The following is a 144,179-nucleotide window of genomic DNA, read 5'->3' as shown; positions in this document are numbered from 1 at the left end:
TCTTGGCAGCAGCTCTCTTGGAAGGGCCTCCTGGCCTGGGGTGTGCTTCTTCGGAGCAGGGCAGCTTAGTTTAAGGAGGTCTGAGTCCATGTCAGTGTCATTCTTCATCCCAGTAGGACACAGTTCTGATGGTTGGACCCCAACATAGGGCTTACTTTGTCTCTAAAAATGAGTCCCATTTTGGATAAAAACAGTGGTCAATTTTGTTTGGCTTGGGGGAGGGTAATGTGGGCTAACTGGATGTCTCGTGGTGAGTTATCTGCTCATCTTTCAGGGAACACCATCACCAGGGACAACACTTGCTTTCATAAAATTGTCTCTGACACCGTCTTAATTCCACAAATCACTCTCAACCGGAGCTGCAAGGAGTTATTTTTAAACGAAATCTACTTGGCAGGCCATGGGGCCAGGCTTTCAGACTACAGCTCATCAATGGCCCTAGGTTGGAGAAGCCCAGGCCTCCCCTCCTGCATGGATCTTGCGTGGCTTCTGGAGCCAGTGAGGGACCACCCACCCTTGCCAGGACCCACGCTGAAAAGCCAGGCTTCTACAATGACCCTCATGATCTTCCTCTTCCCAGGCATTGCCTAGACTTCACCAGTCCCTGTCCCCTGCTAGTCTCCTTCCCCTTCCACTAGCCACCACAAGGCAGCCACTGGGGAAGGAGAGGCTCCAGCACTCTGGAGCCAAATAGATGCACTCAAACCATCCAAGAACACAAATGCTCCAACCTCCAGCCAGTCTCTGCTTTTCCTTTCTTCCCAACTCTTCCCCTTTTCCCTCTCTTTTCATTCATCTGATTTCCTTTCTCATTTAAAGAAAAACACATTGTCTTACACCAAATTTAATTATGCATTGCTCACAGAAAACTGGGGTGGGGGCTCCTGGAGGGCTGCCTCTACCTAATACTAAACCCCTTAGGGGTGAGCGGTGGTGTGGGAACTGATTTGCAGGGCAGTCCTGTGAAGGCAAAAGGATACCCCCCTCCCCTGCCACTCTATAGACAGGAAGCTGAGGCTCAGAGAAGGTGGGATGTTGGCCCGGGCCACCCAACTCATGACAGAGCTGGCCTCTTTGACTCTGAAGTCAGTGTTCCCAGCATTCTCTCTCCCATGTCAGCCTGCATTTCCCTAGGAATCATGTGTCAAGAGCAAACAGATCTTTAGGGGCATGGGGCAGAGTGGGTGGGATGAAAGTTGTTGCTGGGAGGTTCACTTAGGTGTCTCTGTGCACCTGACAACTACGAAGGAACTTTGCTGGGGAGGAGTGAGACTACTTCCTCTAGTCTTCCATTCACCTGCCTTTTCTTAACAAACAACAAACAAATAAATAAGAAGCCTTACTGCCTATATCTCTGACCCCAGGCCATGGCTGGAGAAGAACACAAGTGAAATAGAGTCTATGCAGCTCTGAAAGCCTCTGGCTGCCTTCCTAGAGTTGAGTCATGTCTCTGCTTCAGGAAGGTGCCATTAATTTGGTGTAAGAAATGAACAAATATGAGTACAGTGTGGCTCAGAGCTCCCAAAACGAACTGAGAACTTTCTGGGTTGTATCCACAAGTGTGGGCTGAAAGCAAAGATTACAGAAGGTGTTGATGGGCCTGGAGCTGGAAAACATTCCATTGGAGCAATTAAGAGGCAGCTTAGCGCCTCACTGGGCTATACTTCTTTGAAAATGCCTTTAGGCGGATTAGGAAGATTTTTCCTTCAAATAATGCTCTTTTCAAATTATAGTAAGTTTCTATGGCTGAGACTACAGTTGGACTCGGTCCTGGGGCTGTTACCCCAGGGTTGTGGATAGAGGTAAATGACAGGAAAGAAATAAAATAAATAGTCCTGTCCTGCAGGATGTGACATGGTGTCATGAAGATGGCAAGATCTGAGGGTCTGGAGTGAAAACAGCACCTCCCAGAGAGGACTCGAATCCTAGTCTGCACTAGAGTGGTGGTGGGAGGAGTCCAGGAAGTGCCTGCTTCCCCTACAGCCTGCTTCTCAGGGGTGGTCTAGGAGAGTCTTTCTACCTGATGTTTCTGGGTCTTGTGCGTAAGAGGCAAAGAGAAACCCTGAGGAAGCCACGGCTGATCAAACCACGGACTTTATTCTGAGCCAGAGACAATCAGCATCCGGGTGACGGGATTTTTGGATGGTGAGTCACCATCCAAATCAACCAGTGAGAGCCCTTCTCTTGCCCAATGTGCCCCAGGACCACACAGAGAGAGGGCATTCACCCCATCTCAGGCCGTCTTTGGGGAGACCCCAACCTACAGTTCTAATTTCCATGGTTGCTGCATGTCACCTGCGCTGACTTGAGGGACTGTGGGGCTGAAGTGGTATCTTGGTTCCCCCGTTAGGTTTGCTTTCAATAAAGCCCCATGCTGGAATGGAGCGGCATGACTCCTCCTGGCAGCCTTAGAAGGAGGACACGCCCACCCTCCATCAGGGCTTCCAGGAAGAGCCCACCTGAGGTGCTGTTGGGCTGAGCAGATTAATCACTGTACAAACTGCCTCCAGCCTGATGCTCACCGACCAGCCCCCAGCCGCCGCCTCAAGATCCAGCCTCCTGAACAGTTGCTGCAGAACAGGGGGCGGGGCTGGACGCTGGAGCTGGAGAGAGCATCCAGGGCCAGCGCTGGGCTCCAGCAGCGGTCTCTCATCCCCATCCTAGGGCTCTGAGGTCGGGTGTGCGTGCTGCCTTCCTCCTCACTCGGCAAGCAGAGCTGGCCACCTTCCAAGAGTCTCAGCCCTGGAATCCAGGCGATTCTCCTCTCCTTCCTCTCCTGCACTCCAGAGTGCTTTGATCAAAGCCATTCGAGAAGTTAACAGGTTTCATGGAAGCACAGTCGTGCGGAAAGGCTGGGAGACGTGGTTAGCTTATCTGTCAGCAATTTAAACCTAGATGGTTTCCAGAAATGACTGAGCTGAAGAATTGACCCCGAATTTTCGGCCTTCTGCCAGTAGGAGGAGGGGTGGAGCGTTATCCCCCAGGAGAATTAGCCCCATTGTTCCAGGGCAATCCTCCCAGCTCCAAAGATCCCACAAGGGGCTGTGCCCATCAGTGAAGCATAAGACACACTCGGAGGTTTGCCCAGACCCTGTGTCTGCCCCAGGAGCTTATCACCCTCCCCCTACACACAGGTAAGGGGTAGCATGTGCTGTCTGGTTGAACTTGAGGTCTAGTAAAGGATGCTGGTGAAAAGGCCTGGGAATCCTTATGTGGTGAAGAGCACTGGAAGCCAGACAGAGCTGTGTTCAAGTCTTGGCACCTGCTGACCTTGGGCAAGTTACTTAACCATGCTGAGCTCGACTTCCTTGTTTGTCCAGCTGGGGAAATATCATCTATCTTTAGGATTTTTGTTGTGGGGAATAAGTAACTGAGCTAGTCTATGTGAAATACTTAGCATCATGCCTGCCACAAATTAGAGCTCAAAAAATATAGCTGGCCAGGTACGGTGGCTCGCGCCCATAATCTCAGCACTTTGGGAGGCCGAGGCTGGTGGATCACTTGAGCCAGGAATTTGAGACCAGCCTTGGCAATATAGTGAGACCCTGTCTCTACAAAACAAAAAACCTTAAAAGAAATTCGCTAGGCATGGTAGCAAGCACCTGTAGTCCCAGCTACTCAGGAGGCTGAGACAAGAGGATTGCTAGAGTCCAGAAGGTCGAGGCTGCAGTAAGACACGATCCTGCCACTGCACTCCAGCCTTGGTGACAGAAGGATACCCTTTTTCTAAGAAAACAATGTAGCTAGTCTTATTAGGTTGGTGCAAAAGTAATGGCGAAAACCGTGATTACTTTTGCACCAACCTTATAATTAGTTTTTAAAAGAACTCTGAATTTTAGAAAAAGGCTTAAAATGCCCAGAAATTTTATTAAGTCTATTAGGTGTCTCTGTGCACCTGACAACTCACCGTAACACAGTGAGATCTTTTAGGAAGGTAGGACCTTCTTGCACCTGGAGGGCACCAAATCCATCTTCTTGCCATGTCTAACAAGAATATCTGCTGGAATCCTACTCTGCTCCATATATTAAGGATCCTCAGAGTTAGAAGAAATCTTAAATTTTCTCTTCCTTATCCTCCCAAATGGTAACTATTTCTACAACATCTTCTCTAATGCCTTATCTAGTATATATTTAAACCTCTCTATGATGTGACATCCATCTATCCACTAAATAGTTGTTGGTTACTGTGTATGCCCACAATATGATTTGGTGCTAAAGACATACAAGTGAGACCAGGACACAGTTTTCATCTTTGCAAGCTTCTCAGGGACAGGCAAATCCTGAATAAGTGACAGTACAGATATTTCATTACCATTGTCATTAATGTGATTGCAAGCCCCATGTCAGCTGGGTATCCTCACAAGCTAGGTAAACTTAGCTCCCACCAACAAACCCCTTTCTGCTCTTCCTGGGATGCCGGGAGGTGGGAGGAAGTGGGGTGTGTGTTGTCTTAGGTTCCCATCATCAGCTTGGAAGCCAAATTCCTGCTTTCTCAGTTCCTGGACCATCTAACTTTTTTTTTTTTTTTTTTTTTTTGAGACGGAGTCTCGCTCTGTCACCAGGCTGGAGTGCAGTGTGCAGTGGCATGATCTCAGCTCACTGCAACATGTGCCTCCCAGGTTCAAGCGATTCTCCTGCCTCAGCCTCCCAAGTAGCTGGGACTGCAGGCATGCACCACCTTGCCCAGCTAATTTTTGTATTTTTAGTAGAGACAGAGTTTCACCATGTTGGCCAAGATGGTCTCAATATCTTGACCTCGTGATCTGCCTACCTTGGCCTCCCAAAGTGCTGGGATTACCAGCTTGAGTCACAACACCTGACCCTTCTAACTCATTTATGTGTGTTGTTACAGTTCCACACTATATGGCACAGGTGTGAAACTCAGCCCATCCTCAATTTCCAGGAAAATTCAGCTTATATACGGCAATTTGTGTGTTGTTAGACCTACCCGCAGATTTCTGTGGGAAGGAGCTATCAGAATAGGAGTTCATATCAGAGCAACCCTAACAGCTTTAAATTGTACATTACACATCACTTTTCTTAAAATGTCCTCTGGCTATGCCAGCACTAAGGAATTGTTATTCACCACCCTACCACAAATCTACTCAAAATTGTCCTCAGCTTCACAGCGTCTGGCTGACTCCTCCCCACATTATTCTTCTCTTGGAGAAATATAATTTTCTCTTTTCTTCTCATACAAAAGAGTTTTGCTATTTTTTTTTGTCTGTTTCATAGGCTCCTGCCAATTCCCAAGGTCCTCACCTTCTACCTGAAGCTGATCATTAAGGTATTTTCCTAAGCAAAGGACTTCTCATCTATGAGCAGAGAGCTGTCAGCTGTTAATACATTTTGACTCTGGTCATGCAATGAAAAGGGGCAGGTTTCAGCACATATACAATGGTATGGGGCATCTGCCTTAATTTAGGGGTTAAAGAAGCTGAAGAACAACTGTGAGTTAGCCAGAAAAGGATGAGAAGGAAGATGGAAGGCTCGCAAGGTCAATGTGGCTAAATCATAGAGAATGAGGGTGATGGAGATAAGATTGAAGCTGGAGAGAGACGCAGGGGCATGAATACCTCTCCTGAAAACCCATCTCATCTCCAAAAGCCCTTTGGAGAATCTTCCCCAACACTGAGCTGACATATGTCTACCTGTCGCTTTCACCCCTCAGTCCCAGTTCTGCTCCCTGGGGCTGTTTAGGAGGATGATTACACTTGGATGGCAGTCCTCCGACCCTCTTCCTAACAGGTGAGATTTTCAGCAACAGCATCATTAAATGAAAGATATTATTGAAATGCAGTGCTCCAAATAATGTGCTAGCCAGCCTCTTCTTTCTTTCCTTGCACCCCGTTCCTTTGCCCCGCATTCAGTGTGAAAACTCACAGACATGAGCAGCCCCTGATGACTTCTTTCTGTACCCTTGGATCCATTTGGATCGGAGCACCTGGATAGGAGCAGGAGCCAGAGGGAACCTCTTAGCTGCTGGCAGGAGGCTTGGAAGCCCAGCAGCTTTGATTACAGTAAGATGTCCCACCCCGCCCCCAGTTCACCCCCAGCTTTCCAAGCATTTAAATGCTCTTTGTTTCTTAAAACCCAGGCTGCCTCAGCCTATACTGAGCCTTTGTGTGCATTAGAAAGAGACACCCTCTTGGGGCCAATGCAGAGTTTGGCCAGAGGAGCCTGGGCTGGAGTTCAGCCCACCTTGGAGTTCACTGGGCCCCTTTGTGAAGGCTGCACGCTGCACAACTTAATAAGAAGTCAGCCCTCCTTATAAGAAGCCTGTGAGGTCAGTCAGGAACAGAAGACCCCAACCTCACCCATGAGGAACCTGAGGCTCCAGTTGGCATAGGGCTGGAATTAGCACCGTATCTCCAGGCTCATGGTCAGGCAGATTCTATTCCAACGCCCTGTAGTGATGATAAACCCTGGTCCAGCCAGACAGGTTGGGCTGCCTCCCAGCCCCGCTAGTCGGCACACTGTGAGTCACCGGAGCTGCGCGGAGCCTCCACAGCTTCTCAGCTCTAATCATGCTGGAACACATGCCTTGCTGCCCTCCTCAGCTAGGAGCCCAGACAGATGTATGTTCAAATGCTGTCTCTTACTAGCTATGCAAACTTGGGCCTTCCAAGTGTTTTGTTAAAAGGGGAGCAAAAATTCGAATCACACAGGGCTGTGAGGTTAAATGAGAGCTGGGATCAAGCCACCTTGCCTCAAGTGGCCATGGCAAAGGGGCCACGCTGAGGAGGGCCGTGCAGCGTGTGTTCCAGTGATGGCAGAGCTGAGACGCCATGGAGGCTCCGTCCTGCGCTGGTGACTCACAACATGCTGACTAGTGGGCTGGGAGGCAGCCCATCTTGGTGGAGAGGAAGCCACCCCCCACCTCCCTGCAGCTGACATACATACGGTGGGGTGTGGGGGCAGCCTAGCAAGCACAACATGGCTCCTAAAAAAATCTGTCACAGAGTTTGAGAAATAAAGAAAAACAGGAAATGCTTTGCGCAAATATCAAAATACGATTTCTTGTAGTATGGGGAATGCAGGATGGGTCTTGGCAGAGGGGGTGAAGAATCAGGGATGACCGTGGTAGGGAGAGGGCTTCCAGAACAGACACTTCTAAACCCACCAGGGTGCAGCGGGACACCTGGGTGCTACCTAGATAAGAACTGCACCAAGGACAGGGAGAGGCCAGTTGAGAAACGTTTCTGCCACACCATGTGGAGTTTCATCCCCTCTAGAAGGCAGAAGCCTGATTTTCCCCACCCCAGGAACTCTGGCTCAGGTGTTGGAGAACTGGGTAAGTTTCCTTTGTCACCAAAGTGGCTTTTACAGGAGGTCAGATTTGTGAATCATTTATTCATTTATTAAAAACAGATGAGTGGAACAGCTATTTTACTCCAGGCATTGTTCTAGACATGGAAGTTACAGATATGAATCATATTTGAGAAAAATCTTAATTTGGTTTTAATTACAATGTGTATGCATGTATAAAAGTGTGTGTATACTTTTGGTGATGACTTTTGTGTGTAGGTGGCTGTGTGTGCATATGTGTATTCATATATATAAGCCCATGTGTGCATGCATCAATATGTGTGTATTTGTCTAAGTAGAAATGATCTTGTGGGTAAGTCTAAGAGTTTGAGCATCTCCATGTGCATTCTCTTCCCCAATAATTAAGGAAAAACTCTGGGATGAATTCTCTGTAATAGGTCTGAAGTTTAAGTATACAGAAGGAGGGAGTTATTGTTGGAGAGCATTTTCTCTAGGGATTCCGAGAGCCGGATGCCCTTGCTATCTTGCGTCACACTGACCTCATGCGTGGTGGGATGGGCACAAGTTGGAGATGAGAACCCAAAGAGCCAGGTAGGCCTAAGGGACCAGTGGAGGTCAGGGCAAGCAGGAAGCAGGAAGCAGGAAGTCAAGACTGGAGTGAAAGAATATGCTGAACCCACAGGATAGAACTGACAAGAGGTTGGAGCTCCAGGCAAGAGCTGAAGGCTTGGCACCCAGGGAAGATAGAAGATCAGGAGCAGAAAAGAGAATGTCTGATACCCAGGCACCCCGGCAAGCCATCAGAGCAGAAGGTGATTCCAAGATAAAGGCTGTCTTGGGCAGAGCCTCATTAAAATTTCCTGCAAAGTGGCAGCCAGGGCTGACTTGAGAATCAGGAAGAGCTCAGGGTCTGAAGGCAACTTGGCTCTTCCTGAAACACGAGCCACTGATGCCTCCAATGAAGACTGAGTCTGTTGAGTGGGACTAGGACAAGGTGGCTGAGAAAGCCCAAAAGGGGTCCCGAACCAAAAGAGGGAGTAGGTCAGGTCAAACATCAAGGTGTCCTAAAAATATACAGCCTTGTTTATGTTGTCCTTATAGTGGTTTGTCACTTAGATGGGCTTCTTTGAAATTTATTCTCACCTAATATCATTTTTATTATGCAGTTAATCACTGGAGAGAAGGGGGAAAGGGAGTGTATCTGAATGCTTCTATTTCATTTGCTTAACGGAGCGCTCAGAGTAGGAGAGACAAAGCTCCCTAATCATTTATTTTAGTAACAGGAGTTATATTGGAGAGTTTCTGACAGTGCCATCCAGCCACTCTGGGCAGGGAGACTGACCGTCTTTATCTTGGTGCCCGTGAACAGATCCAGACATGTCTTCAAAGCCGTGCTGTCTTCTGGGCATGCAGATAACAGTGCCGATAGGAGAGGAGGCTGGGGAGAATGGCAGAAGCACACTCACAAAGCCTGTCAGGGCTTGGAAGAGAATTAAGTCTTATTTCCCACAGTAATCCAGATTGCTGGTTTCTGGGCTGTGGCAAGGATTTCAGATGTTAATTCCAATCTTGTCTGCTGGTAGCTGGATTTCCTTTCAACCCTGGGCTTGTGAACTGGGCTGACTTGCAGGGGTGCTCAGTTCTGTTCTCAGCATGGGGCCTGGGCAAAGGAGGGCAGAGCGTGCTGGGGCAGAACCCACCCGCTCCCTGCCCCGCCAAAAAAAAAGTGTTTCTTCTCGGGCCTATTTGGCTTGATTTCTAGGCCATGAGAGCACATTTCTCATCCAAATGAGAGACAGTAGTGGTAGGAGCCCGGGCTGTCCAGTCAGGCTAGCCCGAGTTCCAGTACTGACTGCTTAGTCAGTAGGACCCTGGACAGGCCACTGGGAATTGTGGCTGCTGTGACTCTGAGAAGCAGTACAGCACAGTGACTTAGAAAGTGGGCTCTGGGGCCAGATGTCCAGATACGCCCTTGCTATGTGACCTTGGGAACATTATTTATCTCTGTGTTCCAGTGTCCTATCCATAACCGGGAAATTATGTTAGTGCTACCTCATAGGATTGTTATGAGGATTGAGTGAACTAATATATATAAAAGCATATACATTTAAAATATATATGTATATACAAATAGCTTAAGACAGCATGCTGGGTATCTGATGTTAATTTGGCCATATGTGTAAAATGGAGATTTGGTAGCACTCACCTTAGAGGAAGATGAAGTGAGGCAGTGCTTGTACAATGCTTTGTGTACAAATACAGGTAGAATACCTGGCCAACAGTAAGAGCTTAGTAAAGGTAAGCAGCTGTTGCTGCTGTTGCTAATGAAAGCAGCATTTATGCCGAGGTCAGGGCCCAGACAGCAGAGCCAGACGGTCTCCTTGCCTATCATCTCTCCTAATGGGGAGGCGGTCTGGGAGGGCTGAGCCTAGTGACATCATGACAGCCTCTCAGAGAGATGCAGCCCATCTCCTAAGCCGACTCCAGGCCTGGCTGAGCGTCCCCTATCTTATCGACCTAGGGAGGCGTCAGACTGAGGGAGCCGTTTCCTTCATGAAAGAAAAATGCCTGTGCCTCTGAATCCCCGCTGGGTGTGAGACAGAGGAGGAGTGGGCTACAGTGGGCATGGGGCCAGGGGAAGCAGGAGTGAGTGTGTGGGAGGAGCAGAGAGACGGCTGGGCTCCCACCGCTGGAGACAAACGCACCCTGTCTGGAGGTTTGCTGCTTGCTGGATGCCTGCCTGGCACTCATAAGGGCAGCATGAGTGTGAGCTCAGCAGGGACCCTCCCTCATCCACAGAAGACCCACTTCAAGAAAGGGCCCTGGCAGCGCCACATGTGACGCAGGCAAAGTGCCCCTGTAGGGCCTGGGGTTGAAAGTCTGGATCACCACTTATGTAGGCTAGGAGCTTCTTCGCTTAGTCCTCTGAGGATGCCAAGCCTGCATGGGTGATGACCATGACGGCCTGAGTGCAGGACACAGAGGATGGACCCCTAAACCTGGGGGTCCCAGCCTGGGTGAGGAACCGAGGGAGCTCTGTCCTTCTGGCAGCTCCTATCAGCAAGTCTCCCAGGCTAGCACTCTCCTCCGATGACCTAAGATCTATTTTTATTCTGCAGTGCCTTGTCTAAGAGCAAATCAGTTCTCCTTGCTCAAATAGCCAGTCACATTTCAGTATTGTGTAGTCTAATTATTTCCCAAATGATAAACAATGAGCTACCATTTAGCCAGTGCTTACAAGAGCCAGACTGTCCCGCATGCTTTATGTAGCGGGCTTAGCACTTGAATCGCCTGACTTGACCGCTTACTAGCTATGTAACCTCAGGGAAATTTACTTAGTTTCTACAACCTCAGTTTCCTCACCTGTTTGCTGGGGACCATCCCATTGTGACGGATTATTGTCCTGAGGATGAATGTGATACACAGTTCTAAAGCAGGAGCCCACACCAGTTGAGGCTGATTAGCTACTGCCACAGCTGAATATCCAAACTGCCAGCAACAGAGACCAACACTGAGTCCCCAGTATGGCACCATACCTTGAGGAGACCAACCAGCCATTTGATGACAAGCTGTCTTTGCCAGACTTCTGTCCTGCAAGGTCAGTGGTTTATTTTCATAGAAATCGATGTGTGCCTTGAGTATGGCTTTGTCTTTTCTGAACACACCCAGCATCATTATCTGATAGACTTTTAAAGTGTTTGCTCCATTGGCACAGGGTACCATATTAAATCATGACAGACCTGGGGATATACTTCATAGCAATGACATTACAGGAGTGGGGCCATGAGCATGGGATCCATTAGTCATATCCCAGGGTGCATCATTCAAAAACTGCCAGCCTGATGGAGGATTGGAATGGCTTGCTGATGGCACAGTTGTAGCACCAGCTTGGAGGCAATATTCTGGAAAGATGGGATGCTGTCCTCTATATGCATTAAACAAAAGATCTTTCTGTGGTGCTGTGTCCTGATTAGGAAGAATGCACTGATCTAGAGACCAAGACATGGAGGTAGGAATGTCCCCACTTACCAATGCTCTTGCTGATCTTTTGGGAGACTTTGTACAACTCTTAACCTCTGCAAGGTAAGAAGTCCTGGTCCCCAATGAGGGGTACACTTTCATCAGGTGACACAGCAAAAATCCCATTGAATTACATGCTGCAATCTCCACCCGGGCATATTGACAAGAAAAGGCATCACCATCTTAATAGTAATTGACCCCGGTATTTAAAAGAAAGGGAGGCAGACAGATCATGAGGTCAGGAGTTCAAGACCAGCCTGACCAACATGGTAAATCCCTGTCTCTACTGAAAATACAAAAATTAGCCGGATGTGGTGACACATGCCTGTAATCCCAGCTCCTCAGGAGGCTGAGACAGGAGAATTGCTTGAACCCAGGAGGCAGAGGTTGCAGTGAGCCAAGATCATGCCACTGCACTCCAACCTGGGTGACAGAGTGAGACTGTCTCAAAAAAAAAAAAGAAAAAGAAAAAAGAAAGGGAGGCTGTTATTGCACAATGGGGACAGGGAGGAATATGTATGGAACCCAGGTGACCCACTTGGGTACCTCTTGGTATTTCCCTGCTCAATTATTACTGTTAATGAACAGGTAGAGCCACCCAGGCATGAGAAGATCATGGTGATGAAGGGCTCATAACCTTGTTGATAAGGATCTGGGTTACACTACCAGGTAAGCCAACAAAGGTAGCAGAGTTGGTGACTGTATTAGTTTGTTTTCACACTGCTGTAAAAACAAAAATGCCTGAGACTGGCTAATTTATAAAGGAAAGAGGTTTAATTGACTCACAGCTCCACATGGCTGGGAAGGCCTCAATGATTGTACGGACATTTACAATCATGGTGGAAGGGGAAGCAAGGCATGTCTTGCATGGCAGCAGTTGAGAGAGAGCAAAAGGGGAAGAGCCTCTTATAAAACTATCAGATCTTGTGAAAATTCACTCACTATCATGAGAACAGAAGAAGGAAACCGCTGCCATGATCCAATCATCTCCCACCAGGTTCCTCCCTTGACATGTGGGGATTACAATTTGAGATGAGATTTGGGTGAGGACACAGAACCAAACCATATCAGTAACTGAAGGTGAGAGGAATCTAGAATGGACAGTAGAAGAGGAAGAAGGCAAATGCAGAGTGGGTGCCACTAACCTCTATTGTCTTGATCTTCCCTCAGGAAGAGAGGCCTGTGGGAATCCTGGAGGAGCTGCTCCTTGAAAGTGTATGGGGAAGTGGATCTAAGTGGCCCCAGGGAAGAACACAGGCATGTTTTCCCAGACTCCTTCCAGGAAGAACTAGCTCTGAGGCAGAGTAGAGTCAGCAGAGAGCTTCCAGCTTTCAGCTCTGCCTCAGCGGCAGAGTCAGCTCGGATTCCCACCATTCCTGGGGATGCCTGCATTTACCTGGTTGCTGAGTGACACTGATGGGTATACTCACTCCAGAGCTCTCTGCCAGGTCGGCTGAGGCTTTATGGAGCCTATATTGCAGTTCAAATTCTTCCTCCACCCATCCTACATCCCCCACACTCCTCTCCCTAATAAATATCTGCACTGCATATTCCATCTCAACACTGCTTCTGAGACTGCTCCCCACCCAATGTGAAAACATGTAAAGGGCTTAGCATGGTTCCTGATACCTTCTCACAAAAACCTGAAATGTCATTGTCTTGAAGTGTGAAAATTCAGCACCAGATGATGCTGGGACCTCCACCATCAGGTTGGGGCAGAGAGTAGGCTGGCCTCAGCAGGATGGGACTCCTTGAGAGGGCAGCAGTGTGTTGGCTCAGCGATTTGCCAGCTTGGAGGGTGGTGGTGGGACTGGCAGGAATGCCTGGGGACTGCTGGGGTCTGCAGTGTCATTCTAGGCGAGGGATCAGTCTTCTCTGCCCTGGATGTAGAGTACAGTGGAGGCACCTGAGAGGAAAAAGAGGCTGAGAGTTCAGAAGGGGGAACAGGATTCAGCCAAGTCTAAGAGGTTTTGGGCAGATTTTCACTCCCGGTGGAGAAGGGGACATTTTGGCAGAGAAACTGAGGCAGAAGTGCAATCCTATATCTGGGCCAAGCAGAGGGGCTATGCAGGAAGTGGAGGTAGGGAACGCTGGCCACCAAGCAGGGGATTCCTTTCAGAGGACAGTGGCTTATCCCTGAGGCTGCACCCACACTTCCTGTCCTGCTGAGGTGGGTGCTCGGAGGCCCCTGCTGGGAGAAGAGGAGAGCAAGGGTGGGCCAGAGGGGCAGTTCCTGCATAGGAAAGAAAGATCTCACTGCCCCTTCCCTTCTGGACCCCTTTTCTCCTTCCCATCATCACTCCTTTTCTCCAACCATTGTCTTTCCCTGGAATTCTGCAGTAGTTTCTGATGCCTGCGCCCTTGACTCCTCCCACCTCTTCTCTGCACACAGCAGCCTTAAACATAAATCACAGCAAGGCAGCTCCTGCTTGACAGCATTTCAGATGTTTTCATGACTTCCCACCACTGTCTCTTGAACCTGGCATGTAAGGCCCTGTGCAGTCTGGCTCCTCCCAGCTCCCAGCCTCATCTCTCCTCTCCTCCCACTCCACCCCCTAGGTTTCAGTCACAGCCAATCGCTTTTACTGCTTCCAATGCATCAGGAACCTTGCCACCTCCATGTGACACTCCCTGGGAGTGTTACTCCCTCTGTCCAGAACACTCCCCACACCTCACTCTGAACACCAGCCTATTCGGATCAAAGCTTAGATACTACCTCCTCCAGAAAGTCTTCCCCAACCACAAGCGTGGGCTAGGTGCCCTTCTAGGTGTCCCTGGCATGGTGCTCTCTCTACGCTCCATGTTCCAGCAATTGTGTTCATCTCCTCATCCTCCCACCAGACTAAAGCTCTGTGCAGGCAGAAGCTGTATCTGACGCATGACTGACTGTTGTATTTCCAGAGCAAACAGAGCATACAGTAGATGTTCAACGTTTGTGAATAGCAAACCGTGTATTAGAGCATGGATCCATGGATTTGTGAGGCTGGCTATGTGCCCCACATGCTGCATGGCTCTCCTGCCTCAGTGGCCTGATGCAGACAATGTGGAGGTCTTCTCTTCACAACTATGAAGATGCTCAGTAAGAAGCCAGGCACGTCTCTGGGTCCTTCTCTGCTACTGTTTTAGCGGTGGATCCCATCCCCTCGTTTAAGGATACATCTATTTCACTAGGTTGTATGGTACAAGGTGAATACAGATTATGTGATTACGAGGACCAGATTGCACCATTTTCAGTTAACCTGGCTCTCACTAAAAGTATCCATCTATCACTATGTCATTCATCGTCTTTCTAGTCCGCTGCACCCCTATACAAGACCTTCAGGGTTCCTGCCCAATCTTGCCCATGCACCCTTCATTCACTCCCTATTACACTTTTTTTTTTCCTCTGCCCAAGCAGAGGTGTATTTCTGTCTTTCAGTTTCCCAGGACCCTACACATATAGATGTGTGATGCGGAGAGGTATTTTCTGAATCCTGCAGCAGTGTCTTCGGCTTTGGGTTGAAACTGCTGTCTGTACAGTCACTTGAAATTTACTCCACAGTATCCATTTGCTTTTTCCCAGAACACTCATCCCACTAGGCTCTTGTCTGTTCTGGGCCCCAAGAACTCTTTTAAGTTCCTCTGACCTGACCTCCGATCTTGGTTTACCAAGGGGGCATGCTCGTTTAGACAACAGGTGCTAAACCAGCTTTGAATTCCACCTGGTCCACTGGTAGGCAATGTAACTTTAGTCAAGTGGCTTAGCATTTCTGTATCCACTTAACTTGTTTGTAAAGTAGGCTTAGTCCTGGCACCCATGTCATGGGGCCTAAATGTATAATATAGGTAAACGTCCTGGCATATAGTAAATGCTCAATAAATGTTAGCTTTTACTATGCTCAGGTCTTCCAAGCTCTTCCCTTTTTCTTTGTGACTTAGTCATGAAACTGCAACAGAAAAGCACACATGATTTCATCTGTATAAAGTTTTAAAGATAAGTAACACAAGTATAATATTGAGACAGTAAAATTCTAAAACAAAACAAGGAAGTGGTTACCACAAAAGTCACAGTAGTGGTTGTCTCTGGAGGGTGGGAGGGGAAGTTATTGGAAGGAGGAAAGGAGGCTGGTTGTGTTCTATTTCTTGACCGAGAATGATTACCACAAAATTTGTTTTGTGATAAGTCATCTGCACGCATACATCCATTTCATAGACATCTCTGAATGTGTGTTACATTCCACAAAAGGTTAAAATCTACTACTAGATTTTACTATCTAGAAACTACTTTTTTTATTTGTTTGTTTGTTTGTTTTGTTTTTGTTTTTGAGATGGAGTTTTGCACTGTTACCCAGACTGGAGTGCAGCGGCACTATCTCGGCTCACTGCAAGCTCTGCCTCCCGGGTTCACGCCATTCTCCTGCCTCAGCCTCCCGAGTAGCTGCGACTACAGGCGCCCGCCACCACGCCCAGCTAATTTTTTGTTGTTGTTGTATTTTTTAGTAGAGACGGAGTTTCACTGTGTTAGCCAGGATGGTCTTGAGCTACTGACCTCGTGATCTGCTCGCCTTGGCCTCCCAAAGTGCTGGGATTACAGGCGTAAGCCACCGTGCCTGGCCTAGAAACTACTTTTTTTAAAAAAAGTTTAAACTCCCTTTCCCCTTCTGCTTTTTTCCCCACGTATTTTTTGTAACAAAATATGCATAACATAAAATTTTACCATCTAACCATTTTTACATGCGCAATTCAGTAACATTAAGCATATTCATAAGGCTGTACAACCATTACTCCTATCCATTTCAACAACTTTTTCATCATCCCAAATAGAAACGCTGTGCCCATCACGCCATAACTCTGAGTTCCTTTTACCCCTGGTCCCTGGTAATCACCATTCTACTTCCTTTCTTTATGAATTTTCCTATTCGCCATACCTCCCATAAATGGAATTGTACAATATTTGCTCTTCTGTGTCTGTATTATTTCACTTAGCATAATATTTTCCAGGTTCATCCATGCTGTAGCATGTATTAGAATTTCATTCCTTTTCATGGCTGAATGATGTTCCACTGTTACATATATACCACATTGTGTTTATTCATGTTGATGGACACTTAGATTACTCCCACCTTTTGGCTCTTTTGAATAATGCTGCTATGGGCATGGGTTACAAATACATGTTTGAGTCCTTGCTTTCAACTTTTGTGGGTATATGCCTAGGAGTGGAATTGTTGGATCTTCTTCTGCTTTTAAACCAAAGGAATGGACCTCTCCTCTTCACAAAAATTTCTGCATGAATTCCAGCCAATGGGAGAGGTGAATGCTAGAGGGTTGAATGGGGCAAGGAAGTGAGAGAGGCTTCCAGCTTTGGTCACTTGCAGATGAAGCAAGAGCAGAGCGGAAGCCAGGGATTCCTGGGTTCTGTGCCAGCGCCATGGCCTCACATGCTGCTCCTGCTTTCTGTGCCCAGTGACCCCCCCATGGTGTGGTAACAATAACTCCCTTGTTAGTGAAGAAGAGAATAAACAAGAACAAGTGGGAGATGGCAGAGACCTGAGAGAGGCATCTTCTGTAGATAAGGAACTAGGTAGAATTTTAAATAGAAAAAAAATTTATTTTAGCTGGAGAGATGAGGATAAGGAGAGGCAGAAGGGGGCAGAGGTCAGTAAAGGAGGAAGGGCAGGAAGAAGGGCAATGGGGAAGGAGCAGAAGGATAGGAGATAGAGGAAGTAAAGAAGGTGGAAGCAGAAAAGGTAAAAGAGGATGAAAAGAAGAAAAAGAAGGCAGTGGAGAAATAAGAATATTTTCCAGTGGGAAAGGGAAGGGGGTGGAGCTTGCATCCCAGACCACAGCTTCTGGGGCTCCTGCTAGATTCCAGAGAAAAATAACAACCCGTCACTCTTGGTGACTGGCAGTCCACTTTAGAGGGCCTGCTTGCAGCAGCACTGACAGACACAGGCGTCCTTAAATCAGTGAAACAGAACCGTCCTCAGTCTGACCCTCATGAAGCACATCCCCACCTAATACATTATTGACAAGGCTGACTTTTACCAAGACGCGTTGGCCTGCTGTGTAATAAATGTGTATCGGCTGCTCTTTATCACCCATTACCTTGTTAAAATAATTGTCTTAATTTCATTGTTAAACTGATTAATAGGGCAAGTGTTAAAGGAAATTAATACTCAAAAGGAAGAATAATTGTAGCCAAAAAAGAACTCCTCTGAATTGGTCTGGTGGTAAAGTTAGGAATTCTGTAGTTAATGAGACTTAGAGAGTTAAATATAGAATATCCAGGAGAGTGGCCAACTGTGGGAGACGGAAGGCAGGAGAGGTGGGCTGGAGAGGCAGGGAGGGAGGGAGACAGAGTTGTTCACACATCCACACCCACTCACGGGAACTCACAGAGGCAGGTCAGTCTCACAGGCCTCTCTGACCCCACAGTGCCCAGCATAGTGTCTGACACCTGAATGGCCATAGAGCTCACATTGCTCAGCCTTGGCTAGTGCTCTACGTGAACTCCGGATAAGGAGAGACTGTAGGGGCTCTTGCTGAGTGGGACCCTAGACTGAGGCTGGGCTGTTTCAGTCAGGAACAGCCTGGGGACAGGCTGTGGCTGCACTGCCTCCTCTCTGAGGTGCGGGAGGGAAGTCAGCATCTTGTTCTTCCCCCACCCTGCTGCCCCCACTGGTGTCCAGCCGCACACCTTCCTTCCACCCTGGGTCCCCACGGCGTGCAGAACTCCTGCGTCACTGACCAGGCAGCTGCAGAGGCAGCTGCATGCCAGGGCAGAACTGGAGCAGGTGCCTGGAGGCTGTTCTGGACTAGCCTTTCTATCCGCAGAGATGATCTAGGGATGGAGAATTGTGATTCTCTTAGACAATTTCCTCACTTGTTTATTCAATCATTCATCTCATGTCTATTAAGCTCCTGTGACATAGCAGGTTCTGCTTTAAGAGCAGGGCCTAGGAAGATAGAAAGACTTGGCCCTTTAACTCAAAGATTTTCCAGTCTGGTGGAGGAGACAAAGACTCATGCAAACAGATAATTACTACACATACCTTGTTTGTTTAATGCTCACTCTCTTAGACATCAATTTTTTTTATATTCTGAAAGTTCTCATAGGCTCTCAGCCAATGGAAACTTCTCAAACGACCTTTCTTTGTGCCTTGGCCGATAGGTATACTGAAAACACCCTCAGCTAATGATCTGCAATGTGTGCTGTGTACTCTGTGCTGAAATTCTTCCAGCCCTTTACTTTGTGTCTCTGAAAATAATTGTGATACTTAATGGCTGATCAAACGGGTACCATGACGGTGGTGGTCCGGCTGCATAGAAACAACAGCATCATAGTGAGATGTGAAAATGTGAGCTCTACCCACTCGAGGTAACTTCGAAAAATAGGTGAAAACAGAGAGTAGAGATAAGCAGGTAATTAGGAAGTATAGAAGACCTTGACTTTATGAAGGTCATCATAAATGACAATGCAGCCTCAGAGGCGTGGCTGGAAAATGGGTGAAAGAACCTGGAAGGAACTCTGGCCCAAGGCGGGTAGGTCATGACTTCAGTCTGTAATCCCAGCTACTCAGAGGCTGAGGCAGGAGAATCGCTTGAGCCCAGGAGGTGGAGGTTGTGGTGAGTCGAGATCGCGCCACTGCACTCCAGTCTGGGTGACAGAGTGAGACCCTGTCTCAAAAAAATAAAAATAATAAATAAATAAATAAAGGATGTGAAGACAATTGGAAGAGCCCCGTGCCCTGGAAGCCATCTCCACAGAGACAATGCCACGAGGACTCTTGCATGCTCCTTTGGGTAGCACCCTGCGCTGAAGTCAAGCTCTGGCCAAAATCTGGTTTGTGGGTCTGCCTTAGACATAGGCCTTTGGAAGGATGGGAATTCAATGCTCACTTCAGCCTCACTTCTGACATCCTTAGATTTTTGCATAACTACAGTGATCACATAAGTTACTAACATACAAAGTCAGTATAGCAATATCAGTGATCCAAACAAGTTATTCCATTCAGGGTTGTTCTTATTTAAACATTCCCTTTGAAATATGGGTATGGAGGCTATCAAATATAGGAAAGTTGAAGGGGAAAAGTCTCCCATAAGCTTTATATGTTGACATTTTATCAATCAGTTGAGGAATAAATATATATTTATTGTCACGAGATTAAAATGGTGCAATACTTCATGCCTATTTCGAAAGCTGTTAATTTTATGTGCAAAACATTATTCAGAACTTTCAAAAAGTTAACAAGAAAAAAGAAATAGAAAGTGTGTTGACTTGATAACTTTAGGAAGAACCCGATATCCTTTTCTTAGCAAAGAAATGTTTGTAAAAATTTAAATAATAATACAAGCCGAATATAGATATTAGATTATATCACAATTCTTATCTTTTGTAAAATTGTCTGGGGTTTTAGCATTCATCACATTCAACAAAATGACCTTTAAAATTTGTATTTAGTGTTTCATTTTTAAATTTTATTTAGATTATGAGTCCTTCCTATTTGTGAGTTCTTCACATTTTGGAGTTTGAACTAAAAGTAATGTGTTAATCTCAGGATTTCATATGGAAAAAACCCTATTAAGTCATGTCCAACAATATCCACAAGAAACCTTCTTCTGTCAAGACATTAAAAAATATGAGTATGAAATAAATAAATGTATTGGAAATAAATGAGGTACAACTTGAATAGCTTGCTCTTCCTCAAACCTCTGTTGAAAATAAGTGTCCATCAGAAGTTCAGGGACAGGGGCAGGATTGTATGGTTGATTGCTCCTGAACTACAGTGCCAAACTGCTGAAATGTACAGCTAAAATTTTTAGCTATACAATTGTAATAATAATTATTGTTGGTAGCATTTCTGATTTATTTCTAAATTCCAGAAGTTCCTTTTATGATAGTGATATTTGGCTCTGGTCCAATATTGATTTTAACATTTGGTGTTTGGCCAAAAGATGGTTTCAGTAAGTATACACCTGTCCAGTGTGGTAGATGCTCTAACAGACATGGTGGAAACATGGATGAAGTCCTGCCTAAGTGTCTGGGAGAGGCTGGGAAGGCTGCATATTGAATCCAGAATGGAGACCAGGAGCATCAATTCAAAGTTTGCCCAGAGAGCAAGGTGGGGTGGGGTGCTCAAGGAAAACAGCTAAGAAATGTCTTGAATACCTTTTGAATGTTGGGCATCACTTTGGAGTTTCTCACATGTGTTATTTTCTTTAGTCCTAAACCAATGGAATGAAGTAGGTATTACTTTCTCCTTTGTGTGGAGGAGCAGAGGGAAGCTCAGAGAGGGGAAGTGATGGTCCTGCAGACTTGAGAGCCAGAAGAAGCTCCCAGCCTCAGGGGGATTGCCTAAAAAGCCCATGTCCCTATGTATTAGTCCATTTTCTTTTCTTTTTATTTTTATTTTCTTTCTTTTTTTTGTTTTTTGATGGAGTTTTGCCACTGCTACCCAGGCTGGAGTGCAATGGTGCAATCTCGGCTCACTGCAACCTCTGCCTCCCAGGTTCAAGCGATTCTCCTGCTTCAGCCTCCCAAGTAGCTGGGATTACAGGCATGTGCCACCATGCCTGGCTAATTTTTGTATTTTTAGTAGAGATGGGTTTTTGCCATGTTGGCTGGGCTGATCTAGAACTCCTGACCTCAGGTGATCCACCTGCCTCAACCTCCCAAAGTGCTGGAATTATAGGTGTGAGCCACTGCGCCCAGCCTATTAGTCCATTTTCATGCTGCTGATAAAGACTTACACGAGACTGGGCAATTTGCAAAAGAAAGAGGTTTATTGGACTTACAGTTCTGCGTGGCTGAGGAAGCCTCACAATCATGGTGGAAGGCAAGGAGGAGTAAGTCTCGTCTTACATGGATGGCAGCAGGCAAAGAGACAGCTTGTGCAGGCAAGCTCTGATTTTTAAAACCATCAGATCTCTTGAGCCCCATTCACTATCACAACAACAACATAGGCAAGACCCGCCCCCATAATTCAATCATCTCCCACTGGGTCCCTCCAGAAACACGTGAGAATTATGGGATCTACCAGAGGAGATTTGGGTGGGGATGGAGAGCCAAACCTTATCACCCTGTACCCCAGACTCACCTACTACCACAATTGCAGTAAGGGGAGGGACTGTCGTGAGGCTGGAGGAGTTGCTGAGGGAGCCCCAAATTTGCGTAAGGCTTGATTCCTTAAAGCCCCAGCCCATGTGACCTTATTTCTAACCCATAGTCTTACTGCTCACATCACAACAAAGCCATTCCCTTGAGGCTGCCATTTTCTTTTCCCAGCTAGGCCCGGGGCAGAGGTGTCCCGGGCACCACACAGAGCCTTTGGCTTCCTTTGTGGCCCATGCTTTCTAGACCTGCCTAGCGGTCACCCTGCAAGGCTCTCCTCTAATGGCCTGCTTCTCCTCAGATGCTTTTCTTTTTTTCTTGGTCTTTTTTCCCCCCTTTCGTCTCTTCTAGGGAAAACCCACTGCCTGGCACAGCTATTGTGTTTGGAAATGAGCCTCCTGGGCTGGTGAATAAATTGCATTTTATCCCTCCCTGTCACTTCTGGTTGGGGGAGCACTGAGAGATGAAAGCAGAGACTTCAAAAGCGCTTCTTTTGACACAGGGCTGCATTTCTCATTTCCAAGCCTGTCTGGCGTGCTAAACCCGGCTCTTTGGCAATCATGGCAGGAACTGCACCTTGGCCATCCTAGAGAATCTTCTTGGCCTCCTGGGTACAGCGCCACCTTGGAGATGTGTCTCCTGGGCCAGGCACCTGCTGGTCACCATCTTCAGTGAGTCAGCAGAGTGGGCGGGTTTGATTCTTAGCAAAACATTGCTGATGACAGGTGACTCTGTCCTCCCTCCAGGAAGAAGCCATTCCCCTGTCTGGAGTACCCTTGCCTGGAGAAGGAACTGAGCACTTTTATCTGCATTGTATTATTGAACCACATATAGAGATGCCCAATGCTTTTTATTTGGGGAATCACAGGATTCTGGCAAGGCGTTTCCCTGCCTGGTGGGTCTTCATTTTCTCCCCTCTTCCCTGCACTAGCCCAGCACTTGCCTCTATACTCCTAGCTGGGCAATTTATCATATTAAGACTCATGATCTGCTGTCTTCCTGCTGAGATGAGCATGGATTGGGGTTTGAAGACTGGGGAAATCAGCCACTCACTGATCCTGCACATCCAGGGGATGGGGTAACTTTCCTTGGGCCCGGACTCTGAAGGGCAAAGGCTTCTCCTTCCTCCCTGTCTGGAGAGGCTAAGTGAGCTGGGGAACTGGAGGAGGAGGCCAGCTTCTGAGATGCTGATGTTCCTGTAGAGCTGTGGGAATCTGACAAAGCTACCAGAGTCTCTATCCTCAGACCAGCTTCCACTCCACTCAAGAATAGCCCATGCATTATGAAAGCCTTGATGACTTCACTTCTGAGTATACCCAGAATTTAATAGAGTGTTGAGTGCGGAGGCAAAAAATATTGTGCTTGGAAGGCGATATGTACAAAAGTTAATAGTTTGACCTTAGAATTAAGAGAATTCATGGACCAGATTCTGGCTCTGCTACTTACTAGCTGAAGCTGGGTAGTATGGAGGCTTTACCTCAATCTCCACAACTGTAAATAGGGAGAATAATGGCACCTACCTCATAGTTGTTGAGAAGGCTGAATGGCATCATTTGTGTAAAAGTGCCCAAGCCAATACTTAGCATAATGTTGATGATCAGAAAATGATTATTTTATTGCACCACTCACTTGGGAGAGGGTGTAAATTAATGGAAAGGACACAGCTTTTGGAGATGGAGAGGGTGGGCTTAAATCCCACTTCAGCCTTATGGTGGTTGTTAAACCTTGGCAAGTCACTCACTGTAAGAATAACAACCACCACCACCAGCTACCACTTATTAAGTGTTTATCATGTGTCAGGTGCTTTACCGGAGACACCACCTCATTATTCTTCACACGGGGGTAAGTCACTTGCTCACGATTTTGCTGCTTGAAGAAGAAGAGATGGGATTTAAAGTCAGGTTCCCAACTTAATCTATGCTTATAACTACTATACCTCTTCACTACATAATTTCCCCTAACTTCCCTGAGCCTTAGTTTCTTCAGATGTAAAATGCGGCTGATAATGCCTACCTCTTAAGTTTAAGATGGGAGTTAAAGACGATAACACATATCAGACCCTAACAAATAGAAATTTCGATTGTTAGTCACTTCAGAAGGCAATGTTTCATATTAACAATTCCAAGTTGCAATGCCATTGACTCTGGGAGTGGGAGGAGACTTTACAGGTCATCAACTCCCAACCTCCTTCAACCCTGATAGTCAAAAAGAAGGCAGTTGGTGTGGACCTGGCATGGCTTAGCTGACTTCCTGGAGAGGGAAGCGCAGAATGTTCCAGAAAGTGAAGATGTTCAACCAGGACTTGAGGATTGTATTAGGAAAACTTACGGTCAGGTCCTAAGGCTTCTAGCTTTTATATTCCCCTGCAAAACTCATCCTGGTTAGAGGGGATCCATGCTGCATTTGCAGTGATGCTATGAGCTTTCTGCCACTTAAGTACATGCCCTTGACCTGTCCTCATCCTGCTCTGACTCCCTCACAACTGGATGATCATGGAGCTAATGTCTCCGGGGACACTCTCTCTCCTGCCCTTTCCTCAGGAACCTTCTCTGGGCTGGGACCATGGTTTCTGTTTTGCTGATAGGGAAAGAGGCCTCTTGGAGAGGAGTCACACGGGGCTGCTGTGACTCTGTATTGATGGGACAGGAAGTTAAAGACAAGAGAGCAAGTGGGTCCCTTCCTCAACTTTGGCCCTGACCTCCCCTCTGATCTGGCCCTCCTCCCCAGATCATGCCTGTCTTCTGGGCAGGACTGGACACTCACCCAGCCTCACTGGCCTGAGGTTTGGAAAGGAAGCAGGAGCTATGTGAAACCAGAGAGCTGCCACGCATCCCCACGAGTGACAAATTCACAGGAGTGGAAAGAAAAAAAGCCCTGAATACTGATGGCTGTGCAGCTGCTAGAAGTAAAGTTTCCAGAATTGCAATGAGCAGCCTTGTGCTGGAGTTTTATGTCATTTGCTTTCAATTCCATTTACAGTTATTTCTTGTTTTTATATCATGTTTTATTGAAATCCATTTTTTACTTTCATGCTTGAGGCTCAGCCATGGATGTTTCCCTCCTCCCCCCATCTTCTGGCTCCTGAGCACGTGACGGTTCACATTATGCAAACACCACAGAAAAAGGTTTTGAAGTATCATGAGGTTTTTGTCCCTGTCTGTATTTCTCAGAGATGAGTATTTATTTTTCTGAAAGCAGGCTGGGGATGCAGCCATGCAATCCAGGGTGCATTTCAGAATCCACCGGCAGCCTTGTTTGCCGGGGACAGAGGCCTCTCCTCTCTTGCTTTTGTAACTCTCTAGGGAACGCAGTCCAGTTCTGTGCTCACCATGAGCCCCATTACATGACCTACTGACGACTGACAGACAGACTAGATTTTCCCCTACTTTGAACTGCAGGTTCTTTAAGTAGAAAGAGAGAAGAAACAAAAATACAGTCTTTGAGCCTCTGAGGCAAACCGGAGCATGTCTGGAAATGGAACCGAAACAGGGGTCAGAGGCTTCTCCATTTCCTGCTGCCCCTACACCTGACCCTCCTGGTCTTACCTGGGAGGCTGCCAGATCTTCTCACTGGGCTCCCTTCCTCCATCCTCTCCCAGCATAGAAGGATGTTCCCAAATGCCACAGCCATCAAGTGTCTCTCCAGCTCAAAACTTCCAGGGCTGCATGGGACCTGACCCCCTCACAGCCTCTGTTCCAATCAGGCCAGGCTCTTCACCACTCTGGCCCATGCCAGGTCACTTCCACTCCTACGTGCTTGGCTGGGTGTCCTCTCCTCCTGGAAAGGCTTTGCATTCTGGTCTGCCCCACCTCCTGCAGAAAGCTTCCCTGGCCCACTCAGTCTGCTCATGCCCCCTTCTAAACTGTGGCTGTTTGGGCACACTGTCCCATGTCTTGTGTGAATACTAACTGTGCATTGAGTGCCCTGGCTCTTGACGGGGTCTGCATAACTAGGTTGTAAATAGAATCTGTGGTGTGGTTTGGCTGTTTCGCCCCCTCTAAATCTCGTGGTGAAATGTGACCCCCAGTGTTGAAGGTGAGGCCCTGTGGGAGGTGTTTGAGTCATGGGGGCAGACCCCTCATGAACGGCTTCATGCCCTCACCATGATAATGACTGAGTTCCTGTGAGAGCTGGTTGTTAAAAAGAGGGTAGCAGCTTTCCCTCTCTCTCTTGCTCCCTCTCTTGCCATGTGACACGCGTGCTCCCCCTTCACCTTCCGCCATGAGTGGAAGTTTCCCGAGCCTTCACCAGAAGCAGATGCTGACGCCATGTTCCTTGTACAACCTACAGAACCATGAGCCAAATAAACCTTTTTTTCTTTGTAAATTATCCATTCTCAGATATTCCTTTATGGCAATGCAAATAGACCAACACAACCTGAATATGAATCCATGGAGGCTGTATTATTTTATACTATGTAGTCTGTGCAATCTTAGGCAACTCACTTCATCTCCCTGTGCCTCAGTTTCCTTATCCATAAATTGGAGATTATAAGAGCACCTAATGCATATGGGTGTTGTGAAAATTAGTCAATATGGTGAGAATACTTAGAACAGTGTCTGGTACATAAGGAAACACTATACAAATATAAGTTTTTCTTATTACTAGTTCCAAATAACAGAAAAAAAACTCAAGACAGCTAAAATCTTTAAAGGATAATTTATTATTATACAGAAGATTATACAAATGTCTTGTATTAATAGAATCCAAGGGCAGGGAGGTGTCTGGGCCTCGGTGGGTACTGACGCCAGATGGGAAATTTGATGATTCGTGAGAATCAAGTTCCTCTGCTTCATCCCCCAGCAGGAAACACAGCCCCCGTAGCTCCCGAGTTACCTGTCGCATGGAGAGAATAAAGCTCTCCTCACTATTTCCTAGGGAAATCCTCTGATTGGCCCAGTTTGGTTCAGGGCTTCATCCTTCATCCAGTCAACTCTGCCCAAGAGGGCAAGGCAGGGCCACGTTGCACAAAATGCCCACAGGGGCTTCGTTGTTGAGTGCTGTGTGCGTGTGGGGGTGGTTACTGAGAGAAAAGAACCCATTGGCCCTTCAAATTGTGCCTTCTACAAGTGCAGAGGGCTCTCTATACTCGTCCTGTATTAGTTCACGTGTAGCACAGGATGCCTCACATAGCGGGTACCGGTTATAGATTAACCAGAGTTGAGATGTAGACTCCAAATACCAGGATTGCAGCTCACTGGGGTTGCTCATTAAAGTTTGGAATAAATTAGAGTCTGAGAGGTTTCCAGAACTCCTTTCTACTTGAAGCAAGGAAACAGTGCTTTTTCCTGCTTCTCCTTGTATTGCCCTCCCCACCTCTGCCATGTGCCAAGATATTGGTCCCGGGGAGCAGCATTAATGAGCTCAAATTGTAGCCAGAACTTTGGAAATCCACAGTTACCAACAGTCTCTTTGTCCCGATAGCCAGCAGAGGCTAGGGCTGCCCACTCAGCTGGGCTGATCTCCCTTTTCTCACAGTGAATGGTCTATCAGGCGACAGGCACTGAAAGGTTTCCTCTGGGCACTGACTGCATGGGTGTCAGCCTGGGGGGTCCAAGCAGTGTGGCAACAAAGAAGGTGCTGGAGGAATGCCTCAGCTCAGGTCCTTCGTAGGAGTGAACTTAGACTCCAGGGAAGAGTGAGGATGGGTCACTATGGGAATATCTCCTTCATCTTTGGCTCCAAACCTCCCAACTTCCCACACACAGCTCATTCACATTGACAGAGAAAAAGCACGAAGCTGCCTGCCCCTATCCCACTCATGTTCATTGGGGAGGGCAGTGGTTCTCAGGTTCTCAGGCATGGCTGCTCATTAGAATCACCTGGGGAGCTTTGATAAATGCTCATTCCCAGGCAGCACCCCAGATGAATGAAATCAGATTCTCTGTGGATATGACCAAGCATTCATGTATTTTTAAAGCCCTCCAGGTGGTGCCAATATGCAACCAAGGCTGAAACCTTCAGTGTTAGGGCACTCATTTGTTCACACGACTCCAACCACCCTTAGATAACTTGAGAACCTTTATCTCCAGCCCCACACACTCACTCTCTCTCTGTCCTGAGCTTCTCCTTGCCTAAGTATATCCTCTCTTGAATAACTGATTGGCATGTGAAGAATGTTACTTGTCTGAACTCTTGTTTCTACCCTCCCAATTCTTTCTCATCACTCTGAGCTCTTTTATCCATTCAAACCTGGGTACAGAACGTGGCTAATCTGCTTAAGTCCTCAGTACCTCTATAGTGGGCAGACACTTCATTTGTGCCACATTAACTGGTGCTTATGTTGCTTTATAAATATATCACTCATTATAAGCTTCTTGAGAGTAGGAGGGACCATGCATTCTATTTTTGGCTTGTTTTTATATCCTCCCAGAGTACCTAGTAAAATGTTGACTACCAGTAATGTGGCTGCCCAAAGATAGAGGAAGGAGAGTGCTGGCCAAGGATCGTTTCCATTGAGCCAAATCAGGGCTTCTGAAGGCTGTGGCTTCTCTATCAACACACTCACCACAGGGTTGCATTACACCAGTCGTAGGGAGAGAAAATTACCCTTACCCTTCTGCTTAAAAGTTCTCTTCCCTCTACATTTGGGAAGAGTATGAAAGGAACCCTGGAAATGGGTACTAGGAGTTTCCATATGTGTTGGTCACAAAGTGGGAGAAGCTTAGTAATCACAGCTACCACCCATATAGTACTCAACTGTGCATCTGGGGTTTTTCATACAACTGTTCACAATGATAGTATTATTAAACATTTCTGAAGCTCAGAAAGTTTATTTTCCCAAGGTAAATGATAGCGCTTCAAAGAGCCCTGCAATGTTTAGTAAGGCAGGTACGTTCCAAAGCAGACTTGAAGCAGGAAGATGAGAATCAGACAGTTGTCTTTGTCCTCACTCCAATCAACCTCCCTCCTTATATTTAGTGACAGTTACCCAGGCAAAGGTTTGCTGATTGCCCTGAGGTTGCCCAGGCTGGAGTGCAATGGCGCAATCTTGGCTCACTGCAACGTCCGCCTCCCAGGTTCAAGCAATTCTCCTGCCTCAGCCTCCCAAGTAGCTGGGATTATAGGCACCCCACCATTATGCCCAGCTATTTTTTTTTTTTTTTTTTTTTTTGTAGAGACGGGGCTTCACCATGTTGGCCAGGATGATCTTGAACTCCTGGCCTCAGGTGATCTGCCCGCCTCAGCCTCCTAAAGTGCTGGGATTATAGGCCTGAGCCACCACGCCCGGCCTCATTATCTTTTTAAGAGGGACACAAAGCCACATCTACATCTGTACCTTTTAGGGGTACAGAGGTCAAAGATATCTTGCACATGCACACACACACACATGCACACACACACACACCCCACAGCTAGATGGGAGCAAACACTGAAGAATAAATATACCTGACACACAGATATGCAGTGTAATTATATGCCGATAAAGATATCTTTATCGGCATATAATCATTATTGCAGTGGTGTCATCTTCTTCATCATCATCATAATCAATCATCATCATCATCATCATTTCCGAGTGGGAACAAATTGGTTGCAAGTAACAGAACCAACCTCTGGCTAGCTTAGGGAAAACAAGGGAAATGTATCACAAGGCTGCAGGATCGCTTTAGAAAGCAAAAGAAAAAAATGCACTGGGCCCCAGGAAGGGAGGTAGGTGCTGCCAGCACACTCTGTCTTCCCTCTCTGTGTCTCGCTGTTTGTCTCCCTAAGACTTCTTTTCCATGCTTCCCAGTCCATACCACACAATGTGGCTGCCCAGAATCCTCGAGTTTGCCTATTACAGTCCCCAGACACCTGTGAAGCTTAATTTCTCTCTTAGTGCCATTTCCAAATTTGTGGAGAAGAGCCTCCAACTGTCCCATTTCAGGTCCTATACCTCCTAATGACATCCCTTTTCCCATAGAGTTGGCCAGTGGGTTTCTGGAGTGAAGGGGGCATCCGTCTTTCTGGATAGGAAGGAAATTATCAGAGAAAGGGGAAATGATTGTGAGCTGGAAATTTGCCCCAACAAATAATAATAGCATAAACATTAATGTATTGGTTGAGATACTAAATTAGGGGTTTTATATTTTTCTGTAGTTCTCACAGCAATCATTCCAGGTAAGTATTGCCATTCCCATTTTACAGAGAAGAAAACTGAGGAAATTAGAAATTACCAAACCCCAAGACATTGCTTTTCATGGATTCAAGCACTTTTGGAATCTTTTCCTTCTGGAGATCAAGTTGGGCTGTGTGTCAGGTATGTTTATTCTTCAGTGTTTGCTCCCACCCAGCTGTGGGGTGTGTGTGTGTGTGTGTGTGTGTGTGTGTGCAATGCCTCCGTGGGTCTGCATGTTCATACTCTTCCATGGCTGTGTCCTGAGACTCTGAGAATGCTCATTTTCTAGTGGGGAGAGAATGTACAGCTTGATCCTGCCAGCCTGAGTCAGTGGAGCCACAGGCCTGGCTGGCTGGGACAAAGACGCTCTGTATCCTTTAGGAATGTAGTGACCTCATCATTGCTTTCTTCTGTGGCTTGGGTTTGTGTTAAGCAGAAGGAAGAGAGATTTGGGGTCAGGACTTGGTGCCTGGGCCTTCAATCACATACTCCTCCATTCCTCTCTCCTTCCGTCTCAATAACCAATCTGGCCTGAAGCAAGGACTCTGGTTTCATCACCATGAAGCTAAAATGGAGCTTGGGCTGGAGCTGGGGGTTCCCCCAGATGGTGGAGCAGGAAGGCCTGGAATAGAAAGATAAAGGACTCAAGAATGAGGAGACCTGACTACAGCTTGGCTTTCCAGAGCTGGCTCTGGGATTCTCTTGAGACCCTATCACAGCTTCAGATTCCCATTTTCCTCCTCAGTCATGTGAAGGGCCAGATGACCTTTAGTGAAGTACTTTGGAAAGTTAACCCTGGGATCAATGAGTGGTCTCATCCTTTCCCCTTGTCTTTTAAGGAAAACCATGGCTTAGGATGAATCCACAGTGGATGTGGTAGTCTTCTTTAGGTATGTAGTGCACAGGTACAAAGGATGTCGTCCTGAGCACAGATTTAGGCGAGCACTGCAGGGGTTTGTAATCAGTTTTGGGTTTGTTTGTAGGTTTGACAAGAAAGTCATAGACTACCCATGTTATTGACTTTCATCTTTGGGCCTCAGTTTCCTCAGCCGTGAGAAGACTACCCAGCTAGACAGTTTCCAAGGTGTCTTTTGGCTGTGACATGTGATGAATGGCTCAAGTAGCCTGTGTACCCCGTCCTCACTGTCCTGCTATGTTCCTGCTTCAAACACCCATTTTCTAGTCCATAATGTTCCAATTGTTAGGGCAAGAGACATAAAATTTGTGGCGTGTGTGTGTGTGTGTGTGTGTGTGTGTGTGTACGCATGCACATGTGAGGACAGAGAGAGAGAGAGATGGATGGTGGGGAAGAGAAGAGATGAGAGTGAGAATAAGAATAGCGTTCCAGGAATCTGTCATGCATTAATTGGTTCTCATAAACCAAAGCTATCAACCCTTCCACAGAAAATACAAGCCTGGATAATAAACCAGAAATGATGGTATGAATGGCTTTAAATCCTTCATATTTTAGGCCACAATCACCCTGTTTGACCCCAGAGTTTGACACAGACGTTGGCTTAGGGACCAGCAGCCTGTTCCTGCTGTGTCCCTATGCCAGCTGGAGACACCCGGCCTCGGAGGCTCACTTTATGCCGACCCCCACCCCAGTGCTGTCACGCCACTGCCAGTTGTTCCTCATCTTAATCCTACTTCATGGTGCTCATTTTAAAAGCATCAGAGCTTTTGACACAGAACCAAAGGTAAATTGCATTTGCCATAAATGTGGGAGGTGTCCTTATAAGGTGGGGCTCCTTATGGGAGCAATTTGTGTTGGACACCACCTTGCAAGTGAAATAAAAACCTGGTTTATTCCACTGGGGCAACTTCTCTTTATAATTTATAAATAGGATTTTAGTAGGACACTCAAAAGGATTAGTTGAGAAAAACTGAATTCACATTTGAGGATAAACTGTGCACAGACACAAAGCTTCAATACAGCCAATTACAAAGAATATTCGGCTATAATGGCCCTCTAGGGCTGTGTTAACTCCAATCCCTCTTTCTAAGGATGGCGGGGAGGGAAGAGGAGAGGCTGGGGACAGTCTGTGATCTGGCCTGACTTGGAGCCTCTTCCTTTTCCTCTAATTCTGATGCAGAGTCTGTTGTACTGCAGTCTGGCACCCACCAGAAAGGCCTCTTTTGGGCATCAGGAATGATAGCAGATTGTGGATTTCTCAGTGTCTGTCTGCAACTGCTCAATATTGAATGTATGTAAGACACTTGCTTTGACCAAATAGAATCCATCAATCATATCACTTTCTTCTTTCATCTTCAATTTTCACCCCTAATTGTTAGGATACAGACTCCCACACCAGAGAATCCTCAAAGGGGACAACTCCCAAATGGGAAAGCCTCTGCAAAATCTTTTTTGCTTGTCATGTCTTCGTTGGTGGTGGGAGGGCTTTTGGGATCTCCTAAGGTATTGGTTAGGATACTGCCTACCTTCTGGGTTTAATGATGTGTATGGAAGATTTCCCATTCTATTCAAAAGCCCTTTCCTCTATAGTTGTTTTCTTTATCTCCTTTTGAATCAATTCCACCATCTCTGTCTTCTCTCCTTCCCATCTACCCCCCGCACAAACCCTCGATGAAGTGGCTGAGCTGAAAATCTATCCCTTTGAACAAATTCTACTTTGCTAGTACTTTATTATCTACTTGTTCTTAATTTCAATTGTATGAAGGCAGTTACCATGAAATGCTATGGGAACCTACCTCACTTATGTATAAAGCCAATCATTAGGGCAAGACTAATTACAAGTAGCAAATTAAAAATCCGCTTGGGTTGAGTGAGACTGTTATGATAGAGTTGCTTATTTCTGACTTTAGTGCTCTCAGAAGCCTCCTAGACCTCCTTAGATAAAAGCAGTCTGGAAGAACAAGGCATTATGGCCCAGATTGAGTTTACACAAGACATTGAGAGATCTTGGGTGTCATAATTATCTTCTCATCACATCAACTGGCCACTGGCTTTCTCCACCAGACCCTATCTTATGTGGCATCTCAGAGGACTCTCATTTCAATTCTTTATTACCTCATAGCCATAACCAGCAGCTCCCCAGCCAATGTTGCCTTTTGAGGGACTTAATTGATCAATAATTCTGTCTAATACCCAGCAGGGCATTGCAGTGAATGGGCCCTTTCTCTCCATTGGTACCTGTATTTGGTTTTCTTCTTTTTTGCTATGGATGAAGATATCTCATGGATGAATGATGCCATTGTGAGCTTGGAGAATACTAATATGGCAACAGGTCACAACATGCGTGACAGGGAATAGAACAACAGTAGAAAAACATCTGGGACATGCCTTATGGACAAGCGACATAAAGACCAGACAAGAAAGAAGAGAGGAAAAGAGGTGAGAAGTCACATTAGAAAAAACTTACAGGAAAGCATTGATTCAACCAAGGGCATAAACTTCATTGAGCAGGTGGAAAAATTGACATTGTCTGGTACTTGGAAAAGAGGTTTTGTTCTGAACACTCCTGGTCTTGGATAAAGGGAGGAAATTTTAACCATCCTAGAGAGTCAGGGGCTGCTTCTGCAACTGAGGCTTGTGCCTGGTACTTACTGGAAATGGCTTTGCTTCCTGAAAGGTGAAGGTGGAGAAAGCTTATTGAGAGATCTCTGATTGTGGGTGTGAGTTGCCTGGGGGAAGGAAGTGACACAGGATAAATTAAAATCAGTTGCATGGTCAATGGGTAAAATGAATACAGCTAAAGTCTGAATCTCACATATACATAATTTTTTTTATCAATATGTATTGTGGGAATTCTCATTGTAAGAAAGTTATTGCAAATCAGCTTGTAAGTCCCCTAAGAAGCCTTCCTTGATTCCCTTCCCTTCCTGATTTTTTTCCTCCCTCTCTATTTCTATAACTAGGGTGACCAGGTGTCCCAGTTTGCCCAGGACAGTCCTAGTTTGCACCTGTTGTCCTGATGTAATCATCAATAGTACTCCCTTTCATTTTCCTAAGTATCCTGGTTTCACTCTTTCATAATACTCTGCACTTCTCCATATCATAGCACTCACTGATCTGTGTAATAAATGATTTATCTGTATCCTTCATTAGACTGAAAGGCCTCTGAGTACAAGCGTCTCATCTGTCTTATTCACTGTTGGATTTTCAGTACCTAGTACTGAGCTGGGCACACTGCTGGCACCCCAAAATGTTCATTAGGTAGACAAATAAATGCCTATGATCCAACTCAGGTTCCCGGGGTGGCCTGGCAGGAAATGCTTCATGGGCTATTCTGAGCAAGGTAGCAATCACACGGAGAATACGGGAATCAATTAATCAAAAGCTTTTCCCGATCCCACCCTTAGGTAGACTGATTTATACATGTTGGTAGAGTCCAGCCCCCTCTGTCATCTGAGTGTCATCTGAGTGTCATCTGTACAGGCAGCCCAGGTCACTCTTTTTCTGTATAGTCGTTGTATAAAAAGCCAGCATGGGCTGTTGTCCACATGAATTACTCCCTGGAAATAATACTGTCCTGAAAGACCAGCAGCCTGAGAGTAACAGAGAAGAGGGGCAGCAGCAGGGGCACTGATGGCCAGGTTCAGCTTGGCCACTCACTGACGTTGGGATCTTGGTCAAAGCACTTCACCTCTCAGCCTTACAAGAGAAAGGTCCCTTCCAGCTGTCATCCTCTGTAATTCAGTGACTATCCTAGGGTTCACTAACATAGCAGTCAAGGGCTGCGAGCCAGGATTATAATCATCTCGATGGAGAACTAGAGATTGCCTTTGGGGTACTCCACATTCAGTTTCGGTAGGGCTTGTTGCTCAGCAAAGACTGTCCCAGGGTTCCTCTTCCACCCCTGAGAGCCCTGCTAATCAACCCAGAGGTACTGGCTGCCCTGCCAGGCAAAGATGAGAAGCATTTAGCAGTATACGATCCCAGGTAACCAGCCAGGTATTTAACCAGGATAATCTAGAGCAGGGTCACTGGGTAAACATTCTGGACTGTGATTGAGAAAGAATGCAAAGGATCAATCAGAGCTGTGAGAAAAAACCTTCAACAGGGAAATGGCAGCATGGGATCAGAAGACAGAAATACTCAATACGGTGTGGGAAGCAGTGGGCAAAGCTGGAGAGGCAGAGACAGCAGCGTGGATACTGCTGTCAATCAGGGGAATACTTGAGTGGTGCCATTTTTATGGAGCTGTGGGTGTGTGACAGGCCCAACTGCTGAGAAGGCCTGGAATGCTAGTGACTACCAAGGATTCATACAAAATCATGATTGGGGTTATCTGAAATTTAACAGAGGATTCCTGAAGATGCAAACCTTCATCCAGAAAGCAAATTCTCACATGACGGAATTTCAGATGGTTTGGCAAGCCTAGAGGAGGAGCTATTTGGAGCCACTAAGATTGGGTCATAAAGCTCCTGCACAACCTGCCTTCCTCTAAAGCCAGAGTCAGTAAGATAAGCCAGGATCTAGGGGAATTGTTGAATAAGATCGGTGAAAGGTCCTGCAGGTTTTTAAGCCTCCAGTGTTACCTGAAAGCTGAGGATGACAAGTTGGCCAGTCAGGAGTGGAGACAAAATCATAAGTCTGTGCTTCTAAAACTGTCCCTTTTGGAAGAGTGAGCATGTGCTCCTGGGTTTTGGGAACATAAAGCAGTTCCCTAAGAAATCACAGGTTCTGCTGGGACCTGTCCCACATCTAGGAGTTGATCAGCTGCTACTCAGATACTGTGAAACTGAGGGCCCTCAACTGGGGGCTGCCGCCAAGGGAGGGACCACGGACTCTCAGATAGTGACATCTTATGTCCCCAGAGAGCAAAAGATTCCCTGGGAACTTAAGAGGAGTCAGGGAAGCCGGGATGGCTCAGAAAGCAGCCTGCTCCCTCCCTGCCACCTCTGAATCCTGGGGTTTTAGAATCTCCCTGACAGTTTGGCAACACTTGAGGTAATAGCAGCAGAGCTAATTTGCTAATCTGCCAGAACTGCATCCAACATCCTTTTGTGCACTGACACTAGAGTAATGGGAAGGCACTAGCTCGGCCACTGTTTGCCTGCTGAAACTAAGCTATGGCATTCTCTGCATAATTCATTTGTGCATGAAATGGAAGCTTAATAGCATAAGTAAAACACTAAGCAGAAATAGGTGGTAAATGTCTTTTTTAAGTCTTAAAGATAGACTCTACTTCACTTATAAAGCCCAATTTGGTAATACTTAATGGCATGAAACACTTTTCTCTGGAGCCATACCTACTGACTGCTTTTTGATCCCCCTACCTTCCCAGGCCCCTGCCTGCTGAGATAGTCAGTCCATCATCCCCTTGACTCTCTCTGCCTCCCCAGCCATGCCCTTGCGGATGGCACTGAGCCCAGCATCCTGTCCTCACAGGGCCTCTTACCCTCCCGCAGGGCCCACTCTAGTAGCAAAGGCTGGAGGCATCCAGGTTCCAGGCCAGGCCAGGCCTGGAGGGTCCGAGCTTGCTGGTAACTGAGCTCAGGGAATGGAGGCCCTGTGGTGAGCTCAGAGGGGCAGCAGTAGCCAGGGCCAGGGGGTTGTGAGTGGGAGGAGTTGGCCTCTGTTCTTCCAGAATTGGGAGGGCTCTGCTAAAACAGCTGCTTCTCAATAGAGGAGCCTCAGGCCAAGTGAGTCTGCTCAGAGCCCGCTCAGAGCCCGCTCAGTGCCCGCTCAGTGTTCAGATGGGTCAGGAGCCTAGCACAATGGGCTTTGAGCTTTGTGGGTCTCTTTCCGGTTATCCCTTGCTGCAGAAGAAATTATCCTAAAACATAGTGACTTAAAACAACAGTTTTATTTAGCTCACAATTGTATGGTTTAGGAATTTGGGAAGAAATTGGCTGGGCCATTCATCTCTGAATCTCACAGTGTCATGTGGGGCAGGATCCACTTACAAGATGGTTCCTCACACCTGCTTCCGGTGCCTCCTGGGTCCTCTGCTCCTCTCTGTCTCTGCACTTCTTCAGGGACCTCTCCAGCGGCTTCAGCTTCTCACAGCATGGCCCTCAAGGCTGGTGCCCATGAGGAAATGTTCAAAAGCAAGCAGACGAAGAGGCACGTGGGGAAGCTGCGACTTCTGTGACCGAGCCTCCAAATCCCCAAAGTCACACAGCTGCATTCTGGACTTACCAAGCATGTTGGTAAGTCCAGCCATGTCTAAGGGGAGAGGAGGCGTCAATCTCATCTCTGGATGTGCACACAGGGAAGGAAGCATTGATGGTTGCCACCTTGGAGGCACAGTACCACAGTCTCCCAGTCACTTCAGGTAGGACTCGGGCTCTGAATCCCACTCACCAGTTCTCACTCGTGATAACCAACACACCTCCACACTTGCAAAGATGCATGCCTACGCTCCCAAGTACACAATCTTTCCGATAGGTCAATCGCATTGGCAGTGGGTGCATACTTTATAGGTTTAATGGGTGCCTACAGACTCATATTATCTTCAGATATAGAAAAATATATTTTGGAATATACTTGAGTATTTTTGTATTAGCTCAATGGACCATGACTAATGCATTATCCTGGTTCTATGGCTCACATTCTGAAAACCAAGACTAGCCTACTCAGTTACATGGCTTCAGTTCCTCAAAGGCAATGCCCCACCTTGAGTTCAGGAATGCCCCACCTTGAGTTCAGGAATCTTCAGGTCTCTGGCAAGTCCCAAGGCAATAGTTTCTGCTGCAAGTGACAGGATGGGAATGAGGAGGAAGTTTTGAGTCCTGAAGCAGAGGATTGCAGAGAGAACATCCAACCAGTTAATGACTCCGGTGGCAGCTTGCTTCCACCTCCACCTCCCTTTTCTAGTTGTCCTTTTCTTGTTCATGGAGAAATATCATAAAACAAACCAAAATGTGAACAAATCAGAGACTAAGTTAACTAGCTGAAGGCTTTCGTCAGGTCTACCCATGAGGGATAGCCCTCCTGCCAACGTAACTTTTCAATCTTTTTATGCTGAAAGAGTGCCTTTGTTTTGACCTTGACTTAGTTATTAAGCAACCTTATGTTAAGGTTGGCTTTGCAAGGCGTTATGCCCAATTACCCTTAATTCATTCATTTTCCCCCTTTTTCCTTAACTGCTGTGGGTGGGGAAAGGCAAATCCACCGCAGTGAAATATTTGTTTGAGTTATTATTTCTTTGATGTTTGATTCCACTGGTAAATTATAAGCTGCATGAAGGCAGAAGCTGTGTCTGTCTTGTTCATTGTTACAAAGCAGTGTGTATCAAGTGCAGAATCTGGCACATATAGACACCTGTCAAATTGTTCTCCAGTGCATGGATGAATGAATTTATTCAACAATGTACATTAAGCAAGTACCATATGCCAGACACTGTGATGGGTTCCAGGGTTATAACAATGAATAAGTTGTGGTCTCTGTCCTCCTGGAGCTCAGACCACATCTGTGTGAGTCTACTTATATTTCTTAAGCATTTCTTCCTTAGCCCCTGGATCACTGCACTGCTCATAAACTATCCAACCATATGGGGGCCATCCTTGCTGCACAACAGCCCAGATGGTGGCTTCACCAGGCAGGATTATTTAGGGGTGATCTTCTCCCAACCACCTCCCTTCCCAGCTCTCACTTAATTACCCAACATGCCTCATAAATAAGGGAAGGGGGTGGGATTGCCTTCGCCTCGTGAGCATAAATGTTTTCTAAATGATATTGTTCCTGCAGCTTCCGAGAGCCTCATAAACACGCCTGGCCCTGGATTTATTATGCGGTGATAATCCCTCCTAGCCAGCTGGAAAGATTCATAGCTCTGACCCCTTCCCTTGCTCCCTCCTCTCCCTGGCCTCATGCAGGGGAACTGGGGGCCAAGGGTGAAAGGTCACAGAGCCTAGGGGGCTGTGACATGGGCCAGGAGGCAGGCTGGCAGACGTCCAACCAACTTTGAGAAATGCTGCCTTTCCCCGAGACATCTGCTCCCAAAGTGTTTCTAGCCAGCCTGCCCCCTGCAACCACCCGAGGAGTTCCCTGGCAGAAAGCAGGTCTCAGCAGCAGTGAGGGGGCCATGCACAGTCCTGCCACTCTCCTCTGCCTGTTTGTCCCTGCACAGCCCACACGCGCCCATGCTGGGACTGCTCCAAAGATTGCTGCAGGCACCAGCCGACAGCTCCAGAATGCCAGCCACCCTCTGCCCACCTGCCTGGTTACTCCTGGTTTGCCGCTTTTCTGGATTCAAGACCCTCCCACACTCACTTTGCCTGTGTAATTCAGATTCTCTCCCCCCAGCCCCTGAATTGACAGCCAGGGTTTGAAGCATCTCCCCCACTTTGCCTCAGAAGCTCAGCTCATCATGATTTCTGTTCTCTGTGATTTAGCTTCTGACATTGAAACTGTGGACAAGAAAGAGATCCTGGAGGACAGACCCTGAAGCGCTCCCTTACCTGATGGCCTCCCGACAGAAGAGGAACCCTGGGCTTTAGAGACTGATTATTGTAACACTGAGACCAAATGGTTGTCAGTCTTCGAGGGCACACCCTATGCAGACTCATTTCTGTGTGGGCAAATGAGTGTCATCTAAATATATCTCAGCCATACTGCTTCAGCCCTAAGGCTTGGTTTCATACAGTGACACATTAAAAAGAAAAACAAATCTAACTCCAAACGCTTTGAAAAAGCAGTGTAATTTTTCCCCTAAAGGTTCTTGAAGAGATGGCAAAGGGGAACATATATCACATCACACAGAGAAAAGCATTCTAAAAGCCCTGTTTACTAGTCTGTTTCCACAAATTCCTACCACATCCAGCAGCAGAGGTGCAGTATACAGCTATGCAGGTTGTGCACTGCACAACCCAGGGGACGCCATTCACATCTGTAGCATAACAGATATATATTTATTGTAGGAATCTTCTGGCAGATGCTACTCAAGTGTCTTGAAGAAGGAATGGCTTCTTTTGATTTGCATAATGGTGTATGTGGGTAGTGGCAGAAGTATGTGACGCTTCTCTCATCCCAGTTTTCCAACTCTTTTCCCAAAAATCTCCAGACTGTTCTGGCTCTCCTAATTTATTTCCTCCATTTCTCTCACTCAACGCATTCTCTCAACTCCCCTCCCCTCTCCAACACACACACACACATACACCTCCCACACACCTCCATCTTTTCTCTGGAGGGGAGTTCATGCTCTCTGCAGGCTATGAGTTTAACCTCAGATCCTTCCATGTCTCTGTCTATCCTGTGTTGTCACCATTAGCCTGGAGCAGGTCTGCAGTAGCAAAGGGTCCTCCTTACAAAGTGACATTGTTATCTTTGTCTCACCCAGAGAGACTCTAGGAGCCGACACTGTTAAGAAGAAAATTTAAGAATCTAGAGGAGACGTAAGAAGCAACCTCACTACTGCAACAGAAGACCATTTGGTCCTGTCCTCTGCCATTGCTCCAACCCAGTCCTTGCAGCAAGGCATGTCTGGGCGTTCGGCAAGGGCTCTACCGATGTGTTCCCAGGGGCTCCCTCACATCTCTCTCTCAGAATCTTGCTTTATCTCTGTGAAGCAATTTTTTTTTTTTTTTTTTTTTTTTGAGATGGAGTCTCGCTCTGTCGCCCAGGCTGGAGTCCAGTGGCGCCGTCTGGGCTCACTGCAAGCTCCGCCTCCCGGGTTCACGCCATTCTCCTGCCTCAGCCTCCCGAGTAGCTGGGACTACAGGCGCCCGCCACCACGCCTGGCTAATTTTTTGTATTTTTAGTAGAGATGGGGTTTCACCATGTTAGCCAGGATGGTCTCGATCTCCTGACCTCGTGATCTGCCCGCCTTGGCCTCCCAAAGTGCTGGGATTACAGGCGTGAGCCACTGTATTTTTCTTTGTTTTCTTTCTAAGTCGCTCCCTGAGGAGCTTAAGCCACAGTCTCTGGTTCAGATCCCCCATGGGGAAGGGACATGGCACTTGCTGTCCCCAACTCTTCTCTGAACAAGATTTCTACATCAGCCATCCTCTCTCCAAACAATATCTCCACAGTGTAGCCTGGGAGGGAAAGGAAAGACCCTAATAAAACCCTAACCTGGGGCTACTCAAAGTGAGCCCCCATGCTCACCTGCCCCTTACCTTTTCAGGGCTCCCTTTTTATTAGCACAGTTATGCTCCATCTCCCTCCTTCCCTTCCTCTCTGTCTTTCTGTTTCCACTCCCGATCTCAGCTGGAGCAGTTCCTGAAGTTCTTGCTGAGGGTAAGAGGAAGAAGCTCCATTGCGCCTTCCACCATTTAGCCAGCACTGCCGGAAGCACTCGATTCCCTCCTCACTCCCACTCCCTTCCGCTCTGCAGGTGTTGCCTGTACCAGGGGCTTGCTTTCCCGGCCCAGGCCTTTGGCCCTCTAGTCCAGCTTCTTGTTCAGCATAGTTGATTTCTCCTCATTTGAATCTGGAGCACCACCCTCTTAATTAAGTGCATTAACCCTTTCAGGACAGCAGTGTCCACAGACAGAGTTTCTTGCATCGGAGCCTCCCAGAATGATACCACCACTCGCGCGCTCCTTGTCTTCCAGGTCTCTTGGGGGCTGCTGATTGACCAAGGTCCCTGCCCTCTCTCCCGGTCATGGGCAAGTGAACCCCAATCTAGAACAACCAGAGCCCACGTCTACGTGGTGAAAAAGGGCTCTTCTCTTCTACTATTTTTTCTGCCTTCGCTTTCTGTTTTCCTCCATTCTCCTAGCTCCCCTGTCTTCTACCTAAATAACACATCACAATCTAACCGAATCAATCACCCTCGCTCAACAGCCTCCCCAGGGGGCCTTTTTGGAGAACGTGGTACAATCTTCCTGTCATTTTATCATCTGCTGAAGCCCAACAGCGGTGAGCAGTGGTTTCTGTTAGCACAGCATCATGAACACTCTCTTTAGGGAGGGGTGGAGGGGAAGGGAGACACTACAGCAAACACAAGCCCCGCCCTCAGGTTCTGCCTTCATGGGGGCAAGCCTGGCTTTCTAATCCCCCCTCCGCTGCCACACTGTTGCATAGATTCTGCAAGCCTTTCCCCAGAGAACTCCAGAACCAGAATTGAAAGCCTCATCCTCTGGGGCTGTCAAGTATTTCTACTCAGCTGTCATCTCGTTTAGAGATGGAATTATAAAGTACCTACATTGGTGATAGAGGCTGGGGCAGGGCAAAAGGTTGGAGATACAGTCAGTGCAGCACCTGGAGGTGACATAATGCATGTGGGATCTGCGTTTTGAGTGGTGCATGTTGAGATGACCACATCCCTGAAACAGAACACAGCATCATGCAGTGCTTGGAGAATCGGCCAAGTGGTGGTCATGTTATTCCGTGGGCCATCAGGATCCTCTGGCTGCTGTAAGTCGCCTAACATCCTGGTAGCTGCCAAGACTCTCTGCCCAGGACTTAGATGGGAGGCCCTGTCCCCAGGCCCGTGCCACTGCCCATTTCAAGTTTATCACCTCTATTCTCCCTGCCTCTTATCTCTTCTGCTTCCAGCTGTCCCAGAACCCTGCCACCATACAATCCTTCCTGAAGCCCAGTTCTAAACTTGTCACTCATATTTAGAAGCCTTCAAGAGCTCCCCGCTGCCCATCAGTAAATTCCTTATCATGACTTAGCCCAGCATTCAAGGCCCCCATGCCTCAGTTTCCTCTTTCATTCTAGCCTTATTTCCATTTTGTGCTTCTAGAAACCATCTAAACTGAAGCACTGATTAGTTCACACTGTGTTATATTCAAAACTATTATGTCCAAACCCTCCCCACTGTTCCAGGCCCAGTTAGGAGGACACCTCCAGAGGGAGGTTTCTCTGATGGCTTTCTCCTCTGCACTCCCATTGCATTTTGGTTTTGCCTCTTGGATCACTTTCTATCTTGAATTACAGTTATTTATGTGCATATCTACCATGCCTACTTTGTACCTAAAGGGTCAGGACCCACATCTGGCTCCTCAAGCTGAGCTCAGAGACTTGGACACTCAGTAAATATAATAGAATCTGTTCCTAGCCAAGGACTCCCTTCTGTCATGGGTTAGTGGATATCAGTGGTCATCTTTGCTACTGTCCTCAGGAAAAAATGAAATGAAGCAGGAAAAAAGACAAACACAGGCTTGCAAAGGAGCCTCTGAGAGAAAGAAGAAAACACAGAGCTGGGTGTTTATTTCTGGCTTGCCATGTTGTTTATTATCAGCTTTTCTCAGGTACAGCACACCCTTCACATCCTCACCGACAATTACCGAGGAAGCATTCAACTAATTTCCTCAACTCCAACTGCCTTTAGTAGAATCTAATTTTAACATTGCTCTCAGTTGCTCTTTAAGGATGCAGATAAGTAGAAATGACAGACACCTATGTATCCGTATGCCTGCCTCTCCATCTGTCCGTCTGTCTCTCTTTCACTGGGTGGGCCAAGGGATGTGCAGAATTTAGGAGCAGCCACCCTGCCTCCACTGTCCAAACACTGGCCAGACAGAGCCTAGGTGGCTTATCTGGACGAAACAGAGAAAGCAACCCAAAAATGACATAAATTTAGAAAACCATCAAGCATTTATAAGTGGCTCCAGAGAGCCAAGAGCTTGGGTGTCCGCCCTGCATCAAACATTAAATAGTTTATACTGATTGTCATGGAGCAAGTGGGTGCAACGTGTTAGAATGACAGACACAATGGAAGAGAAAATTCAGAACCAGGAAACTGGCTCCAGCCCCTAGCAGAGAAATAGCCAAACCTCTCATCAAGAAGCCTGAGGGTAGATGAACACTAAGGAGTCCTCTGAGCAGTTCAATTCCTGGCACCATGACAGGACCCCTGGCCCCTAGGAGTAAAGCCAGCAGGCCTCTCTGCCACCTGCCCCAGGCTTTATAATATTCCTGCCAAGAATTTGTTTGCTGTCTAACCTCAATCCTCCTTGCTCTTGCTTTAGCCCACCTGTGCTTGTTCTACCTCAATGTTGCCCTTCCTATAAAAATAAAATCTATTTGAACAGTTACACATCAACATATTCTACTATCTTTGAATAACATATACATTTTAAAAATAAAATGCACACACTAAGATTCACATTTTTGAACAAAATTATATCACTGTATATATATTGTGCCTCCAAATGTACTAAGTATTTCTTCCACCTACATTGTTTCATTTACTCTTCACAACAATTCCATAATTCGAATACCTTAGCATTCTCTTTTTTCTGTATTGAAAGGAAAGAACTTTTGTGAGGTTAAGTAACTCCTCAGTGCTGCACTGCTTGTAACCTAGGCTGGGGCTAGACCTTAGGTCCCCAAAGCCTTTATTTCCACTACTGTGGGCTGTCACTCACTAAGTGTCTTCTAAAGGTGGTTTTGAAATGGGCAGTGTTGGCCTCTCATTATTTAATGCCTCCTCCAATCTTTGGAAACATTCATGCATTCAATGAACAAATACCGACTGAGCACTAGTATGTCCCAGGCACCAGATGGACATTAAATATTGTGGTACACTGATTAGTCAAATATAGTTCTAATAAAAGCTCCCTTCCTCCCACTAGTTGCTCTAGGGCTTCCCTAGACTCCCTCTGCATACATCAAACTCTACCCTCATTCCTTGCTCCCCTCCAACCCGCCAAATCAAAATCAAAGCCATTTGTTCCTCTGAAACTGCAGTAATCCACCAATACACACTGAAGGGTTATTGACTGACAGCTGAGTGTCTTGGTTTTCCTGTAAGAGTTTCTGCAATTTTTTTAAAAGAACATCAAGTCTCCAAGCTAGGGTACATCTAGAGACACATGAAGACTTTCCAAAGAGATAGAGGGCATGGCTGCCCATTGAAGGGAATCAATTTCCACATCTGACACACTTTTTCCTAGAACTGACCTGCCATGCAACAGGTTTCCATTGAGCTGTTCCTAATTTCCCACTACCCCTTTCATAATCATCTTACTCCCATTTTAGAAAAGAAAAGCATTCCCCTCACCTGTTCCAAATCTTTCTATCACACATAATTTGCACAAAGATAAAAAACCTTGTGAACATCAAGAAAAGAGATGATGCAAAATATCAATATACCAGGCAGGATTTAGGGCAGGGAACAGAAACCTTTCAAGGTATTTTAAGCACAAAATGATTTTGTGCAAGGAACTAGGTACTCACAAAATTACTAGAAAGGCTGCAAGTGCAGGTTCTAGCTGCGGCCCTGGGAATGATTTCTAGAGCAGTAGAGGTCTCATCATCCACAGGGTGCTCCTCTGAGCCACCCTTGGAGCCATGCTCATCACTGCTGACCAGCCCCTGCACACCAGGAAACTGGAGATTAGACCTAAAACCATGGTCCAGGAATTAGACAGTGACATCAAAAAGTTGCCAATGTCGTGACTGTTCCTTGTCACACAGAAAGCTGGAGGATAAACACTGGAACGTGTTGCAGGAAAATTCCAACCTTCCTGACCAGGGGAAGCCAGTAGAGGGCTCGGGAAGGATGTTTCTGTCTCACTTACCCTTCCTAAATCTCTCACAGGTGTGTCAAGTAGCAGAGATTAATTCTAACCCCAATGCTACATGCAAGGGAGCACCGAACATATAGTTAGCTTTCCATGCTCTCCAAATAGGAGCATGAAATGCAGATTGCAGAACCACTCCAAGTACCTGCCCCAGTCAGTGTCCATGAAGCCCCCTTAATTTCAAGTCACTGTAAATCTGCTCATGTTCCCAACTTTCCTTGTCTCACCACATTTCTGTTAATGATAAGAAATGGCATGTTGGCATATTCTAAGTTCCTGGGTTGAGGGGAATAATGAGCTTTAATTTAAAACCCCACCTTTCCCTTCCTCAACTCCTGTGGGCAAGCAGAGAGCATCAAGAGCACCAGGAAGAAATGCTGAAGGAAGCATATTTCATCCAGGTAGCGAATTCATGACAAGGTTCCATGTAAGTTAGAATTGGAAGGTTGGAGATTTGTAAAAAGCTAGCTGGGAAGCATCAGTCTCCTATGAAGCACACACTCTTCATTTTCACCCTTTGCAATAACGAGCAAGAACTTGGTGGGTGACGCTTATTCACCCATGGCTCCCCCTGTCTCCCCCTGTCTCAGTTACATATTTTGCATGATTTCAAGGAAGAAAAGGTGAAAAGTCACACACTTACTTCCAGATGTTCAACATTACACCCCCAAGTCCTAGGAACACAGATGTGAGCTGTATCCATGTTCATTTTTCACTTGGGCGCAAACTCCTCCCTACTGTGGGCCACATCTCTGCTCATTTATTCATTCCTACCATAAGCTTATGAGATTTAGATTAATTTAATGAAAATATCTTGTGGATTCTATTGTAAATAATGCACTTAACAACAATTATTAATAAGTATTCTGTGATAAGACTCCCATTTACTAGCGATTCAATATGGCTTCTCAGCTTTTGTTATGAATGTGGTAGCAATAATTAATATTCATCCATGGACACACAAATTAATTATAAAAAGAAGCCTCATGTCTCTCATTAAGAGACATTTTCCAGAATATTTTACTTTACATAGTCAATATATTCACCAAAATTTTTATATATTATGTTGTTTTGATCAATTATGTAATACTAATTAGTATAATAGTATTTCAAGTAGAAAACTACTTTACCATTTAGAGCCTATGGTCACAGAAATTGTTTTTTAAAATTAGTTTTCTTATATATTAATATATGATAGGATAATCAATGAAAGACTTTAAAGCATAAGAATATATAGTAGTGGGGCTGGGCACAGTGGCTCACGCCTGTAATCCCAGTACTTTGGGAGGCCAAGGCGGGTGGGTCACTTGATGTTAGGAGTTCAAGACCAGCCTGGCCAACATGGTGAAACCCCATCTCTACTAAAAGTAGAAAAATTAGCCAGGCATGGTGGTGGTGCGCACCTGTAGTCCCAGCTACTAGGGAGGCTGAGGCAAGAGAATCACTTGAACCCAGGAGGCAGAGATTGCACTGAGCTGATATTGTGCCACTGCACTCCAGCTTGGGCAACAGAGTGAGACTCTGTCTCACCAAAAAAAAAAAAAAAAAAAAAAGAGGAATATATAGTAGTACACTAAAATTCTGTAGGAAAGTCAAATGGAATTCAAGGAGGAAAAAAGAATAGTAAAATCCCCAACTGTTAAAGAAGAGCTTGTTTTTTGTTGCTGTTGCTTTTATGTAGATGATGGTAGGTATCAAAGTGCTACGATTTTGAATTTCCTTCTGACACGTCTAAAACAGTGCCGTAGAAATTTTATTATGAAGTGGTAACATTTATAATAACCTGGGGAAAACACCTTATAAAATTATTTAAACTCCTAATGACAAAATTTATGCGTCAACTTAAAATACGAAGGGGTTTTTCTAATTTCTTATAGGAGTTCATGAGCCAAAATTCTTGAGGGTTCCTGTTCTAAAACCAGCAATGGCCAAACTCAAGGAAAGTGCCTGTAATGAAGAAAATGTGAGCAGCACTGGAGGGCAAAGGGGGAAATGCTTTTGACTAGAGGTGATACAAGGAGGTGACCTTTGTTGAGCAGACTTTTTCCTTGCAATATCTCACTTCCATTCTCCTTCACAAACACCAACTAAGGGAGGTGTTCCTTGTTAAGAGTGTAGGCTCTGGGTCAAACTGCTCCTCCACCTACCAACCGAGTGACTCTGGGCACATGCTTCAAACTGTGTGACGCTGGAGCCCCTCACCAGCCATATGGGGAGGCCTGGTCCCCATCTCCCAGGGATGCTGTGAGGACAAACTGTGATCACTCATGCGAAGTCCTTAGAGTGGCCCCAGCATCTAGAAGGAATCAGCAAACATTTGCTATTTGTGTCATCAGCCCTGTTTTCCAAGAAGAAAACAGAGGCCCAGAAAGGGTAAGCACTTTGGGATCTGACCCAGCGATTCCCCTTATGCTGTGCGGCCTCCCTCCATCTACAGAGCAGGCAGCAGTGGCCTTCGAGATGGCTGCCTGTTCTTGCAGCCCAGTGTGCGGCTCTCTTCTCACGCCATCCTGCCGCCCTGGGCATGTCTCCTGCCTGCTCCTCTACACTGAAGGAGGTGGCACAGAAGCCTCTGCAGGGCAGCTGTCCTGGGAGTGGGGGCAGGGGAGAGCCAAGTGTGCAGGAAAGTGGGGACAAGGGCAGGGGCACAATGCTTAGCAGACCCATTCATCTGTCACTTCTGGTCCTTTCCTCAAGCTTCACAGAATGCCTGCCTCTGATTTGAAAAGCATTTCGCCTTTATGGAACCTAAAAGTGTTTATTCTTAAAATGTCAAGAGCAGAGTGAATATGAAGGAAACAGTAAAGGAATTGAGGTGTGAGCTTGCCACCTTCTCTTATAAGTTACCCCCAGCCTCAGCCTCCGCTCCTCATAGTCAATTCAGGGAAAGAAGAAGCCCACAGGCTCTGCAACCCATGGCTGCTCCACCTTCTGCCCACAGTCTGCCCTACAGGAGAGGCCTGTCAGCCAAGAGCAAGAGAGGGACTCAGTTGTCCCCAAGGTGTCTGTGCTTTTTGCATAGGCCCCAAAACATCTCAACCAGCAAGACCTCCAACCCCCTGACACTTGTGCACTGATGTCCTTCCACACAGCATCCTGGTTATTTTCTTCCTGTGTGTTAACCCAAGCAGTTAACAATTTGATTTGTCTGTTTGTGTATTGTCTGTATCCCCTCTCTTGATATTAGAATGTAAACTTCGAAGAGTCAGCAACCTTGTCTGTCTTGTCTATGGTTAAGTCACCATAGTCTAGCACAGCCCCTAGCACATGGTAGGCGCTTGATAAATGTTTAAGTGCATTAAGGGATGACTGCATGACTGAAAAGTCTTTGTCTCCTTAATATACCCTAACTGGTAGAGCCTCTGTCTCCTAACACAACTGGACTGACATGGCCTTTTTCCCTCCCTACACCTGAACTGACATGTTCATTCATTCATTCTTCAAATACTTCGTGAACACTGAGTGTGTGCTGGATACTGTAATAGACATCAGGTAGACGTGAAGCTCACAATTCAGGAGAGGACAGGCTTTAAACAAATAAGCAGACACATGCTATGTTCATCTGTCTGATGGCTTGTGCAGGAAAAGTGAAGAGCACTAGGAGAGAGGAAAGAGAGGGGGTGCTGGTGTTTACTTTAGAATGGAGGCCAGCCAAGACTGAAAGCTGAACCTGGCAAAAAGATGAAAGATGTTTTCCAGGCACGTGTGCGCACCCACCCACCCACACACACACACACACTCGTACACAAATTCACACATAATTGCACACATTTGCACACAAATGCTCAGAGATGGGAAAGACATCAGTGTCGTGGGAGCAACCTGAGAGCAGGAGGAGTGACATTTCCAGAGGATGGAGGGGTGAGGGGCTGAGGCCTGCAGATCTTGATAGGCTTTGTTAAGTCCTTCTGCCTTTTTCCTTAGGCTTGTGAAAAGCCTTGGAGGGTTTTGAGTAGGGGAGTCACATGATCCCATTCATATTTTACAAGATCTCTGATGCCTGTAAGGAAAACAGATTGACTATGAGCAAGAGTGGAGGCGCAGGCACTGATCAGGACACTCTTGGTGTAGTGCAGGTGAGAGCCGGAGTCATGGTAGCTTTGGCATAATTTCTGACCCTCTGAGAGGCACACCCCATTGACAAGGTCATTCATTCATTCATTCATTCACACATTTGTTCACTAAGAAATCATTAGTAAAAACTTTATCATGTAACAGGTGCTGAGGATACAACACCGAACAAGACAGACATAGTCTTTACCTTTATGGAGTTTACAATCTAGTAAGGAAACAGACCACTAAACCCAAACTTCCAGCCTTCCAGCCACCTGAGATGTGGTTCTGTAGAAAGGGAGGAAGAATCTGTAGGACACTAGGAGAGATACCTGGCCCTGACATGGGAGGTGAGGGACAGCAGGGTCAAGGAGAGATCTAGGTAAGCATTACAAACTCCCTGATACACATGAACTGACTCCAGGTTTGCCTCCTGAAACAACCAAGTGGTCTTGGGTTTCGTTCATCTAATCGTCCACTGACCAACTGCATTAGGTTGGCACAGGCAACTCAGTGGCCCAAGATGAAGGCATCACCTGTGACCTCCAACTAACCCCATGTGTAATTCTGCCCCTACACTGTATCCTGTGACTCAAAAATGACACTTTCATCTACAAAGTTGTCTGAGCCATTAATCTGGGCATCCCTCTCTTGCCCCTTGCATCCAATCACCCACCAAGTCCTACTAATTCCACTGCCCACGGGCTGGCTCCCTCCCCGCCCTCTCTTAAGTTCCATTGGTATTCCCCTTGTCCATTGTCTGTTGCCTAGGTTGCTCCAACAATCCCGCATTGTTCTACCACCTCCAAGCTGCCCACCAACCATGCTCTGATGCATTTGTAGTCTTTCAAATGTGCACTTCTGCCTGGCGGCCTCCTCCTGGCCTCAGCCTTGAACCTCACCTTGATTGCCACTTCCTTTGGGGAAACTCCTCTGATGCTTTCCCTGGTGTAGGTAGCTCCCCCGCCTGATGCCATCACACCGTGCAACAGCCACATTTCACTGTTAGGTCCTAGCCTCCCACATCAGACTCTGAGCTCTCCAAGGGCAGGTACTTTGTCTTTCTTGCTTACCCCTTTATACACATCTCCTTCCCCACAAAACAAAAATGCCTAACAAGGGTCATTTTACAAGGGAGATGTGATCCCTTGGCAGGGAAATCTGGGCAGGATTTCTGATGATAAATAAATAAATGAGGAGCCCACAGCTGGTGCACAGGTGGCCCCTGGCCTGATCTAGCCTGGCCCTTTCTTCCCCTCTCCTTTGCTTTCCCTCCTTGCAGAGCTGGCTGCTGTGACCACAAATGGAGAGGAAACATGATTTATATTTCTTTCTTTAGTTTGGAGAGTGCTGTGACAGACATAGATAAATTACCTCTCTCCTCACCCCACCCCCTCCCCCAATTTTTTCCTTGGGTTTGTGAGTCTTTGAAGACAACCATCTGAAACGGATTGACAGGCAGGTGTTTGGGAGAGGGAGAGAGCTGGGAATAAGGTGTTTTGACTGAGAGAAGAGCCACTAATGCATCCATAGCTGTTACCAGTGTGAAGACAATTGCAGTTATGGAGGCACTTTGATTGGGGAGGAGGAAGAGGAGAGAGAGGAGAGAAGCCATCTTCTTATCTGTCAGAGGCAATAGTAGAGTCTGGGAAAGCTAGACCCTCTCACTGCCTCTAAAAGTCTTTCTGGACAAAAAAATAAAATAAAATAAAATAAAGTAAAAACTAAGCCAGGTCTGTCTGGACCTGGGGAACAGTAAAGTGGCTCAGATATGACCTGAGGCACACCCCATTCTTTATTTGCTTCTCCTGGAATTGATACCTGTAGAGCCTCCAATAGACATTTTTAGCTACTCAGCAGGATGGGTCTCCTGTGTGCCCACGTCTCAGGTGCTAGAGGGTCCTAGAAGTTACTATTTCGACCCTTAAAGCTCAGTGAATGCATATGCATCCCTGGACTCTGCCCCGATTTACCCAAGCCTTCCTCTTCATGTGTAATCTTGATAGATGAAGAGAGTAGAGAAAGGGAGAGAAATCGTAAAACTGAGAAAGTGCTGGGAATGGAAGGGCACTGCTGGACCCAGCTGCTCTGCAGGGAGAGAGACACGTTCCAGAGAACAGCACAGTCATAGCACAGAAAACACAGAAGCACATTTGTCTGGGACATCAACTGTGTGTGTGTGTGTATGTGTGTGTGTGTGTGTGTGTGTGTGAGAGAGAGAGAGAGAGAGAGAGAGAGAGAGAGAGAGAGAGAACAAGGATTTAGTGGAAGTTCAGTGCTGAGTCTTATTGAAAATGAAGCCAGAGTTGACAGATGTCAGCCGACTCCAGCTATGCCTACTGCAGACATCAGGGCAGCCCAAGCTCAAGATGCCCTCCTGCTCCTGCCTGCCTTGAGGGTTCATGCTACCCTCAGAGCCAAGCAGGCAAGGAGGCCTCAGGCAAGCTCAACCGAACAATCTCTACTGTCAGATTCTGGGCACAGGAGGCATCACTCTGTTCCCTTCCTTCCTAAAAGGCAGAGTTCTGCTATCCATATTCCTGCCTGCAGCCCAACACACACACATACACAAACACACATGCACACACACACAGCACCAACACTACCACCACAATGACCACCAGCAGCAGCAGCTGTTGCCAGGCAGCTATACCAGGCTGCCTCATCCTATTTACTAACCAAAAGGAAGAAACTAAAATCCAGTCCTAGACTTGGCTGTGCCTCAGCCCCATAAAGGCTTGCAATATCCACAGTTCTCACGTAGCCCAGAAAATAAGAGTAATGAACAGCTTACATGTATTCAGTGCTAACCACAGATAGGCATTGTGCTAAGTGCTTTGTGAGACTTACCTTGCATACCCCTCACAACTCTCTGAGGCAGTTTCAGTTATTAGCTCCATTTTGTCAATGAAGAAACCAAGCCTAGAAATTAAACAGGTAAACAAACCAAGCAACCCAGAGTCATCCAGAGCTACCAAGGGCCATGGCCTCAAAGAAGGCTTCTCTGACTTCCCAGAGCTGACTTAGATGCCTCTCCTTTGGGCTCAAGTAAGGATCTTAGCACTTACCACATAGCATTATAATTAAGGGCTTATATACCATGACCAAATTTTTCACTAGTGGAATGTCAGTGAAAGCCACGTGTGCAATTTCCAGGCCTGTGCACCTGTGATTCCACTTCAACCATGTAGATGAGGGCAAAGCCCCATGACAGTGGTTCTTAAACTTGGCTGCTATTGGGGTCAATGTGTAGCCAAGTTTGGGAACTGCTGCTTTAGAAGATGCCACAGAAACACAATGGAAGGAACCTGTGACCCTGGATGACTGTATGAAGCAGATCATCCTGCCAACTGGGAACATCCACTTTGAACAGTTACGTAAGAGAGACATCACCTCTATCTTACCTACCCTCACAAATGCCGTGGAGATGCCTGAGGAGTAAAAGGAAAATCTGATTATCACCTGGAGGCCTGGACTGTCAACCATTGGTCAGGAAAGGCAAAGGCACCAGCAATTGCTTGCTTGTAAACACACGTGCACATACATGCACAGCTCACACACTTTTGCTGCACAGTTCTCCCTGTCCCAATCACCATTAAAGCAGCAATCAGCTAAAGCCACAGTTTTCCTGGCTTCCAACCAGGCTCTGATTAAGAGAGAACTTCTCCACCCACCTTCCTCACTCCAAGGCAGGCTGAGCGCCAGCTTCCTCCTTTACATTCTCTTCCTGTTCCTATAAAGCAATTAAAGTTTCCTGTAGACTTCACCTTTCCTATCTTCTCTCGTAGAAATTGGCTCATATTTTTGTCTTGTTCTGAACCCACAAGTTTCTCCTTCTAGTTCAGAAGATGAAAAAAATCCCATGATTCAGCTGACCACCTGTAGGGAGGGGGCTCCTACCTAAGTCCCTGGTGTAAAATTCAAGTAGAATCCTGCACCACTGCTGCTTGGAAGTTGGAGGCCAAGCCAGCTTAGTAGCCTTGGAGTTTAGAAATGGGGCTCCTTGCAAGCAGAGACCTCAGGATGAGGAGTGCCTTCTAAGGAGAAGAAACCGTGGCCATTCCCCAGAGAGGCAAAGTGGCAGACCTGAGTCCAGGACCATGGACAGGGAAGAGCAGGCCTGAGAAGCATGTGGACCAGAAGGAAGATAACTCCCTGAGTAGATGGCCCAGACTGGGTGGTTAGCACTGAGTGAAAACACCTCAGGCATGGTACCTATCAAAGAAGAGATGATACCTCTTGGGTATCTGGGATCAAAAAAAAGAATGTCAACAAAAACAACAGGTGGGACAATACAAGCAACACAGGGAAAGGTCCTAGCCATAATGTGACTTTTATCCCATAGGACAAAGCATGCTACAGTTCCATGAGGGAGGTGCTGCCACCCAAGCTGTAGTACTGAGTTCCTTCCTGCTCTCTATGTGACCCTAACCAGTCAACTGGGCTTCTCTGAACTTCAGTTTCTTTATCCACGAAATTAGTATGATGGTAACAGCTTTCCTAGTGACTTTACTATGGTGTTAATAAAATCAAGATGATGTATACGAGGGTAAATAGTAAAACATAATTTGTAATAAATATTTCACATCTCTGGTTTTCTACTGGCTTCAGATGAAATTCCGTTGCTGAGTAGTGAGACTTCAGTATAGAAGCTACTCATCAAATATTTGCTGGAGCACTGTTGATTTTGTTGTTTAAAAAAAGCAGTTAAGTAAACGCAGTCCCTTCTAGTCAGAGGCAAGTGGAAAGAATAAGAGGAGAAAGGAGGCAGGGTTAGAGATTCAGACCTTGTGTAGATCTGCAGTTCTGTTCAGCTGCCTCCACATTGATCCTCCTGCTTCCTTTCCCTTGCAGTGAGTCTAGAGGGGGTCTGCAGGAGAAAGAGCAGAACAGGGAAGCAAGTGAGTGAACCCTGGGAAGGGCTCTTGCCCAGGCTCCCGTCCTCACTGTTCCAGACAGATTGTTTATAGCACTGGTTGTCCATGTCACAGAAAACCTGTCCTCCCCACAGCCCACAGCAGCCATGCTCTAGATCATGTAAGTTCCCCTCAACTGACTACAGCTGAGTGATAGGCATCTGACCCAAGAATCTAATCTATAGACTGGCAAGTGGGCAAGGAGTTGGCCTGGCATGATAATTTTCCCCCAGGGTTAATGACTTAGAAGAATATGGGAAGACTAGGGCAGTTAGCAGTTATATTAGTCCATTTTCACACTGCTGAAAAAGACTTACCTGAGACTGGGTAATTTATAAAGAAAAAGAAGTTTAATTGACTCACAGTTCCACATGGCTGGGGAGGGCTCACAATCATGACAGAAGGCAAAAGGCATGTCTTACATGGTGGCAGGCAAGAGAGAATGAAAGCCAAGCAAAAGGGATTTTTCCTTATAAAATCACCAGATCTCATGAGACTTATTCGCTACCACAAGAAGAGTATGGGGAAACAACCCCCATGTTTCAATTATCTCCCACGAGGTCCCTCTCATGATGCATGGGAGTGGTGAGAGCCACAATTCAAGATGAGATTTGGGACACAGCCAAAGCATATCAGCAGTGAACAGAGGAACTAAAGGTCATGAAGTAAAGAGAGGCTGGGGAGGGGAGCATGAGGGGCCATGGGTGGGCCAAAGTTCTGAGCAAGCAGAAACCATGAGATAGAGAGAAGTCAGAGCAGAGAGCAAAGAGGAGAAGTGGGCAGACATGGAGAGAGGAAAACGCAAGGAGAGGAGCCCAGACCCATCAGGACTGTGCCCCTAATGCCACTGCCATGTGTTCTGCTCTCAGCCTCCCCAATCCTGGTTCACCCTAGAGCCAATTCCTCCTAGAGCTTGTTTGTTCAGCTTCTCCAGAGTGCCCTGGAAGCTGGGCTTTGTGGCTGGCTTTATCATTTTCTTATTCCTATGTGCATCCTTACCAAAAAGCCTGCATTACTTGAGGAACGCTGATTGGGTTTCTGCTTCTTGCAATCCAAAAATCTAAGCAAATAGGCTGCCGCTGGGGATTTGGCAGCTTGAATCTCAGAGCCTAGGGTCGTTGGCACATCCCTAGGGTGTCTGTCTAGCAAAGCTGGGGCAGCTGAGCTCGGCCCTACAGTCTGGAAGGGCTGGCCTTGAATGGCCGAAGCTCCTGTTCCTGAACCCAGTTCAGGGTCTTCGCCATCAGAATAACAATGAGTTCACACAAGCCAGCAGGTGTGCAAGCCCAGCCCTTGCCCATCCGTTCTAGTTAACTAGGGAGGCACATGCATGTGCCATTGTCCTGCCTTGGCATCAAGACTATGATCTGCTAAACATGCTGAGAGAGGATGGGTAACTAGAGATGGATGCCAGACCCTATATCTTTATGCAATCTCTTGCCTAAAATTCACAAAGCCTGATGCAAAGGTACGGAGGCTTCCTGCCCAGCTTCCTTCTCTTTACACCTGGGCGCCATCCTATACCACTGGTGGCCACATGCACAGAGGGGCAGATTCTCTGGCCATAAGTTCAAGCTTCATCTACACTTGTCCCATCCCCTCAATAGCCACTCTTTGGCCAGCCTTCAGGCCTTGGGGCATGCAGACCAGTGATGAACCTGGAAGTGCACCTGGGAAGAGGCCCCTGTGATTCTGGAAAGGGTAGTTCAAGTCTGTTTGGTCTGTGTCCCAAGTACATTGAATGTGGGACAGAAGGGGACATGGGTATAGTATAAATACTGCCTTTATTCTCTATACACAGCACCAACAAGAGCAGCAGCTTTGCCTCTGGCTTTGTTCCGGGCTGTAGATAAGAATGCCTGTCATTCACAAAGGGCTTACTATGTACCTGCTACTAAGTATGCTTTGTATATTAACTTATTAGATTGTTAAATGACGCTGACTTATCATTATTCTTAATTTACGATGAGGAAATTCAGGCACAGAGAGATTAAGTAACTTGCCCAGGAGTACATATAAAGTCAGTGGTAGCCACAGGATTCCAAACCCAGGCAATCTGGCCACAGGGTCTGGGCTCTAACCATTTTGCAACACTGCCTCTACAGCTGAAGTGGAATCAGGGCTTTCTGCTCACTTCACTTCAGACTCCAGTCTGGGCCCAGTGGAGGCACAGAAACCACTCTCCTCTCATTTCCCTTTCTGTCGATAGCTGTGAACACAGCATCTCCATCTCAACCTTGTCCACCGAAGAGCCTCTCCAGGCAGCCCAGGGGCATGTGAAAGGCAGCCTGGGAGCGGTGTCTGGAAGACATTTTCAACTCAGATAGAGTGGAAAACAGGTCAATGCTAATACAGTCACTCTCCATATCTGCAGGTTCCACATCTGCAGATTCAGCCAATCACAGATCAAAAATATTTTTAAACTAATAAAAAATAACAATACCAAAATAACGAATAATAGGAAAATTTAAAAACAGAGTATTACAATTATTTACCTACTATTTAAATTGTATTAGCTATCATAAGTAATCCAGAGATGATTTAAAGTACAGTCATGTGCTGTACAGTGATGTTTCAGTCAATTATGAACCTCATCCTTAACAGTGGTTCCATAAGAGGATGATGATGATGATGACGATGATGGTTTGAGACAAGGTTTCACTTTGTCACCCAGGCTGGGGTGCAGTGGTGCAACTACAGCTCACTGGAGCCTCGACCTCCAAGGTTCAGGTGGTGATCCTCCCGCCTCAGCTGGGACTACAGGTGTGTGTCACCATGCCCGGCTAATTTTTGTATTTTTTGCAGAGATGGCATTTTGCCATGCTGACCAGGCTGGTCTTGAACTCCTGGGCACAAGGGTTCTGCCCACCTTGGCCTCCCAAAGTGCTGGGATTATGGGTATAAGCCACCGTGCCTGGCCAAAATTATATTACCATATTTTTTATGTACATTTTCTATGTTTAGATGCAGAAATATTTACCATTGTATTACAGTTGCTTACACTATTCAGTACAGTAACATGCTGTACAGGTTTGTAGCCTAGGAGCAATAGGCTATACCATACAGCCTAGGTGTGTAGTAGGCTATGTGTCATCTAGGTTTGTGTAAGTACACTCTAGAACAGTGGTCCCCAACATTTCTGGCACCAGGGACCAGTTTTGTGGAAAATAATGTTTCCACAAATGGGGTTGGGGGAGAGGGGTGGCTTCAGGATGATTCAAGTGCATTACATTTATTGTGCACTTTATTTCTATTATTATTATATTGTAATATTAATATATAATGAAATAATTATACAACTCACCATAAAGTAGAATCTGTGGGAGCCCTGAGCTTGTTTTCCTGCAACTAAACAGTCCCATCTAGGGGTAATGGGAGACAGTGACAGATCATCAGGCATTAGATTCTCATAAGGAGGGTGCAACCTAGATCCCTGGCATGTGTAGTTCACAATAGGGTTCATGCTCCTATGAGAATTTGACGTCACTGTTGATCTGACAGGAGGCAGAACTCAGGCAGTAATACAAATGATAAAGAGTGGCTGTAAATACAGATGAAGCTTCCCTGGCTCATCTGCTGCTCACTTCCTGCTGTGAGGCCTGGTTCCTAATGTGCCACACACTGGTACTTGTCTGTGGCCCAGGGGGTGGGGGATCCTTGCTCTATAATGTTTGCACAATGACAAAATCACCTAACAACATAGTTCTCAAAATATATCCCCATTGTTAAGAGATACAGGAGGATATGCATAGGTTATATGCAAGTACTATGCCATTTTATATAACAGCCTCGATCATCTACAGATTTTGGTGTCCATGAAGGGTCCTAGAACAAATCCTCCGTGGATACCAAGGGACAACTCTATCTACCCTTCGTTAAGCACCTCTATCTGCCAATGTGGGCTTTACGTACATTATCTCGTTTAATCCTCACATCACTGAGAGGTAGCTAGTATAATCCCATTTATTATTATTTTTTTTTGTAGAGGGGAGGTCTCAGTTTGTTGCCCAAGCTGGTCTTGAACTTCTGTCAAGCGATTCTTTCACCTTAGCCTCCTGGGATTACAGGAGTGAGCCAGGTTAAAGCCACCATTCCTGGGCAATCTCCATTTTAAGATGTGTAACTAAAGCTCTGAAATTTTTCTGATGTCACTCAGTAGTTGGCTTAAGTAGGAGTTGAACCCATTTCTGTTTGGCTGTAGTGAATGGGATCTGCTAAGGCACCCTGCAGGGACCCAGTCCACATGAACGTCCCTCCTCTCCTCCCTGCCTCCCTTTCCCCTCCTTTCTTCTCCTCTCCCCAACTTCACTTTCTCCCTTCTCCCTTTCTCCTTTTCTGCATCTCCAGAAAGATGATCCCCTGAGTAGGTCCCTTCCATCTCTGACAGCATCCAATGGCTCATGGCAAGCACATTCCCTGGGTCAGCACTTGTGAAGATGCCTCAGGATAAAAGGAAAGAGGCCTGCAGGGAGAGAGAGTGCAGGAGACAGAGAACCCAGCCATCACTGCAGGGGTTTCTGACTGACATAGTGCCTGCCAACACCCAGAAATATGGAGATTAGCTTCGGGTCTCCATAGCTATACACCTCCAACACCTGTTTAAGAAAAAAAATCTACAAATAAATATTTGCAAAGCAACTTAGGTGCAGCCCCTACACACTGGCGCACACATACTCAGTCACTCCGGCTCACTCACATGATCTGGGCTTTAGTGACTCTCTCACACTCTGTCCCCTAAATGTTGACCTGGTGGGAAACTGGAGAGTTGCTGCAGGGCTGGCCCAGGGTAGGAAACCCAGAGGATGAGAGAGACTAGGTGGTGTTCCTAGGACCCTCTGAAGGCTTCTCTAGGAGTGCTGGCTCATAGGTTCCCAGGAGGGTACAGGGCATTTCTTAACTACATATTAGCGAGCAGTGAGCCACCTTGAATGTCTGAGCTGAGAAGGGCTTTAGAGACTGTCTCCTGTCATTCTCTCATTTCATGAAACTTTCAAACAATCTAAAGCCACAGAAAGTTACAAAATCCCTGTGGTGGTTTGGCTGACTGTTAAAGTCAAGATGGGCTAAATGTTAAGACAAACACCCTCAAATTCTAAGTGACTTGACACAAAGCTGTCTTGCACTCACCTAGCAGTCCATTAGGGGGCACCAGTGGTGGAGTGAGAGGGCTCTCCTCCATGCAGTCATGCAGGCACCCAGGATCTAACCATCTTTGGTGCTGCCATCTCCAATAAGGTCATCACAAGACATAAAGATAAGGTGGAGGGTCGTGTGTAGGCGGTTTTCACGGGTTGACATTACTCCTGCATACATCCCGTTGGTCAGGATTCATCATAGAGCAAGGGAAGTCCAAGAAGAAGAGGAGGAACTCAACATTAGTGAGCAGTAGCAATCTCTGTTACTTTCTGGAAGCAGGCATGACTTTCTTTCCTTTTACTTTGAACCCTCCACTCTTAATCTCTCAGGCAGGTGTTAATAATAAAAACAAGAACAAATAATAAAAAGATGTCCCAATTTTGAGGGCTTATTATTTGCCAGACTGTGCAGATTTTATTTCATTTAATGCTCACAAGAACCCAAAGCCAAGGTTCTGGCATTATTTCTGTGTTCAGAGAGGGTAGAACTAAGGCTAAAAGAGATTTAGCAACTCCTCTCAGGTCACACAGCTCTTCTGGGTGGGTAGTCCTGCTGGGATTGGAGCCCAGCTCTGTCTGACTCTAAGGGGGTACAGGAAAAGCTAAGGACAGCCCGGTTGGGATTCAGCCATAGCTGGGTCACTTCAACCTCTAGCAGACAACAGAGAAGCTGAGCCACTCTTCCCCACAGCCATATCCTCACCCCCACCTCTAAAGAAGGGGTTGGGAGGCAGAGAGCCTCTGAATCACCAGGCAACTTGACAGCACATCCCCTGCTGAGTAAAATTGCTTTTAAAAAGCACTTACTTTTTATGATCTAATTCAGGATGACATTGAGTGTTCTCCAGCAGATGCCTCTGCCCCGTTCCCACCAGCTCCCCACTTCTTTCTACCCCTTTCCCTCAAAGCTGTGGCTGCTCCTGTGAGCAGCAAGACTCATGCCCTGAGTGCAACTTCTTCCCCACTTTGGGGAGGAAGTTGATTCCACACGGTGGGATGGGTTGTCCCCAGACTTCCTCCCACTCTGTGTTCCTCTTAGTCCCAGAGCCCCAGAGCCCCAGATCCTACCACTGCCTCTGCTGTGGGCAATATTGTGCTCACAGAGATCGTGGGCACTGAGGTCAGACAGGCAGGGTTCAAGGCTGGCTCCAACACTTATATGTTAGTTACAGGACCTTCATCAATAATTAATCTCCCTCACTTTCATCTGTAAAATGCAAATAGTAATATCTGCCTCCCAGGGCTATGGTGAGGATTAAGTGAAATAATTCAGCTAAAGTTCTGATCCTAATGCCTGGCACACAGGAAGAACTAAAAATGCTTTTGGGTGTTATTAGTTCTGGTATAAAATATATCAAAGAGCAGATATTCTGAGTAAACCCTTCCTCCATTAACTGAGTAAGAGGGGCCCTCTCTGCCCACATGCTCACACCATTCAAGACCTCTGAACCAATCTCTATGCACCAGACTAGTTCTGCACCTTGCTGATGCTGAATTGATGCGAGGGAGGCTGAGGAAGGACTTATCCAGAGAGGGTGAGTTGATCTATATAATGAATGAAGAAGGGGAGAGGAGATCAGTCCAGATCCTCTGAGGAGCAGACACCAAGGAGAAATCAAATGTGCATGGATTTTAAGAAAATGCCTGTGAGAAAGGAAATAAGAAGTGAGCTGGGAAAGCTAGGAGAGCTGTCAGACCACAAGGCTGGGCAGGTGGGGATACAGAAGTCTAAGGAAGGTTTGGCAAAGACATTGAGAGTCACTGAGCCAAAGCCAGTGGACAGAGGAGTACCCTATCTTTCGACTTCAGCCTCCAGCTGTACTCAGTCATTGGTGGGAACAGCTCCTGGGAAGCATGCAAAGGCAGCCATAGATTCCAAAGCTCAGCAGCTAGAGCCCCAATCAATCACTGAGGTATAATCAGAAAAAGGAGGTCTCTGAGGCACCAAAGGAAGGAGACAGACTGAGCTGTGGGCAGAGGCTGGGCATGCATTAGTGGAAGGAACTGCGGAAGGAGAGAGTATAGAGCAGGATGGTTGGGAATATAAAAATTGTTGGAAATTACAAATTATAATTTCTTTAGTGTTTCTTGGGAGATACAAGTTATAGATTGGGAATTCCCTTTTTATGATTTTTGGCTACCTAGACTGTGCCCCTTCCAATATGACTGCATCTGAGACTAGTTCCAGTATTCAACAAATCATTTTATAAAATATGGTCCCTATGATGCAGCAAGCATAGTTCTAAAGGCTTTATTCTCACAACAAACCTATGATGTGGGTATGATCTTTGTCATGCTGATTTTACAGATGAGGAAATGGAGGCACAGAGAGGTTAAGTGACCTGCCTGAAGCCACAGCCAGAAAGTAGTGGAGCTGGGATTGGAACCCCAGAGTCTATGCTACCGCCCACCCTTGGCCAGCACTCTGTCTCTGTGTCCCCATTCCCTTCTTCCCACATCTCCCCTCTGCATTACAGCCTTGCCTCAGCACACCAGTCCCATGGTGTGCAGCCACTCCCACCTCTGATTGCCAGCTCCCCTGCACGCTCCCTGAGGACAGGGAGGCCCCTGCCCTCCTGAGCTCCCTGAAGCACTTGGCGCTGGCCAGCCCAGTACAGTTACCACATATCTGCTCATCTGGGTTTGGATCATCTTCTAAAGCCTTTGCACTTCATCACCCCCAAATTCTGCTCTATTGTTTAAGGATTGTCTCTCTCAAAGCTAACTCTCAAGTAGGGCTGACCTCCATTCTGGGTGTGGAGTAGGGACAACTCTTTTGGAGGTAACGTCACAACCCTCAGTAGCCACCTACACCAGTACCCCACAAGCTTCTGAAGGTCTAACCCCTCCCCCCATGTTGCTCCCTGTTCATTCGTTTCTTTAGCCTCTTGGTAAAGTCCACAGCCATCTGCTTAAATGTAGAACTGGAGGCTTAATTCAGCCCTACAGCTTTGACTGGTTTGAGATATAATGCTTATTTTATAGGTACTTAGAAAGGGAGATGTTCGCTGGTTCGTTGGGGGGATGGTTCATGACCATAATACCAGCACTTTGGGAGGCCGAGGCCAGAGGATCACTTGAGCCCTAGAGTTCAAGACTAGCCTGGGTGACAAAGCAAGACCCCCATCTCTACAAAAAATTTTTAAAAATTAGCCGGGCATACTGGTTCACACCGGTAGTCTCAGCTACTTGGGAGGCTGAGGCCAGAGGATGGCTTAAGCCCAGGAATTTGAGGCTGCAGTGAGCTATAATTGTGCCACTGCACCCCAGCCTGGGTGACAGAATGAGAATCTGTCTCAAAAAAAAAAAGACAGAGAGAGAAGACAGAAAGGAAAGAAGGAAGGAAGGGAGGGAGGGAGGAAAGAAGGGAAATGGAAATGTTCATTGGGACAGAGACGTGGAGTAGTCTACAGGATTAGAGAAAAGGAGGGCCTATTTGTGTTCCTTTTCTGCCAGTGCATGTAAATTCACCACTTTAAGAACTGAAGCCAATCAGATCACTTCATTATTGGTCTTTATGGAAATGTGGGTCCTCAACACTTTCCTGACTCTGGAGGACCCTGACTGGGGCTTCTTCTAGGAGCCAATGGATGTGCAGGGAAGGAGAGCCCCAGGCAGAGAGTGCACCATGGCAGGAACCCCACCCTTGCCCCACAAGCCTGGTTAACCTCACAGCTGGGCAATCCCAGGGAGGGGGAGTCATGAGAAAGAGGAGGTGGGGGCGGAGCAGGGAGGCAGAAGCACCAACACCAGGCACTTCACGCCTTTCCTGGCTGTATGCCCACTACGCCAGGCCTACCCCACAGAAGGCCTTGTGCTAACTGGAGGGAAGCTGCCATTCCCTGGGCAGCTACCCCGGGGCTGCAGGCAGGCTGAGCTCTGCCCCATAGGGACTGGTGGGCTCTGAGGACACAGGTCAGACCTGCGTTCCTGGCTGCCTCCCTTGGCTCTGGAGCCGACAGCTGGACTGTGGTCGATAAAGAATCGATTTTCTTTTGTCTTGTGAGGCTTGTCTGTTGTGACAGAAAATAGGAAACCTAATAAAGACTGTGCTGCAGCCTGTCAGCGCCCTGAGCCTGCTCGAGCCCCAGTGTTAGAAGGAGAAAGAAAGGGGTGGGGGCTGAGAAACAAGTGCACTTCCTGAACAACTCCAGGGGGCACTGTTCATTTGGTGTTTGCTTTGTGCTGGGGGCTGGGGTGCTCATACAGATAACTAAGAGACAGAGATAAGAATGCGGTGGAGAGAAAGAGAAAGCTTCCCTAGCACCTCCTCAGCAACTGTGCGTACAGGCAGTGGGCTCTGAGGTCGCCTTTCACTCGAGACCAGCCTCAAAGGCGGATGTCCAGTGCAGTCACACAGATCCCATGCCTGCAGCTTCATGCTCTGCTATCACTGTCTTAAAATGAAATTCTTGACAATTTTATCCTTGAATGTCTGTTTTGTATGGGAAGTCTGATGGGCTGTTTGTCCAAGCGAGCACTGGGGCTTGGAATTTCAGTTCCTAGGAAATCTCACCCTTTGCCACCTGCCTTTCTCCCCTGGAGGTGGAAGTTTTTTCACCATCCACCCTCCAACCCCTGCCCATCCTCCCTCCCCTTACCCTTCCTGGTATTCACCAGCCCCTGCCACTGGGAGCAGGGCTTCAGATGCAGGCTCAGGGAGGGTTGCACTTGGGCAATTAGGCTCTGCAGCATCTTGGGGTCATGCATGAAGGTAACTATTCCAGCCCCAGGCTGGCACCTCCAATACAAGCACTCAGTGAGTCCTGGCACAGAGGTTGCAGCCCCTTTGGGGTCACCTATCCACCATGAGTTGGGTAGGGGAGATGCCTGCCTCAATTTCCCTGCCCCTGGCTGTGGGGCAGATCATTTGCCCACACACCAAGTCACAGCCAGGCAGGGTCTGGGCACCTGTGAGGGTCTGTGCTTGTCAGGAGTGTCCCCATGCCTCAGAAAAAGCAACATTAAATAGCAGATGAGAAAACACCATGACAGGTTGAGAGACCACAAAAGCAAGGCAAACGTTTTATATTTTAGAATTTATAACAGTACTTTTTACCTGCTTTTGAATAAGAAGCCCTGCATTTTTATCTGGCATCAGGCCTCAGAAATTATGGTAGCCAGACAGAACGGCACCTCTTACCAGTACTCATCTCCGGGTCTTGTGGCTGAGAAGGGCCAAGTTCCACAGGAACCTCCAGTGCTGCAGTGAAATGTGGGGGCTCAGGGTTCCAACACAGCTTCGGTCCCCTGCCTCTCTCTGTCTTGCCTGCCTGGGCTCTGAGGGCACCTGGCCACCTTCCATCTTCCAACAGCCTCTCCTGACTTCCAGCCCCTGCTCCCATCTCTGTTCTCTGCATGCTCCCTGGCTGACTTTCTGCATCGACCTCCTAAGTGGGGGTGGCCTTCAATGCTCTGTGCCTTAGCCACTCTTCTCTCTCTTCCCCTGACAGTGTCTACTCCTCTGTTCTCACCCACACCATTGTCAGAAGGTGACCAAAGGCCACCCCCTAGCCAACTTCACTCAGCAGCTCCTGTTTACAATCTTAATCGGCAGAATGTGTATTTCTCAGATGTGTATTCAAGACCCTCCGCTCTTCCCAGGGCATGCTGTCCTCTCTGACTTAGTGTGCTGAAAATGGAAGTTGCCCATCTTTCTCCTTACGGCAGCTCTTCCTTCTGACTTTTCTATTTCTGGCTGTGACATCCTCATTCTTACTATCATCCAGATCTGAAACTTCCTAGCCATCTTTTACTCTTCCCTTTCCTTCACCTCCCACTTCCAAGAAAGCTCAAAACCTTGTCATTCCTTCCTTGAAAAATGTGCCTTGCGTTTGTTTATCCTGTAGGTTCCTACTGCCTGCAGTCTAGTTCAGACATTTATCAGCTCATGCCTTGACAAGAGCTTCCAGCTGACCCCTCAGCCTTAAGTCTCTCTCCCTGCCCATTATGCATGTACATGGCTCTAAGAATAAGTTTATTAAGATGGCTGTGCTGTGCTGATGGTATCATTCTCTTACTCAAGCATTTTCAGTAGCTCCCTGAGAGCCTAGTTATCCTCTCTCCAATATCTGATCATGTCAGTTAATGACCACATCCCTCCCCTGCTAAGACATTCAGGGCTTTTTATTGCTCAAAATGACCCCTAATGTGGCCCACACACACACAAATGCACACACACTTACTTTGTCTAGGTAATTCCTACTCATCCTTCTTAGCTTAACTTCCTTGTTGTAAAGGTTTATAGTGCTTCCTACTTCTCTTATGAGAAACCTTACCACTATTGTTACTAAACCATGTCATAAATGATTAAATGCCACTCTTCCCTGCTAGAATATAACCTTCAAAAGGGCAAGGACTAGGTCAGTTCTGCTTAGACAGACCTCTCCCCTTGCCTAATGTACAGTAGACATATAGAAAATATTTGTTGGACAGGTGAATGAACTACCATTTATTGAATGCCAGATTCTCTGCCTGGCACCTCATCTCATTTAATTCTTAGAGTATCTTTTTCAGTGCTGTTTCCACTCCATAGAAACCTAAAACGTTAAAGGTTGTGTTATAAACAAGGAGCCACTCTGCCTCCTGGCTAAGCAGCTCTTTCCACCCATGCTCCCCAACTCTCTGACTTCACGTGGACATTGCTGCCAGCTAAAATGTCCCTTCTGCCTTCATCTTTTGAAGTCCTAGCTACCTTTCAGAGTCCAACCTTAAAAAAGGCTCCTGCCACCTTCTTATTTGGCCTTAAATACCTATAATGGATAAGTTCAAGGGCTCTGGGAATAGACAGACTCGGATTTGCATTCTAAGATATGAAACCCACTTCCAAGCGATGTGACTATGTGACTTGGAGTAAGTTACTGATGCTCAGTTTCCTTATCTGTAATATACTGATTATAAGTACTGGCCCCATGAGGTTTAAATGAGATAGGTATTTGGAGCGCTTAGCACAGAGCCTTGTGTATGGAGGAGCTAAAGCAATATTAGCTCTCCTCCTTCTCTTCCTTTTCTTTCTCCTCCTTCTTGCCCTCTCCTCTTTCTTCCCCTTCAAATCTGCCCTGTTACTTATTCATTTTCCATTATCCCATTCTTACCTACCAACCCTGCCCACACCATCCTGGAACTCACAATATTTTCTCTATGATATCATGTCGGCAATCATTTCAAATGAATTCTATTGGCAACAACATCTGCCAGTGAGTAGTCAGTAGGTAGAAAATTCCACGTGGACCATCTACACATGTTCTCCTGGATGTTTGCCCCATGACAGCCCAGAGGAGACATCATTTTTCAATCATCTCTGCACCTCAACTCTGTGAGTTATTTTGCATGAGAACTTTACAAAAGGTCCTCAGGGACCCAGATCCTGAGATCCCAGACTCCCTGGTAGGATAATATCCAGTGAAAGCTGAGCATAAAGGCCCCCATGATTCAATCACCTTCAACCAACTTGGTGACAAGTTGACTTAACTGGACCATTTCGTGTAATCAAATACGTAGGGATTACAATTCAAGATGAGATTTGGGTGGGGACACAGAGCCAAACCATATCATTCCGCCCCCGGCCCTTCCCAAATCTCATGTCCTTTTCACATTTCAGAACCAATCATTCCTTCTTAACAGTCCCCCAACGTCTTAACTAATTCCAGTATTAACTCAAAAGTCCAAGTTCAAAGTCTCATCTGAGACAATGCAAGTCCCTTCCGCTATGAGCCTGTAAAATCAAAATACAAGTCAGTTACTTCCAAAATACAATGAGGGTACAGGCATTGGGTAAATGTTCTGGTTACAAATGGGAGAAATTGGCCAAAACAAAAGGAGCCACCGGCCCCATGCAAATCTGAAACCTGGCCTGGCAATCATTAAATTGAGGCTTGTTTACCAAGCTCAGTAGAGTCCTGGTGATGTCACACTTTCATTCAGTGGAATGGGGATTTTCCCAGGGGAAGCAAGAGGAAAGGCACATGACCATTTTTGAGCACCTACTCTGTGCTTGAAAACTTCATCCACTGCAGTTCTTACGAGCCTACCCCAAAGGTGGACCACATCATCTCCATTGTAGCTCCGTCGAAGCGTTCAAGAAAGGCTTTCTAGAGGTAGTCATTTCCTTCTTGGCTTCTCACACTTCTAGACAAGTTTTTAAAAAATCACCACTAGATAGTTCCAAAACAATGGCGAATGGCATCCGTTATGAGCCAGTCACCCAAGGCAGACCCTGACGGAGGATCCCTGGAGGAAAAGAGAGGCTACTTCTTCTATTTGGGTAAAGGCATCATGGCCATTAAGAGGTGGATTGTAACATTCAGTTTTCCCCAACCCCGTAAGTCCTGCCCAACTCTTTGGTCAGGCCTACAAAACCAAACAGGCCCGGCACTGAACAAAGCGTTCCACACAATGTGGCAAGTAATGCAGCTAGTCCAGCAGGAAAGCTGATTGCATTTTTGGCTTTTCAAGAGATTATAATAAACAGCTGTTAGGACAAAAATATTTTTTTTTAAGTGGCAAAGAACCTCTTGGGTTTCTAGAACCTGCTGTGCTTTTCCTGCATATCTCCAAAGCACTTAGGATATATAAGGGGTGTTATTTAAGGGCGTAAATAACAACATTTATGAACTTTTCCTGGAGAGTGCAATTAGCTTTGCATAATCCCCTGAAACTGCATTCCTGGGGAGCGGACCACTGGGAGAGCCTGAGGAAAGGTTCTGCTGGAGAAAGGGGGCCAGTGGCAGACAGAGCTGAGTTTCCAAGCATCTGCTCAGAAACATTTCCAGAAGCACCACTGGCCAAAATGGGCTCCCTTCAGGCCTGCTGCTGGACTGAAAGTTGCCCCCCTCACCTTCCAAGGGGAATATTTTAGGGATTCTTTAGTCATTAACACTATAGAGAGAATTAATCAACTACTTTTCTCTCATGGTAGCAAGCTCTTAGCAGGCCTGGAGCAAGAGGAGCTTGGATTCGGGGAAGGTCTGGAGGAGGAAGTAGCAGAGTGACGAAGAAAGCCCAGTTGGATGGGCACAATGAGGAAAAGGAAGGGGAGGAGTTTGAGGAATAAGGCTACTTAAATCTTATTTTCTGTACTTTACAATTTGAACCAGCCCTCTAGAACCAGCCCTACTCACCCAGTGGTTGTCTCTTTTTCCATCCTAGCTCTGTCCTTTCCTTCAGCATCAGTGATTTCCTGCCAACTCTGACCCATCATTCTTTTCCCCAGTCTCAAAAAACCTCCTGCCCACCTCCCCATTGAGTGTCCTTCTTTTTTAAGGATTTTAATTATTTAACGATTGAACATAATGCCTTGGATGTGGGCATGTTTGGGCATCTTGAAAGAACCTCAGGACTACCAGGGGTCAGTTTATATGGAACCAAGAGCCTCTTGGGAAAAATGTCACCCTAAAGAAAGGAGAGTCAAGAGGAGATGACATTTCTGAAATCAGAAGGGTGGAGTGATTCTGGAAGCAGACCTGTATCTGCCCTCAGGAATCCATGCCTGAGCTCTGGGGCATGAAGCCTGTTATAAAAGAGAACGTCAAAATGATGATGATGATGATGCATGTGACACAGCCTCACTAATATCTGCACTGGTATTTGAGGCAGGTTGCCAGTACTGGTAGCAAGTTTCTGTGGTATGGGAAAGGGGGCTGCTGCAACCCAGGACCAGTAGCAGCTGTGGTGGTGGCTTCCAGCCTGAACAGACATGGATGGCTTCCAGCAGCAGCTCTGGATGAAGCTATGAGGGAAGCAGCTGTCTCCACAGAAAGATTGAGATCTGGAGGCCCTGCTTGTGGAACCCCTGTGAGACATGTGAGATGTCCCCTGTGGAATCCTAGAAGTATTTAGGAGGTACTAGAGGGGAATTCCACTAATTCCCAAAGAATTAGAGGGTGAAGAGGCGGAAAAATCCTGGTAACCCTATTTTTACCCCAACTTAGTGTGGCTTGTCAAGTTGGGTGTCTGACTTTAGAAGGGAGAGTGGGTCCTGTGAAATCTTGAAATTTCTACCATAACTCTGTCTTAATACAGAGGTGATTTTTCCAAGAAAGCCATTGTGAAGTTCCAGGCAAAGGCCAGACAGAAAGGAGAGTGGCCATATTGTAGGCACTCAATCAATATAAATGAAATTAATTAATTCATTGTAGTTTCAATGATCTCCATTCCTAAAATTATAGCTAGCAGTTTCTACATATCATAAAGAAGATGCTCATTGTTAGTGCTCAGTTGTAACGTTAGCCTCAGGCTCAATTGTCTAATTAAACACCATCAACTTCAACATGAAACTTTGCACTGTGACTAGAAAACAAAGAATACAAAGAATATTTAGCTTTAGAGAGAAAGAGAGATCTCTCTCTCTGCCTGCCCTTTGAGATTCCCACAGCTCAAATTATCTGTGATGGTGTTACATAGCCTTGCTTTCTCTAGGTTCCTCTTCCCTTGGGGGAGGCATTTCTTGCCCACTCTGACTTGAATGTGTTACCTCAAGTTTGTCTCCCTGTGAGCCAAGCATGAAAGAGTTAACTGTTCTGATGTTGACAGCTGCTACTCCTCAAGTATCTCTTAACCCTCCTACCTATTTCCTATTGAAACCTCATCTTCATATATGTCTCTGGTGGCTGTCTCTCCTGTCTTCTGTGGCCCCAGAACTCTTGGTTTCCCTGTAGTCAGTGGCAATGCTACTGGACGGCTTGGGGGTCTTCAGCCCCATCTCCATCAGCCTCCCCAGACCCACCTCAAATTTTAAAAATAAACTACTGTTGGACAAAGACAATTGATATTTTATCATAGAGCTATAAATAGCATATTTAATAAATGCTGGCTCTTTTATTAATCTGCTACGTACCCTGTAAAACAAAGCAAAACAGGGTTTCATGACATAATATTTCTATCTCCCTTGGGAAGTTTACTATGAGGACCCAAGAGTCCAATCATACAAATGAGTAAGGTGTTATGCCAGAGAAGCATAGTTGTTAGGTAGGATAGGAATTTGCCTAGGAGCTGGAAATCTGGTTAGAAATGGATCGAGGGTCTTGTTTTGAAGGAGCATTTGCATAGAACCCCATTCCCACCAGCCAGACTAAATATCTCATAATTCATGGGGCATTGGTTTAAATATTCAGAAGAGTCTTGCTTCATTAGTGGGGAATAACTATCTTTAAATTAAATGCTGCTTTGGTCCCATCTAATGAATCTTAAAAGTAAGACCAGAAAGCATTAATCTATGCTCAAATAGCTTAACTGAATCCCAGAAAGAAACATCAAGAATATTTATAGAGATACAAAAATATCCAGCGCTCAACAAGGTAAAATTCATAATGTCTGGCTTTCAATCAAAAATTATCAGGCATGCAAAGAAGCAGAAAATCTAGGCCATAATGAGGAGGTAAATCAATCAATTGAAACTGAGCCAAGACTAACATAGTTGTTAGAATTATGAGACAAGGATGTTAAAACAGTATTTTGAACTGTATTCCACATATTCAAAATGATAGAATAAGAAAAAAAGCTATAAAAATCTTGAATATGTCGAGCGGGAACATGAAAGACCCCAATTTTTTAAAGACCAAAATAGAACCTGTATAGATGAACACTACAAGCCATTGGATTAAAAAAATTACACTTGGAGGACTAACAACAAATTAGACATTGCAAAATGGAGTTTAGTGTACTTGAAGACTAGCAATAAAAACTATCCAAAATGGAACACAAAGAGAAAAAAAAGACTCAAGTAAGATGAAAAGGACATCAGGGAACTGTGGGACAACTCTAAGCAGCCTAATGCACATACAACTGGAGTCACCAAAAGAGAGGTGTGAGCAGAAAATGTATTTTAAGAAATAATGGCCAAAATTTTTCCAAACTTGGTGAAAATTTGAAACCACAGATTCAAGAAGCTCAATGAGCTCCAAGCACAGAAAATATGCAGGCAACTACACCAAGGAATACCATAATCAAATTGTTCAAAACTACTGATTTAAAAAATCTTAAAAGCAGCCAGAGAAAAAAGACACCTATGTACAGAGGAACAAAAATAAGCATGACATCAGATTTCTTGTTGAAAAATGCAAATGAAAAGACATTTAAGGCAATGAGGGGAAATATATCTTTCCAACATAGAGGCAAAGTGAAAATATTTTCAGACATTCAAAAGCTGCAAGAGTTCAGCAGCAGATATGCACTATAAGAAATATTAAAGACCATCTTTCAGAAAGAAGGAATATGATACCAGATGAAAATCTGTACCTACATAGAAAAATAAAGAACACCAGAAATAGCAATTTCATGGATAAACATATAAGATTTTTGCTATTATTTAAATCTCTTTAAATGTAATTGTTAAACAACAATAATATAATGCAGAGATTATAACATATACAGAGGTAAAATATATGACAAAATTCAGAAGGAAAGTAATGGAAGGATGCTATTGGAAGGTTATTATACTATATGTAAAATGGTATCCTATAATCGAAGGTAGATTGAGAAAAATTAAAGATGTGTGCTATAAAACCTAAATCAACCACTAAGCAAAACAAATAGTTATAGCTAAAACATCAATAAAAGAGATAAGATGGAATAATAAAAATAATTAAATCAAAAGAAGCCTTTAAAAGAAGAAAAATGGAAAAAATAAATGAGACACATAGAAAATAGGAACAAGATGGTAATTTAAACCTCACCACATCAATAAGCACATTAAACAAGGTCTATTTACTCCAAAAAAAGGCAGAGATAGTCAAACTGGATGAAAAAGTAAGACCCAACAATATGCTGCCTATAAGAAATTATTTTTAAATATAATGGAGAAAAGTAGGTTAAAAATAAAACAGTAAAAAGATCTGTAAACATGAATCAAAAGACAGTTGAATGTCTATATATTAATATCAAAGTAAATTTCACTGCAAGGAATATTGAAGGAATAAAGAAAGTCATTTTACAGCTAAAAGTGGCTAATTCATATAGAGGATATAATCTTAAACATTCATGCACCTAATAACAGAACTTTAAAATACATGGATCCAAAATGGATAGAGTTGTAAACAAACCTATAAATAGAATGCAAGATTCAGTTTCAATACCTCCTCTCAATCATTGATAGAACACGTATACAGAAAATCTGTAAGGTTATAGAAAACTTAAATAATACTAGCATGCATCTTCACCTAACTGACATTTATAGAACACCCAGCCAAAAACAGTAGAATACACATTATTTTTAAGTGGACATGGAACATATACAAAGACAAATTATATTCTGGATCATAAGACAAGTTTCAATAAATTTACAAAGATTCAAGTCAACATCATTAGTCATTGGAGAAATGCAGATTAAAACTATAATGAATTATAAATCTATTTAAGTGACTGAAATTTAAAAGGCTAGTCATGCCACATATACCAAGTATTTGGGAGGATATGGAGGAACTAGAATTCTCCTACACCACTGCTAGGAATGTACAATTATACAACCACTTTGGAAAACTGGAAATTCCTTAAAACGTTAACCATGTGTCTACCATATGATCCAGTCATTTTTCTGCTAGATGTTTATCCAAGAAAAATGAAAGCATTTGTCCATACAAAGATTTGTATATGAATAATCATAGAAGCTTTATTTCCAATGGCAAAATAACCAACCCAAATGTCTATTAACGTACGAACGCAAATTGTTGTAGTCCATGAAAAAATACTCAGCAATAAAAAGGAATGAACAATCAATTCACACAACATGATGAGTCACAAAATCATTATGCTGTTTGAAAGACGCCAGACAAAAAGGAGCACATACTGTATGATTCCATTTATATAAAAGTCTAGAAAATGCAAATAAGTCTACAGTGACTGCAAGCAAATCAGTGGTTATCTAGAGAGGAGGAAGGCGGGAGTAAGAAGGTGGGAGAAAGGCACTACAAAAGCACACAAGGAAGCTTCTGGGCTTCTGGGGTTGATGGATATGGATATGTTCATTTTTTGCTTTTTTTTTTTTTTTTTTTTTGGAGATGGAGTCTTGTTCTGTCACCCAGGATTACAGGTGCGCACCACCATGCCTGGCTAATTTTTATATTTTTAGGAGAGACAGGGTTTCTCCATGTTGGCCAGGCTGATCTTGAACTCCTGGCCTCAAGTGATCTGCCCACCTCGGACTCCCAAAGTGCTGGGATTACAGCTGTGAGCCACTGCACCCAGCCCATATTTTGCTTTTGGTTTCATTGTGCTTATGCACACTTTCACACACACATACATATTGCAGTACAACCAAAGTAAGATGTTTGCAGATGCAACTAAGGTTGCTAATCAGCTAACATTGAGATAGAAGACTATCATGGATTTTCCAAGTGAGCCAAATCACTTAAGTTCTTAAAAGCAGAAAACCTTTCCTAGCTGTGGTCAGAAAGAGATGGCAGCATGAGAGAATTTGATGCTCTGTTGCTAGTTCTGAAATGGAGATGCTATATGCAAGGAGCAGGGAGAGGCCTCAAAAGCTAGAAAAGACAAGGAAAATATCTCCCCAAAAAAAAAAAAAAAAAAAAAAAGTCCACTCAAGATTCCCTCAACTCCTCACCATATTGATACATTTTAGCTCAGAAATTAAAACAGCCTTGATTAGTGCAAAGCTAAGAAACTTCTGACTGCTATAATTTAAGATTTGAGCAGTGGGTGGCGGCGCGCACCTGTGGTTCCAGCTACTCTGGCGGCTGAGGTGGGAAGATCACTTGAGCCCGGGAGGTGGAGGCTGCAGTGAGCTATGATCACGTCACTGCACTCCAGCCTGGGCGACAGGGCGAGACCCTGTCTCAAAAAAAAAAAAAAGTTTTTTTTCCTATCCAAGTTTAGCCTTAAGATATCATCTTACAGCAAGTACCTTTGCTGCAAATAAAAATTCGCGATTTTTAAAAGGGACAAGAGAGAGTCAATGTCTTTTTTTTTTTGAAGACGAAGTCTGCCCAGGCTGGTCTCAAACTCCCGGCCTGAAGCGATCACTCCTACCTCGGCCTCTTAAAGTGTTGGGATTACAGGCGTAAGCCACCGCCTCCCTTAGAGACTCCAGGAAGGAATGCAGCCCTGCCTGCAGCACCTTGATTTTAGTCCAGTGAGACCCTTACTGGACTTCTGACTCAGAGAACCATAAGATAAACAATTTAGGCCACCAAATTTGTGGTAATAATAGAAAACTAATACACAATTCCTACGCCAGCATTTAATATCATCATACTCTAACATTTTCCTAATCTGATAGGTGAAATGGTTTCTTCTTTAATTCAAATTTCCTTGATCACTATTGAGTTAAACCTCAATTTTTATATTTTATCTTCTGTAAATTGTATATTCCAGCCATTCAATTATTCTTTAAGTTGGGTTATTGTTTTATTGATTAGTAAAAATTTATTTATATATGTTGGATGCCATTCCTCTATTATATGTATTATAAATATTTTCTTCTAGTCTGCTTATATCTTTTAACTTTGTAATGTCTTTTGGCACAAACTTTCCATTTTATAGTCATATTTTTCTGTTCTTTTAAAAAAAACATTAGATGTGTGTGTGTTAAGAAAATCCCTCTTCATGCAAATGTCCTAAAAATAATTTATGATATTTTCTTGAATCAATGGATTTAAATTGCACACTTTAAGCTATGTGTATATCTTTTATCAGGTATAATAAATTTGCTCAACCCCATTTATTAAATAGTTCATTTATTTCTTACTGACAAATCTATTACATATCTATCATACATTGTTACCTTATATGCATGAGTTTGTTTTTGGTTTTCTGTTGAATTCCATTTATTTATTTGTCTTCTTTTGTACCAATACCACACAGTTTTATATCTTTTTGTTCTATTCTTGGAGCTCTACTTTTCCATAAAAATTTCAGAATCAGTTTTTCAAACTAACATAGAAGCTTCCTGAGGTCTGAGACTGTAACTGTGCCAGATCAATCTGGTTCAACGTTTCTGTGGCAAAATTGCGAGTTGTTTTTAAGTTGCCATGGACCCCTGGGTTTAAGGTCACCTAACCTGAGCATGCTCACATGAACCAAGTGTGCAACCACCAGTGGAACCTAACTGCTGGCACTGAGGAGCTAGAACTGAGTTAAGAAGCTGACATTGCATGGCAGGACACAGAATCCAATGAGATTGAGCCCAGGCATCATCCCATGGCAGGATCCAGTCAAATCATGCCTCCTAGCATCACCTGATTGCAGGATCCAATAAGATTATGCTTCATTACCCTACATTTATAAAACCAACCCCAGCCCTGAGCTCAGGGAGACAGATTTGAGCATTTCCTCCTGTCTCTTTGCCAGTCTACTTGCAATGAAGCTTTTCTTTTCTCAAAGGCATGTGCCATGGTATCGACCTCTAAGTGCATGGAGCAGTGAGCCCATTGATTACTTGGTAACAAGATTTTAATCTTTTTTTTATTAACTGAAGAATTATTAGTGTGTTTGGTGTGTTGTAGGAGCTCAATAAATATTTGTTGAATGAAAGAATGAATATTTGTGATATCAAACTATTCCCTTCATTGTAAGTGGTGGTATTAGTTGCTTAGGGCTGCCCTAACCAAGTGTCACAAACTGAGAGGCTTAAAGAGCAGTAACGTATTGTCTCACAGTTCAGGAGGCTAAACGTTTGAAATCAAGGTGTTGGCAGAGCTGTGCTCTCTCTAAGGGAGAATCCTCCTTTGCCTGTTTCAGCCTCTGATAGCTCCAGGCATTCTTCGACTTGTGAAAGCATGACTCTAATCTCTCAATTTCTCCCTCCATCTTCACATGGCCATCTTCCTCTCTCTGTGTCTGTGACCTCACATGCCTTCTTCCTCCTTGTGTCTCTCTCTCTTCTAATAGGGGCATCAGTCATATTGGATTAGGGTCCAGTCTACTCCATTGTGATGTCATATTAACTAAATACATCTGCAATGATCCTATTTCCAAATAAAGCCACATCCCAAGGTACTGGAGTTAGGACTTAGACATATTTTTTAGAGAGATACAGCTTCACCCCTGTCAATGATATATCTCTTTTTTTCCTCATGCTTTATTTTTTGTCCTGCGATAACAATTACGAATCTTTCTCCATAGATCTTATCCATCTTTTGTTGTATTTCCAGGCAACTTTATAGCTGTTTTTGCTGTTGAGATAATTTTGCCTATTGCCTTTTTCAAATTGATCATTACTAATGTATGGGCATTGTATTGATTTCTGTATGTTGATCCAGCAAACTTCTTGCTCTTTTCATAGTTTTAAATGGGTTCTCTGATGTGTGGAAACATGAATGTTAAGCTCCATATTCTTTAATTTAGACATTGCCTGAAATAATGTGGAATATAGAAAGTACAGGCTTCAGATGACAACTTAAATAGAATGTTTGAAAAGTAGAAGATTGATTTATATGTTTTCAAAAGACAAATACACAGCTAGTTATTACATACTCTTAGATAATAAGAGATTGATATTTACAAATTGATTAACTTAAAAATTAAGTTAATTCTATATTTAATCTAAATCTTGCTAGAATAAAGTTGAGCTTCTCCCTAAATCTGTTTGCTAAAAAGACCAAAAGCTTTCCTACACTATTCATGTATTTGTTTTGTTTGTTCTAAGGACTGTTGACTTGTAACTTTGAAGCTAACATATCTTTATTATGGAAAACTAAATTTGTAAAGATGTTTATTATAAAGAACTTTGGTGATGAGTGATTCACTATGACATTCCTTCTCTGTCTCCATCTCATCCTGTAAAAGACATGTGCAGTTCTCTTAAAATTAAGAACATGGTTAAAGGCGTATTTTATTCTTTTAAAATATATTCACAAGGAAGTTTAACACACTCAAGCAGATTAATTTTCAAAAACATGCAGTCTTGATATGTCATAAGAGCAGAGTCTTATGGATTTTCTATATAAAAGATCACATTATCTGTAAATGATGACATTTTCTCTCATCATCTCCAAACCATATATCTAGTTTCATTTTCTTGTCTTATTGCATTAAGACCATCAGCATATCACTGAATAGTGGACATTTGTTTTAAGTTTTTAGTAGATACCCTTCATTGCATCAAAAGTTTGCAAACAGAAGTCCCATTTTATTTCTAGTTTGCTAAAAGTTCTTATAAAATAATGATTTCTTTTGAACGTTTAGTATTTTTGTGCTTATTAAAATGATTATGATTTTGCTCCTTTATTAATGCAAATTTTATTGATAGATTTTCTAACAACAACTTTGAATTTCAGGGATAAGCTGTATCTGACTAGTTTATATTATTTAAAACTGCTGAATTTAAGTAGTTAACATTTTATTTAGAATGCTTCCATGCATGCTTCATATGCATGCTTCCAATAAGACTGATCTATAATTTTCTTTTTCTATACAGTGTTTATCTGTTTAGATACCAAGATTATACTAGTCTCCTAAAACAAGTTGAACTGTCTCTCCTTTTATTCTCTGGAATTCTGTGTAGCTATGGATTATCTGTTTTTAACTACTAGAAACTACCCCTCCAATTTCACCATGGGATCTCATTTGAATTTTGCAACAAAATATGATTATAAATATATTCACCTATATCCTGATTTCTCTCTAGGTTTATAAGCCTTCTGCCATGTATTCGTTCACTCACTGTCAAGCAGACAAAATGGATAAGTCCTTTATTCAAGGAGCTCAAATACTAGTTGATATAAACTGTTCTTCTGTTATCCTCCAAGACTACAGTCTTTTTCTCTGCCAAAAAAAAAAGATTTATCTCTACCTTTCTAAACTTAATTGCCTTATATGTGTTAATATCATCTTTATCCCTAAGCAATTCCTACCCCTTTCTCTCTTCTCCTAGAATATTTTATACATAATCCTATTGCATGCAGCCTTGCTTCAGGAATATTCTAGAGGTGGCACCTGCAATCAAAGCCTCCTCCTGCTCACTGTCAGTAGTTCAGGTATGTATTTATACTTTGAGGAATTTAGTGGGAAAGGTTTCTGGGAAATAACTCATGTTGTGTCCACTACTGGAGTGTAGACTGTTGGAAAACAACAAACACCAAATTTCCTTGGTTTATTTCGTGACTCTATATGTAATTCCCAATACTATCATTTTTAGTGTACATATGTGTTTCTCAGTGATACACATAGACTGCAAGGGCGGGAACCCAACCAAAGGTGAACAAACTATGCCATACAAACTGGTACTCTAGTGTTGTTATTTTGTTTCCTTTTTGTTATCTTGGAGACTTTACAACAGCCTACTCAAGTGTTCTAGCCCAATTTCACAGGGGCTATGAATAATTAGAGAGGGTCCTGTCTTCATTAAAGGGGGAATGCCACCACCCAGTCAGCCCAGTGTGGTGGTGGCAGCCAGGGCAGTGAAAAAGGTGACTCTGTGGTGACCTGAGTCAGAGACATGAGGCACAGTGATTGCTTTTCACATGCAGGTTCAACACTACATCCAAGGGCTACTTTGAATGATCTGGGTTTGACTTTCATTAGGAAAAAGAGATGGCCAGGCATGGTGGCTCATGCCTGTTAACCCAGCATTTTGGGAGGCTGAGGCAGATCAGTCGCTTGAGCCCAGGAGTTTGAGACCAGCCTGCCCAACATGGAGAAATCCCATCTCTCCTAAAAATACAAAAATTAGCCAGGAGTGGTGGTGCATACCTATTGTCCCAGCTATTCGGGAGGCTGAGGCAGGATAATTGCTTGAACCTGGTGGGGTGGGGTGGTAGGAGTAGCGGGGCGATGGGGGCAGAGGTTGCAGTGAGCTGAGATCGTGCCACTGCACTTCAGCCTGGGTGGCAGAGGGAGACTCAAAAAAAAAAAAAAAAAAAAGAAGAAGAAGAAGAAGAAAAGAAAAGAAAAGAAAAAGAAAAAGAGATCATTGCTTTTCTTATATATGCTTTAGTCAATTCGGATAGGAAAGAAAGTAATACATCACAGCAAGTCTTCAGATGTTTATAGAGACTGCTCAGAACAAAGCTCTCTTCAGAGTCAGTGCAATTGACCTGAAGCCCAGGAAGAAGAATCTTTAGGAGCCAGAGATACATGCCCCATTCTCCTTCAGAGTGCCGGGGTCAGGCAGGGCCCATGAAGGCTGAAGAGGACACCCTCCGAGCAAAACCCACTGCCAAGTGGAAATTTACACCAAGCAAGGACTAGGAAGCTGGATCTGCGAGGAGCCGAGATGCCACACACTGGCATTGCACCAGCCTTTCTCTTCCTGGGTCAATGGTCTGGATGGCTGAGAAATGATAAGTAGAATTAGATGTCCTGTGAATTGTGCCATGAAGTCCGCCTTTAGAGTTTGAATCAGATATCTGAACCCTGTAAAGTTCTTTCTTGCCTGTGTATAAGTTTTGGGTGTTGTTTTGTTTTCTCATATGTTAGTGTTTTCCATATATATGCATGTATATGTATATATCCTTTAGATACAAGCGGTAGAAAAATCACAAGTCTGAGTTACTTAACTAATAAAATTTTTATTATCTTATGCAAGAGGAAGTCTTGAGGTAGGGCATTCAATTGTTCATGGACCTAAGTTCTTCCATTCTGATACTCTTCCATCTTCAGTACGTCAGTTTTGTTCTCAGACCAGCTTTTTTCATGGTCACAAGATAGTTCCACAGTTCCAGGTATCACACCAGACATGTCAACATGCAAAGGAAGAAGAGATCTCTTCCTGTATATCTCTTCCTCTGTATCTCTAGAAGCCTCCTGGTGGACTTCCTTTCAGGTCTCATTGGCCAGAATTATGTTCCATGCTCATACCTAAACCAATCACTAATATGGAAAATAAGACCACCATGATTGGCTTAGAACAACCACCCTTGAAGCATGTGACTGAATGGAAGAGAGCGGAAACAGAAATAAACTCAGGATTCCTTGGGTTGGAATAATATCAACATTCCTTGGAAGGAAAGGGATGAAGTGGAAAATAAATACAAGGCAATCAATAGTAGTTACCACACCTGATTTCTTCTGAATAAGGAAGTTTCCCATCCCCAGTTCAGACTAAAAAGGAATTAATATGTTCTCTGGTGGTATTTGGAATAGACTTAAAGCAGCCAAAAGAGAGCAAAGTGGGTGTTCCAGGAGAGGCAAAGAAAGAGATCAATACAGAGGACCCATGGATATTGGCTCTTTTCCTCTGGAGCCATTTCTTCAGTGTCGGATGCTGCTGCCTTCATCTCCCTTGCAAGGTCTAACTTAATACAGCCAGAAGCAAGCTTTAAAACTGCTGTTATGGGGGCTTTGGCTCTTTGCAAATAACAGGATTAGCAGGAACCTCAGGAAACTGTTCCAACGGGTAGCCATTAGCCAGAATCACTGTTGCTGGGCAGCTGGACTGAGTCTACCAGCATGGCCCCCTCCAGGCGCGAGTGGGCCGGATACTGTTGTACATATTTGGGCTTGCTGAAGTCCTTAGGCCATGTTGACCTCAGGAGCAGGGAAATGGCTGCCATCCCACTTTCCCTACTCAGTAGAGACATTTTGCATACATAGCAAACCTGGAGGCCAAGTGGGAGAGCAGATGAGTAGGAAATAGAAGCAAACAATGAATTCAAAAGGTCACTTTTTACTGATTAAGATTGCTTTAGCCTACTTATACTAAAAATGTAGCATCAGCCTCAATGGACAGCTTGGTACTCCAGCCTAGGTGACAAAGTAAGACCCTGTCTGAAAACAAACAAACAAACAAAACAAAACAAAAACAGTACAAGTTCTGAGGCCATATCTCAGACCTATTGAGTCAGAACCTCTGATTTGGAGGCTTATGAATCTGTATTTTAAAGAACTCTCTGGGCATTTTCTCAAGTTTAAAAGGCATTGCTCCGGATCCTTGTCATCCCTGTGGCTTTTCCTAAAACACTGGTAAATCTAAGGGGCTGTGGGTAGGGAGTAGGGGTGGGGAATGGAGTGTGGAAGGTCACTGGTAAGGGTAAGGCCCCAGATATCATCCTCTGAAAAAAAAAAACAAAAAAGATCAGCTAGCCTAAAAGGAAAACATCAGTCACTTAACTGAGTGGGTATTTGTTGTACCAGAGATTTCATCAATCTGCAGTAAAACCCAGGTGTCTCAGCCATGAGATGGGCATTACAGGGTAAGGCTTTTAGGAAGGAAAATTCCTAAAACTGCATGTGTCTGCTTGGCTGTTCAATTATTGGTGTCCTGGAATTGTGCAACGTGGCACCCCTGCTGATGTACCCCTGAGGTCAAAGCATTTTAGATCTAGAAAGGACCATATGTCTCAATCCCTTCAATATATAAACCAAAGGAGGTGAACTAATTTGACCAAGATCACATGGTTAATTTAGCATCAGAACCAAGAGTTCTGAAAACTCAGATTTCTACCCTGGCAAATGAGTCCTCAGAGAATAATTCAAGAGAAGCAAAGGGCTAAGTGTTAAAAAATATTAGTTTTATTTCAACAACAATAACAATCACAAATATCTGAGAAGATGGGAATACTTAGGTAATTTACAAGCTAATATACTATACAGTGATTAAAGTTACATTTATAAATATAAATATATATTTTTATATTATTATATATTATATAAATATTACATGTATAATGAAATTTATAAAGATATATATATACACACATGCATGCACACACAAATATATTGCATATGTGTGTTTAAACAGGTTAGAAAATTGTGAATTGTGTTATAAGAGGCTTTCCCAAACCTGTTAGATCCTGTTCAGTTACTTCTGACCCCACCACAACCCCAGAAGGTGCTCCTCACTCCACAGCACCCATCTATGCAGTCTCCTGAGTCCAAGAAGAAGCCATAAGTCATTCTCAACCCTGGGCTGAGAATCATCTGGGAAACTTAAAAAATAACACTACCCAAATCCAACAGACCAATTTAATCAGGCTCTGTAGAGGAGATACCCAGACATCTATATTAAAAACACAACAAAACAAATCAAATCAAAACAAACCTTCTGCTATAGTTTGGATAGTTGACCCTCCAAACTTCATGTTGAAATTTGATCCCCAATGTTGGAGATGGGGCTTAGTGAGAGGTATGTGGGTCATGAACGGCTTGATGTCACACTTGAGTTATTGAGTGAGTTCTTACTTTGTTAGTTCCTGTGGGCACTGGTTGTTAAAAAGGGCATGACAGCCTTCTCCTCTCTCTTATGCTTCCTTTCTTGCCATGTGATGTCTGCACATACCAGTTCCCCTTAAACTTTCATCATAAGTGGAAGAAGTCTGAGGCCCTCAGCAGAAGCAGATGTTGAAATCATGCTTCTTGTACAGCCTGTAGAACTGTGAACCAAATAAACATATATTCTTTATAAATTACCCAGCCTCACATATTCCTTTGTAGCAACGCAAATGGACTAAGACACCTTCCCAGATAATTCTGTTGTGAGGTGAATACTGAGATTCATTGAGCTAGTCAAGTTAATCTTCTGACTTTGAGTGAACCTCATGCATACCTTGTTGGTAGCTTCAGGGACCAGTGCAACAGGAGGCTAACAAAGCTGGTTAGAGTATTGTCACTCTTGGCCTAAAACTCAAAGAACTTATATATTTTCTTGAGTTCATCCACTATATGACTGCAGTAGATTAGAGATGGTCACAAATTCTTTGCTACTTCTTCCACTGAGAGGTAGAAACTATTTACCTCCCCTTGAATTTGTGCTGACCTTAAGGCCTTTCTTGACTGGCACAAAAGAATATGCCAGAAAGGACATTCTGGGACTTCTCAGGTTAAGTCATAAGGACCTTTGCAACTTCGATCCATGCCTCTTGGCACATTTGCTCTGGAGGAAGCCATCTATCTGCAGAAGTTCAAGTTCCTTGAGACCACCATGCTATGCAGAAGCCCAATTTAGCCACTTGCACAAGCCATGTGGAGAAAGAGATCCTGGCTAGCCCAGCTGTTCCAGCCACCATAGATCAGGCACTCGTCATGCCAGTGAAGAAGTTGTGTTGGACATTCCAGCGCCAACAGATGCTCCAGCTTTCCAACTGGAGACAGATCTGGCTCCAGATGGTTGTAATTCTTTATTCTTCATCTCTCCATAGCTGGTGACACACATATCATCATTCTGAAATTCACCTTTTCTTGGCCCACCTCTCATGTCTAATCAATAAGTAGATGGTAGAAATTTGTGATGCAAAGAAACATAGGTAGCTGAGATGTCTGTGGGGTTTAGTACAACAGATTTTTAAGGAGTATGGACTTCAGATAGTTATTTCCTAAGGTAAATGCTAGTCCCTGTGTCCTCTTGCCTAGCCTGGCAGAACATAACATGTAGCCCACCACATTAAAATGCCAGTATTGTCAGGGTGAGTACAGTGCACATTGCTGTATATCTGGTTTTGATGCCCTAATAGAGTAAACATAAATTAGGAATGTGATAATGCCAGAGGAGTTCTTTAACAGAGGACTTTATTAAGACTATGAAAGGAATTGTTGAAATTCTAAACCCAAATTACTTATAATAAATACATACATACTACAAAGCTGTAAGCTTCCAATTCCTCTTCAGAACTGTCATGTGTATGGTGAAAGGTAAAGGTCTAGTTTCATTCTTCTGAATATGGCTAGCCAATTATCCCAGCATCATTTATTGAGTAGGGATTCCTTTTCCAATTCCTTGTTTTTGTCAGTCTTGTCAAAGATCAGATGGTTGTAAATGTGTGGATTTCTGAATTTTGTATTCTGTTCCATTGGATGATGTCTCTGTTTTTGTACCAGTACCATGCTGTTTTGGTTACTGTAGCCTTATAATATAGTTTGAGGCCAGGTAATGTGATGCCTCTGGCTTTATTCTTCTGTTCTTAGGATTTCTTTGGCTATTTAGGCTCTTTTTTGGTTCCATATGAATTTTAGAAAATTTTTATCTAATTCTGTGAAGAATGTCATTGGTTGTTTGATAGAAATAGCATTGAATCCGTAAATTGCTTTGGACAGTATGGCCATTTTAACAATATTGCTTCTTCCAATCCCTGAGCATGGGATGTTTTTCCATTTATTTGTGTCATCTCTGATTTCTTTCAGCAGTGTTTTGTAGTTCTCCTTGTAGAAACCTTTCACCTCTTTAGTTAGCTATAGTCCTAATTATTTCATTTTCTTTGAATTGGTGGCTATTGTAAATGGAATTGTACTCTTGATTTGACTCTCAATCTGGACATTATTGCTGTATAAAAATGCTACTGATTTTTATACATTGATTTTTGTATCATGAAACCATGCTAAAATTGTTTATCAGTTCTAGTTGCTTTTTGGTGGAGTCTTCAGGGTTTTCTAAGTATTGAATCCTATTGTCAGTGAAGAGAGATAGTTTGATTTCTTTTCTTACTTTAGTACTTTTTATTTCTTTCTCTTGCCTGACTGCTGTGGTTAGGACTTCCAGTACTATGCTGCATATTCTTGCCTTGTTTCCATTCTTGCCTTGTTTCCATTCTCAAGGGGAATGATTCCAGCTTTTGCCTGTTCACTGTGATGTTGGCTGTGAGTTTCTCATAGTGGCTCTTATTATTTTGAGATATGTTCCTCTAATGCCTAGTCTGTTGATGGTTTTTATCATTAATAGATGTTGGATGTTATTGAAAGCTTTTTCTGAATTTATTGAGATGATCATGTCATTTTGCATTTAATTCTGTTTATGTGGTGAATTACATTTATTGATTTGCATATGTTGAACAACCTTGCATCCCAGGTGTATTAGTCCATATTCACACTGCTATAAAGAACTGCCCAAGACTGGATAATTTATAATGAAAAGAAGTTTAATTGACTCACAGTTCTACATGGCCAGGGAGGCCTCAGAAAACTTACAATCATGGTGGAAGGGGAACAGGCACCTTCTTCACAAGATGGCAGGAGGGCAAAGAGCTGGGGAAACCACCACTTATAAAACCATCAGCTCTTATGAGAACTCACTCACTATAGGGAAACATGCCCCATGATCCAACCTGCCTCCCTCAACACATGGGGATTACAGGCCCTTCCCTCCACAAGTGGGGATTACAATTCGAGATGAGATTTGGGTGGGGACACAGAGCCAAACCTTATCACCCCTCTAGTAGGAGTGTGTGTGAAGGAGGAACTGTCAAACACTTATAAAACCATCAGATCTCTTGAGAACTCACTCAATATCATGAGAACACCATGGGGGAAACCATCCCCATGATCCAATCACCTCCTATCAGGTCCCTCCTTCTACACATGGGGATTATGGGGATTATAATTTGAGATGAGATTTGGGTGGGGACACAGAGACACACCATATTACCAGGAATAAAGTTACTTGCTGATGGTGGATCAACTTTTTGATGTGCTGCTGGACTTGGTTTGCTAGTATTTTGTTTAGGATTTTTGCATCTGTGTCCATCAGGGATATTGGCCTGAAGTTTTCTTCCTTTGTTGATTTTGATATTAGGGTGATGCTTGCTTCATAGAATGAGTTAGGAAGGAATTTCTCCTCCTCAGTTTTTGGAATAGTTTTAGTAGAATTGGTATCTGTTCTTCTTTGTATATCTGGTAGAATTTTGCTGTGACTCCATTTGGTCCAGAAGATTTTTTTGGTTAGTAGGTTTTTTTTTTAATTATTATTACTGATTCAATTTCAGAGCTCAATATTGGTCTGTTCAGGGTTTCAGTCTCTTCCTAATTCAATCTTGGGAGATTGTGTTTTCAAGAATGTATATCTATTTTCTCTAGATTTTCTAATTTGTGTGCATAGAGTTGCTCATAGTATTCTCTGAGGATCTTTTGTATTTCTGTAGGATCAGTTGTAATGTCATTTTTGTCATTTCTGATTGTATTTATTTGGATACTCTCATTTTTTTCTTTGTTAATCTAGCTAATAGTCTATCAATCTTGTTTTTTTTTTTAGGAACCAACTTCTGGCTTTATTGATCTTTTATATGGATTTTTGCATCTCAATTTCATTAAGGTCTCCCCTAATTTTAGTTATTTGTTCTATACTGCTAACTTGGGGTTGGTTTGTTCTTTTCCCTTTAAATGTAAGACCTCAAACTATAAAAATCCTAGAAGAAAACCTAGGAAACACTCTTCTCAACATCAGCATTGACAAAGAATTTTTGGCTAAGTCCCCAAAAAACGTTGCAACGACAACAAAAAATGGCAAGTGGGACCTAATTAAACTAAAGAGCTTCCATCTCTAGTTTAAAAGAAACCATCAAAAGAGTAAACCGGCAATCTACAGAATGGGAGAAAATATTTGCAAACTATGCATCTGACAAACGTCTAATATGTAGAATCCATAAGGAACTTAAACAAATCAAAAAACAGAAGACATAACCCCATTAAAAAATGAACAAAGGACATGAATAGACACTTCTCAAAAGAAGACATACAAGCAGCCAACAAACATGAAAAAAATGCTCATCATCACTAATCATCACAGAAATCCCAATCAAAGCCACAATGAGATACCAGCTCACACTAGTCAGAATGATTATTATTAAAAAGTCAAAAAATAACTGATGATGGTGAGACTTCAGAGAAAAGGGAATGCTTATACACTGTTGGAAGGAATGTAAATTAGTTCAGCCACTGTGAATAGCAGTTTGGAGAATTTGCAAAGAATTTAAAACAGAGCTACTATTTGACCCAGCAATCCCTGAGTATATACCCAAAGGACAGTAGATCATTACACCAAAAGGACACATGTACTTACATGTTCATTGCTGTGGTGTTCACAATAACAAAGACATGGAATCAACACAGGTGCCCGTCAACAGTGGATTGGATAAAGAAAGTGATAGATATACACCATGGTGTACTATGTAGCCATAAAAAAGAATGAAATAATGTCATTTGCAGCTACATGGATGGAGCTGGAGGCCAAAATCCAAAGTGAATTAATGCAGGAACAGAAAATGAAATACTGCATGTTCTCACTTATAAGTGGGAGCTAAACGTTCGAGCACACGTGGACATAAACACAGGAACAATGGGCACTGTGGACTGATAGAGAGGGGAGATAGGGAGTGGGGAGTGAGATGGAAAACCACCTATTAGGTACTATGCTCACTACCTGGGTGCAATATACCCATGTAATAATCCTGCACATATACCCTCTATATCTAAAATAAAAGCTGAAAAAAAAACTCCATGTTAGTAATGGAACAGAGTCTGTCTGGCCTCGTCTAAATGCCCCTTCTTCCATGTTATACAGGTCCTTTTTTATACATCCCATATTGCTCAGCAGCAATGTCTGGCTCTGTAGGGTTCTTTGTTTCTTATTCAAGTTCTAGTCATTGCTTAAACCATTTTCGAACTGGAGTCTTTAAGAACCAGCTGATTTACCTGGAACACTTGGTTTCTCTATAAAATCATCTATTAAAAAATGTGGGGTGCTTGTTTTATTTGTTAATCCTAAGAATGGCTTTTTCTCTCTGCCCCAGGCACTGTTTATGCAACTATATTCCCCTTGGTCTTGATAAGTGTTTCTAGAGGGAGGAAATATCTAAACTCCTTTGATAAGAAGTATAACTTCCTTATTAAGTTTCAACCTAGAGATGGCTTTCCATTATACATTCTGCGTAATACCATAACATATTGGTAGTAGGAGCTTACTGGCATAATAGTACATCATTTCATGCTCCCTATCACATGGATCACATGTATGCCAAGTACAACCATTTATATGAAAGCCTGGAGGAGTCAACACAAAAATAATATTATTGTGGAGGAATTACTGGTAAAATTCTCTTTTTCCCAAGTTTGCTTAGAGATATTTCTGCTTTTAAATTTTAAATAACTTTAAAAACTAAATCTGTGCTATTTCCAACAAATTATACTACCTCTAATATCCCTTCTTTGGATTCATTGAAAAAGTTTCTCAAAGAGGGGTTTATGCCTTTCTACCCACTGAACTCCAGGAACCCAATTTTTAGAGAACATGTTCTTAATGTTTTTGACCTTCTGGTTTTAATGAAAATATATCCAAGCAAGGAAGAGTAGGAATACAACTCGGAGTTCCCTGTGGAGCTTTTGGGTTGGGCCAGGTTGTGATTTTCCTTGAAAACAACAAAAAGAACTTCAGCTCAGGGAAGGAAGAATTTCATTGACACCAAAACTAGTACTGTCACTTTTTTGGGGAGATGGTAAAGCTCTAGGGGATAGCCCAAGCAGGTGCTAGGTTTTAGAGCCAAGAAATTCCCATGAGAATTGCTGAATTTCACATCATTCCTAGAAATAACTCAGAGCTTTATATTATTTACATGGGCTGTACAAAACATGGGCTTCCTGTAGGTAACTCCCTCTGCCTGCTTTGGTTCTGCAAGCCTCATTGGGCCAGATTTCCAAAGTAGAATGTCCACTATTGCACCATTGCTGATCATGAATATGGCTGAGAAAATTGCTAGGTTGAGTTGGTTGCCCAGCTCACAAGGATCTCACTCTTGGTGAGAGCTTGTATACACAGAAGTGGCCCAGAGGCTGTATTGGTTCTATATGAACATGATTTTGAGCCTAATAGTAGACACAGAAGTGAGCACCTGACCAAACTAGGCTAATCAGAGTCTTTCTGTGGAGTTTTGAAAACTGCAAGTAAGGGAAGAAGATTACTTCTTCACTGATGGCAGGGTCTAGGACATGAAGCTTGATAACTTTTAGTGACTTTATTTTCCTCAATGCCAAGGAAACCCCTTTCTCACAAATGAGGGAAAAGAAATGGAGGCTAAAGATTTTTTTTTAAACTCCTTAGGTCATTTAATTCCTTAATTCCAATGATTTCTGAGGTCTCTTTCCATCTATAGTTATATTTTTCAGTATGCATCCAATACATTCCCATTTGTGCCTAAGATCGTTTGAGATACATTTCTAACACACTGTGATCAAAAGCATCCTAATACAAAGACCCTGCATGGTAGTAAACCATACCAATCAGTCATACAGGAATTCCCCAAGTCCTCTGGTCCCCCTACCTTCTGATGGGGGCAGATTTGATCAAAAGCTACTGGCAAGTGTCATCAGTCACCCTGCTGAGGAAGGATGAGAAGAGAGCCCCCAGACTCAACCTGGGTTGGTGTTTAAATGCATGCATGTTTCTTTGCTATTTTGACATCTCTGAAAAAGCAATTCCTTTCCAGCTTTCTGTTCTGAGAGCCCAGACTTCCAGGTACTAGTCCTGAAGAAAATGAATTCTTCGAAGTTCACCTGCAGATTTCTTTTCTTGAGCACTACCCCTTCATCCCTGCTTCCACATGTGAGATCCCCAGGGCTGGGATAAAGGTGAAGTGAGCAAGTCATCTAGGACACAACATTGAAGGGGACACCACTCTCACAGTTTTGCAAATACCTTCAGCTCCTCACTTGCCTCACCCTGGCCCTGGCCTGGATGATCATAGGTACCTCACCTGGGTTCATGGTGCAAAGTGTGAACATTCAGTATGGTGAACTGAAGAAAAACAAAAATCGAATGAGAAATCAAAAAGCAGAATTTTCATTTTGACTTTATTACTAACTCAACATGATATCAAGAAAAACCTGTAGCCTGTCTGAGCCTCTGTTTCTTATTGGTAAATTAATAATAATCTCTTTCTATCTCAGTTACTTCCAAAGAATGTGACAGGAATAACATAAAATCTCATACAGAGAGGTTAAGAGACTTGTCCGAAGTTGTAAAATTCAGCCATTGGAACTTTAGACATAATCTCTTCAGCCAGTGCTAGGTTTGCCAGTGACTCACTACTTATTTAATTAATTAAACAAATAGGCATTAAGTGCCTACTGTGATCAAAACTGTGGGAGGCAGCAAGTGTGGGGTGGATGCAGAGAAAAATTCAACAAACAATATGTTCTAGAGGAAACGGAAGTTGGGTGAAACTGCCATCTAGATCTTCCTACCCCTATGCCCAGTGATTCCTGTGACCCTATTGCCTTCCTTGCCTGGCTCTGAGTCTTGCCAGATGTCTGAACTTTGACTTACTTTTTATGCTAGGTCCGTCTTTATCCAAAGGCCAATCATCAGGAGGCTGAGAGTGGCTACAGGGCTTACCCTCATTAGAATTGTCTTGGGGGAAAAGGAATTTAGCCCCAAGAACAATCACCCATATCCTCAATGTACCTGCCCCTTAGTCCCAGACCACTAAGACAGAATTAGCTGATGAGCAGGTCTAGAAGACAGAACTCCCAGGGAATATATTTTATTGCTGTTTTTGGTCTTTCTCGACCTTCAATGACACAATCTTATATTTTGAAGTCCAGGATAATTGGAAATAAAATGAAATCTCCTCTGTTCAGAGTTCATAGCACCTCTGAGCAGTGGCTGCCGATGGAATTGCACTGTATATTTAATACTCTGCATTAACAGGAAAGGTATAAAGTCCCCTGCAAATCTCTGCTCTTTTGCTGCCCTATCTGGGGCAAGACATGCCAGCAATTTAACAAGCACAGGGGTGTAAATCATGCAGTGAAATCTCTCACCATGGGAGGACAAAGAATCCCTAAGAGAATGAATAAAAGCCACCCAGCACTAGGCATTTTGGGAGTCAGCGTTCGTGTCTAAATGTTAAACATTTACATTTTACAGCAAAGTGACATTTGTAAAGGAGTTCTATTGCTCATTTGCAGCCGTTCCTCGCTGCTGGCCAGGGGCTTGGGGCTGGGGCCGGGTGATGAATCAAAGACGCCCTTTGTGTCATGTCACTAAGCAACTCCCTCCTCTTCTGTCGCTCGCAGAGTCTGGGCTGGGCACACAGCCTGTGTCATCCACATGGTGGATTTACAGGTCTTGATTAATGCCAGCAAAAGTTTCTTGAGGAAAAGGCAGCTGGGTTTGGGCTCTGGCCATGTCTCAACTTTGTGCTAGGAGTAAAACATGGAGCAAGTGGAGACTAGCACAAGTGGACAAGGCCAGCCCCAGCCCTTTGTTACTGGCTCCCAAACTGTCTAGAATGAAGCTTCAGTCTAAAGAAGGCAAATCTATAGCACACATGCTGACATGACTCTCTCTGCCACCCAGAACAGACATCTCACTAATAGATCATAGCATACTCTTCCCTACTGAGCCAGATAGCTCTTAGAATTGTGCCTCAGGCACATTCTAGGCACTCATTGCCAACTGGCCAGTTGGTACATAAGATGAACCTGTCACCTCTGTTTTTGGTCTATGTGTCAAAGTCTGTTTCCTGACTCTAGTTTCAGAGGATTGGAGGTTTCAGGAATTCTCCATACACAGCTATCTCTGATAATAGCTAACAGTAGTAGTAACAGTTAACACATGTGCTTCTCATGGGCCAATCACTTTACACAGATTAAAATATTTAATCCTCACAAAAATATGATATCTATATCACCTAAAAGTAATAATATCTGTCATTTATTGAACACCTACTGTGTATTGGGTAGTACATTTGATTCTTTAATCTCCACGTGGTCGTGTTTCATAGTGAACTGAAAGCTCAAAGAGATTAAGCAAATTACCCACAGCTCCACAGCCAATCAAAAGGAAGAGCTGAGATCTGAACCCAAAAAGGTCTAATTCCAAAGCCGTCATTCTTAAAAAGATATTAGACCTTGACCAAGGTCTAGTAAACGGTTTGCACATCAGCAAACCGTTTTGACACTCATTTAATTTTCTTCTTTACTGCCCAAGGGGGAAGGGGGAAAATTTTTTTTTCTGCCAGAAACTGGCCCTAGACTTTCTCTAACTTCCTGCAGCTTTCCTGCTAACATTCCTTTACCCTCCCTGTCCTTAGGACTCCTTCCAAATAGGTGAGCCAGTAAGCTTTTCCACAGGAAGAGAGGGGAAGAGAGGATTAATGCTACAGACTGGATAGCATTGAATTGAAGGAATCCATTTTCTTATTCTGCTAGCGAGCAGGACTCCCTGCATCTCCACAGCTGACATGAAGACTGGAGAAGGTGCCGACTTCCCAAGCTTGGTGCCAGGGAAGAGCTGCCATGGCTGCTCATTTCAACAGGGAAAAATGAGCCACGATAGCCTTTTCTCTGTCCCTTCATGCTGAAAACTTCAGCTGGACTGAGATTCTCTTTGTTCCTCTCAGCTCTGAGAGGCCGAGGCGGGCGGATCACGGGGTCAGATCAAGACCATCCTAGCTAACACGGTGAAACCCCATCTCTACTAAAAATACAAAAAAATGGCCAGGTGTGGTGGCATGCACCTGTAATCCCAGTTACGTGGGAGGCTGAGGCAGGAGAATCGCTTGGACCCGGGAGGCAGTGGTTGCAGTGAGCCAAGATCAGGCGACAGTACTCCAGCCTGGGTGACAGAGCGAGACTCCATCTCAAAAAAAAAAAAGGTCTCAGCTCCCAGTCTTTACACCTGATGTTTGCTCTACCAAGAGCTGTTATCTGCTAGCTGTGATCTGTTCCTCCTCCACTGGCTCCATGGCCTCCTCACTCTGCCATCTCTGTCTGGCCAGCTCCCACTCACCATTCATGTGTCCCACTTCCTTGGCAAAGCTGAACTAGGTGCCTCCTCTATGTTTTCCTTAGCACCCAGCACTTCCTCTATCCCAGCAACACTCCACTCTAGTGTACTTGCCTGGTCTGCTTTCTGCATTGGGCCATAAGCTTAGTTAGGACAGGCATGTGTCTCACTTGTGTCCCCAACACCAAGTACTGTCTCTGGGTCTGAACTCAAAAAACAACTGATGAATAAATGGATGATTTAATTGAATGGATGGGCGAAGGCACTGTCAGGAAGCTAACTGCATTGGCATGTACAGGGAGATTTTCCCCACCTCACTTCTATTGTGCCCAGTGAACTGTGATGGGCAGACGTCCCCCAATCTGGTAGAAATGTGAGAGCAACAAGCACAAACCACAGGGAGTTCAGTGGTCATATCTAAGGGTGATGAAAAAGCAGGCCCAGAAAGATTGCTCTATTCACATGCCATCCATCTAATGACTTAGGGTACAAATGAAAGTAAACACAAGTGATTACATCTTAGTTTCATTGCTTAGTGTGGCTAAAATCCATATCTGATGTTAAAAGAAAAGTTCAAAATTTGGCCTTGGCATACAAATGTGTATTGATTTCTCAAAAATAGATATGTATTCACCCATACAGGAGTATTGGCACTAAATAAGAATCATTTCCAGAATCTAAGAACCAGATTATTAAATGTCACTCCCTTGCCATAAATTGAATGAGATTTGTCAGTTCACATTAGGTGAAGGAATAAAGGGACTTGGTTGATTCACATAACTGGGAAGAACAGGGCGGAGTGGACCTAGAGACTCAAATGATGTCATCAGCATTCCTGCCCTCTTGAGGTTCAGCTTTGCGCTACACTATGACTTCCTCCTCTTTCCCCAAGGTCTGTATGCTCGTAGACAGCTCCAGGCTTTCATCATGCCAGTGTGGGAACCCTGGAAGAAAGAGAGAGGCCTTATCTGTTTACAACTCCAGGGAAGGATACCAATTGGTGCTGCTTGGCTTTCATGCCCCTACCCTTGACTCAAGCCCTGTGGTCAGAGTAATGGATACTATTCCCAGCCTAGTGATCAGAGGAGACCAAGGTACTGAGACTCATCAAAACTACCTGGAAAAAGGGGGGATATGGGGGAGGGAAGAGAGAGAGGGAGCAAGTCAGTTTGCTAATAGAGGAAGGGGATAAAGGATAAGGAGAATAAAAAGAAGCCCCAAACCAAAAAAACAGATGTCCTCTGTAGCACCCCATGAGGGGTTACCTTACAAATGTGCACAGACAAAAGTGTCCCCCAAATGTCCCCAAGATTGAAATGTGATCAGAGGAAGATAAACAGAAATATGTAAAGCTGTTGATGTGGTAGAGCCCAGGAAATGCCGAGTCAGAGAATCTGACTGTTCCAGGGTGTGGCTGCTGTGATCTGAGGCTGCAAGCTGGTTGGCAACATACCTTGTCCTGTTGCTAAAGCCCCCTCCTGTATGGTGCAGCAGTAACCATTTCCCAGGTTCATCCCAGTCAACATGGTTGGTGTGGCCCTGATCACCCAGAGTAAATTCACAGACTGGAGTTTGAGTTTGCAGAGCTGAAGCCCAGATCAAGGGCTGGGCCTGTATTGAGCCCTGAGGAGCAAGAGCTCTGTGAGACTGGCCAGGTGTTTGAAATTGCCCTCTCTGGCAGCTGAATGGCAGTGACTTCCCTGGCTCTTCCTTGCTATTCTTACAACTTCATCCCTTGGGAGCTAGCAAGGCGCACCCCCACCCCTGTGCCACTGCAACTGTGGGTGCCTGTGCTGGTTATTTACCTACTGCCTCCCAGCTATGAGCTCACCCTTCCAGGTGCTGCTCTGCAATGCTGGGGCCTGAATAATTCACTCTCAGTTTCCCTTGCCAGCTGGCCTCCTGCTATATCCTGCCCATGGGAGGCACTAGGGTGTGAGCAGAAGGCGGTAGGAGGAGAGAAGGTGTTTCCTCTTGTCTGCACTTCTGGTCAACTTTTCTCCAGCAGAAGAAGACAGTTGTAGCCTCAGTGGCCAGCCTCATTGGGTCCCCCTAGGTATAGTGTCTCAGATACCAGCCCCAGCCGGCTACGGATAGGCTCCTTTGGTGTCTAAGCATCAACCGTCTTCCACCTCTCAGAGGTCCAAGGTCCAGCCATGAGCCACTCCTGCCCCGCATGCCCAAGAACCAGTCACAGGGGTGGGGGGCAGGGGGCTCTCCTCCATGTTCCTCATCTCTGACGATCATCCCACCTCTTCCTACTACACACATGCCTAGGAGTGGTAACTGCTTCCTGAGGATAGTGATGTCTAGATTGCCTCGGTGTCCTTCTTTTGCTCTTTAACCCTTTAAATATTTGCAAACAACTCCTACATTAAATCTCTTATATTTAAAACACCTAGAGTGATTTTTCTCTTTTCTTGCCTGGACCCTAATGGATACAATCCCCTGCCATGACCCCACCTACTCCCCAATTCAGTATTTCCCAACTTGTCCCAGAGACATATTTTTAAATCCTTCAGGTTTCACCCTTACATTTTACTATGGAAATTTCCTGCTTTGTCATACAGCTCTGTCACTCAAGGCCTTGGATCCTCAGGTTGTAAGTTCAGAGACTCTCAGGCCATCAGGTGAATAAATAAATGAAAGAATAAATGGATGGTTGAAATGAATGGATGGGTGAAGGCACTGTCAGGAAGCTAACTGCATTGGCATGTACAGGGAGATTCTCCCCACCTCACTTCTGTTGTGCCCAGTGAACTGTGATTGGCAGATGTCCCCCAAGCTGGCAGAAATGTGAGAGCAACCAGCACAAACCACAGGGAGCTCAGTGGTCATATCTAAGGGTGGTGAGAAAGCAGGCCCAGAAAGATTGCTCTATTCACGTGCCATCCATCTAACAACTTTGGGTGTAAACAAAAGCAAACACAAGCGATTACATCTTCATTTCATTGCTTAATGTGGCCAAAATCTGGTCCCAGGCTATATAATAAGGAATTGCCTTTGGACAAGCAAGTTGAAGCCAAAAATGCATGCATGGATTCAGGTTATAAAGGTACACTAGATATTCTCCTGTTATCTAGCTGTTTCCCCATTCCCTTTTTTCCCCCAACCTCATACTAGCCTGCGGAAGTCTCTTGGGAGAGCCAAATATGGGAACCAAGCCAGCAATCTTTCATTGTGTCCAGTATCCCTTCCTTGACTGGTAAAGGCAATTCTAGCAGAGACTACAGAGCCAAAATTACTAGGAATGACTTGGAACCTATCTTGATATTTGGAATAATTGTAGGGACATATTAGGGACACTCTCAAAATTATATTTTGTACATAAGCATGCAATCAAATTTATACATAATGCAAAAGAACACACACATACACATGTACAAACTCATGGGCTCACACACGCACACATATGCTCTCTGAATTGGAATATCTGAGGAGAGGCAAGAGAAGACTGAAGGTGATGCCTAGTATCCTAAGAAGGAAGCTGGGCTGAGACTGCTGAAGACTTCTTTGTGCTTCTCAGTCTTCAGCAGTCTGAGCCCAGCTTCTTTCTTAGGATAGTAGGCACCACCTTTATTCCTTCATTCTGATGCTTGGAGCCTCTCAACTTTCAGAAGCTCTCAGGACATTGTCTTGAGTGTGTTTCAGTCTTTCTTCCATTCACTCATACAGAGTGCCTACTATGGATTGAGCACTGTACCAGCTCTTGTGAATACAATGGTTGAATGCAATATAGTTCTTGACTGTCAGAGGCTTATAGGATAGAGTGAGAGCAAACAGCTAAACAGACAATCATAGCAGTATGATTCATACTATAATAATGACATAGAGACCAATGGAAGTTCTAAGGAGGTAGTGCTTAAATCTGTTGGAGAAGTCAGGGAAGCCTCTCTGGAAGATACTTTTTTTAAAAAATGAACTTCATTGAGGTATAATTTACATACAACAAAATGCATACACTTTAAGTATACTCATTGATAAGTTTTGATAAATATATATGGCTGTATAATCATTACCTTGGTCAAGATATAAGTCATTTCCGTAATCCCAAAAAGTTTCTCTGTGACTCTACCCAGAAAATTCCTACCACCTCTGGCCCTACAAAACCGCTGATCTGCTTTCCGCCATTGTAGATTAGATTTGTCTTTTCTATACCTTATATCTTTTAGAAATCAAGGAAGGGTAAGTTCCAAGCTTTGATCAACAACCTTAAACTAAAAATTGCATGCACAAGATAATTAGAATATACATAAATGGCATAAATTAAGGAGATGTTGAAGCCTGAAACTAGAGTAATTGTAATTTCACAATTCACTTCTCTCCCCAAGCTCCTTAATTAGCAAACATCTTAGGAAAGGCTTTAACTTTCTATAGATCATGGAATGTGATGATAAATTAATTTTACCTACAATTTTAAGGGATATAGAGATTTCTCTTTATAGTTGGGTAATAAATTCAAAATAGGATTTAGTTTAAGACAAAAGAGTGGGACCCCAAGAGCAAATGATTAATATTACACAAGGGAAAGTGGAGAGCTGCTTGGAAGAGGTGAAGTCTGAACTAGGATAAACTGGCAGAGAGGAGAAAAAGGAATTCCAGGTAGAGACAAGATGCAAATAAGGAAGTAAACAAGTAAGTTAATGAAATAATTAATCTTTAAATGTCATTGTGGGGCTGAGGAAACTATCAGCAGTTTGGTGCTACTGGAGTGTCAAGTGCAAGGAAGAAAGTGGGGGATGAAGCTAGAGAAATTCACGCAGGCATTTAATGAAGTATCTCAAACAGGTGAGAGCTTTGGGAATTCCCCAGGGTTGAAGCAAAGACTCAGCCATGGGGAGTCATGTCCACCTCTCTGGTGTCATTTCTTCCTTTCTGTCCAGCAAGAAAGGCCTAGGCCTGCTTTGGAGAGGAGCCAGCAGCCCCCAGGATCCCCCAGGATCCCTTCCAACTGCATAGCCTCACCTTGGCTCCTCAGTGGTGTTCTCTGAGCTGAACACAGCAGCCAGGGGTGCTCCCGGCTTCGGCTGATGGCTATTTTCCTTGGAGAGTCAGCTTGCCAGCTGACTTGAAATAATTGAAGAAAAATCACTTTTCCTGGGTTTTATCATATGTCCATATCACCAGACTAATTTTAAAACCTTTTTCTTAAAAAAAAAAAAGGGGGGGGGGACCTTTTTTTTCCTGGACAAAAATATTAAAAATCCCAATATACTAAAAACATAAGATTGCAGCAGCTTCGTTGAAGCAAATCAGAAGGCCGAGGGCTCCTTCTACCCTCTCGTCTTCCCCGCTACCCCCAGCAGTTTAACCTCCCCTTTCTCCCCTACTTTTTTTTTTTTTTTTTTTGAGACGGAGTCTCGCTCTTTCGCTCAGGCCAGACTGCAGTGGCACTATCTCGGCTCACTGCAACTCCGCCTCCCGGGTTCACGCCGTTCTCCTGCCTCAGCCTCCTGAGTAGCTGGGACTACAGGCACCTGCTACCGCACCCAGCTAATTTTTTGTATTTTTAGTAGAGACGGGGTCTCACCATATTAGCCAGGGTGGTCTTGATCTCTTGACCTCGTGATCCGCCCGCCTTGGCCTCCCAAAGTGCTGGGATTATAGGCATGAGCCACCGCACCCGGCCTTCTCCCCTACTTTCACAAGAGCCCCTGGGACACCTACTGAGAGCCCCAGGACTCTTAGGAGCGCAGCCTGGAAACCATCAAGCAGAGATGACCTCCTAGGACAAAGGCTCTGTGTGTTCCCTTGGTCCCTAGGGGATGCTCCAGCAAGCGTGCCTGTTACTAAGGTCATGTTTTGGTTTATCTGGCTTCTCAAGCCTCATGTTAGGTCTGTTCTTTATCCCCAGACCTAGCTCCCCCACTCCCCATGGGAAGTAACCTTTCCTTTGTCCTTATCTGCTCCTCTCTCCCTCCACACTGCGGTTCCCTCCTTCCCTATAGAAATTGCCCCATTTTCAGCTTCCTATAAAGGAAGCTTCAACTCAAGCTTATTTCTCATCCCCCAGCTGTCGTCTATGATCCAGCCAGGCCAGCTTTCCGGGTTTCACTGTGATATCTTGCCCTTTAAACTCATAGGCTCAGACCCTCCCCTGGAGAGCTTATGTGGTTGGTGTGTTTGTCCCCCAAGGTTCAGGGTAATTAAGGTAGCATTGGGGATAAGGGAGGTGAACATAGTATAGGTGGGTGGGGGAGATTGCCCAGGTGAGCCTGGAAACTGGGGACATACTACCTCCATTCTGAAGGCAGGGAACAGTTTGAAGACAGCCCAGCCTCATGCTCTAGTGAAAAAAAATTCTGCTCCTTCAAAGTTCTGACTTTCCAAACCAGAGGCCCCAAGGATCATGTATGAAAGTGAGAGGTAAGTGGGCCATGTAGTTATGTGTAACAATTTATCTTTCTCATCTTTTCTTGAACGAAACTCAAATTGAAATTCTATTCCTCCTCCCTGAAGTTCATTATTTCTGGATTTATTTTTTTCTCTCTTTACACACAATCACACCACATATTGGAATAGCAGATATAAGGGCGCAAAACTTACTCCACAAATTCAAGTGTGTGAGACATTCACACTGCTTTATTCTCTTTAATTAAAATAAATCTAATTTCACCACCATTCCTGTCCCCCAAACACTGGCTGGCAGGAAATTCAGTCTTTGTCATTGCTGCTGTTCTCTCTTCTGACCTCCAGGATCTCTGAATCTTAAGCACCTATTGCAGTCTTTGCTTCTGTCCCTTAGGGAACATTTCCACCACTAAATCTAGGACGCCTGCCATGCTAGGACCCCCTACATCTCTTCTTAAGGCTCCAGGATTGGCCCCCATTATCCCCCTTTATTCTTATGAGCTCCTTCTGGCTAAATCATAAAAATAGCAACCATTGTTAAAAGTTCACAACAGACAGATAATATGCTCTCCACCACCTGCGTGATCTCATCTACTCATCACAATAGCTCCTGAGTTGGGAAGAGTGTCATCTGCTTCACTGTATAGGCAAAGAAATGGAGGCCTGAAGAGAAGTCTCTTGCTTGAGGTCAGGCTGAGTAGGAACTTACAGAGCCCATGTTCCTGGGGTCTTGTCTGAGTCCCCCACTGCCTCCCTTCTGCCCTTGGATTTAAGGCCCCTTTGACCTCTCCTTCTCAATGTCCATCAGTAACTGTACATTTCTTTTGCTGTGGGACAACCCAGGATGACTCCCCAGGACCTAGAGCATTTTGCTATGGTGCCTTCTCTACTTCACTCTCCTCTTTTTCCGTCTGCTTCCCAACCTACTCTTTCTTCTGAATTCCTTCCCAGACCCTCTTCCCACTCACTCTCAGCATGTGCTCTCTGACTATAACGCCAAGCCCTGCTTATTCTCCAAGACATTTCTCCACCACCATTCAAGGTGCACACTATCTGCTTTGGGAAGCATTTCCAAATCTGCCTGGTAGAACAGACAGCTTGCCTGACAGGGCAAGCTCTTCTGTAAATGAACACCAAAGCCCTAAGTTGTAGAGTTTGGAGAAACGTGTTATATCAAGGATTCTAACCTTCTTGTTTTACAAAAAAAGAAACTAGCAGAGGAGGGAAGGGAAGTGCCTAAAGTCAGCAAGCCAGGAAGGGCCAAGCAGGATGGAACCCACATCTATACTCACACTACATCTGACTCATATTCTATCTCTTCATGCTGGTAGGGAGGGTGGCCCATCTCTGCTTCCTCTTCCAGTTCCAAGGAAGTGGCCTTGGAACTTGCCACTTCCCTTCCCCTAGGAACTAGATGACAAGTTAGGCAGCCCACACCTGTTCCCTTAGTTTAGCTGAGAAAAACAACAACAACAACAAAAGGGGCTTTTAACAAATTTGCAGAAGTTCTAAAATTGGAATTGGTACACAATATCCAACTTAATAACATTTCAACTAATCACAGAGACAAAATCATCACAATTTCTAGAGGAAGCTGCTATAGGATTGACACACACATAATTTATTTGACAAGCACAGGCTTTTTTAAAAAAGAAAACCACTATTAAATGTTACCAAAATCGCTTTTGATTTGGAATATGACAAGCACACTCAACATTTTTGAGATGCTAGCCACCTAGGACCCAAACACTACCAGCTGTACTGTCTCCCTGGACCCTCAAGCCTACTGCTTCCCCTCCCGCCCCTCCTGCCCTGTCCACTGAAACAAGTAAAAGGGCAAACTACATTCCCCCTATGGAAGCTCAGCACCTGATATAATTATAGTAGTTAACATTTATCATACCCCTACAAAATGCTGTACATGTCTTATCTTAATTAATCCTCACAGCAACACTATGAGGTGAGTACAATTATTATTTTATAAATGAGGAAACAAAGCCCAGAAAGAATACACAACCTGCCAAGGTCACTGCTGCGCAGTGGAGTCCATCGGACTCCAGGGTCTTTGGTCTCACTTCTCATCGTTGGATGAGGGGAGATTAAATGAGAGATGCATGTAAAAAGAACGGCACATGCTGGTGCTTAATACCTGTTACTACCCTTTCTGCTTCTGAATAAATATGTCTTCCACCCTTTCCCACTACACTGTCTGTATTTTCTCGATTAGGGAGATATTCCTTTGAGTTTTTAAGGAAGGGGGCTTTAATGATGCCAGGGATGTATGCTTTGAACATCATTGCTAACTTTTCAAACATTTTGAAACAATTGCCAGAACTTAACTTCTCTCTTTTGTCCATTGTCTGGTTTCCTCTGGTCTCTATGAATGCAAACACAGGCTATTTTATGAATATTTGCCTTGGATTCAGGGACCATGAATACAAGTATTTATAAAAATGGGGTTCCCTGTACAGGGGGAGATGGAGAGGACCTTGGTTAGTCATCCCCTATAGGAACCCAGAATTCCTGGGTCTTGCCAGGAAAAGCCTTTGAATAAAGAATAGGGTGGTGCCAGGTTGGACCATCAATAAAGTCCATTCAAGCACTGTTTCCCTAGACCCACAAGCATCAAACACCTAATGCTGAAGCATGAACTATGGAATGAGCTGCCTCTGACACTCCTTGTCATAGTATTACCTGAAGTAAATGACTTCACCTTTCCAAATCTCAGCTTCCTTATCTCTAAAAGTGGGATCATAGTGATACCTACATAACAGGATTGTTGTGAAATGATATTGAATGATTCATTTTAGTACTTAGTGCAGTCCCTGGTGTACTATGCTTAGACATTCAGCTGTGATTATTACTAGCAGAAGCATAAACTGCTGTAGTTTTAATAGTGGTTGTAGTAAAGACACGTTCTCAGCATGTGCTGTCCCAAGCACAAAAACAAGAATGGGACAATTCTAATTGATCTGAAACTATGCTTTCAATTTGAATAGTACACATTTTACTCACAATTTTATCCGAACTTATTCCAAATACAATAATACCTTTGCAGTTAGAATTTAACATTAGAACTAGAAAATGGAAAATCATGTTGAAGAAAAAGAGTGGAGACATTAGAAACAACTAGGGCTGAATCTCACCTTCAGTTCTGACCTTCCTAGTAACCAGTACAAAAGGGAAGTCAGATGGGCCATGACATACTCATTATCTGATGTTTTGTACATATTGGTTTTGTGTGAATCCAGATTAGCAAAGCTATTTCTCTTAGAATTTGCCATAGCAATTGCTACTAACAAAAAACAGTTTCATCAGCTACCTTAGTAGGGAAACATGTCTATTTTCTCCACTGATCTGTAAATTCTGTGACGGGAGGAGCTGTGTTATCCTCATATCTGTATATCCTAAGCATACTCCCTGTCCTCAGTAGGTACTTAAACATTTTTTCAATGATGTCTTAGTCCACTTTGTGCTGCTATAACAGAATACCATAGACAGGGTAATTTATAATAAACAGAAGTTTATTTCTCACAGTTCTGGAGGCTGGGAAGTCCAGGATCAAGGTGCCAGCACCTGGCAAGGGCCTTCTTGCAATGTCATCTCATGGTGGAATGCAGAAAGTAGGACAAGAGAGAGAGAGGGAGTAAAAAGGGGCCAACCCTCCCTTCCCTTAATAACAAATCCATTCATGTGATAACAGCATTAATCCATTCATGAGGGCACAATTCACATAGCCATTAGGCATCTCTTACAGGTCTCACCAATGGCAATTAAATTTCTAACACATACTTTTTGGGGAACACATTTGAACTGGAGTAAATGATGTGATAAATTGTATATAAGTTCCTTAGCCCTCAGACTGGTAATTTGATAGTGGTTGCTCAAAGTCACATTCAAAATTTGAGTCCGGGTCCCCTTGACCCTCAAAATGTTGTTTTTTTCTAATACTCTACTGTTCTAGTTATCTATTTCTATATTATAAATTATAGCAAGACTTAGTTGCTTACAAACAATCATTATCTTTCATAACTCTATGGGTCACATGGGCTCAGCTGGGTCGTTCTTCTTCAGGGTCTTTGACAAAGTTAAAGTCATGTGGGGCTAGAGTCATCTGAAGACTACTTTGATCACATGTCTGGAATCTGGGCAGGAATGGCTGGAATACCTGTGGCTGGTCATGCATCACTTCCTCACATCATGGTGGTGTCAGGATAAGCAGAGTGCTTACGTGTTGCCTGGCTTATTCTAGAGTGAGCATTCAAAGAAACCATGGCAGAAGCTGCAAGGCTTCTTCTGACCTAGTTTAAAAAGTCACATAGAAACATATCTACCATATTATATTAGTCAAAGCAATTACAGGCCCACATGTATTCAAGAGATAGAGGGATAGACTCCATCTCTTAATCGGAGAGGACTTACCTAACTGTTTCTGGGGTGCAAGTTACAGTAATCTATGCAGTAAACTATTTTCAAGACAAAGCTACAGTAATCAGGATAGTCTGGTATTGATGTTAGAATACACAAGGAAATCAATACAATGAAAAAAAGAGTCCAGAAATAGATCTATACATTTACACTTAATTGATCTTTGACAAAGGTCAGACAAGTGTAGTCTTTTCAACATATGATACTGGAACTGACTATCCTTATAGAAAGATATATAAAATTTATCCATAACACAAAATTTAAGTTGTATAATGTACATAAATTAATTTGAGAGGAGTCATAGACTTAAATATAAAAGCTAAAACTATAAAGCTTCTAAAAGTAAACATAAGGCAATATTTTTGCAACTTTGTTGTAGATTTCTTAGACAAGAAAAAAGAGAAAGACTCTAAAAGAAAAAAATTGATAAATTGGCCTTCCTCCTTTTGCTAATCAAAGATACCATTAAGAAAACATAGGAGGTGGCTGGAGCCAAGATGGCCGAATAGGAACAGCTCCGGTCTACAGCTCCCAGCATGAGCAATGCAGAAGATGGGTGATTTCTGCATTTCCATCTGAGGTACCGGGCTCATCTCACTAGGGAGTGCCAGACAGTGGGTGCAGGTCAGTGGGTGCATGCACCGTGTGCGAGCCGAAGCAGGGCGAGGCATTGCCTCACTTGGGAAGCGCAAGGGGTCAGGGAGTTCCCTTTCCGAGTCAAAGAAAGGGGTGACAGACGGCACCTGGAAAATCGGGTCACTCCCACCCGAATACTGCACTTTTCCAACGGGCTTAAAAAACGGCGCACCAGGAGATTATATCCCGCACATGGCTCGGAGGGTCCTACGCCCACGGAGTCTCGCTGATTGCTAGCACAGCAGTCTGAGATCAAACTGCAAGGCGGCAGCGAGGCTAGGGGACGGGCGCCCGCCATTGCCTAGGCTTGCTTAGGTAAACAAAGCAGCCGGGAAGCTCGAATTGGGTGGAGCCCACCACAGCTCAAGGAGGCCTGCCTGTCTCTGTAGGCTCCACCTCTGGGGGCAGGGCACAGACAAAGAAAAAGACAGCAGTAATCTCTGCAGACTTAAATGTCCCTGTCTGACAGCTTTGAAGAGAGGAGTGGTTCTCCCAGCATGCAGCTGGAGATCTGAGAACAGGCAGACTGCCTCCTCAAGTGGGTCCCTGATCCCTGACCCCCGAGCAGCCTAACTAGGAGGCACCCCCCCAGCAGGGGCAGACTGACACCTCACACGGCCGGGTACTCCAACAGACCTGCAGCTGAGGGTCCTGTCTGTCAGAAGGAAAACTAACAAACAGGAAGGACATCCACACCGAAAACCCATCTGTACATCACCATCATCAAAGACCAAAAGTAGATAAAACCACAAAGATGGGGAAAAAACAGAGCAGAAAAACTGGAAACTCTAAAAAGCAGAGCGCCCCTCCTCCTCCAAAGGAACACAGTTCCTCACCAGCAACGGAAAAAAGCTGGACGGAGAATGACTGACGAGCTGAGAGCAGAAGGCTTCAGATGATCAAATTACTCCAAGCTACGGGAGGACATTCAAACCAAAGGCAAAGAAGTTGAAAACTCTGAAAAAAATTTAGAAGAATGTATAACTAGAATAACCAATACAGAGAAGTGCTTAAAGGAGCTGATGGAGCTGAAAACCAAGGCTCGAGAACTACGTGAAGAATGCAGAAGCCTCAGGAGCCGATGCAATCAACTGGAAGAACGGGTATCAGCGATGGAAAATGAAATGAATGAAATGAAGCAGGAAGGGAAGTTTAGAGAAAAAAGAATAAAAAGAAACGAGCAAAGCCTCCAAGAAATATGGGACTATGTGAAAAGACCAAATCTACATCTGACTGGTGTACCAGAAAGTGACACGGAGAATGAAACCAAGTTGGAAAACACTCTGCAGGATATTAGCCAGGAGAACTTCCCCAATCTAGCAAGGCAGGCCAACATTCAGATTCAGGAAATACAGAGAATGCCACAAAGATATTCCTCGAGAAGAGCAACTCCAAGACACATAATTGTCAGATTAACCAAAGTTGAAATGAAGGAAAAAGTGTTAAGGGCAGCCAGAGAGAAAGGTCAGGTTACCCTCAAAGGGAAGCCCATCAGACTAACAGCGGATCTCTCAGCAGAAACTCTACAAGCCAGAAGAGAGTGGGGGCCAATATTCAACATTCTTAAAGAAAAGAATTTTCAACCCAGAATTTCATATCCAGCCAAATTAAGCTTCATAAGTGAAGGAGAAATAAAATCCTTTATAGACAAGCAAATGTTGAGAGATTTTGTCACCACCAGGTCTGCCCTAAAAGAGCTCCTGAAGGAAGCACTAAACATGGAAAGGAACAACCGTTACCAGCTACTGCAAAATCATGCCAAAATGTAAAGACCATCGAGACTAGGAAGAAACTGCATCAACTAACGAGCAAAATAACCAGCTAACATCATAATGACAGGATCAAATTCACACATAACAATATTAACTTTAAATGTAAATGGACTAAATTCTCCAATTAAAAGACACAGACTGGCAAATTGGATAAAGAGTCAAGACCCATCAGTGTGCTGTATTCCGGAACCCATCTCACGTGCAGAGACACACAGAGGCTCAAAATAAAAGGGTGGAGGAAGATCTACCAAGCAAATGGAAAACAAAAAAGAGGCAGGGGTTGCAATCCTAGTCTCTGATAAAACAGACTTTAAACCAACAAAGATCAAAAGAGACAAAGAAGGCCATTACATAATGGTAAAGGGATCAATTCAACAAGAAGAGCTAACTATCCTAAATATATATGCACCCAATACAGGAGCACCCAGATTCCTAAAGCAAGTCCTGAGTGACTTACAAAGAGACTTAGACTCCCACACATTAATAATGGGAGATTTTAACACCCCACTGTCAACATTAGACAGATCAACGAGACAGAAAGTCAACAAGGATACCCAGGAATTGAACTCAGCTCTGCACCAAGCGGACCTAATAGACATCTACAGAACTCTCCACCCCAAATCAACAGAATATACATTTTTTTCAGCACCACACCTATTCCAAAATTGACCACATAGTTGGAAGTAAAGCTCTCCTCAGCAAATGTAAAAGAACAGAAATTATAACAAACTATCTCTCAGACCACAGTGCAATCAAACTAGAACTCAGGATTAAGAATCTCACTCAAAACTGCTCAAATACATGGAAACCGAACAACCTGCTCCTGAATGACTACTGGGTACATAACGAAATGAAAGCAGAAATAAAGATGTTCTTTGAAACCAACGAGAACAAAGACACAACATACCAGAATCTCTGGGATGCATTCAAAGCAGTGTGTAGAGGGAAATTTATAGCACTAAATGCCCATAAGAGAAATCAGAAAAGATCCAAAATTGACACCCTAACATCACAATTAAAGGAACTAGAAAAGCAAGAGCAAACACATTCAAAAGCTTGCAGAAGGCAAGAAATAACTAAGATCAGAGCAGAACTGAAGGAAATAGAGACACAAAAAACCCTTCAAAAAATTAATGAATCCAGGAGCTGGTTTTTTGAAAGAATCAACAAAATTGATAGACCACTAGCAAGACTAATAAAGAAAAAAAGAGAGAAGAATCAAATAGACGCAATAAAAAATGATAAAGGGGATATCACCACTGATCACACAGAAATAAAAACTACCAACAGAGAATACTACAAACACCTCTACACAAATAAACTAGAAAATCTAGAAGAAATGGACAAATTCCTCGACACATATACTCTCCCAAGACTAAACCAGGAAGAAGTTGAATCTCTGAATAGACCAATAACAGGATCTGAAATTGTGGCAATAATCAATAGCTTACCAACAAAAAAGAGTCCAGGACCAGATGGATTCACAGCCGAATTCTACCAGAGGTACAAGGAGGAACTGGTACCATTCCTTCTGAAACTATTCCAATCAATAGAAAAAGAGGGAATCCTCCCTAACTCATTTTATGAGGCCAGCATCATCCTGATACCAAAGCCTGACAGAGACACAACCAAAAAAGAGAATTTTAGACCAATATCCTTGATGAACATTGATGCAAAAATCCTCAATAAAATACTGGCAAACTGAAGCCGGCAGCACATCAAAAAGCTTATCCACCATGATCAAGTGGGCTTCATCCCTGGGATGCAAGGCTGGTTCAATATATGCAAATCAATAAATGTAATCCAGCATACAAACAGAGCCAAAGACAAAAACCACATGATTATCTCAATAGATGCAGAAAAGGCCTTTGACAAAATTCAACAACGCTTCATGCTAAAAACTCTCAATAAATTAGGTATTGATGGGACGTATTTCAAAATAATAAGAGCTATTTATGACAAACCCACAGCCAATATCATACTGAATGGACAAAAACTGGAAGCATTCCCTTTGAAAACTGGCACAAGACAGGGATGCCCTCTCTCACCACTCCTATTCAACATAGTGTTGGAAGTTCTGGCCAGGGCAATTAGGCAGGAGAAGGAAATAAAGAGTATTCAATTAGGAAAAGAGGAAGTCAAATTGTCCCTGTTTGCAGATGACATGATTGTATATCTAGAAAACCCTATTGTCTCAGCCCAAAATCTCCTTAAGCTGATAAGCAACTTCAGCAAAGTCTCAGGATACAAAATCAATGTACAAAAATCACAAGCATTCTTATACACCAATAACAGACAAACAGAGAGCCAAATCATGAGTGAACTCCCATTCACAATTGCTCCAAAGAGAATAAAATACCTAGGAATCCAACTTACAAGGGATGTGAAGCACCTCTTCAAGGAGAACTACAAACCACTGCTCAAGGAAATAAAAGAGGATACAAACAAATGGAAGAACATTCCATGCTCATGGGTAGGAAGAATCAATATCGTGAAAATGGCCATACTGCCCAAGGTAATTTATAGATTCAATACCATCCCCATCAAGCTACCAATGACTTTCTTCACAGAATTGGAAAAAACTACTTTAAAGTTCATATGGAACCAAAAAAGAGCCCGCATCGCCACCAAGTCAATCCTAAGCCAAAAGAACAAAGCTGGAGGCATCACACTACCTGACTTCAAACTATACTACAAGGCTACAATAACCAAAACAGCATGGTACTGGTACCAAAACAGAGATATAGATCAATGGAACAGAACAGAGCCCTCAGAAATAACGCCGCTTACCTACAACTATCTGATCTTTGACAAACCTGACAAAAACAAGCAATGGGGAAAGGATTCTCTATTTAACAAATGGTGCTGGGGAAACTGGCTAGCCACATGTAGAAAGCTGAAACTGGATCCCTTCCTTACACCTTATACAAAAATCAATTCAAGATGGATTAAAGACTTAAACGTTAGACCTAAAACCATAAAAACCCTAGAAGAAAACCTAGGCATTACCATTCAGGACATAGGCATGGGCAAGGACTTCATGTCTAAAACACCAAAAGCAATGGCAACAAAAGACAAAATTGACAAATGGGATCTAATTAAACTAAAGAGCTTCTGCACAGCAAAAGAAACTACCACCAGAGTGAACAGGCAACATACAAAATGGGAGAAAATTTTCGCAACCTACTCATCTGACAAAGGGCTAATATCCAGAATCTACAATGAACTCAAACAAATTTACAAGAAAAAAACAAACAACCCCATCAAAAAGTGGGCGAAGGACATGAACAGACACTTCTCAAAAGAAGACATTTATGCAGCCAAAAAACACATGAAAAAATGCTCACCATCACTGGCCATCAGAGAAATGCAAATCAAAACCACAATGAGATACCATCTCACACCAGTTAGAATGGCAATCATTAAAAAGTCAGGAAACAACAGGTGCTGGAGAGGATGTGGAGAAATAGGAACACTTTTACACTGTTGGTGGGACTGTCAACTAGTTCAACCATTGTGGAAGTCAGTGTGGTGATTCCTCAGGGATCTAGAACTAGAAATACCATTTGACCCAGCCATCCCATTACTGGGTATATACCCAAAGGACTATAAATTATGCTGCTATAAAGACACATGCACACGTATGTTTATTGTGGCACTATTTACAATAGCAAAGACTTGGAACCAACCCAAATGTCCAACAATGATAGACTGGATTAAGAAAATGTGGCACATATACACCATGGAATACTATGCAGCCATAAAAAATGATGAGTTCATGTCCTTCATAGGGACATGGATGAAATTGGAAATCATCAATCTCAGTAAACTATCGCAAGAACAAAAAATCAAACACCGCATATTCTCACTCATAGGTGGGAATTGAACAATGAGATCACATGGACACAGGAAGGGGAACATCACACTCTGGGGACTGTTGTGGGGTGGGGGGAGTGGGGAGGGATAGCACTGGGAGATATACCTAATGCTAGATGATGAGTTAGTGGGTGCAGCGCACCAGCATGGCACATGTATACATATGTAACTAACCTGCACATTGTGCACATGTACCCTAAAACTTAAAGTATAATAAAAATAAATAAATAAAATAAAAAATAAATAAATAAATAAATTTTCAGAAAGAAAAAAAAAAGAAAACATAAAGGCAAACTACAGATGGGAGAAACCATTTGCATTGTATATATATGCATGACAAAGAATTTGTAAATAGAATCTATAAAGAACTTTCACAACTCAAAAATTAAATGACAAACAAGCCAATTTAAAATTCAGACAAAAGGCTTGAATAGTAGACTCACTTAGCTATCCAGCCTACATCTTCCTCCTGTGCAAGATGCTTCCTGCCCTTGAACATCAGACTCCAAGTTCTTCAGCTCTGGGACTCAAACTGGCTTCCTTGCTCCTCAGCTTGCAGATGGCCTATTGTGGAACCTTGTGATTGTCAAGGAGGCCCTCACCAGTGCTGAGCAGAAGCCATACCCTTGGACTTCCCAGGCCCCAGACTGGCACAACTCTCAGGAGAACACCTAGTGACGTCAGTTCTCCAGAGGAGAATTTCTTCCACCAGAATTGCATATCATGGCAGACAGGAGGCAGGACTAGATTGCAGCTCTGACTTGCACAGACAGAGAAGTGTGCGGAGGCCCGCATGGTGAATTTTAGCTCCAGAACGACTGCAGGAATAAATCAGGAATCCTGAGAGGACCCACAGACCCTCCGAAGGAAGCAGACTGCTCCTGCCAGACCAGGGAGACACCCCAGATACTGTGCTGGTATCAATGGCTGAGAGACCCATAGATGGTTCACATCACAGGACTCTGTGCAGACAACCCCCAGTATCAGCCCAGAGCCTGATAGACTTGCTAGGTGGCTAGACCCAGAAGAGAAATAACAATCACTACAGCTCAGCTCTCAGGAAGCCATATCCATAGGAAAAGGCGGAGAGTACTACATCAAGCAGCACCCTGTGGGACAAAAGAATCTGAACAATAGCCTTCAGCCCTAGACTTTCCCTCTGACAGAGCCTACCCAAATGAGAAGGAACCAGAAAGCCAACTCTGGTAATATGACAAAACAAGACTCTTTAACACCACCAAAAAAATCATACTAGCTCACCAGCAATGGATCCAAACCAAGAAGAAATCCCTGATTTACCTGAAAAAGAATTCAGGAGGTTGGTTATTAAGATAATAAGGGAGGCACCAGAGAAAGGTGAACCCCAATGCAAGGAAATCCAAAAAACAAGAAATGAAGGGAGAAATATTCAAGGAAATAGATAGCACAAGGTAAAAACAATAAAAACTTCAGGAAACATTGAACACATTCATAGAAATGCAAAATGCTCTGGAAAGTCTCAGCAATAGAATTGAACAAGTAGAAGAAAGAAATTCAGAGCTCAAAGACAAGGTCTTCCAATTAACTCAATCCAAAAAAGATTTTGACAAAGAAACAAGAATAAGAAAATATAAACAATGCCTCTAAGAAGTCTAAGATTATGTCGAACGACCAGGACAGTATAAATAGCTTTATATCAATGTTTGAAAATTTGATAAAATGAAAAACTTAGGAGAAACACAACTTGAAATCGACATGAGAAAAATATTGAACATATGAATGTAAAATTATTAAAGAAATTAAATATGTAATTGAAAATCTTCTCCCCAAGAAAATATTTCTGGGCCCACGTAGCTTCAATGGTGAATTCTGCCAAATGTTTAAGAAAGAAAATAATGCTAACCTTTTACAAATTATTCTAGAGAATAAAGATAAAGATAAAGTAGCACTAACCAACTTGTTTTATGAGGCCAAAATAATTTTAGCATCCATCTTTACAAAAACATGATGATAAAGAAAAATTATAGGCGGTCTCATTCAGAACATGGAAGCCAATAACTAAACAAAATATTAGTAAATGGAATCAGCAATGTACAAAGGCTAAGGCATGAGATCAAATAGGATTTACTCCAAGAAAGCAAATTTAGTTTACACTCAAAATTCAATCAATCTAATTCACAATTAACACAACAAAAAAATTCATGTGATCATTTTAATAGATAAAGAAAAAGCATTAAAATTCAATATCCATTCATCATTAAAACAAACAGGCAAACAAAAATCATTTAGCAAAGTAGAAATAGAACTTATTAGCCTGATAAAGTAAATCTACAACAAACCTATAACAAACAGCAAACTTAATGATGAAGTGTTGAAAACTTTCCTTTTGAAATAACAAATGAAAGATTTGAATAACACAGTTAGCTGGCCGACGCTATTCCCAGTCAATGTCAAACTGGAGGTCTGATTCAGAACAAAGAAGCAAGAAAAAAAACAGTACAGAAATTAGAAAGTTGGGGAGAGAGAAAGAGCTGTTGTGTGTCTTCTTTTAATTTTTAATTTTTTAAACTTTTATTTTAGGTTCAGGGGTACATGTACAGGTTTGTTATGTAGGTAAATTTGTGTCACGGGTGTTTGTTGTACAGATTATTTTGTCAAACAGGTACTAAGCCTAGTACTCAACAGTTATTTTTTCTGATCCTCTCCCTCCTTCTACCCTCTATCCTCTGGTAGGCCCCAGTGTCAGTTGTTCCCGTCTTTGTTTCCATGTGTTCTCATCATTTAGCTAACACATACAAGTAAGAACATGTAGTATTTGGTTTTCTGTTCCTGTGCTAGTTTGCTCAGGCCTCCAGCTTCATCCATGTTCCTACGAAGGACATCATCTTGTTCTTTTATATGGCTGTATAGTATTCCATGATGTATATGCATGTTTTCTTTATTCAATCTGCCATTGATGGGCATTTAGGTTGATTCTGTGTCTCTGCTATTGTGAATAGTGCTGCAATGAACATACATATGCAACTGTCTTTGTGGTAGAATGACTTATATTTCTCTGGATATATGCTCATAATGGCATTGCTGGGTCAAATTGTAGTTTTGTTTTTAGCTCTGAGGAATTGCCACACTGCTTTCCACAATGGTTCAACAAATTTACACTCCCACCAACAGTTTATAAGCATCTCCTTTTCTCCACAACCTCACCAGCATCTTTTTTTTTGTTTTTTTGTTTTTTTTTTTTTACTTTTTAATGGTAGCCATTCTGACTGGTATGAAATGGTATTTCACTGTGGTTTTGTTTTGTATTTTTCTAATGATCAGTGATATTGAGCTTATTTTCACACTTTTGTTGACCATGTGTATTGTATCTTTTTTTGAAAAGTGTCTGTTCACATCCTTTGCCACTTTTTATTGGGGTTGTCTTTATTTTCTTATAAATTTGTTTAAGTTCCTTATAAATGCTGGATATTAGAACTTTGTCAGACGCATAGTTTACAAAAATTTTCTCACATTCTGTAGGTTGTCTGCTTACTCAGTTGATAGATTATTTTGCTGTGCAGAAGCTCTTAAGTTTAATTAGATCCCATTTGTCAATTTTTGTTTTTATTGTGATTGCTTTTGGCATTTTCATCATAAAATCTTTGCCTGTTCCTCTGTCCAGAATGGTATTGCCTAGACTGTCTTCCAGGGTTTTTATAGTTTGGGGTTTTACATTTAAGTCTTCAACACATCTTGAGTTGATTTTTGTATATGGTGTAAGGCAGGGGTCCAGTTTCAATCTTCTGCATGTGGTTAGCCAGTTATCCCAACACAATTTATTGACTAGGGAGTTCTTTCCCCATTGCTTGTTTTTGTCAGCTTTGTTGAAGATTAGATGGTTGTAGATGTGAAGTATTATTTCTGGGCTCTCTATTCAGTTTCATTGGTCTATGTGTCTATTTTTGTACCAGTACCATGCTGTTTTGGTTACTGTAGCCCTGTAGTATAGTTTGAAGTCAGGTAACATGATGCCTCCAGTTTTGTTCTTTTGCTGAGATTGCGTTGGCTATTCAGGCTCTTTTTTAGTTACATATAAATTTTAAAGTAGTTGTTTTTTTTTCAGTTCTGTGAAGAATGTCATTGGTAGTTTGATAGGAATAACATTAAATCTGTAAATTGCTTCAGGCAGTATGACCATTTTAATTATATTGATTCTTCCTATCCATGAGCGTGGAATGTTGTTTGTGTCATTTCTGACTTCTTTGAGCAGTGTTTTGTAATTCTCATTGTTGAGATCTTTCACCTCCTTGGTTAGCTGTATTCCTAGGTATTTTATTCTTTTTGTGGCTATTGTGAATGGAATTGCATTCCTGATTTGGCTCTTGGCTTGGCTGTTGTTGGTGTATAAGAATACTAGTTATTTTGTATGTTGATTATGTTTCCTGAAACTTTGCTGAAGCTGTTTATCAGCTGAAGGATCCTTGAGGCCGAGACTATGTGGTTTTCTAGATATAGAATCATGTCGTCTGCAAACAGGGATAGTTTGACTTCCTCTCTTCCTATTTGGAGGCCCTTTATTTCTTTCTCATGCCTGATTGCTCTGCCCAGAACTTCCAGTATTATGTTGAATAGCAGTGGTGAGAGAGGGCATCCTTGTCTTGTCCCTTTTCAAGGGAATGCTTCCAGCTTTTGCCCATTCAATACAATGTTGGCTATGGGCTTGTCATAGATGGCTCTTATTATTTTGAGGTATGTTCCTTCAATACATACTTTATTGAGAGTTTTTAGAATGAAAAGATACTGAATTTTATCAAAAGCCTTTTCTGCCCCTCTTGTGATAATCATGTGGTTTTTGTCTTTAGTTCTGTTTATGTGATGGATCACATTTATTAATTTGCATATGTTGAACCAACCTTCCATCCCAGGGATAATGTGTGCTTGATTGTGGTGGATTAGCTTTTTGATGTGCTGCTGGATTCAGTTTGCAAGAGTTTTGTTGAGGATTTTTGCATCTGTGTTTGTCAAGGATATTGGCCTGAGGTTTTTTTTTCTTGCTGTGTCTCTGACAGGTTTTGGTATCAGGATGATGCTGGCCTCATAGAATGAGTTGGGGAGGAGTCCCTCATCCTCAGCTTTTTGGAATAGTTTTAATACCAGCTCTTCTTTGTACATCTGGTAGAATTCAGCTGTGAATCTCTGGTCCTGGGCTTTTTTTGGTTGGAGGCTATTTCCTATTGATTCAACTTCAGAACGCATTATTGGTCTGTTCAGGGAGTTAATTTCTTCCTGGTTCAGTCTTGGGAGAGTGTACGTGTCCAGGAATTTATCCATCTCTTCAAGTTTTTCTAGTTTGTGTGTATAGAGGTGTTTGTAGTAGTCTCTGATAATTTTTTGTATTTCTGTGGGGTTAGTGGTAATATCCCTTTTGTCATTTCTGATTGCGTTTATTTTAATCTTCTCTCTTTTCTTCTTTATTAGTCTAGTCGGTGGCCCATCTTATTAATTTTTTCAAAAAACCAATTCCTGGGTTCGTTCAGCTTTTGAATATTTTTTTGTGTCTCAATCTCCTTCAGTTTGGCTCTGATTTATGTTATTTCTTGTCTTCTGCTAGCTTTGGGGTTGGTTTGCTCTTGCTTCTCTATTTCTTTTAGTTGTGATGTTAAGTTGTTAATTTATGCATAGTGGTCAGTAGGTAGACTCTTGCTCAGCTGTGTCGCTCCCCTATATTTCCTCACATTTGCAGCCATAGTCCCTTTCAATGCTTTGAAAGTGTGGGTCCCTCTCCCACTTGAGTGCTGACTGTAGATCATGGCTTGGCACTCCCAAGCTGCCCATCACAGCTCTAGGGTGATCTCAGGGTTTATGTTTCCTCCCCAACTTGGAGCCAGCAGGAAAAGGGACCTTAGCAGTGGTCATGGCCAATGGTCTTTTGCTTGTATCCTGGGGACTCCACCCCAGAAATGCAGATCAGCAGTTGCTCTACGTGATCAGACCAGGATGGGGGTCTGTGCTGTGGGCCCAAGCTGGGGGATTCCCTGCCTGGTGATGAACAGGGGGAGTGGGTGGGACCTGTGGGAGATGGACTGGCCACCTCTTCTTGGGTTGACTGCTGCTTATTGGAGGTGTGGATAGGGTACTTAGGGTCTTTGCTCCTTCATTAGTCCAAGGGTAGCATGGGCAGTACCACTGTAGAGGAAATGGCAAAGGGGCTTTCAGTTTCCCCTGGGGGCTCCAACTCCAAGAAACGTGGACCCACTGTTACTGGGAGTGTTCAGCAAGTGGGGTAGGGCAGCTGCCCTGCTGGCATGAGCTTGGGGAGCAGGGGGTTAAGGGCTCATCAGGAAGAGAGACTGGTTTCCTCTCTGTATGGTGACTGTGGCATGCTGTAAGCTCAGGTGTAGCCCTGAGGCTCTTGTTTCTTCCCCAGACTGAGGGCAGCAGGGATAGGACCATTTCTGTAGCAGTAGCAGACAGGCTGTCAGATGCCTCCAGGAGCCTCTCCCCAGGAAAACTCAGGGCCACTACTAGTGGGTATGCTCAGCCGTGGGTGGGGCAATGTTTCGCCATCATGACCTGGGAGCCCTTCCTAGTGGAGTGGGGGATGGGGGTTCCCAGGGAAGAAGAACTACCATCCTTTCTGTATGGTAGCTGCCTTGTGCTGGAGGTGCCAGCATAGTGAGTAGGCCCTTTGTTCTTTCCCCAGCCTGAGCACTGTTAGGGCAGTAGCACTGCCACTGCAGTAGCAGAGGAATTGTAGGTTTACTCTGGGATTTCCTCTTTGGAGAAATGCTGGGCTGCCTCTGATTGAAGTGGTCAGGTGGGGACAGGGTGGTAGTGTTGAGTCCCAGGTCTAGTGGCCCTAACCAGTGAGGAGAAGTGAGGACCAGCACCTGCGTGGAGAATAGCCCGGCCAATTTCCATAAGGTAGGTGCTCTGTGCTGGGGTTCCATCACCTCCTGGCCCCTGTGGACTCTCCAGAGCCTGGAGACAGCAAGGGCCAGGGCTGCAAGATGGCAAAGATGGCAACCCACCCCTCCCACTGGGAGCTCTGTCCAGGTTGTTGCCGAGCTGCTTCTGGCTCAATAGCCCCAGCAGGATGTGGCTGGAGACCCTGGCTGGGAGGACCCACCCAGTGAGGAGATACAGGATCAGGAACCCATGTAACGAACAGTCTGGCCACTTTTCCTAGGGCTGCTGGAGTATGCTGAAGGTCTGCTCCAGTCCCTAGTAACCTTAGATTTTCCAGTACCTGAAGGTATCGACAGTGAAGGCTGTGAAACAACTAACGTGGCACCCTGCTTCTCCCTCTGGGAGCTCCATCCCAGGGAGATATGGACCTGTTGCTGGCTGAAACGCACTGGAGGGGGTGGCTGGAGACCCCAGTCAGGAGGTCCCACCCAGTTAAAAGGAATGGGATTGGGGACCTCTGTAAAAAAGCAGTCGGTGGTTTTTTCATACAGCAGCTGTGCCGTGCTAGGGGTCTGCTCCAGCCCGCAGTCACCTTGCACTCTCCAAGTTCTGAAAGCCAGAACGGCTAAGGCTGCCAAAGAGCAAAGATGGCAGCCCACCCCTTCCTCTGGGAGCTTCACCCCAGGGAGGTTTGGAACTACTGCTGGCTGGAAAACACTGGTGGGGGTGGTCATAGACCTCAGACAGGAGATTCCGCCCAGTAAAGAGAAACAGAATCAGACCTGCATGAAAAAGCTGTTGGCCACCTCTCCAGAGCTGCTGCACATGCCAGAAGACCACTCCAGTCCCTAGTCTCCTCAGATTCCCCAGTCCCCAAAGGCAACAACAGCTAAGGCTGTGAAATAGCAAAACCATAAGACTCCTTGAAGAAAATATAGAATATTTTTATGACCTTGTGGTAGGGAAATCTAACTGTAACAAGACCCAAAAAAGTTGCTAAGCATAAATGAAAGATCAGTTAATTGGACCACATTAAATTAAGAATTTCTGTTCATCAAAACATACCATTAAGAGAGCGAAAAGGCAAGCAAGCATAAATGGAAAAGATTTTGTAACACATAACCAACAAAGACTTCATTGCCATAACATTAAAAAGATGTCTTACAAATCAGTAAGTAAAATATATACAACCTTATAGAAAAATCTGCAAGAATCACCAGTAGGCACTTCACAAAAGAGGATATTCAATTGCCCAATAAATATAGGAAAAGGAAGTCAGTCTCATTAGTAATCAGTGAAATGCAAAAATTGAAAGCAAATTGAAGTATACTGAAAGAGAACACTACCCAGAATGGCTACAATTAAAAGAAATGACCATAATAAGCTTTGGCAAAGATATGGAGCAAAAGAACTCTCATACACTACTGGTAGGGTTGAAAATTGGTATAATCCCCTTGGAGAATGGTTTGGCATATCTCTCAAAACCAAGCATACATATCTGTTACCCAGCAATTCCACATGAACACGAAGAGACATGCTCAATAATGGTTATAGCAGCTTTGTTTGTAATAGTCCCAAACTGGAAACAACCCAAATGTCTATCAATAAAAGAGTGGTTAAATAATTTGTGCTGTATTTATAAAAAAGAATTTGAGGTGGGGTGCAGTAGCTCACGCCTATAATCCCAGCACTTTGGGAGGCCGAGGTGGGCAGATCACTTGAGGTCAGGAGTTTGAGGCCAACATGGCAAAACCCCATCTCTACTAAAAATAAAAAAAAATTAGCTGGGTATGGTGGTACATGCCTGCAGTCCCAGCTACTCAGGAGGCTGAGGCAGGGGAATTGCTTGAAGTGGGTGGTGGTGGGGTGGGGGAGGAGTGCAGAGAGGGCAGAGTTTGCAGTGAGCTGAGATCGCGCCACTGCACTCCAGCCTGGGTGACAAAGCTAGACTCTGTCTCAAAGAAAAAAAAAAGGAATTTGATATAACAATGAAAATAGATGAAATCCAGCCATAATATATATAAATCTCATAAACATAACATTGATCAAAACAAGCCTGACACAAAAAGCATACTGTATGACTTCATTTTTTAATAATTCTAATAACTATAGTATGTGGAGATGCCGGATGAAATGATACAATTTAAAAATGCAAATAAGTAAAATTAAGGAATGCAAGTAAAATGAAGACATGCATAGTAGTATGTAGAGATGCCTGATTAAGTGATAAAATTCAGAAATGCAAATACTAGCCACAAAAATCTGGCCAGTAGTTATCTCAGCGGGGGACAGGAGGGTGACCTGTAGCAGGCCTGAGGGGTCTTCTGGGACACTCTTCCATTTTTATTTGGGTGGTGGTTTTGTGGATGTTTGCTTTGTGGTAATTAATTGAGCTGTACATTTTTAAGTCACTTTCTGTTACATATGTCACATTCAACAATAAATACTTAGGAAACAAAAGAGAGATAGAGTTGGTGACACAGACCCTAGGAACTCCAGGGAGACTGCCTTCTAGGTTGAAATCAGTCCATTTGTTAGTGTTCTTTAGACCGAGCGGTGCCCATCAGAACAAAAGGAAAATAACCTGGAAACTTAGTGGAGGGTCCTCCCAGGCAAAAGTGTAGGTTGTCATGCAAATTAGATGTAAAACTAGCTAGATCTGCTTCATTGGAGGGTGGCAGGGCTGGTAATGAGCCAAACACAAAAATTTGTTTGTATGGCAGCTGCCTGAGAAGCCAGAATCAGGCCTGCAGAGGCTCTCTGGTGGTTTGGGAAGATGTGGCAGTAGAGGGGGCTAATCAAAATGGTAGTCTCCTTAGAGCCCAGTCCCACAGTTCCAGCCCAGGAGCTTCCCATGGGTCTGGCATTGGGAGCCAGAGTAAAGCTAAAGGAGAAGGTGCCTGAAGCCTCATGTAGGCACTGGGGAAATGATGCTTCCTCCTTCTATAGCAGAGGAGGATGCTGCTAACAGGAGCTAGTGGAGGCTCTAGGAGGAACCTGTGCCTGTGAAACAGGTTGAAGCTCCCATCTCCAAGGCATCCTGCCTGCCTTGCTGTTTGTGCTCCCTTTATGTCTTCTCTGTGTTCTTCTCTCAAACCTTTCAGGGAAATTGCACTCTGTTTAATTAGAACCTGAGTCTGGAGCTTCGTGTCCCATGCTGTCTTTGGGCCTGGGTAGGCTTTTGGGTATGCTGACTTCAGCAGCAGCTGACAGTCCAGTTCTATCTGAGACAGGAGTTGGCACTTGGCACTGGGCAGGGGCTTCTGGATGAAATGATTCCAGAAGCATTGTGCTTGGTCTGATGGTGAAGGTATTGTGTCTCCGGCATTAGACTGACCTGGGTTTGAAGCCAGGGTTGGCCACTTACTGACTGTGAGCTATGTGACCTTGGCAAATTACTACGAATGTGTAAGTTTTAAATAATAGTGCATTGAAAGCACTTAGTATGGTGCCTGGCACATATAAAGTGTTCAGTAAGCACTATTGTTTTATTATTTGTTTATCAGCAGCAGCAGCAGCAGCAGCAGCATCCCGCCCAGATCCAAGAGATTACTGAGCCATCTTTTCAGTGGAAGCAAATAGGAAACGGACTTTGGAGAAAGGCACTCCTTACCTCCTTGTGGAGAAATGAAAGGGAGCCCTTTTAGGATGAGGCATAAAGCTTTAACCCCTCTACACACTGGAGTTGGTGCATTGGCTGTCTTGAGTGTAGGTCCAGAGGCTGCAAGGAGGCACTTTGTCTTTCCTCTTAGCTGAGGCTGTTTTCTGCCCAGGGACAGGACACAGGTTGTCTCAAAAAGCAGGGGCATCCTTGCCCTGGCACTTTATTGCTGGATCTACGTAGATTTTTCCACAAGATCAGACAGTGCAAAACACCTAGAATAGGTGCCACCTCTGCTACTTTCTCTATGTGCCATGTTCATATTTTTTATTGCTGTCTCTAATGTCATTCCATCATGGTCTTAAGAAATGTCAGGTCAACATCTTTCCAAAGGAAGTATGTTGTAAAAGTGCCAGTTTGAGAGAATATGCTTAGAAAAAATTACCACCATTTCTCTCTCTGCCCAGGGTGAACATGAGGAGCTAAGTGTGAAGAAACAAATAGTGGTAGAAGCACAAAGGCCACGTGCAAGTGAGATTGGGAAATGGAGGAAGCCAGGGCCAGAGCCAACAGCTGGGGTCCTCTGGGTAGCACCTGTTTGCATGGTTCACATAAAGAGACTGGAAGAGAAATCAGAGCAGAGGGATGTGGTAGATTTTCTGCAAAGGTGGCCACCAACAATCCCTCCCATCTCTATATGTGTGTCCCTCCCATAAGGAAGTAGATTCCATTTCCTCTTCTCTCAAATCTAGGCCAATCCCATGACTTGCTTTGACCAACAGAATGCAGCGGCAGCTATGCAGTGTAATTTCCAGTCCTAGGCCTTAAGGGGCCTTTCAGCTTCTGTTTTCACCCTTCTAGGATCCAGCCAACATGTAACAGTGGTCACCAGGCACCACTAAATTAGGAGAGGCTGTGTCGAAAGAGAATGGCTCAGCCAGGCCAAGCTGTTCCAGCAACCCCAGCTAAAGCACATGGCACATGTAAAGCCATTGAGAGTGATCCAGCCCAGCTCCCAGCTGAAGGCAGCTACACACATGACCCTGGCCAACCCCATATGGAGAAGAACCACCCAGCTGAGCCTTGCCAGCCCATGGACTCATGAAAAGGTATTAAATCCTTGTAATTTAAGCTGCTGAGTCTGGGGCTATTTCCTTAGGCAGCAAAGATAACTGAAATAGCAATTGTTTAGAGACACTGAAAGGCAGCTCAGTTAACTTCACTGATTCCCCAGTTTCAGAACATAATGCTTATTGAGCACTTGTACTTTTGATAAAACATCTATTTTAAGTAGACACTGTGGCCAGCTGGGCAAGTAGGAAGTCAGTGCCAATAACTGAGACTTGTCGCAGATTTGTAATCAGAGACGAGGTAAGGAAAGTGTGACCACACGATGATGAGCACTCTCATTTGTTGAGTGCCTCCCTCCCATGTGATGAGCCCTCTGCACCAGACTTTACCGTCGTCATTTCATTTTATCCTTTAGAGGTCGGACTTGTGAAGTGTCTTGTATTATAGATGAGGAGACATGGAGGCTTAGAAAGCAGAAGCATTTGCCCAGGGTTAAACCATTAATAAGCGGCATAGCAAGTATCTGAACCCAGAGCCATTTGGTTCCAGGATCTGAGCACTTGACCTCCAAGCTTTACTGCCTTTCATGAGCCAGAATGGTCAAACTGTTTCCTCTGATTGCAGGCTGGGGTTGGGAGGGTTGAGAACTTACAGAGCAGGCTCTTGGAGAACTCCTTTCTCTCTCAGGAAGAGGTAAGTATTTTAATAGCCCAGAAGGTATGGCATGAAGGCAGGGATGAGTATCTCTTTTGGGGCCAATGAGGCACCTGGTGTCTGAGGACACAAGACTCTCCCCAGAAGCAGCACATTTGACATTATGCAGTTTCACATTCTGTGCTCTTCATTTCTAAGAACAGAGTTTCCTCTTTGAAATCCACAGGTAGCCCCGGGCCACTCTGAGATGCAGCTCTGTGGAGTTCCCTCTTGTCCTAGAAGGAAGGAGCCTCATTTCTGCCCCCATTTAATCTTGGAAGCCTTCCTGGGAGAGTTTAGCTTTGAGCTCTGTTTTGGAAGCAGTGAGGGAGGCAGCTGGATGAATGCTAAGTAGGACATTTTTAGTTTGAGCAGCAACTCTTGAGATGCTGCATTGAAAATTTCAGTAAAGTGGAGAAGGCGGAAATAGTTCATATGTTGTACAGCAAAATTACAATTCAAAATAATTTCGGTGGGTTTCAATGATAGGCCAAAATCAACATGACAACCTTTTGCAGAGACAAATGTGAACTTCCAAATGAAGGTGCAAATGATCATTTATACAATTTCAGGGTGGGGTGGAGTTGACTTGAAAGCACTTCATAGGAAAAGTAATTGGGGGTTTGGGTGAATATATATAAACTCAGAATAACCCAACAGTGAGATGCAGCTACCAAAAGATCTAAAGCAGTCTTAAGTCGCATAAATACATGTTTATTGTGCCAGGAGGTCAAGGGAGGTAAAAATGACCAAATATAAAGACTAATGCAGTTATGGGTATCTCTCCTTTAAATGGATATAGATTTTGGGCTTCCAGGAATAACATTGGATCCCTCAGGCCTTGCCCTAACTGTACCTCCGACCCCCAGAGTTTGGATTGGTCAAGTTCAAGGTCATCTAATTGAGTCATATTTTCAAGGGGTAAAACCTTATGAAAGAATTACTATGTCCAGACACATGGATGTGGTCTTGTCCTTTTTTTATCAGTTTCTCTTGACCATACCTATTCCCAGCTGTCTCTTCTCTGACTTTCTCTCTTCCTTCCCTCTCTTCCCACATGACTGATTTAGGCTCCAGGGCCACCAACCAAGCCTAAGAAGACCTGGAACAGGAGGCCAGAACCAGTCCTACTCTGCACATCAGCACCACCAGTCTCTCTTGCTCTGTCTCTTGGTCCTTTTTTCCTGATGCTGGTGGGTGGTATTGGATCTGTCATTTCTCTCCTTGGAGGCAAGTATCTGAGACTCAAGTGTGCCCACTGAGAAGATAAGGAACCAGGCAGACTGTGGGAGCTGCCCTGGTTCTGGGCTCTACACTGACTCTGGCCTGGGCCTGACAAAAGGAGTTTTCTACTGCACTGGTTTTGCTCGGTTGAGATCTGCACTAGGGCTTGCTCTTCTTTGCTTCATCTACATATATCTTTTCCTCTGGAAACTGGTTGAATTGTGTTCCCCCCAAAGCCATATTCCATATGTTGAATTCCTACCCCCTAATGTGTTGGTATTTAGAGATGGGGTCTTTGGGAGGTAACCAGGTTTAGATGAGGTCATCAGGATGGTGTCCTCAGAGGGGATTAGTGCCTTTATAATAAGAAAAACTGGAGGATTGGAGCTCTCTCTCTCTCTCTGTCTCCCTCTCCCTCTCCCTCTTCCTCTCCCTGTCTCTCTCCACCTCTCTCTTTCTCTACTATGTGAAGACACAGCAAGAAGACAGCTGCCTGCAAGCCAGGAAGAAAGCCCTCACCAGGAACGAAATAGCCTAGCACCTTGATTTTGGACTTCCCAGGCTCCAGTATGGTAAGAAATAAGTGTTTGTTGTTTAAGCCACTCAGTTTATAGTATTTTGCTATATATTACCTCAAGCATATGATTACAGAAACTTACGAATATAAGAGATTGTTTGAAGGCATGCTCTGTGTATTCTTGTCTTGCTGGCATATTGCACCATCATAATGCCATCTCATAACATCAAGTCACCATTATTCTGACATTGATGGGCTAGACAGTGACAAGAGGGACATAACCAGGCAAGAGGGGGACTTGAGACCGTGGAACTTGAGAATGATTTAGGGGTAGAGCTGCTAACCTCACCTAAAAGGAGGGAGGGGCTGTGAGGAAATCTGTTCAGTGGGGCCATTCCTCGGAGGGGAAAATCAGCAGTTGGCTGCTCCCTTATATAGAGCTTTTTGGAGAGGTACACTGCCCACCTGAGACTAGGGCATGCCTAACGGCAACATCTTCTGGGATGAGGAGCCTAAGACGGAAGAGGTAGAAGAAAGGAGAGTATTACGAATCCTACTCTCAAGATAGTGAAAGTAGGTGCTCATTGAGGCTTCCAGTTACTATTTTGGCAAGGGAGGCAGAGTTACAGACAAAAGATTGTGATGTGTAAAATGACATTAAAATTCCACAACCTCTTCACTTTTGGTTTCTTTGTCACCCCCAGTAAAGAAAGCAGAAAAGCCCTTCATTTCTTCTCATGGCTGAGAGATACCTCTAATGCCACAGAGGGAATTGAAGAGACTGGGTACCCACTTCCTACTAATTGAGTTTGGGCAAGAGCATGTCAGTTAGAGTGGAGAGAAACCCAGGAATGGACAAGTGTCTCTGGAGTAGACTAATTGGCTGGAGTGAAAGAAAGGCTCAGTATTCATCTCCCATATCTACTGGGCCATCCCATAGAAGGTAATCCCTGGTCGGGGAGCTGCGACCAAAGGGTAAAGTCACAACAAGGCAATTTTGGGATCTCCCTGAGCAAGGCATTGCTAAACCCCATGGCCACACAGTCCTGGGGGTTCTGACTCTCAAGGTGGTGCATTCCTTGCCCTAGAAGAATTTTGAGACTGAGCAGAGATTTTTCTGCTCACTGAAAAGTTGGACCAGATACTAGAAACTTGTCAAGATCCCTTCCAGCAATGAGCAGGGAAAAACACCCTCACAAAAACCCAACACCAAACCTCAGCTTTCAGGAGCAGGCATGGTAGAAGGACCAAGAGCAGATGCATAACTGTGATACAAATGCCGAAGAAAGATTCAATGGGCTGTGACTGCTTCCGATGATCACTTTCTTTTCAACTCATCTGGAGATGATGTCATCTGATAATTGGACACTCACACATGGCCTACTGTCTGGCTGGCCTGCTCTGCCTTCCTGATCTCTTACTGATCAGAGAGACTCATCTGCAGACATTTTGAGCAGAAAGTCTGATGCAGATTTTCCTTTATTCACAAACATGTGCAGAGGGTCTTTTCTACTCCAGGATCTGTGCTATGTATGGAGGACGTAGAGAAGAAAGACAGTCCCTGCCTTCAGGCAGCTCACAGTCTATAGGGAAGGCAGCCATGGAAGTAATAGGGAGTTGGGATTCAGCTGTTCATTTGGTAAATGTCAATTGAATATGACCTCTGTGCTAGGCACTGCAGCTTTAGCAGGGACAAGCAAGACATGATCTCTGTCTTGGGGAATGTATATTCCAGTGGGGGAATCAGACAGCAGGCATGTTATATATAAAGATCATGTATGTTGTGCAAAGTGCCATGAAAGAAATTTTAAAAGCAAGGGACTACAGAGTGAGAGAGATGGGGACCTGTTTTAAGAGCAGATAGTTGGGGAAATCTCTCTGACAAGAAGGCAATTAGGAGTCTACCCAAAGCTCAAGATGCAGCCAGCCAAAGGAGTGCAGAGCTGAGCATTCCAAGGAAAGAGAGTAGCTACCTTAAAGGTAGGAAAGGTCTTAGTGTTTTAAAGAGGCAGAAAGAAAATCACAGGGCCAGGTGTGTAAGGCAATGGCATGAGGTGGAATAGCATGAGATGAGGTGAGAAAAAAGACAGAAAGAAGATTCTATAGGGCTTCTTGGGGTTTGAGGGAGGATTTTATTCTAAGATCAATTCAAGATCAGAATTTCCTGTTTGGGGACTGAGGCAGTAAGGATTTTTTTTTTTTTTAATACTTTAAGTTTTAGGGATTTTTTTAAAGGATCAATGAGATGTCCAAACTCCTCAGAATTCCAGTCATCAGGACTCTGACACCCACCCATGAGTCTGACCTGCCCCTCCTCTGCCCAATCTCCTGGCTCAGGCCTGCCTTCTTTGAGGGATAGAAGGAGGTACATTCTTCTAGGACACAAAGGGGCTTGGGCACTTTGGAGACTGACAAGCAAAGGCCTTTGAAGCAATAAGAAAAGGCTCAGGAGACAGACAGTGGAAAAAGAAGAGGGACTCACGTGGATAAGGTCCGGGACTCTGTGTCTTCTGGCCTTGTTCTCCTGAAAGCCACTAACAAGGCAAATTTCTCCGTGTCTCTTTTTCTCTCTCTCCTTCTACGTCTTACCTCTCCAGCCTCCCAAGAGGAGAAAGAGTCGCAGAATTTATCCATGAAGGTTGCATTCTTGGAAGGCCTGGGCTTTTCTGAGCCAGTGCTACTGCAATAACATTTACCACATCAATTTTGGAAAGGAAGAAGCACAGGAAGCTGGTCCAGGCAGAAGGCAGAAAACTTGGGAGCTTCTCTGATTTAATCTTTTCTTCTTTATTTTTAAAAATCCACTTTGCAAAGATATATGGTCTCCAAGTTTCTGAAAAGGGAAGCAGCAAAGAAACTCCTTCTGCTGTGAATGAAAAGAATTACATAAACCACAGTAAATTTAGTATGAAATTACATTGCCAGCCCCAGAGGAGAAAGATGCATTTCCATCATACATTAGCCATGCTCAAGGAGCCATTATCCTGAGTTCCCTGTCTGCCTGCACTTGAAGGGACATGGTGGCAGGCAGGTCAGGCCCTTCTCAGAGGATGGAAGCTGCTGGAAGACATTAATTATTTGACCTTGTTTAAAGCATTGATTTTACAGAATTTCTTCCTTGTATTTATACATGTCTTTTCTTTACTTTTTAAACTGGGACTTGGGCTCCTGCTGATTCTTAGGCTCCATTAGGTCAGAATTTCATTCCGTTTGGGATTTCTCACAGTTCTAATAGTTCTTTGAGTCCTAGGAGACCCATCTACTGGAAACTCCTATGATGTTTCCAGGCTGAAAGGAGGGCGCACAATGCTTCGGCTATGGATTTCTAGTCCAAACTCTGCCAACTTCCAGCTGTGTGTGCTTGGGCAAGTTACTGAGCATTTCTGGGCCTGTATCCTCATCTGTAACATGACGATAATCATAGTACACCCACCCCTTACCTCAAAGGGTTGTTGCAGACTTCAAGTAGGAAAATGTGTTTGTAATGCCCTTGGCACAGTGCCTGACCCCTGGTGATTTTTCAACAAAACTAGCTACTCTCATAGACAACTTGTCTTCCAATTGTTCTGGAAACTTCTGTCATCTCTCTCTGAGATGCCAATTTTATCCAAAGGATGCTATGTGGCCTTCGTAATGTGGAGCCCCAGCCAAACACATTTCACTCATTCATTTATCCAACAAACATTTACAAAGCTCTTACTATGTGCCAAGCACTAAAATCGATTCTACTGATAAAAACATGACTAATACACCATCCCATTAAGAATTTACTGACATTGGACAAGACAGACTTAGAAGCAACCTGGCAGGCTGGAGGAGTCTGTAGCATAAACAGGCAGAAGGAACTCCTAAAGTAGGGCTTTGCTGACCCAACTATCCTTGGCTGCTTCATGGCAAAGGCAAGACTTAGAAGTAGCCAGGGGCCCTTCTGTGGAGTCTTGAACAGCAGGCCATCATAGACCTGGGGCAAGGCCGTGGATACCACCATGCAGGCTGGGCCTGATGAGAGTCATGGCTCAACTTTATGAGGCCCATAACATCAGCAGGGCCAAAGTGAGGCTGAGTCCACCTGGAAAGGTGGGAGACATGGGCTCTAACCAAATCCAAAGAAAGAGACTAGATCACAAAGTATACAAGGCACAGATTTGGCTTAAAATGCCAACAGAACAAAGACCAGACATGAGGACAAGGGTGTGGCTCTGTAGACCAAAGGGGCTGGAGAACCCTGAAACTTCTCCCTCTACCATGATGTTACATAAAGCCCCCTCCTTCTTTCTTCCACCTGAGTAAGAGGACTAGGAGGACAGAGGGATAATGTGGGAGACTGAGCAGCTTTGTTTTGGAGACTGGCATTTCCAAAAAGGGCTATGGCATTATTGGATGAGATCAAGCTCTAAACCAGTTTGGACGTTTAGTTACTTTTCCCCCACCCTTCACCTATTTTTCTGGGAAAGAATCCCAAATTCATTTTCGATAATAGAGCTCATTTTCTCTCATATCTGAGTTGTAATGGATTAAATTTTGTAACCCTTCTTCCCTTATGTGTATGCTTAGCTCCTAGCACAGTGTCTAGCACAGAATCACACTTGAAAAGTGCTGTGAGCCTGCATGCTAACAAAGAAAAGTTGGGGAACAACAAGAAGTCCTATCTGGCTCTCTGCATCCCATGTCTGCAAGATGTAATCTAGTCAATATGCATGCTTTGTATAGAACACAGCCCTTGGCCCGTGGCCATCCCTTCCCCAATCTTGATGCCAGGACTACACCCAGAGCCTCACTGCTCTGGATGTGAGGAAAAGGGCAACAGGCCCATTTAAAGCTGGTGCCAGCATCCATCCTATGCCCGGGAACTTAGTTTATTTTAAACCAACTTCCCAACGATGGACTGATTCCATGTCCTCCACAGGTCTACAGCTCAGCCACACATACACATACACACACACACACACACAAAGACACATACTCCAGACAAACACACAGCTGATTTGAGATGCCACATGGGTGTAGGAGTTTTCAGAGTGGAAGGATCCTGGCTCTGGTCCTGTGAAGAAGAGGAGGTGAGGGAAGAGGAAGAAGGAGTTGTATGTGAAGTCCCCCACCTCACTCCCAGGCAGATGAGGGGCTAACATGTGGTAGCCAGGATGAATTATCCTCTTGGGAGGGGCAGAGGCAGATGGGAGGGAATAGTTTCTGGCCCCAACCAAAGAAAGATTCTACTTCTCACAGGTCTCATTCTTAACTGTTCCTAGTCATGTGAGATGATCTGTGACTCCTGCTTGGGTGCAGGTGGAAATCTGCGGAGGGGAGGGGAGGGAGCTGGGCTGTGGGAATGACATCATGGGAGGGGGAGGGGATGCCATGATATCACAGCCATGTGGGAACTTCCCGGGTGAGAAGTCTGGAGGAGGACTAGAGCTCTGCATCCTATTTCTGGCTTTAATAACAGCCCTGGTGACAACCAACCACAGGAGAGGGGTACAAACAGGCGGGTCTGTCAGGGATCAGCAGCACCTCCTGTGAGGAACAAGGGTTTTCAATGAGGTGTTGGTGGCCCTTAAGGCCAGGGTGGGGAATGTGAGATGCATGTTTAGTAGTGAGAAGGCACAGATGCCTGACAGAAAAAAAAAAAAAAAAAAAGGAACATGGTAGAAAATTGCCGTTGCAACAAGGCTTCAAGGGACTTCATGAAATCCGGTTGATGAGGCTGCATGAGCAGAATGTTGTGGGTATGAGCAGAGGCTCTGCCACCTCCCAGTTTGTGTCCTTGAGAGACTGACATAATCTGTCTGGGCCTCAGTTACGTCTTCTGTAAAATGGGGATAATAACACCTACCTCACAGGGTTGTGAAGATTTAAAAAAATGAATACATACTTGTAAAAAGATTAAAACCATACTTTGCATATAGTATGTGCTCAAGAAAGGTTAACTATGTTTACAATGGAAAGACCGCTAGAGTAGGAAACAGAAGACTAGGTTTTAATGCTGATGCTGCCAGTGACCAGGTAAAGACCTCTTTGAGCCTCAGCTTCCTCATTTGTGTAAAGAAGACATGGGACTAGATAATATCAACCTTCTCTCCCAGCCCCAGTATTCTAAGACCTTGATTTGGTGTTCCTGGTCTACTTTGTTCCAAATTATCCTGGGCACTCTAGTGTCTAAATTTTCACCATTAGGAATATAAGCTTTTGAGGTGCACAAATTCATTAGCCCTGCACTCCCTTCTACAGAGAAAATAGGTCCTGGGGGTGATTGATGGGTATGACATCAGTAATACATGGGAGTGGATTAATTCTTCCAAAAAGAAATGGTCCCTGGGTAACATAAGGGCACTTGTTATGGAGAACAGGGACAGGGGGAGGGTAAAGCATCCAGAAAGAAGGGAAGTGGGGGAATCATGCATCTAAAGTCCTAGCACACAATTTTGTCTAGGATAGGCCTTGCCCTAAGTGACTTTTACAAGAAAATATGGAGATAAAAGCAACTGCAGCATGAAAGATCTAGGTTAGATACAAGTAAAAATTCAATTAATAGAATGTGAAGGCAACCAAAACTATGACTGTGATGCTAAGGAAGGTCAGGGCAATGGGCTAGATGAGTTCTGGAGGTTCTACTGACCCCTCCAGGGCCCGCAGAGGGTTCTTCTGGGTCTTCTGGGCTCCCCTGGGTGTGGACATCTGCCGGTCCTGGCAGAGCCTGTCCTTCCTGTGCATCTCCTTCTGTGGCTTCTGGAGCAAAAGCTTAATTGGCCTTCCACAGAAAGCTCAGGAAAGGGATATGTTACATCGTGACTCAGTGATACACTCCCGGCTGGGCACTGCAAATTGAGCTCAGAGAATGTTTGAAATGATCTTCAGTCATCAGGCAGAAATTGGAGTGACTCAGATGACAGAATTCGTGTTATGCAAGCTGGACGCTGAGTACTCGGCAACTGGTCCAGAGAGAGAGAGAGAGAGGAGAGGGGAGGTGGGCAGGAGGGAAACAGAGAAGGATGTGGGAATGCCAGTGGCTTATCACCTGCACCCTACAACCCCAGCCCAAGAAAAGAGACCAGTGGTAGATGTGGAGCCTGGAGCCACCCTTTGCAGCAAGAAGAGAGTCAAGGGAAGTGAGATCCTCTGGTGTATTCTTGGTTTCTCATAGCTGAAAAGAAATTCAGTATAGCAAAGTGGTTTTCCCACACTCACTAGCTGCCCTCACACAGTGGGGCCTGTCTGACTGGTGAGGATCTGTCCCACACCAAGGCGCCTCAAAAAGGGCAATGGCAGAGAAGGATTCATATAATCATTCATTCATTTAGTCATTCATTTGCTCCACATTTATTGAGATTCTACTAAATACCAGAGGTTGTGCTAGGTGCTAGGACACACTAAGAAATGAGACACTGTCCCTGCAGAGAATCTGGATAAGAGAACCAATAGGCACAATGCTGTAGTGCCAAGTGGCAGACAGAAGGAGGTAGCGGGTGTTGGGGAAGCACAGAAGTGGAGCCCCTAAGTCAGACTCTTGGCTTGGGTGAGACCGTGCTGGTCAGAATCTTCAAGGAGAGCAGGAGTAACTAGGTGGGCAAGGAGGCTGTGAGAGGGCCTTTGAGGCACAGGAAACACAAGTGAAAAGGGTAGAGATGTGGAAGCTCATGATGTGTATGGAGAACAGGACACACGAGGTGCAGGTGGGGTGGTGGGCAGTGGAAGCCAGGAAGTCTTAAAGGGTTGTATGTGCCATGTGAGGGGAGGAGAGGGCTTGGGAAGGAGAGGGATGAACAGTGCTGCTCTTTAGAGGGAAGGCTCTGCTGCACCAAGGAGGATAGATGGGAGAGGGCAGTCTGGGCGCCCAGATCCCCCAGGGTCTGCAAGGGAGGAGCTGAGCCCGGAAGGCAGCAACAGAAAGACTGGAATGGAGTTGCGAGATCTGTGGGAGAGGACAAGACCTGGGACTCACAGTACGTGCAGATTGAGGGCCAGAAACTTGGAGAATGAAGGAGTAGCAAGGAGCAAGGGATGGAAGCGGAGGCAAGTTGGTAAGGGGAAAGCAACGAAGGAGATGTCTTTCTCCTATTCTAGAAAAAGTGTCCATCAATTCTCTGTACCATTGAACCTTCGTGGTGACCTCCCTTTCAGTACAGGCCTCTCCTCTACAGCATCCCTCCTGGTGCTATCTGTCCATTCAGTCATTCAACACCTAATTATTGTGCACTCACCACGTGCCTGCTGCAGTGTCAGGCCCTGGGGAAACAAAATCAAAAGCCAGTAAAGAAGAATGAAGAAGGACTGGAGAAAAATAAAAGGATGAAGGAATTTGCAACTCAAGGCCAAGAAATGAAGGCTTAAGGGCCAAAGTTTATGGAATGCCTTCTCATTTAATCACCCTGCTCCCTCCAACAGCTGGGACTGTTATAATTGTTATCCCATCTTAAGGAAGAGGAGGCAGAGGCCCAGTCGGATTCAGTCTACTTAGTTAGTAGCACAGCAGGGCTCAGAGCCAAGTTGGTGGAGCTCCAAGGCCCTGGTGCTCTCACTTAGTCCATGACACAATGATGAAGTGCTAGCAGACTGCTGACCCCTAGTGAGGTCAAAGCAAAAACACAAAAACAATAAAACAGACTGAAGTTTCATGGTGGAAATTCCAGCTGCACACAGGAAGGATTTCCCATCAAGGAAGAGCAAAACTTTGCTGGTCCCTTGAGGAGACCATCCACATCTGTGTGATGGGTGAAACCTTGCCCAGAAGCAGGGGTATGAAAATATAGAATCTATGATTTCCAGAGGTCCTCAACAGCAGGAATAAGGTTTCCTAAGCCCTTCTTATTTTCAGAAACCCTATCTGTTTGGGGCTGGAATAAAATCCACTTGAGGTCGGAATGTTACTTCTATGGAGCGCTTCTGAACTTTGATCAGCTGTTCCTCGTGTTTTTGATGAATAACAATTTTAAAACAAGTGCAGCTAGTAGACCAGATCTTTAAAACTCAAGGTCTAATTTGTGGGGGGTCAGGGAAGAATGCAGCATATCTTTGGTGGTGATAAACTGGGACACTAGAGATTTTCCCAAAGACAGTAGAAGGTCTGAAGCAAAACCACAAGTTCTTAGAGGATTAGGGCCTGTGCATAGAGAGTTATTTGTGAAGAGCTGGTTTTATTAATAGTTTTCCAAATACTTTTATTTTTTCTCTCTCTCATTATAATAATGAAATGTTCACTTTGGATTTTAAAAAGTGAACATTTGAAAGAAAAAGCCTGATAAATTCATATCATAAAAGTGCTTGTGTCACGCAGCTATAATCACAGGGCAAACTCTCTTCTTACCTCTCACTCTTTGGTTTCCTTGAGGAATATGTGTGTGTATCTGTGTATGTGTGTGAGTATGTCTGTGTGTGTCTTTGTTTATGGGTGTGTATCTGCATTGCACTCTTGATCCTTTGAGAAGCGACCTTGAGACTGAGTTTAGCACCTTTTTAGGGGGTGCCTTTGGGGCCAATGCCTGTGGAAGAGAAAGGACAAAAGTAGAATGTACAGAGGGAGAACTTGAGCTAACATGTAGTCCCAAGGAAGGCCTCAGCCAACTCCATGGGAACTCTGGAGCTAGGATGACCTTGATGTCCCGAGCTGGGCAAGGAGACCAGGCCCTCATTACCTCCATAACCAGCCACTGAATGCCAGCTTCCCTGGAAGAGATGTGACCTGGGCAAGGCAGTCTCATTTCCCTCAGCTGAGGACTGACTTCTGGCACTACCAGCAGCAGGGAAAGTAAGTCCCTCATTACTAATGGCATATGTGGGTAGTGCATCCTAGTGTCCACTACAAAGACTGTGTGTTTGGGTGTGTCTTGAGTGTGTTGATGTATGTCTGCATGTCTGTTGGTGTGTGCATGTATCTGTGTGTGTGCCCCTATATATCTTGTCTGTGGAGTGTTGCCCTCTCTTGGATCAGGAACCATGGCAGGACTGCAGGAGCCCAGGAGGTGAGCATTGGTATATGCCACCTGATCATCCACCTTGCTTCAGTGGCCCCTTCACTTCCTTCCTATCTCTTGTCAATTTGGGCCTGGAGAAAGGTATAGAATGTGGGATGTGAAGTGGAGGATGTCATGGCCCCTCCTGAGAATTGATTTCGGTCCTTACTCTGGGGTGAGAGAGGAGATACCCACTAAGGCTTCCTTACACAGATTTTTTTTTCTTGGGTTTTTTTTTAATTATTATTATTATACTTTAAGTTTTAGGGTACATGTGCACAATATGCAGGTGATTTTTAAAAGGCACTCCTTGCTGGCAGGCTTCATGAAAATGCGCAGCTGGGAAAAATGCCTACAAATAGATTTAGCCCCCACTGGATATCTCTGCAGGGCCCCCTCAAGGGTTGTCATGTCTGGACTGTTTCCTGAGCCAGAAAGGTCTGAATAGGGCTTTGGGGGCCATGTCACCCTGAGCAAGTCTCCATCTCCAGGACCCGACCCTGCTGTTCACTCTATTGTTAGAAGTCAGGACAGCAGTATCTGCCATGAGGCCTGTCTCCTGGGTCAGAGTCCTGTCCAAAGGACCCTGGAAGTCTTAACTCCCCAAATTCAGGACAGGAGAGGAGAGGACCTGGGGACAGCCTTGAAGACAGTTTGATGTAGTTAGGAAATGGAACCTCTCCTGGCAGCCAGTACCCCCAAATGTCTTCCTTATCAAAGGACATATGTCCAGTGCAGTGTTTGTACACAGTACATCCAATGAACAAATGGACTTTGGAGGAGAGATCAGCAGGGATGAGTGTCCATGACCCAACTCTAATGAGAAAACCAGGTTACTGCCTGCCCTGGAGCTTCTGGCATTAGGTCCAGGCTGGTTCTAGCAGTGGTTCATTCTTCCTTTGTAACTTGATGCTTCACCAAACGCTTTCTCAAAAGGTCTATGACTCACTGTCATAGAAATAAAATCTGGGAGTTCTGAGGAGGAGCCAAGATGGCCGAATAGGAACAGCTCCGGTCTACAGCTCCCAGCGTGAGCGACGCAGAAGACGGTGATTTCTGCATTTCCATCTGAGGTACCGGGTTCATCTCACTAGGGAGTGCCAGACAGTGGGCGCAGGCCAGTGGGTGCGCGCGCACCGTGCGCGAGCCAAAGCAGGGCGAGGCATTGCCTCACCTGGGAAGCGCAAGGGGTCAGGGAGTTCCCTTTCCGAGTCAAAGAAAGGGGTGACAGACGCACCTGGAAAACTCGGGTCACTCCCACCCGAATATTGCGCGTTTCAGACCGGCTTAAAAAACGGCGCACCACGAGACTATATCCCACACCTGGCTCGGAGGGTCCTACGCCCTCGGAATCTCGCTGATTGCTAGCACAGCAGTCTGAGATCAAACTGCAAGGCGGCAGCGAGGCTGGGGGAGGGGCGCCCGCCATTGCCCAGGCTTGATTAGGTAAACAAAGCAGCCCGGAAGCTCGAACTGGGTGGAGCCCACCACAGCTCAAGGAGGCCTGCCTGCCTCTGTAGGCTCCACCTCTGGGGGCAGGGCACAGACAAACAAAAAGACAGCAGTAACCTCTGCAGACTTAAATGTCCCTGTCTGACAGCTTTGAAGAAAGCAGTGGTTCTCCCAGCACGCAGCTGGAGATCTGAGAACGGGCAGACTGCCTCCTCAAGTGGGTCCCTGACCCCTGACCCCTGAGCAGCCTAACTGGGAGGCACCCCCCAGCAGGGGCACACTGACACCTCACACGGCAGGGTATTCCAACAGACCTGCAGCTGAGGGTCCTGTCTGTTAGAAGGAAAACTAACAAACAGAAAGGACATCCACACCGAAAACCCATCTGTACATCACCATCATCAAAGACCAAAAGTAGATAAAACCACAAAGATGGGGAAAAAACAGAATAGAAAAACAGGAAACTCTAAAATGCAGAGCGCCTCTCCTCCTCCAAAGGAACGCAGTTCCTCACCAGCAACGGAAAAAAGCTGGATGGAGAATGATTTTGACGAGCTGAGAGAAGAAGGCTTCAGACGATCAAATTACTCTGAGCTACGGGAGGACATTCAAACCAAAGGCAAAGAAGTTGAAAACTTTGAAAAAAATTTAGAAGAATGTATAACTAGAATAACCAATACAGAGAAGTGCTTAAAGGAGCTGATGGAGCTGAAAACCAAGGCTTGAGAACTACGTGAAAAATGCAGAAGACTCAGGAGCCGATGCGATCAACTGGAAGAAAGGGTATCAGCAATGGAAGATGAAATGAATGAAACTAAGCGAGAAGGGAAGTCTAGAGAAAAAAGAATAAAAAGAAATGAGCAAAGCCTCCAAGAAATATGGGACTATGTGAAAAGACCAAATCTACGTCTGATTGGTGTACCTGAAAGTGATGCGGAGAATGAAACCAAGTTGGAAAACACTCTGCAGGATATTAGCCAGGAGAACTTCCCCAATCTAGCAAGGCAGGCCAACGTTCAGATTCAGGAAATACAGAGAACGCCACAAAGATACTCCTCGAGAAGAGCAACTCCAAGACACATAATTGTCAGATTCACCAAAGTTGAAATGAAGGAAAAAATGTTAAGGGCAGCCAGACAGAAAGGTCGGGTTACCCTCAAAGGGAAGCCCATCAGACTAACAGCGGATCTCTCGGCAGAAACCCTACAAGCCAGAAGAGAGTGGGGGCCAATATTCAACATTCTTAAAGAAAAGAATTTTCAACCCAGAATTTCATATCCAGCCAAACTAAGCTTCATAAGTGAAGGAGAAATAAAATACTTTACAGACAAGCAAATGCTGACCGATTTTGTCACCACCAGGCCTGCCCTAAAAGAGCTCCTGAAGGAAGCGCTAAACATGGAAAGGAACAACCGGTACCAGCCGCTGCAAAATCATGCCAAAATGTAAAGACCATCAAGACTAGGAAGAAACTGCATCAACTAATGAGCAAAATCACCAGCTAACATCATAATGACAGGATCAAATTCACACATAACAATATTAACTTTAAATGTAAATGGACTAAATTCTCCAATTAAAAGACACAGACTGGCAAGTTGGATAAAGAGTCAAGACCCATCAGTGTGCTGTATTCAGGAAACCCATCTCACGTGCAGAGACACACATAGGCTCAAAATAAAAGGATGGAGGAAGATCTACCAAGCAAATGGAAAACAAAAAAAGGCAGGGGTTGCAATCCTAGTCTCTGATAAAACAGACTTTAAACCAACAAAGATCAAAAGAGACAAAGAAGGCCATTACATAATGGTAAAGGGATCAATTCAACAAGAGGAGCTAACTATCCTAAATATTTATGCACCCAATACAGGAGCACCCAGATTCATAAAGCAAGTCCTGAGTGACCTACAAAGAGACTTAGACTCCCACACATTAATAATGGGAGACTTTAACACCCCACTGTCAACATTAGACAGATCAACGAGACAGAAAGTCAACAAGGATACCCAGGAATTGAACTCAGCTCTGCACCAAGCGGACCTAATAGACATCTACAGAACTCTCCACCCCAAATCAACAGAATATACATTTTTTTCAGCACCACACCACACCTATTCCAAAATTGACCACATAGTTGGAAGTAAAGCTCTCCTCAGCAAATGTAAAAGAACAGAAATTATAACAAACTATCTCTCAGACCACAGTGCAATCAAACTAGAACTCAGGATTAAGAATCTCACTCAAAGCCGCTCAACTACATGGAAACTGAACAACCTGCTCCTGAATGACTGCTGGGTACATAACGAAATGAAGGCAGAAATAAAGATGTTCTTTGAAACCAACGAGAACAAAGACACAACATACCAGAATCTCTGGGATGCATTCAAAGCAGTGTGCAGAGGGAAATTTATAGCACTAAATGCCCACAAGAGAAAGCAGGAAAGATCCAAAATTGACACCCTAACATCACAATTAAAAGAGCTAGAAAAGCAAGAGCAAACACATTCAAAAGCTAGCAGAAGGCAAGAAATAACTAAAATCAGAGCAGAACTGAAGGAAATAGAGACACAAAAAACCCTTCAAAAAATTAATGAATCCAGGAGCTGGTTTTTTGAAAGGATCAACAAAATTGATAGACCGCTAGCAAGACTAATAAAGAAAAAAAGAGAGAAGAATCAAATAGACGCAATAAAAAATGATAAAGGGGATATCACCACCGATCCCACAGAAATACAAACTACCATCAGAGAATACTACAAACACCTCTACGCAAATAAACTAGAAAATCTAGAAGAAATGGATACATTCCTCGACACATACACTCTCCCAAGACTAAACCAGGAAGAAGTTGAATCTCTGAATAGACCAATAACAGGAGCTGAAATTGTGGCAATAATCAACAGTTTACCAACCAAAAAGAGTCCAGGACCAGATGGATTCACAGCCGAATTCTACCAGAGGTACAAGGAGGAACTGGTACCATTCCTTCTGAAACTATTCCAATCAATAGAAAAAGAGGGAATCCTCCCTAACTCATTTTATGAGGCCAGCATCATTCTGATACCAAAGCCTGGCAGAGACACAACCAAAAAAGAGAATTTTAGACCAATATCCTTGATGAACATTGATGCAAAAATCCTCAATAAAATACTGGCAAACCGAATCCAGCAGCACATCAAAAAGCTTATCCACCATGATCAAGTGGGCTTCATCCCTGGGATGCAAGGCTGGTTCAACATACGCAAATCAATAAATGTAATCCAGCATATAAACAGAGCCAAAGACAAAAACCACATGATTATCTCAATAGATGCAGAAAAGGCCTTTGACAAAATTCAACAACCCTTCATGCTAAAAACTCTCAATAAATTAGGTATTGATGGGACATATTTCAAAATAATAAGAGCTATCTATGACAAACCCACAGCCAATATCATACTGAATGGGCAAAAACTGGAAGCATTCCCTTTGAAAACTGGCACAAGACAGGGATGCCCTCTCTCACCACTCCTATTCAACATAGTGTTGGAAGTTCTGGCCAGGGCAATCAGGCAGGAGAAGGAAATAAAGGGTATTCAATTAGGAAAAGAGGAAGTAAAATTGTCCCTGTTTGCAGACGACATGATTGTTTATCTAGAAAACCCCATTGTCTCAGCTCAAAATCTCCTTAAGCTGATAAGCAACTTCAGCAAAGTCTCAGGATACAAAATCAATGTAGGACAAAAATCACAAGCATTCTTATACACCAACAACAGACAAACAGAGAGCCAAATCATGAGTGAACTCCCATTCACAATTGCTTCAAAGAAAATAAAATACCTAGGAATCCAACTTACAAGGGATGTGAAGCACCTCTTCAAGGAGAACTACAAACCACTGCTCAAGGAAATAAAAGAGGATACAAACAAATGGAAGAACATTCCTTGCTCATGGGTAGGAAGAATCAATATCGTGAAAATGGCCATACTGCCCAAGGTAATTTACAGATTCAATGCCATCCCCATCAAGCTACCAATGACTTTCTTCACAGAATTGGAAAAAACTACTTTCAAGTTCATATGGAACCAAAAGAGAGCCCGCATCGCCAAGTCAATCCTAAGCCAAAAGAACAAAGCTGGAGGCATCACACTACCTGACTTCAAACTATACTACAAGGCTACAGTAACCAAAACAGCATGGTACTGGTACCAAAACAGAAATATAGATCAATGGAACAGAACAGAGCCCTCAGAAATAACGCCGCTTACCTACAACTATCTGATCTTTGACAAACCTGAGAAAAACAAGCAATGGGGAAAGGATTCCCTATTTAATAAGTGGTGCTGGGAAAACTGGCTAGCCATATGTAGAAAGCTGAAACTGGATCCCTTCCTTACACCTTATACAAAAATCAATTCAAGATGGATTAAAGATTTAAACGTTAGACCTAAAACCATAAAAACCCTAGAAGAAAACCTAGGCATTACCATTCAGGACATAGGCGTGGGCAAGGACTTCATGTCCAAAACACCAAAAGCAATGGCAACAAAAGCCAAAATTGACAAATGGGATCTAATTAAACCAAAGAGCTTCTGCACAGCAAAAGAAACTACCATCAGAGTGAATAGGCAACCTACAACATGGGAGAAAATTTTCGCAACCTACTCATCTGACAAAGGGCTAATATCCAGAATCTACAGTGAACTCAAACAAATTTACAAGAAAAAAACAAACAACCCCATCAAAAAGTGGGCGAAGGACATGAACAGGCACTTCTCAAAAGAAGACATTTATGCAGCCAAAAAACACATGAAAAAATGCTCATCATCACTGGCCATCAGAGAAATGCAAATCAAAACCACTATGAGATATCATCTCACACCAGTTAGAATGGCAATCATTCAAAAGTCAGGAAACAACAGGTGCTGGAGAGGATGTGGAGAAATAGGAACACTTTTACACTGTTGGTGGGACTGTCAACTAGTTCAACCATTGTGGAAGTCAGTGTGGCGATTCCTCAGGGATCTAGAACTAGAAATACCATTTGACCCAGCCATCCCATTACTGGGTATATACCCAAATGACTATAAATCATGCTGCTATAAAGACACATGCACACGTATGTTTATTGCGGCATTATTCACAATAGCAAAGACTTGGAACCAACCCAAATGTCCAACAATGATAGACTGGATTAAGAAAATGTGGCACATATACACCATGGAATACTATGCAGCCATAAAAAATGATGAGTTCATATCCTTTGTAGGGACATGGATGAAATTGGAAACCATCATTCTCAGTAAACTATCGCAAGAACAAAAAACCAAACACCGCATATTCTCACTCATAGGTGGGAATTGAACAATGAGATCACATGGACACAGGAAGGGGAATACCATCCTCTGGGGACTGTGGTGGGGAGGGGGGAGGGGGGAGGGATAGCATTGGGAGATATACCTAATGCTAGATGACGAGTTAGTGGGTGCAGCGCACCAGCATGGCACATGTATACATATGTAACTAACCTGCACAATGTGCACATGTACCCTAAAACTTAAAGTATAATAAAAAATAAAAATAAAATAAAATAAAAATAAAAAAAAAAGAAATAAAATCTGTCTTTTTTCAAAGGTTAATGTTGTCATGTTATTTTACTCATGTAATTATTGCCATGGAAGATTAACTCTACTGGGAAGAACATAGGGCCGAGTGGCGGGTGGTTTGTGTCCTTCAATTCTTGAATGCTGGAGCTGTAAGAAGCGAGATCATCTCATCCAATGTTTGTAACTCAGAGCCTGGAGCAGAATTCTTCCTATCATCCCATTTGATTGCAACCACAAAATGAACAATGTGAACATGTTGATGCAGGAGATGGCCTCCCCTACTTGCTTCAGGCTGCCAACCTGCTGCATTCTGCTGCTGGCCTGAAGGCCTATGGGGCACAGTGACTTGCCCAAGATCACACAACTACTCAGAGACAGGACCAGGGCCAAACCCAAGGCTCCTATGGCAGAGCAGTACTCTCTCACCCCAGAAGTCTCTGGCTCTCCTTTGATCTACTTGGACAGGAGATATGAATGAGTGCCATGAGCTTACTCATTACCATTGTGAAAGGAAAATATCTTGGGCCCCCAAAATCACTAAGGAAAACTCAAGCTGGAAACTGCTTAGGGCAAACCTGCCTCCCATTCTAGTCAAAGTTATCTCTCTGGGCACTGAGACAGATGGATATCCGATTGCCTCCTTTGGAAAGGCTCATCAGAAACTCAGAAGAATGCATGCAACCGTCTCACCTATCTGTGACTGGGAAGCTCCCTCCCCGGCTTGAGTCTTCCAGTCTTGCTTCAAGTAGTCCTGCCTTTCCAGACAGAACCAATGTAATTACTACATATATGGATTGATGTCTCATGTCCCCCTAAAATGTATAAAACCAAACTGTGCCCTGACCACCTTGGGCACATGCTGTCAGGACTTTCTGAGGCTGTGTCACAGGTGCATCCTCAACCTTGGCAAAATAAACTTTCTAAATTAACTGAGACCTGGCTCAGATTTTCTGGGTTCACACCATAATGAGGTAGCAGCCTGCACAAGGCCCCTGTACCTCCCAACAGACACAGATGCACCCCCCACACACAGAGTTTAGACTTCTAGACTATTGACAGTGACTAGGTCTTTTTTTTTTTTTTTAATCATTTTGGATTTCACCTAACTCAATGCCCGGCATGCTGTGCTGCTCAATAATTGCTTGTTGAATAAAATAAATGAATAATGAATGTTAGTGGATGTTTGTCTTCCCAAAATTCCTGTGGTCTTCACCATAACCTTGATTCAGAGACCATTTTAACATGGGAGGGGTAAAAGGAGAGAGAAAAAAAAAAACAATACATTTGTTAAGGTCCTATATGCAGAGCACTATGCCAGCGTCTTGAATGTATATCTTCTCAGCTAATCTCATTTTAAAATGAGCAACCACATGTGAGCAGACAGCCCCAGAAAGGAGTTGACCCACCCTCCCCTGGCACCCATGTATAGGGGCTTTATGTACAACAGGCTTATGGCTGCTTCATCAGTTTCTGCTTTTGCTTATCCCTAGAAGATCTGAAAAAGAAAACAACATCAGAACTTCTGAAGACCAAAAGATCAGAATCCTAAGCTTGCAGCATTCCCTCTTTGTGAGACAGAGAAGCAGGAGCATATTAAGAGGAGTACAGAAAGCTAAAAATATCTTCAAAGCTTATGTAAATTTGGTGCACAGAGAGGAGCTGGCCTTTGGGCTCCAGCTGTTCTCAGGACTAACTTAGATGCCCTTGACATGTAGATCCAGACATTCTCAGAATGCATCCACCATTTGTAACCTTTAAAAAATCTTCCTAATTGTGTTCCTGTTCTTTTAATTTATCACCCTTGGGAGTTGAGCTACACTATGCTAATGAGGACTTTGAAGAACCCCTTCACCCCCAGCATCTTGGGAGAAATGTACAAGGTCAGAGACATCCATCCTTGGAATAACAGGTGCCTTTGAGAGGAGCTGTACCCCTAATGATTAGCATGTTAATAGGGAGGGAATCAAAAGATCACTCAATCAACACCCAATGAGGGCATCATTTCAATCAATAGCACAGCTCATAGAAGTCCTAATGCCACCGACACTGCATAAAAACAATTCCTAATTGAGAATTAAATAAACTTTTATCTGATACCATTCTGAACTTCACCCTTTAAAATAATGCCAAGTTCAGAAACACATTTGGCTTCATGATTCCATCTGGCGGATTGTATACATTTAATGGGTATTTTCCCTCACAGCCGACACTCTGCTTTCCTGGTTCACATAAAAAAATGAGACGGGTGTCATTTCTCCAAAGGCCACAGTGCTAAGTTAAGTGACTAGGTAGGAAGGAGGCTGTAACTGAGCAAATTTAACCTTAGATGACCCAAAGGAGGGCTTGGTCCCGGCTTTCTTGTTTTGCAATCAACACCTACTAAGTGTAATTCAGCTCTTAGATACTATGAATGCTGGCTGCCAGACTGGAAGACAAGTAGCTTTTAATACACTGATGACACAGTATTACTGACATTAGCAGGATGGCCATGAACCAGGTGGCCAATTACTCTCAGAAAGAACAGCTCAATATCAATTGTGCTAAATTCAAATAGTCATACTCGGCAGAGGCTATTCGGCATCCAGATGGATAAGATTTGAATATCTCCATTCAGCAGGACAATTCGTTTCATTATCTGCAGAGTCCTTTTATAGCCAGCTCATCCTTGTGGGCCCTAGAAGACCAGGTCCTGGCCAAAATTAGGTATATTCAGCAGGAATATTAAAGTAAAAGCAGGAACTCTAAATATTTCAAGTCAATATCATCTCACCCTTGCACTAGATGGCTAGAACACTTAAGATTTTCACCAGAAATCTGGTTAAACTTATGAACAAATACAAAATAGTTTCTTTGAAAAAATCTTAGCTCTGGTTTTGAACATTCTGGAGCCTTTTGCCACCTTGCACGGCTAACCTCCACCGGGGAGATGACAGTGCATCCCACTTCATGCCTATGGCTGCCGTCATCATTGCTTCCTCTTTCTTTGGAAGCCAAAACGTATGGAGCTCCTCTTCATTGACCCCAGCAAGTATGTGAGCTTGCTGCACTCACCAGGAACCTCAATCTTGTTAGCAAAACGTGGAGCCAACACATTCTCTAGCCACTTATTCCTCCAATCAGATGTAGCAACTTGGTTGCCAATTGGCTGACTTCAGCTACAGATGTGTGTGCAGTGTCTCCATCCCCATCACACACACACACACACACACACACACAGAGAGAGAGAGAGAGAGACATACACACACGCAGCCTGTTTTTCAAAAATGTGGCTTTGGATGGCTTTTAGGCCAGATTCTCACTTTTCAGGTTGCCTACACCCCATCAAGTGTCATTGCCACATCCTGGTTAGGTTTCATTTGTTTGCCTTGCTGAGGCCACTGAGAATGTTGGTGTTTGTAAAACCCTGCCAGTGTTCTCTAAGATTTAACCTGTATCTTAAGTCTTACCCAGAAACATATATATTGGAGTAACAGATAAGCCCTTTAGGGTCACATAGTAGGGTTACAGCCAGCAGGCAAATTAATAGCACAGCCTCAGGCCACCCAATCTCTTCCCTCTGGCTCAAAAGTGAAGGTGGAGGGGAAGGATTCCAGGGTTGGTCACAGCTCTCACTTTTCTGCTGCTCCTTTCTGGCAATATTAACTGTCCTGGGTGCTCGATTCAGTACTAGCTAGAAAGTCCACATGCAATTGTTATTAACACCTCAACATCAGAGATGGCAAATAATATTAATTATATTGAATAATGGTATTTGTGTTCATTAATATGTGAGTACTGATTAATTATATTAATATTAATTATAGGAATAA

At 44.2% G+C, this 144,179-nt stretch overlaps 1 long non-coding RNA gene across 1 annotated transcript; it reads right to left on the bottom strand.

Annotated features, from left to right (window-relative positions):
* Nucleotides 1-36,221: 36,221 nt before the first annotated feature.
* Nucleotides 36,222-126,926, bottom strand: LOC129393409 (uncharacterized). The gene is made up of 3 exons (XR_008620263.1): nt 125,869-126,926; nt 53,711-53,793; nt 36,222-37,181 (listed from the first exon to the last, which is right to left on the bottom strand). It is a non-coding gene; the product is annotated as an uncharacterized LOC129393409 (long non-coding RNA).
* Between the last annotated feature and the right edge of the window lie 17,253 nt (nt 126,927-144,179).

The sequence above is a fragment of the Pan paniscus genome, chromosome 9 (assembly GCF_029289425.2).
Source record: "Pan paniscus chromosome 9, NHGRI_mPanPan1-v2.0_pri, whole genome shotgun sequence".
NCBI lineage: Eukaryota > Metazoa > Chordata > Mammalia > Primates > Hominidae > Pan > Pan paniscus.
Note: the sequence above shows the minus strand (reverse complement) of the source record. Positions and strands in the feature narration are given on the sequence as shown.